At 44.2% G+C, this 144,179-nt stretch overlaps 2 protein-coding genes, 1 long non-coding RNA gene and 3 pseudogenes across 3 annotated transcripts; 1 reads left to right on the top strand and 5 right to left on the bottom strand.

Annotated features, from left to right (window-relative positions):
* The first annotated feature begins 12,458 nt into the window (after positions 1 to 12,458).
* Positions 12,459 to 36,404, top strand: LOC112208066 (uncharacterized). Its single transcript, XM_054677206.1, has 7 exons — positions 12,459 to 12,491; positions 15,826 to 16,119; positions 17,200 to 17,338; positions 30,315 to 30,431; positions 30,687 to 30,828; positions 31,121 to 31,241; positions 35,034 to 36,404. Exons 1-7 carry the CDS (start codon positions 12,459 to 12,461, stop codon positions 35,043 to 35,045), a joined length of 858 nt encoding a protein of 285 aa, XP_054533181.1. The 3' UTR covers positions 35,046 to 36,404.
* Positions 36,405 to 58,864: 22,460 nt separating this feature from the next.
* Positions 58,865 to 83,641, bottom strand: LOC107966568 (arylsulfatase D-like; annotated as a pseudogene).
* A 5,526-nt stretch (positions 83,642 to 89,167) lies between these two features.
* Positions 89,168 to 96,907, bottom strand: LOC134809416 (arylsulfatase L-like). Its single transcript, XM_063805064.1, has 2 exons — positions 96,654 to 96,907; positions 89,168 to 90,498 (listed from the first exon to the last, which is right to left on the bottom strand). Exons 1-2 carry the CDS (start codon positions 96,803 to 96,805, stop codon positions 90,168 to 90,170), a joined length of 483 nt encoding a protein of 160 aa, XP_063661134.1. The 5' UTR covers positions 96,806 to 96,907; the 3' UTR covers positions 89,168 to 90,167.
* Positions 96,908 to 108,576: 11,669 nt separating this feature from the next.
* On the bottom strand, positions 108,577 to 112,404 carry LOC134809415 (uncharacterized). The gene is made up of 3 exons (XR_010155021.1): positions 109,856 to 112,404; positions 109,612 to 109,699; positions 108,577 to 108,724 (listed from the first exon to the last, which is right to left on the bottom strand). It is a non-coding gene; the product is annotated as an uncharacterized LOC134809415 (long non-coding RNA).
* Positions 112,405 to 115,236: 2,832 nt separating this feature from the next.
* Positions 115,237 to 117,361, bottom strand: LOC134809414 (endogenous retrovirus group K member 8 Gag polyprotein-like; annotated as a pseudogene).
* Positions 117,362 to 121,552: 4,191 nt separating this feature from the next.
* LOC112208364 (protein FAM8A1-like) lies at positions 121,553 to 122,765 on the bottom strand (annotated as a pseudogene).
* Between the last annotated feature and the right edge of the window lie 21,414 nt (positions 122,766 to 144,179).

Here is a 144,179-nt window from a genome sequence, read left to right as displayed (position 1 = left end):
AATCCTTAACAAATGGCAAAATGTAAAAAAACAATGTTTTGAAAACTAATATTTATTTCCAGATATGATTTTAACAGTTTTTAAATATTTTCTTTCTTTCTTTTTTTTTTTTTTGAGACGGAGTCTTGCTCTGTTGCCCAGGCTAGAGTGCAGTGGCTGGATGTCGGCTCACTGCCAGCTCTGCCTCCCAGGTTTACGCCATTCTCCTGCCTCAGCCTCCCGTGTAGCTGGGACTACAGACACCCACTACCATGCCTGGCTGATTTTTTGTATTTTTAGTAGAGACAGCATTTCACTGTGTTAGCCAGGATGGTCTCGATCCCCTGACCTCGTGATCTGCCTGCCTCGGCCTCCCAAAGTGTTGGGACTACAGGTGTGAGCCACTGCTCCTGGCCCAAATATTTTCTATTTTTAATTTTTCCAGCTTTATTAAGGTATAATTGACAAATAAACATTGTATATATTTAAGATGCACAGCTTCATTTCTGCATAATTTAGTTTTTCTAATCTATTTCCTTCTGCTGAAAGTAAGGCAAGTGTCATATAGACAGCACATTGTTGGATCTTGGTTTTCTTTTTTTTAAAATAGATTTTTCATTCTTCTAGATTTTTTAAAGCATAATAAACAAACATTGTATATATTTAAGATGTGCAACTTCATTTCTGCTGCATTTTTTTTCTGTTCTAATCTTCCTTCTGCTAAATATTCTTGCTCTAAATATAGAGCAAGCGTCTCTTGTAACAACATAGAGTTGGATCTTGGTTTTTTTTCTTTGTTTAATAGACTTTTTTTTTGTCCCCACAGTGTCATTTATTTCCAGTCTTCCTTTCAGAACCAGAAAATGTCTGAAGATGTTAAGATCCCCTGATTACTTAGAGGAAAAACAACTAAAACAAGAACGCTGTTTATCACTGTTGTGGAAATTTCCTTTTATTCTTGACACAACTTGATGTCTTAAAGTGTGTTTTCTTCTGTGTAAATTACGTGAGCTTTCTCACTAAGCATTCCCAACTCATTGAATGTGATGTGGTTATAAAGATAAGTTAGGCAGCTAGACCCTGCATTCTAAAAAAGGATTGCTTGCAATGTTGGTTTGGCCATTCATTTGCACAAAGAGACTGTGGCTCTCTGTTGTGAGATCTTCAGCTACCTCATGGTGCAATAACACACACACGCTTAACCATGTTGATGGCACAAAGCGGTGAGCAGTAGGGAGGTAGAATATCTTGGTGGGGAGGGGATGTTAGCAGCTTCTGGGAGATGAAGAATATTGTTGAGGTTCCAAAGATGCTAAATTCTTCAGTGATATAAAAAACCATTGAGCATTCATTATTGCCAGTGAAGTGGGGATGCATTATTTCTGACACCCACAAGCAGGGTTTGATCATCCTTTCAGCTTTGATATATCTGCACATAAAATTATTATTACCTGAAGAAAATAAGGCTGCATTTTGAAATGTTAAGTGCAAAACGACTGATGTTAAAACCATCTGGGGGAAATCTTGGGATACTTTTTCCTAGGAAATCATATGGTTTTGATATGTTTTGGCACATAGGAGATAGAAATGGCAATTATCAGGCATTGAGCCTTTTTGTAGTGTTTTTAGTCTTTGATACTCTGTAAGTACTAGTTCCTAAGGCACCAACATTGCATTCCTTGGTTTATACTTTTTCTATTCATCAGAGTAGGAAATCTTAAATCCTTAGGCATCCAAGAAGTATACCAGCTTTTTCCTTCTCTTTTAGAAACACTTGTGGGTACAGAAAAAAGGATGGTTTGGGCATATTGGTATAATTTGAGTAAACTAAGGTTAATGTTCATATAACATTTAGACTTTGCCATAAATATCAGAACCAAAGATGAAGACATTCATGTACAGTCTGGAATGTATATATGGGGCCCATAAAATTTCCCAGTATGCATGTTTTATGCTCACCATTATGAATTGGGGTCTTCAAAGAGAGAAGGTTGAAAGTGGAAAGCACTCGAAAGGGCTCCCCGGTTTGTAAAATATCTTTAATCATTCACATTAGGTATCTTGGAGTTGCGGGTCTCAAATGTGGATTCATGCATCATTTGTGCAATTTGAAGATAGTCCATATTTCCTATTTCAGTATTAGGTCCTGCAACACTTTTCAGTTCTTGTAGAAGGTTTTTTTCAGGAGTGGTGATGTCTGATGCTCAATTACTGTTTTCTCTATAAGAGTTTCAGCATGAGCTTAATTAAATTCTTGTGAATAAGTCTCTGTGTTTTTAGTTACGTACACACATACATACCTACTTAAATGGAATCTAAACACTTTTAGCCTTTAATCCATTCCATTTTCTAAAACTATCCTAAACTATTTTTAATCATTTTAAATAAACGTAAAAGAAAAATAAATGGATTTGATTATTGCATAGCTTTATCTATATCTCACAAATAAATTTTATGAAATGACTGTAGAAGTGGCCCCAAAATTATGAACCTTCATAGCTGTGAATATGAAGCAACAAATCTGTTTTAAAGCTCAAGATATAAACATATAACATATAGCTCTATGAACATATGAAATACATAGTTACCTAATCATGAGACTAAATTCACCTGGATGACAAGGCTAACGTTCAAGCTACTTAAGATGAAAATATTTGAATCATGATTGCTTGGGGGAACCTCTCTTTGAGGGGTCATGAGGACCACCTGCTGGGCATTCTGTTTTCATGCTGAGAAGGTGAGAATTGAACAGATGAGAAAAGCCTTGATAAAACGTCATCTCCATGTAATTTAGAGAAGGATAACCTTGACTGTACAGCTGACCCTTGAACAACACAGGGCTGAACTGCCTAGGTCCACCTGTATGTGAGTTTGCTTCTGGCTCTGCCATTACTGAGACAGCAGGACCAACCCTCCATCTACTCAATGGGAAGATGATAAGGATGAAGACCTTTATAGTGATCCGCTTCCACTTAATAAATAGTAAATTCATTAATTTTATCTTCCTTATGATTTTCTTCATAACATTTTCTTTAGCTTACTTTACTGTAATAATATGGTATGTAATACATATACAAAATATGTGTTCAACTGTTATCAGCAAGGCTTTCAGTCAAACAGTATGCTATGAGTAGTTAAGTTTTTGGAGAGTCAAAAGTTATACATGGGCTTTCAACTGTGCGGAGGGTCAATTCCCCTCACTACCCCACATTGTTCAAGGGTCAATTGTATAATGTTAAAAGCCACACTTACCTCCTCTTTGTGGGGACTTGAATGCATTTGGTGGTCAATGGATAAATATCTTCATGTTGGAATGAAGAGAAGACATGACTAATTTTAGTAGGGTGAAGAGGAAAATGACAAATATACGAGCTATATTTTTGTTTAACTTTTTCTACACAGATGAAAAAATAACAACTTTTTTTGTCCAAGTATAAACCACTATATGAAATTCTTCTGGTTTTGGGGGCGAGGAAAGTATGATTCTGCTGATTTGCCTTTGACTACTGGAATTGGAATATCCAGTTACACACAGAAACACGCCACATACAAACACACACACATACATACACAAGCACAGTATTAACACACTGATATGAGTTGAATTATGTCCCCTCAAATTCATATGTTGAAGTCCTAACCCCTGGCACCTCAGAATGTGGCCTTATTGAAAATAAGTCTGTTGCAGAGGTAATTAGTTTATTGAAATGAGGTTATACTGGAGTGAGGTGAGTTCCTAATCCCACATGCCTGGTGTCTTTATAAGAATGTGGGATTTGGATACAGGTAGTCACACAAGGAGAAGGCTGTAGAGTGATGTTACTACAAGCCAGAGAACAACCCAAAGAGCAAGAGGACCCTGGAACAGATCCTTCCCTAGAGACTTCAGAGGGAGCACAGCCTTGCAGACACCCTGGTTTTGTACTTCTGGCCCCCAGAACTGTGCAAGAATAAACAAATGTCCATTGTTTAGGCCACTCAGTTTGCAATACTTTGCTATAGCAGTTCCAGGGAATGAATATATATGTTAACACATGCTGTGTACATGTTTCTTCCCCCTAATTAAACAAAAATGATGAGGAATTAGTTTAGCTTGCCTATAGAGGTAGTAGGCAAGATTACTCAGGGTTAAATTCCAGACTCTGACACTCAATTTACAGATTCACAACCTGGTTTCTCCATTTCAAGGTGTGCACACTTAGGCAAGTTATACAACCTCTCTGGGCCACGGTTATCCCATTTGGGGGAAACAAAGGAGAGGTATCCTAAGAAGATCTTCCTCTCCAAGATGTGTTGAGGATATAAGACTTAATGTGTGAAGACTGGGCACGGTGGCTCATGCCTGTAATCCTAGCACTTTGGGGGGCCAAGGCAGGTGGATCACCTGAGGTCAGGAGTTTGAGACCAGCCTGGCCAACATGGTGAAACTCCGTGTCTACCAAAAATACAAAAAAATTAGCTGGGCATGGTTGTGCATGCCACCTAGTTGGGAGGCTGGGGCACAAGAATCACTTGAACCTGGGAGGTCAAAGTTTCAGTAAATGGAGATCATACCACTGCACTTCAGCCGGGGTGAAAGAGTGAGAGACCCTGTCACAAAGGGAAAAAAAAAAGAAAGAAATGACTTAATGTGTGAAAAGCATTCTCAGTGGTGCCTGGGAGGCAGTAAGGGCTGCCCAGGGGTTGGGGAAAAAAACAGGCTTTTCTGTTAGTGTAAATAAAATCAATCTCATTGAAATACATAGAGCATTTCTTAGGATTGGCTCAAAAGCAACAAACATGAAAAAAAGCTCAACATAACATCACTGATCATTAAGGAAATGCAAATCAAAACCACAGTGAGATAACATCTCACACCAGTCTGAATGGTGATTATTAAAAAGTCAAGAAACAACAGATGCTGGCGAGATGGTGGAGAAATAGAAACACTTTTACACTGTTGGTGGGAATGGAAGCTAGTTCAACCATTGTGGAAGATGGTGTGGTGATTCCTCAAAGATCTAGACCCAGAAATACTATTCTGCCCAGCAATCTCATTACTGGGTGTATACCCAAAGGAATATAAACCATTCTATTACAAAGATACATGCATGTGTATGTTCATTGGAGCACTATTCACGATAGCAAAGACACAGAATCAAACTAAATGCCCACCAGTAATATACTGGGTAAAGAAAATGTGGTACTTTACTGGGTAATGTGGTACTTTTCTGGGTAATGTGGTACTTACACAGAAAATGTGGTACTTTACTGGGTAAAGTAATATACTGGGTAAAGAAAATGTGGTACACACACACACACGTGTCTGTGTGTGTGCATATGTATATATATATGCTGCTATAAAAAGGAATGAGATCATGTCCTTTGTAGGGACATGGATGGAACTGGAAGCCATTATCCTCAGCAAACTTATGCAAGAACAGAAAACCAAACATTGATGTTCTCACTTATAAGTGGGAGCTGAACAATGAGAACACATGGACACAGGGAGGGGAACAAAACACACTGGGGCCTGTTGGCAGGTGGAGTGTGGGGAGGGAGAGCATCAGGAAAAATAGCTAATGCATGCTGGGCTTAATACCTAGAGGGTAGGTTGATAGATGCAGCAAACCACCATGACACACATTTACCTATGTAACAACCTGCACTTCCTGCACATGTACTCTGGAACTTAAAATACAAATAAAAATAAAAGAATTGTTTCAGAAGTCAAGACCATGAAGCCAAGGCTGCTCAACCTAACTAAAAACACGGAGTCTTAGAGAATGCACACGTTGTCCACCCAAATCTCTTCTTTCTGTCTTAATAATTTCAATAGTGCTGTATTTCTAGTGTATGGAACTGCTGTCATGGTTCCCCAGCTCAACTACATTTCCCAGCATCCCTTGTGGGTAGGTGAAGTCACATGACTGCACTCTGGCAAATGATGAGTTACCTCTATTTCTGAAGCTGAAAGATAATGTGATGATTTAACGAAAAATTGTCTTCCAGGATGAGGGACACCACGGTGAGTCAGTCCTGCATTTGGGGAGAAATTGCTATCAGGACCCAGTAGGTCTAATGGAGGAATCCTTTCCCTGTGTTTTTTGCATGTGAAAAATAACTGAGGAATAATCTAAATTTAAATTTTTCTTGGGGATCCAGTTATCCAAATAATTCCTGGGAGCTCTGTGAGAATCTTTACACATCCACCAATCCTTGCTTTACTTGAACACCAAGAACATAAAGATACTTTTTGAAAATTTTAATTTCCCCCTCAATTTTTTTTCCTGATACATACATTTTCTTAAGTTAACCAAGTCCCCAGGTTTTCTCATTAAGTCTTCAAACAACATGAGCTTTATCCTCTCAGGGTAATTGCTAAAAATCAGTAGTTCTTTCTGATATTTTTTTGCTGGAAGAATTTTTGCTTGAATTCCATAGGCATTCATTTTCCTGAATGAATAGATGATCTTTTCAGCTGCTTGGGAAAGATTCTCCTTCTTCTTTCCAGGGTAAATTCACCTTCAATCTTTGCTGATCATTCATTATGTTGATGGGGGGAGTACAATTTACTAAGACTTTATGTTTTTGCAGACATTTTGGAATTTGACTTTCAAATTGTGTGTGTGTTTTCTGTCTTGTTCATTTTGGAGACTTTTCATACAATCTGTATATTGTTATTTTGTCCACTTTCAGATAATTTTGTGTAGATTTCATTGCTTTTTCTTCCAGAGATTTTAAAGACGAATTTACCTTAACACATAAATCAGTTTCATCAACTTTCCTTCTGATTTCTAGCAATTCTCCACCTTCTAATGCATTTATACTCAATGACAAGGGCTCACTATCCACTGCATCATCTCCAAGAATGGCAGTCTGATCTGTCTTCAGCAAGTATTTTCTAATATTGTTTGTGTTTGTTTATTAAATCCACTCACTCTTTCTTTGCATCCATTGGCTTCTTGGGAAATCAGGTTTATGCATCCATGAAAATGGAAATTTTCATTCACACCATCTTTTATTGCCATCTTAAGTGAGACTGTTAAATCTCATAGGTCTTTCCATTTTACTCATTGATTAATGTCATGTTGAAGTGTATTGTGATGGGGCCACTGGATTTCAAATACCATCAAACTTTTTCCTGTCTAGTATTTTGAAACAATGGCTTTTCTTTTCATGCACGCACAGATATAGTCCTGCTCATTTTAACAGTTCTTCTTTAGGATTCAAATTCTAAAACCATCAGCAGTGAACCATGTAATTCTTTTTATCAAAAGCAAATTCTTGCTCTGAACCCGTCAAGGTTTTCAGTACATGCTATTTTCATACAGCCCTTGATTTTTTTTCAGTTAAGTTCATTTAGATGGTCAGAAATGTCAGTTAAGTGTCATTTGAAGGTAATAACTAACCCTGAAAAATTAGTGGCGTTGGTATAGTTTTCCAAAAATTTAGGCTGGGTGTAGTGGCTCACACCTGTAATCCCAGCACTTTGGGAGGCCTAGGTAAGAGGATTGCTTGAGCCTAGGAGTTCAAGACCAGCCTGGGCAACATAGGGAGACCCCATCTCTAGTAAAGAGTAAAAAATTAGCTGGGCGTCGTAGTGCACACCTGTATAGTCCCAGCTACGTGGGAGGATCACTTGAACACGGAAATTCAAGACCATAGTAAGCTGTGATAGCACCACTGCACTCCAGCTTGGGTAACAGAGTGAGACTATTAAAAGGTACATAGGAAGGAAGGAAGGAGGGAGGGAAGGAAGGAGGAAGGAAGGAAGGAAGGGAAGGAAATTTGATTCTTTTTACCCACAAACTTGTGATGAGACACCAGTTTTGGAAAGCTGCCCTGGTTTGGTAGAAATAGCAGATGACAAGATTCTGATATTATTTTCTACTACGAAGTTCAAAACAGTCAGAAGTGGGCAGCTTGGTTTTTCTGAAATTTATCATTCTGACAACTGACCCAGACCTAGAGGAGATTTTTCAATGCCATCTGACATGATCTAAAACACATCTTCTTAGAGAACCGTGCAAAAGTGGCAGCTGTTCTGTTTGCTAGGCTTCATTGATCCAAACTACAGGGTTGAGAGTTTTCCTTCAAATGGATAAAGTGAGGGATTCTGCAGTTCTATGAAGGATTTGAGTCAAGGTAATACTTGCCTCTTGAATCCACAGATGCCACTTTTTGCCTTTGAGGACCTGCTAAAGAGTTCAGACTTTTCCTACTGTATGTTTTCTGTGCAGAAGTCATGTTTTGTGGTGAGGACAATGGATTTTGTTTCATTTCATAACTTTTCTATGCAAATGAGACCTTGAGGCTGCAGAGAAAAAAAATATTGGGGTGCACAAATCCAAATGGAAATAGGCTCATTAGCTTAGCTAAGGAGGACACTTGTGTTATCTTGTGATTCTAACGACATTCAAGCTTTAATCAGAACATTTTTGTGCGAAAGGAAAAATATGTATATTACATGTATGTGTGTGTGTATCTCCTGTAAAAATAAAAACAATATATTGTATTAAGGAGGCCTTGCAGCTGTTGTCCTTATAGCTTCAGAAATTTTATTTTTTTCAATATATTATTCTTAGATCTGTAGTATGAAAGTTTTTTTAAAATAAGCTGTACAACAATTTCACAAAATATTCAAAATAAAAAAGAGGGAGTTTTGGGTATTAATTGTCACTAAATTTAATGATTAAAATACTAAAAATTTTACAAAGGGGTGACCACACTAAAATTCATATATCCCCAAAGATCTCTTAAAAATTAGATTTTTCAGGCTGGGTACAGTGGCTCATGTCTGTAATCCCAGCACTTTGGGAGGCCAAGATGGAAGAATCACTTGAGGCCAGCAGTTGGAGACCAGCCTGGGTAACAAAGCAAGACCTCATCTCTACAAAAATATTGTAAAAATTAGCTGGATGCAGTGGTGTGTACCTGTAGTTACAGCTACTTGGAAGGTTGAGGCAGGAAGATCACTTGAGCCCAGGAGGTCAAGGCTGCAGTGAGCTATGATTGTGCCACTGCACTCCAGCCTGAGGAACAGAATGAGACCTTGTCTCTAAAAGAGAAAAAAATAGGTATTTTGAACATTACAAAAGCCTACAATCTTTTTAAAATTGATTACTTTCATTAAATTATTCTCCATTTAATGTGATTTTAGAAGTAATCCTTTTATAGCTGGAAAATGAAGAATAATTTATTATTTCACCCAGAAAATGATAAAGCAGTCTATCAAAATATAGCATTTTAGAAAGCTAATGAAGTAAATAATGTTCTAATTAGGAAGATCTACTGCCAGTAGGAGTAATAGATAATAACAATGCTATTTGCTATTCCTTGTATGTTAGTAGGAAAATGAGAAAAATAAGCTGTTAAAATAACTTATTTATTTATTTATTTATTTTTGAGATGGAGTCTCACTCTGTCGCTCAGGCTGGAATAGAGTGGCACAACCTCGGCTCACTGCAACCTCCACCTCCCAGGTTCAAGTTGATAATTTGTCATACTCCGGTTTGAATTTTTGTTCCTGGACTAAACCAAGGGTCAGGATGCTTATTCTGGTGGCCCAAAAACAAGATGCATATGAACTAGGAGAGAAGGAAGTTTATTTCTGTAACCAGTTATAGGGAGAAGGCCTGGACATTACTGCCAGACTAACTCAAAATTACAAAGTTCTCTAGAGCTTCTATACCTTCTAAGTTGTATGTCTATGTGTAAGTGTACATTCATCTAAAAACAGTGATTAACTCCTTCTAATCTATAACTAAGGTCTGAGTCCTGAAGACCTTCCTCTGGAGCCTCAGTAAATTTATTTAATGTAAATGGGTCCAGGTGATCAGACACTGTGGCTGATGCCTGTAATCCCAGCACTTTGGGAGGTTGAGGCAGGCAGATCACCTGAGGTCAGGAATTCAAGACCAACCTGGCGAACATGGTGAAACCTTGTCACTACTAAAAATACAAAAATTAGCTGTGTGTGGCGGCATGTGCCTGTAATCACAGCTACTTGAGAGGCTGAGATAGGAGAATTGCTTGAACCTGGGAGGTGGAGTTTGCAGTGAGCTGAGATTATGCCACTACATTCCAGCCTGGGCAAGACAGAGCGAGACTCTGTCTTAAAACAAAACAAAAAAAGAAGGCAAAGGAATTCTGTGACCAACATGTTTCACAATTTCTGCTCGATTTTATAAATGATGGCAGTTTCCCCCTGAAATCTCTGCAGTTTTGTCAGTCTCCCTCGCTGTCTGACTGCCTCAGTCCTTTTCTATCTCTGCCAACTCAAAATGGTTGAAGCAATAAAGACAGCATCCGTAACAAGATGTACTTAGATTCAGGACCTCTGGGCTGGATCAATTTGAGGGCTTAACAATGTCCTCCAGTAGCCACTTCCCTGTGTCTTGCAGTCCTGTGTTTCATATGTCATTGGCCCATTTCACTCATGGCAGAAGCTGCTGTACCTCCAGACATCACAGCCTCATCCACTAATATCCGGAGGCCCAGTTAAGATCATTTCCTCTCAGATTTTCTCTTTTAAAAACAAAGACATTCTTTCAGGTATCACCCCCAATTCCTCATCCCTGATTTACACACAGCCCCTAACTAAAAGTAATCAGTTGTAGGCCAGCCATGGCAACTCATGACTATAATTCCAACACTTTGGGAGGCTGAGTCAGGAGGATCACCTAAGGTCAGGAGTTCAAGACCAACCTGGCCAACATGGTAAAAACTCGTCTCTACTGAAAATACAAAATTAGCCAGGCATAGTGGTGGGTGCCTATAATTCCAGCTACTTGGGAGGCTGAGGCAGGAGAGTCACTTGAACCCAGGAGGTGGAGGTTGCAGTGAGCCAAGATCGTGCCATTTCACATTTCACTGCAGCCTGGTCAAAAAAGTGAGACTCCCTCTCAAATAAATAAATAAATAAATAAATAAATAAATAAATAAATGGATCACGTGAGAAAGCATGAAGGAACCCTGGGAAAAAATACAGGCTCCACCAACAATAAGGAAAAATAATGGTTGACTGGGTAGCCAGCAGCATGTGCTGCAAATTATTTGCTTATTTTTGTGTCAAGTTGTTTGCCAATGTAGTTCTTTATATATTATCATGTTAATCATTATCAAAATATAAAATATTGAGTTGTAATTGCAATTGTGACCCACACACATACATATAGATGCATGTTCTGTGTATCGCAAATGTGTTCCCTCATCCTGTACTTGTCTTCAATTCTTAGAACTTTGTCACAATCATTTTGTGCAATGAAATAGCTTGGCACAAACATCTGTTTTTGATTTTTTTTTGTGGTTGTTTGAGACAGAGTCTTGCTCTGTCACCCAGGCTGGAGTGCTGATCATGGCTTACTGCAGCCTTGAACTCCCAGGCTCAAGCAATCCTCCCACTTTAGCCTCCTGAGTAGCTGGGACTACAGGCATGTGCCAACACTCCCAGCTGTTTTAAAAAAAATTTTTTTTTTGTAAAGATGAGGGGTATCTCACTAGATTGGCCAGGCTGGTCTTGAATTCCTGAGCTCAGGCGAGCCTCCCACTTAAGCCTCTTGAGTAGCTCGGACAACAGGCGTGTGCCAACACTTTGTGCTAATTTTTTAAATTTGTTGTAAAGACAGAGGGATCTCACTATATTGGCCAGGCTGTTCTTGAACTCCTGAGCTCGTGCGATCCTCCTGCCTTTACCTCCCAAAGTGCTGGGATGGCAGGCATGAGCCACCATGCCCAGCTGCCTGCTGGGTTTCAATCCTTCCTTTCCCAGTACACATGTAACTTTAAAAAGGTCTTGTAACTAACTCTCCAATAAAATTGTCCCAGGCATATAAATGTCTTGACGTTTTCTTCAAATGCCTCCCTAGGAAAATTGGCATTCACCTATTCCCGGCAACAGGGAGGAGAGAAAGGTTTACTCTGAATGCACCCATGACAAAGCTTACCTGCTGCCAAGCTCTCCATGGCTTCCTGGAGACCAACACACACAAGAACAGAAGCCCGGCAACCCCCAGGGGAAGACGCCTCCTCCAGGTTTAAAGATGGAGCTACCCTTTTGCCCGGGGATCATGACTGTTGCCTTGTGACTTGGTGCCTTATACTCTGCTTTCAGAGCACCAATTCTCAGTGGAACGGGAGAAACAGGCGGGTGAGGAGGGGTGGGGTGATTTATGGGGCAGAGAATGGTGGAACACCTACCCTTGTTTGTGTTGGGAGACTGAGGCCTCCTGCGTTCCCTAAACATGCTGTTTAAATATCCCTGCAACTGGGCCAACGTCTCTTTCTCTGTGGCTGTTTCAACCCTTTTCTGTCTCTGCCAAATCCATGCCCCACCTTCTCCAGCCCTCCTGGCTCCAGCTACCCCTCCCCAACACCCTCAATCTCAGAAATGCAAGCAGTGCCTCTCAAGCCTGCGCATTAGAAACTCCTGGAGGCCTGGTTCACATAGTGGGGTTGGGGGAAGCCCCAAGACGCAGGGCTCTGATTTCAGAGTTCGGATGCCTAAGAATGTGCAAGACACCGTTTCCCAGGTAATGCTGATGCTGCTGGACCAGGACTGAGCCTGCACATCTTACCCCCAATTCAAAATCAAAAGATGTGGTGAGGGTTCTCAGCAAAACGCAGCCTGAGATTCTATTTTGGAGACCCCTGTTCCAGAGAGAAGAGCAGTGCTCCTGACACTTGGTGGGTGGGGCCCAGGGACGCTGCTCAACACCCTGCAGTGCACAGGATGCCTGCGACAGCGAGTCATTCAACTTAATAGTAGTAAAGTTGAGAAAGATTCTATCTATTGCCTATCTATGTATGTATCTGTCTATCCATCCATTCATCTATCATCATCATTTATCTATTACCTATGTATCATTTATCTATTATCTGTCCATCTATCTAGCCATCCATCATCCATCATCATTTACGTATTATTATCTATCATTTATCTAGTATCTGTCTTCCTATCTTCCTCCTCCTCATTTTCTTCATCTTCTTCTATCAATCTATTATCTGTCTGCTTGCCTGCCTGCCTTTCTGCCTCTCAATCTAATCTATCCTCATCATTTATCTGTCCATTGTCTACCTATAATCTATGTATCTAACATCAATCTATATGTCTATCCACCCATCCATCTATCATTTATCTATTACCTGTCATTTATCTATCTATATCTATCTATTATGGCTTTCTGCCTGTCTACCTATCATCATCATCACATTTATCTATTATCTATGTATCTATCATCATCATCATTTATCTATTATCTATCATAATTTATCTATTATTTATCTGTTTCTCTAATCTATCAGTCCTCATTTATGTGTCTGTCTCTATCATCTGTCTACCTGTCATCCCTCTATATTTATCATTGTTTTTCTACCATCTACTTATTTTCTGTTTATTTATATCTATCATTATCTTCCTATCATCTATTGCTTATCTAGCTATTATCTGTTTTCTATTATCTATCATCCATCTCTCTACATCTAACCATGGCAGTGGCTGTCACTTGGGTGATTTTGATGCCAGAGAACACATGGTAATGTGTGCAGTCCCTTGTGCTTGTTAGGATTAGGTGGGGTGTGGTACTGCACGTAGCAGGTGGAGCCCAGTGGATGCTGCTAAACAAGGCACAGTGCACAGGATGGCTCCACAGTAATTATCTAGCCCCAAATATCGTTGAAGAGTCTGAGAATGCCTGCCATAGGCTGAAGAAACCACCAGTGTAATTTGAAGTTTTTCACATCCTTGCTGAAGCACAGGAAAGCTCTGTTTACTTTGTTTTCTTAATTTAGGGAGTGCATTAAAAACATCACAAGGAAATAGAAGCCCAAGTTTTTGTTCTATTGGGGGACTCTTGGTGATATCATCACCATTGTGTGGGGGTGCTCCAGGTATCAGGTGGGTGGAGCCCTGGGACACTGCTCAACACGCTGTAGTGCACAGGATGATGCCACCGCAAAGACCTCAAGCCCTTAAGCACTGGGACTCCATAATGAAGATGGGTTTTACCCAACTTCTGCTCTGGATAAGATGCCCAGGGGTGGGTGATGTGTGTTAAGGAGATCAGAGGCTTCTGTTATGCATGGGGAGAAAAATGTGTTCACCAGGCCAGAGAGATAAGAGCTGCCTAGAAGCAGGCAGGAGGCAGGCCCCTGCCTGTCTACCCTGCCAGTGAGCTGCTCGACAGCTGACAGAATCTATCCTGAGGATGCCAGCATGGGGTTGTCTTCATTGGGTTCATTGTGACAACTGTCACTGTACTTTGGGAATACCTGGAAACACAAGGTGAAGACGCCATAGGAAGGTTGAGGAAGGGGCAGCATTCCCATGTCTTTCCTTAGGGCCTGGCAGTGGCTCTGCTTCCACCCAGAAGGCGCTCTCTTGCTACGGAGCAGGGTTTCTCACTTGTTCACTTAACTCATGCACTCGTATACGCTTGCATTCACACAATCATCACTCATTCAACTCATGTATTCATACATGCTTGCATTCACACATTCATTGATTCATTCATTTAATTCACTCACGCATGCATGCATTCACACTTTCACTTAATTCATTCATGCATCCATTAACTTGTTCATGCATTCAATTCATTCATTCACTTATACATAATACATGAATTCATGAAATGTATGCAGTCTTCACTCATTCACTCGTGTGTGTGCATTAACACACATGCTAGTTTGTTCAGCTCATTCATGTACTCATACATATTTATTCACTCATTCATTCATCCACATATTCACTTGTCATGTATTCTGTTCATTCACTCACACACACACATTCATTCCTGTATAAATGCATGACTTTACCTGCTCGTTCAATCCTGCATGGATGAATTCACTCACTCACTCATGCAGGCATGAATTCACTTGTTCACTCAGTCATTCACGTGCTCACTCATGCATATAGGAATTCGCTTAGTTACTCGTTCATACACTCACTCATGCAGGCATGAACTCACTTGTTCACTCATTCATGCACTTAAGCATACATGAATTCACTTGCTCACTCACTCATACCTGCACTCATGCATACATGAATTCACCTGTTCACTTACTCATACATGCACTTACACATGCATGAATTCACTTCTTAAGTCATTCATGCACTCAATCACTCATGAATTCAGTTGTTCACTCATTCATGCACTCATTCATGCAGGCATTTATTTGTTTACTCACTCATGCATACATGAATTCACCTTTCACTAATTCATGCACTATGCATGTATGAATTCACTTGTTCACTCAATCATTCATGTTCTCACTCTGTCATGAATGAATTCACTTGTTCAATCATTCATGCATTCAACTCATTCATTCACTCATTCATAGATTCATGCCTTCATTCATGCATGCATGCATTCACCTATTTTTTCCAAACAGTCACTCCTCCATTCATGCATGTATCTCTAAATTCCTTCATACATGCATTGGCCCATTCATGCCTTCAACTCATGCATTCATTCCCTCCTTGGCGCAAATGTTGATTCACTGGTTCATTCATTTCCTCGCTATCTCATTCACGAATAGTTGTTTGTTCATTCTCGCCTCACATGCATTCACGCATACATGCACTCACTCATACATGCACTCACCGCGTGCGTATAGCCACTCACTCGCTATGTATTCAACAGCTGAGGCCTGAACACTCATTTTTTCTCTCTTTCGTGCACTCATTCATTCATTCATGCGTGCAAGTTTGCGCACGTGTATTTTTCATGCATTCAACAAGATAGTGTATGAGCTCTGCTTTCTCCTCTGGGAGGCTTCCAGAGCGGCCTCCACTTGGGCTGCGCGCTGGCCTTGGGCCCAGGGCCTTAAGTCATCGCAAACATTTACTCTGGGGCCGGCCAATTAAAGGTTAAATGTCCAAACCTGGAAACCGCCAACTGCCAAGGGGGCCACGGTGGGCGAGGGGCTGGGCGCCGGCGTGGAGCGCAGCCACTGGCGGTTCCTGGGTCTCTCTCCTCGGTTGCTGGGGCTGGACACCAGGAGGCGCGCGGGCTTGCGGGCAGGGGCTGCAGGGCTGAGGAGCTGACCCGCGCCTACCAGGGCTGGGCGGAGGCGGGGCCGGGCTTCAGGACAGAGGCCAATCGCTGCCCTCCGGGCCCCCAGCGCCGGCTTTGGGCAGAGGCAGCCAGGGCGCCGGAAAAGGTGCGGGGGCTGCAGCGGGTGCAGGGGATCGTATGCAGTGGAGGAGGCCTGGGCGCGGCTGGGGGCCGGGGGGCGCTGAGGCTGCCCGAACGCCTAGGAGGTCTCGAGGGTGGGTGGCGTACAGCGGGGCGCGGGCGGAACCCAGAGGCAGGGGCTGGGGGCTGGGGGAGGGGCGCCGGCCTTGGAGTGCAGAGGAGGGGCGAGAGGCGCTGGGAGCTGGAGGTCAGAGAGAGGTTGCCCAAAAGCAAAGGCGGGGAGGGGTGCGGGGCGCAGGGATAGGCTAGCGGCGCTTGCGGGTGGGTGGGCCGAGCCGAGGTGCCGAGTGCTGAGGAGTACAGGCGGTCCAGGCGCGGTGGGCACGGGGAGACGGAGGCTGCCTCAGTATGGAGGACAGACGGGGGCGGGGGCGTAGAGCTGAGAGGCGCAGGCCCAAGGCAGAGGCTGCGGGAGCGCGCGGGGAGGGAGAGGTGCAGGGCGTGGAGGGGATTCGGGGGCGCTTGGAGAGGATGGGCAGAAGGCCGGGACGGGGAGGAGGGGCGGCGAGAGGCGCAGGAGTGGGCTGGGGTGGGGCGGCACGGGAGTGACGGGGGAGGGGGCGCCTGGCCTGGGGGCGCGGGCAGAGGCAGCTCAAGCTCGGAGGAGGTGCAGATACTGGGGTCCGGGAGCGCAGGAGTGGGCCAGGGAGTGGAGAGGGGTGACCGGGTCGGGGGGCAGCTGGGGTGGGGGAAGAGGATGTCCAGTACTCCAAGCAAGTGCGCTGGGCGTCGGGGCAGCTGCTGACACCGCTGAGGTCGGGCGGTGTTCCGCGTGCGGTGTCGTTGCTGGGCGCATGGGTGTTAAGACGCAGCGGGGTTGCAGGTGACTGTGGGGAGGACAGGGGGTCAAGGGGCCCCTGGCCAGAGGGCACGAGGCTGACCTAGAGCGCCGAGGAGGAAGTGCGGGGCGTGGGGGTCTCAGGGGGCGTCGGGGGAGGCCAGGGCCCCGTGGGGCGCAGGTGACATGGAATGAGTAGGAGGCCGGGGGTGACACCGGCAGGGCCTGCAGCCAAGGGTGTCGAGACAGCCACGCTGTCGCCCCCAGGCCTGGAAATCCACGCGGCTTCCCAAAGACGGCGCCTCTGTTCTGCGGGTTCGTGACGAGGATTTATTTCCACCCACTGCGCCTGGGCGCAGGTCTGCGGGTCCGCGCCCACTGCGTGCGGCGCCACGGACCATGTCGGGTGAGTAGCTCAAGCTCCTTCAGTTCAGCCTGCCTGTTCCTACTGGCATGGGTGAGAGATTGGTCTGCACTGGGGAGAACCCCACTTTGACCGCAGGATTGCCCCAAACCCCAAGTCTCCCCCTCACTGCCTCGCCCAGGTCTCTCTGGGGCTGGAGGGAATGGAGATACCAGCCTCAGCTGCTGGGAGGGGGTGATTTACAGCAAGTGAAGGGGACCTTGGGATCTCACCAGTTTCCTTTTGTAAAATATAGTCCTGAAACTCAATGGGCTTGTTTCTTCGGAATAGCATTGGCTATTCCCAATAGCAGTGTCTGAGCCTGGAAGGCCCATGGGAAGAAGTCTGTTCTGAAACGGCCCTAACTAAAGCTCTGGGAAGACGCTGCCTTGAGTTCTTAAAGTTCAGATCGTGGGTTTAATTTCGGTTTCCAGTACAGATAAAGGGATGGCCCGGCTTGGTGGCTCAGGCCTGTAATCCCAGCACTTTGGGAAGCTGAGACGGGAGGACTGCTTGAGGCCAGGACTTTGAGACCATCCTGGGCAACACAGGGAGACCATATCTGTAGGAAAATAATTTAAAAATCAGCTGGGCATTGCGGCACGTGCCTGTAGTCCCAGCTACTAGGGAAGCTGAGGTAGGAGGGTCCTGAGGCCAGGAGTTCAAGGTGGCAGTGAGCTATGATTGCACCACTGCACTCCAGCCTGAGTGACAGAGTGAGACCTTGTCTCTAAAAAAATTGAAATTAAAAAAAATAACAATTCAGGTTAATCCTCCTGCAGGCAGAGGGCTGGCTGGCAGGAATGGCAGGAATGGCAGGAATGGCAGAAAAGTCCTGCCCCGCAAGGACCAGTGAGCCCCATCTCCCTGTCCTTGGGTTTTGTGGACTTCAGATATACCGGTTGACTTAAGAGGCCTAGATATGTGAACATAGATTGTAACCTCATCCCACAAGAAAGATGCTGGCTCTATTTTTTATCATTAAATCATTAAGACACCTCCTTTTTGTACTAGACCACACTGGATCATTCATGAGTGCATTTTATGTATTTATTTTTAAATGTGCATATATACATATATACACATACACACATATACAAATATATATAAACACATATATACACACATATAAATATACATATACATATATACACATATATAAATATATACATACATATATGTACACACACATATATATACACACACGTGTGTGTGTGTGTGTATATATATGTATGTGTATATATATATATATTTTTTTTCCCTAGAGAGTCTCACTTTGTTGCCCAGGCTCCAGTTCAGTGTTGCATTCTCAGCTCACCGCAGCCTCTGCCTTCCGGGTTCAAATGATTCTTCTGCCTCAGCTTCCCAAGTAGCTGGGATTACAGATGCGCGTGCCTGTAGTAGCTAATTTTTGTATTTTCAGTAGAGACAGTGTTTTACCATATTGGCTGGGCTGGGCTCGAACTCCTGACCTTGTGATCTGCCTGCATCGGCCTCCCAAAGTGCTGGGATTACAGGCGTGAGCCACTGTGCCTGGCCCTTAATTGTATATTTTTTAAATTTTGTAGAGACAGGGTCTTGCTATGTTGCCCAGGCTGGTCTTGAACTTCTAGGCTCAAGCAATCTTTCTCCTTTGGCGTCTCAAAGTTCTGGGATTATAGGCGCAAGCCAGCACACCTGGCCATGAATGCAATTTAAAACACACAAACAGAACAGATGACTTCTTAATTCAGAGGAGAGATTTGGTAAATCACAGAGCTGCTTCTCTCTTGTTTTCTCTCACTCTGGACTTAGAGAGGAAAATTTTCGGGGCAGGGATCTTAAGGGCTGTTTTCATGAGGTGTACTGGAAGACTCTATTCCCAGGAATAGCAGAAAAGATTCTCTGTTCTAGGGACGCGTTTGGAGCTCTCTAAAGTGAAAGCTACAGGTTTCCCCAAGCCTGCTTGTGTCTGTATAATAGCAGCATTCAAGACAGACATTCGCATACATCTTGGTCAGCCTCATGCCAGAAGAGAAGACTCAACTCTTTGCAGAAAACAAAAACTCCCTTTGAGTAAAGAAGGGCTGAGAAGGAAGATGCTAAGGTTATTCTGAGGGGTGATCAGAAGATTCCTTGAGTGCAGGGGGGCAGGCAAGGGGTAGAAAGAAACTGTTGTCACAGAGTCATAAAATTCTAAGCCACTGCAATCTCCAGGCTGGACTTGATTTTGTGACAGTGTCTCCTTTTTGTGGGCTGTAGTGTAGTGACAAGTTCTTTTGCTGTTTTTCCACTCCATGCCGTTGCTGAAAGTGTCTGCCACAGTGGCACATGGAGTGGAAACTCCCTCTTTGAATGCAGCAGCATTGGATAATTGTGGATGTTCTGTGGTGTCGCACCACGACTTGATCACCAGTTGTTTCTTCAGGGCAAGGTGATGTGGAAGCTAAGCACCTATCAATCAATGTTTCATGATCTGTTCTATTTCAATCCGCTGGTCTGTCTTTGCACTTTAGATGGGTTTTACAGTGTCCTGGATGGGAAGTCGCTAACCTTCAGGAGGTGCACATTTTTGTTCCAAAGCAGAAGTCTGAGTCTCGGATACCTTGTTGCTGGAGAGCTCTTGTGCCAACTGGTGTTGTCTTGTCATTGTGTGACTGTGGTCAGTATTCCCCCAACTCTAAACCAAAGAGAGAAACAGGGTGTCCAGTAGTTCCATAAAACTCTCACTCTAAATGCAGCCCTGTCTGCATTCTCTTTTGGGTTTGAGATCAAGGTAAGTGTGGGCAGGGCTGGTTCCTCCTGAGGCCTCTCTCCTGGGCTTGGTCCTCACAGGGTCTTCCCTCTGTGTGTGTGTGTCCTAAGCTCCTCTTTTTTTTTTTTTTTTTTTTTGAGATGGAGTTTTGCTCTTGTCACCCAGGCAATGGTGCAATCTGCCTCCTGGGTTCAAGCAATTCTCCTCCTCAGCCTCCTGAGCAGCTGGGATTACAGGCATCCACCACCATGCCCAGCTAATTTTTGTATTTTTAGTAGAGACAGGGTTTCTCCATGTTGGTTAGGCTGGTCTCAAACTCCTGACGTCAAGTGGTCCACCTGCCTCGGCCTTCCAAAGTGTTGGGATTACAGGTGTTAGCCATCACGCTCAGCGTAATCTCCTCTTCTTATAAGGACACCAATCCTATTGGATAAGACCATCCTAGTGACCTAATTTTACCTTAATATCTTCTTTAAAGACCCCATCTCCAAATACACTCACATTTTGAGGTCCTGGAGGTTATGACATTCATATATGAATTTTGGAGGTGTGCAATTCAGCCCATAATAGGATAACTCATTTATTTGAATACTACTGTGTTTTTCTGCTGGGGCTGCCATAACAAAGTCCCACAGCCTGGGCGGCTTAAACAACAGACATTTACTCTCCCACAGTCCTGGAGCCTGGAAATCTGAGATCAGGGTGTGGGCAGGGCTGTTTCCTCCTGACGCCTCTCTCCTTGGCTTGTAGATGTTGTCTTTCTCTGTATCTCCACAAGGTCATCCTTCTGTGTGTGTGTGTCTGTGTCCTCATCTCCTCTTGTAGTGAGGCCAGCAGTGCTACTGTATTAGGGCCCACCCTAGTGACCTCATTTTACCATAATCACCTCTTTAAAGACCCCATCTTCAAATGCAGACACATTCAGAGGTTCTGTGGGGTAGGGTTTCATCCTAGGCGTTTCAGGATGGGTTATCATCCGTCTATAACACCGATTAATCCTCATGTTTTCCCTGAGGTCCCCATGAAGAGCTATAAAGCCAGCGCATGTGGTTATCAGTCAATGATCACTCTGCCATTTCTCTTAGTTGTCACTGAGATCCTCATGAAGAGATTAAAAAAACCAGTGCACATCGTTATCAATCATTGATCACTTTGCCAGTTCGCATAGTTGTCACTCACGTCCTGATGAAGAGAGAAAAAGGCCATGCACATGGTTATCAATCATTGATCACTCTGTCATTTCTTTCAGGTGTCACTGAGATCCTCATGAAGGGGTAAAAAACCAGTGCCTGTGGTTATCAGTCACTGATCACTTTGCCATTTCTCTTAGTCATCAGTGATGCCCTCATGAAGAACTGTAAAACTAGCACAGGTGGCGATCAATCACTGATCACTTTGCCATTTCTCTGTGTTGTCCTCTGCACCTTGCTTTGGGCCAATTCACTTGCATCATCCTTTTCTTTAGACAGCCAGAGGGCCCTCCCTGGCAATGGAGATGAGACCTTCTTACAGGTTTTGGAACCCTCAAATAGCTCCTCATAAGCCTCAGGATAATAGAAAAGGCTGGATATCACCTTCGTAATCCTGGCCCTCTGACCCCATCTCTTCCTGTGGGTCCTTATTCTCCAGCTGCTGTTGCTACACTGTGAGGAATGCAGGATGCAACATGCAACCTATCTTCTCCACCTCTGACCTTGGCTCATGGACTTTTTCTGCCTCTTCCTTCTTTGCCTTATTATTTTTAGTTTAGTTTCTTATTGGAGGCAGGAGAGAGTAGCTATTTTGAGGGCTTTTGTTGGTGTTGGAGTCAGAGGTGACCTCAGACATTTAGTTACTCATTGAAGCCCCAGTTTTTGAAGCACATGTCTGTGTTGGAAAGGGAATTAATGACAGTGCATAGGTATGCCCCATCTAGACACTCCTGGATGGATGGGAGCCATATTCATTCTTGTTTATTGATCCACTGATTTCTTGATGGATAAGTTATTCCTGGCCATTTATCCCTGAGCTTGGATGGTGCCTTTTCAAAAACTGCTGCCAGCCATAGGACTTGCCTTGCAGTATTGAAACACCCATTTCTTAGGGCTGATGTTTCTCATGGAGTTGTGGGTGTCTGAGGACAGAGCTTGTACCTTGTTAGCTGCTGGACCCAGCACGTAGCAGATTCTCGTGCCTGGGAATTGCCTGGGACATGAACCCACAGTGAACGTGTAATGCACTGAGAGCATGTCATTAGGCCCACACAGACATCTTCTGCCCCTTCACCTTCTTTGTCTTCTGCCTCCAGCTTCAAACCTTCACTCTCTCTAAGCAGGTGCCATTGTGTGGGCAGCTTATGGCACAGCACTGTTGACTGGGGTAAGCAGTGCCCCCCATAAAACTCACATCTCCCCAGAAGCTGTGAATGGGATCTGTGAACCCAAAAGTATCTGAGACAGGTCTCAATCAATTTAGAAAGTTTATTTTGCCAAGGTTAAGGACATGCCTGTGACACAGCCTCAGGAGGTCCTGACAACATGGGCCAAAGGTGGTTGGGGTACAGCTTGCTTTTACACATTTCAGGGAGACATGAGACATCAATCAATACATGTAAGATACACATTGCTTTGATCTGAAAGGGTGAGACTACTTGAAGCAAGGGGGTTGCGGGGGGTGGTGCCAGGTCATAGGTAGATTTTTAAATGTTCTGATTAGTCAAAAGAGTTATTATCAATAGAAGAGAATGTCTGGGTTATGATAAGAGTTTGTAGAGACCAAGGTTTTATCACGCAGATGAAGCTTCCAGGTAGCAGGCTTCAGAGAGAATAGATTGTAAAGGTTTCTCATCAGACTTGAGGTCTGTGTGGATGTTTATGGTGGTCAGCTTTTCCTGAATTCCAAAATGGAGGAGGGTATGATGAGGCATGTCTGACCCTCTCCTCATTATGGCCTGAACTCGTTTTTCAGGTTAACTTTGGAATGCCCTTGGCCAATTAGGTAGTTGCGAGGCCTAGAATTTTAGTTTAAATTTACAGACCTTATTGGGAAATAGGGTCTTTGCAGATGTAATTAGTTAAGCATCTCAAGATAAGATTATCCTGGAATATTTGGGTGGGCCCTAAATCCAATGGCAGGTGTTGTCCTAAGAGATAGAAGAAGAGACACAGACACAGAGGAGGCCATGTGGAGTTGGAGGCAGAGATTGGAGTAATGTGGCCACAAGCCCAGGGACATCTGGAGCCACCAGGAGCTGGAAGAGGCAGGAAGGTCCCTTCTCTAGAGTTTGGTTTTGGAATCCTGGCCTTCAGAACTGCAAGAGAGTAAATGTGTGTTGTTTAAGCCTCCCAGCGTGTGGTACTTTCTCACAGCAGCCCCAGGAAGCTCATTCATGGGTTTGCTAGGGAAAGGAGTCAGCGATGAGCCCACCAGTAAGCAAAATGAGCACAGCAGGTAAGATGGCACAAGAGATGAAGGGTCCTGTGTCATAGGAGGTGAGGGACTGTGATGAGAAGGGTCGTCTTGGGGAGCAGGGTTTGCAGGAAGATCTCTGAGGGATGGGTGGTTTTTTCCATGGCCACCATGTGCCGGGAGGAGAGTGAGTGCCAGGTGAGTTAAGGGAGTGGTAGTAGCCCCATGGTAGTAGCACACATCATAGGATGTGCTTGAAGACCCAGAAGGGTTGAGCTGGACGTGGGGACTGAGTGTGGGGGATGAGATGACCAGCAGTCTGGACCCAGCTTACATTTGCAGACAATGAGAAAACCATTGGCGTTGGGTTGGCTTTCAGGGCAGCTGATGGCTTTCACTGTGTGTTGGGGGAGAAAATGTGGTTTTTAAGGACTGAGGAAACAGATAACAGGAACCAGAATCTACAGGGTGGAGCAGAGAATGCAAAGGAGGGAAGTTGTGGCTCAGGGTGATTGATGCAGAGACCCATTTTAAATGTTTTCTAGTCTGGTGCGGTGGCTGGCTCACACCTGTAATCCTAGCACTTTGGGAAGCCAGGACGGGAGGATTGCTTGAGGCTAGGAGTTTGAGACCAGTCTGGGTGACAGAGCAAGAGACCTCATCTCTACAGAAAAATTAAAAATAAATTAACCAGGTGTGGTGGTGAGCATCTGTAGTCCCAGCTACTCGGGAGACCGAGGCAGGAGGATTGCTTGAGCCCAGGAGTTCTGGGCTTCAGTGAGCTGTGATGCTGCTGCTGCACTCAAGTCTGGGTGATAGACAGAGAAAGACCCTGTCAAAAAAGAAAAAAAAGGCCAGGCACAGAGGCACACCTGTAGTCCCAGCATTTTGGGAGCATGAGGCAGGCAGATTGCCTGAGCCCAGGAGTTCAAGACCAGCCTGGGCAACATAATATGTCTCTACAAAAAATATAAAATAGCTGGATGTAGTGATGTGCACTTGTGGTCCCAGCTACTCAGGAGGCTGAGGTAGGAGGATTGCTTGCTTCCAGGAAGTCGAGGCTGCAGTGAGCTGAAATCATACCACTGCACTCCAGCCTAGGCAACAGAGGGAGACCTTCTCTCAAAAACCACCACCACAACAACATAATGAACAACCCCAACATTTTCTGTTGTGCCTCTCGGTTAAGATCTCAGTTAGTTATGCAAGAGTAGAATGTGGGATTGGAGGCAAGTGGACTTCTCCTTACCCCAGAATTCATGTCATAAATGCTCTGCACAGACGAGGCTTCTAGGGCTCTCAGGGAGAGCTAGGAGGTGGGTAACAGGGATATGAATCTACCCGGTGGAGCCCATGTCCCAGGTCAGATGGTGCCAAATTTCATTTTATACATTCTCTGTTCTTCTTCTCTGTTCCTTAAGAGCGCAGGTCAGTAAGTGGGGTTGGAAACAGTGGACTCTTCCTTACTGGGGTATAGGAGTTGGCACGCTAAATATTCTGCAAAGCTTGCTCTTGCAGGACCAAGCATCTAAATAGTAAGGTCTAACCTCAGTCATCTGTTTCTGGAGGAAAATCCCAAAGCATGGCCTTTGGAGTGTGATTTAGCCCTCATTCTCAGATTCAGTGGTGAAGTTCAGAGGGGAGCCAATCCCTCTGAGCATCTCGAAGGTGGACAGAACAGTCAGCTCAGGAGGAAATCTCAAAACAACACCCCTCCTCGGGAGTTCTCTTACCTTTGTCATTGTAGTTCCTAAAGGATGCACTCCTTTTCCTTTCTATTCTTTAATTCACAGGGTCCTTAAACATGGTTCCTCAGATTTCAATAATCTATACATTGGAGATCACAAAGAAATCTTAATATTGCCAATGAGAGGCTAAAAATTGTAAATGGCACTTTGTTTTCAGTTTGACATTACTTTGCTGATGATTTTTCTCATAACATATATTATTTGATTTATCTTATTTTTTACTTTGCCATCTACTTTGCAATTACACACACACACACACACACACGCTTTCTCTTTAAAGAGAGGGCTCTGCTCTGTCACCCAAGCTGGAGTGCAGTGGCACAGTTATATCTCACTGCAGCCTCCAATTTCTGGGCTCAAATAATCCTGCTGTCTCAGCTTTTCAAGTTAGCTAGGACTTCAGGCATGTGCAAAAAAATGTATTTTTAAATTAAAAGAATACAAGTCTATTCTTAGTGTGAAACACATACTCAAATACCTGCCTGAGAAATGGTATGTGGCGTATAAATGTGCAGCAGATGTGTTAATTGGCCTGGGCCTAGAAATTTAGCTACTTGGTCTGGGTATACAATTTTAGGTTGAGGACCATTGCACTAAAAGAGTTTAGATATGGTGCTTTGTTTTAGTGTCCACTATTCATGATAAGAAGTCTCAGTCTCATCCTTAATAGGATTGACCTGTATTTTTATTTTACTTTCATTTTCTTGGCATTATCACGATGTTCTCCTTATCCTTGGTGTTTTTAAACTCCAGAAACATATTGTCAGGATAAGGACTGTTGAGTTTCTTTCTTTCTTTCCCTGTCTCTCTGTCCCCATCGCCCCTCCCCTCCTCTCTCCTCCCCTCCTCTCCCCTCCCCTCCCTCCCTCCCTTCCTTCCTCTCTCTTTCTTTCTTTCTTTTTTCTTTTTCTTTTTCTTTTGCTGCATACTCTCTGGGCTTTTAAAATCTGAAGACTGATTTTCTGCTGCTGTTGAGAACATTTCCTGTTTAATTTCTTCGAAAACTTTTCTTCTATTTTTTTTTCTATTCTCTTACTCTGAAACTTATGTTGGTGAACCTTCTGAATCACTCCTGTAGGCTTCTAGCTTTTTGAAATTTTCCATTTGTCCCTTAATTGTACTTTCTGAGAGATTTCCTCATTGACATTTTCCAAACCTTCTGTTATTCCATTTTCATTTCAGCAAATCATATTTTTAACTTCTAATAACTATTTCTTATCCTTGGAGTGATCTTTTCTATGGCATTTGATTCTTGGTTTATAGATGCATCCCTCTCCCTGTAATCTTTTGAAAGAATACTAATTAATGCAGTCAGAATTTTTATGTCTGTTTGTCTGTTCCTTGAATTTCTGTTCCATGAATTCTCTGGTATTTATGGGGTTCTTTCCATTCCGCCCCATAACTTTTCAGTTTTCTCTTTTGTGGTGAAGGTGTTTTTCAAATACCTGTAATGGTTTATATCTACGTGTATAAAAATCAGGAATGTCAGTTGAGCTGTGCCCACTTGCAAGGGTTGCCGACTTGTCTGAATTTGTCAAGGTTATGTTATAGGTCAGGAATTCCACTTCTGTGTGGTGGTAATTATTTTTTCTTGGGCTTTTGGTTTCCTGTAGAGTAGGTCCTATTATCTGATTTTGCCTCTCGTGATGGGTATATTTGGCCTCTGAGAATTCTGCAGAATTTCAGTGACTTCTCCAGTTTCTCTTATTGGCTGATGGTTTTCTCCTGCCTCTTTGTTGGCTTGGGGTTCACACTTGCCTTCCTTAGCACACTTTTTAGTTTGTTCTCCTTTTATCTCAGAAGGAAGGAAAGAGAAACTAGGAGCTCCACATCCACCATCTTTGCTTGGAAGATTCCTGGTTTACACTTTTAATTACACGGTTGAATTGATGAAAATGCATGGACCTTGAAAACATCATGCTGATGGAAAGAAGTCGGACACAAAAGGCCATATGATGCTTGATTCCATTTACATGAAATATGCAGAACAGGCAAATCCACAGAGATAAAAAGTGATTGGTGGTTGTCACAAGCTAGGGAAGGGAGAAAGGGGAGATACTCCTTAATGAGTGCAGGGTCTCTTTTTGGAGTGATGAAATGTCCCAGGATTAGATAGACGTGGTGGGTGCACAACATTGTGATGAATTGTGCTCTTTACAATGGTGAATTTTATGTCATCTGAAGTTTACTGTGATAAATAAAAAGGAAATACAAAATTATTCCATTTTCAAAAACTACATAGTGTTTGATTCCATTTATAGGAAATATCCAAAATAGGACTGTAGAGACAGAAAGCGGACTCATGGTTGCCAGAATGGGGAGTGACTGTGTAATGGGTACAGGGCCTCCTTTTGGAGTGCTGAGAATATCCTCGGATTGCCTGGAGTTAGTGGTTGCACAACATTGCACATGGACTAAATGCGAGTCACTTGTGCACTTTAAAATGGTTTGTTTTACGTTATGTTAATTTCCCGTTAATTTTTTGAGAGTTTGCATGGAAAGGTGAAGCTCTAAGCAGGTCGTATGTTTAGGTGTGGGGATACCCATTATGCTGCTTAGAAATATGTTCACACTTAGGGCTCAGCACTGGGGGTTCTACTTGGTAATTCTTTCTGCTTCCACACTCTTTCAAGATATGGGTCAGAGAAACCTTGGTGAGGACGGCGTAGGGGATTGGATCTCTGGCTCTGTTTTGGGCATTGTGTGATTTTTGAGGTCTGTGGGTGAAGCTCACACAGTACCTTGGCCAGCTTTGGGCTTTGCAGATGCCAGTCCTGAATGTCTGCTTCCTCTCCCATCTCTCTCCTCTGCTTAGAGACAAAAGAGCCTTACAGATGGCTGAACGGGTCCATGACAGCTACGCCTGTTCTTGGGAAATAATTTTGGTCAGAGCTTAGGCCTTGGGAAATGTCTAAAGGAGTAATAATCACCATTATTATCATTTTAAAGCTAGTAATTAAGAAAACTATAGATAGATTATAGATAATGGTGCTAGAGACAATTTATAATCTATAGACTGTAGGTAGGTAGATGTTTGAAAGATTGATAGATATAAATAAGTAGATACAGAGAGGACACATATATGATAGGTAGATGACAGATGGAGATAGATAGATGGATAATAGAAAATTATAGGTGGAGAGATGATGGAGATAGATGGATGATAGATCATAGATACATAGATGATAAATTTACATAGATGATATAGGATAAATAGATGATAGAGATAGATGGATTAGATAGATATACAGATACATGATAGTAAGATAGATAATAAATAATAGATGTGAAGAGAATTGGTAGATGATAGGTGGATAGATGGAAGGATGGATAGATGATAGGTAGATGGATAGATAGATGACGGACGGATATGATTGATTGATAGATGATAAAGACAGATTTATAGTAAGATAGATAATAAATAGATGTACAGAGAATTGGTAGATGATAGATGGATGGATGCATGAATAAATGGATAGATAGATGATGGATGGATAAATGATAGATAATGGAAGGATGGATAAATGAGAGATAGATGGATAGCTGGATGGATGGATAGAGATAGATGATAGTAAGATAGAAAGTAATAGATGTGCAGAGAATTGGTAGATGATAGGTAGATGGATGGATGAATGGATGGATAGATAATAGGTAGATGGATAATACAGATATTATCCAATGATAGATGATAGACAGATGGATAGATAGATGATAGATGAACGGATGGGTGGATGGATGGATGATGGATAGATGGATAGATATGGACTGATGACAGATATCTTTTATTCTACAGAATTAAGTTGTAAAGTTTGCTGTCTATGATACTCACTCCGAGTGGAGATGTCAGGAATTCTTGTTCTTCCTTCCTGCAAGGGTAGGGAGAGGAATCTACAGGAGCAGCTGTAACAGGTGCATTTTGGAATTTACCCCATTGCAATGTAAAGGTCAAGGAGGCAGCCCTGGGCCACACGTCTGGGACACTTGTGTTTGTTATATTTAGTGCGAATTGTGGTTTGGCTTCTCTTGGAGTGCTGCTTCTGGGGAAGGTGCCATGGTTGCCTACATGCTGAGCATTTTAATTTCCATAGACAGTACACTGGGCTGCACACTGTGTGGCACTTGTCGGTGTTGCTGGCAGCCCTCCTGACTGTTGTCTTTCTCCTGGCAACAGGGGCTTGGGTGCCCAAGAATTGAGTGGTTTAAAAGTCATTACCAAAGTTCACATCAGTCTTATGCACAGAGACTTAAAAGCCATTAATTATATCTAATGTGAGAGTTCCTTCCTCTCCTATTGAGGCATTAGGAAACTGAGCACATTCTACCTAATGAAACAATACACTTTTCCTTATGTTGACTGTACCACCTCATACAACCCTGAGTTGAAGTTGAAGTCTTTGTAAGAAATGGTCTGTCCAGAATTTAAATAACATGTTTGGCTGCTTTGTGGAGCACGATTCTTTTCTTTTCTTTCTTTTTTCTTTTTCTGAAGACAGGGACTCACTCTGTTGCCCAGCCTGGAGTTCAGTGGTGTGATCATGGCTCTTTGCAGCCTTGACCTCCTGTGCTCAAGCAATCCTCCTCCCTCAGCCTCCCAAGTAGCTAGGACTACGGGCATGCACCACCTTGCCTGGCTAATTTTTTTTTTTCCAGTAGAGATGAGGTCTTGCTGTGCTTCCCAGGCTGGTTTCAAACTCCTGGGCTCAATTAGTCCCCCTTCTTCAGCCCTAGCACTGGGATTACAGGCATGAGCCACTGCATCTAGCCCAGAACACAGTTCTTTGAGTTAGTTGGATTACATCTTTGCTGTAACTCAGGTCATCAAGTCATCACTTCCACTTTTTGCCTTTTGTTTCCACCTAAGATCTAAACACTTTGGGTGAGTTTTCAAGAGTCAAACACAACATAAAATAAGGGATAATAGCTATGAGTTTCCATGGCATTGCAGCATCAGGAAACGGGCATAGCCATTGGGTTGACTTTACTCATGTTTAAGGTTCCTTCATTCTCCTCCTGTGTTTTGTTTTGTTTAGAATGAAAGGAAGCATGTATGTGAATTAGAATACTGAATATTCACTGCAAGTCGTGATTTTTTTTTTTTTTTTTGAGACAGGGTCTCACTCTGTCACCCAGGCTGGAGTAGAGTGGTACAATCACAGCTCACTGCAGCCTCAAACTCCCAGGCTCAAGTATCCTCCTACCTCAGCCTCCCGAGTAGCTGTAACTACAGGTATGCCACCATGCCCAGCTAATTTTTGTATTTTTCGTAGAGACAGAGTTTCACCATGGTGCCCAGGCTGGTCTCTAACTCCTGAGGTCAAGCAATTCACCCACCTCAGCCTCCCAAAGTGCTGGAATGACAGGTGTGAACCATCACGTCTGGCCCAAGCCATGAATCTTGGGAGAGGAGAGGAGGTGACTATGGCCCCGTCACCCCTGCTGTCCCTCAGGAGTGTAACTCTGGTGTTTCTGTTGATTTTCACAGTGACTGATCAGGCTTTTGTCACACTGGCCACCGATGACATCTACTGCCAGGGCGCCCTGGTCCTGGGGCAGTCACTGAGGAGACACAGGCTGACGAGGAAGCTGGTGGTGTTGATCACTCCTCAGGTGTCCAGCCTGCTCAGGTAAGGCTCAGAGATGTGGCTTGTGCCCAGATGGGTCCTACAGAAGGAGGGTCACCTATCCCCCAAGAGGTCCTACGAGTTATTCTGATGACTGACCACCATTCTTCACCGGCCTGGATGGCTGGCAATCATGATGGGCATCTTACATTTGTAATGAACCTTCGAATCATGTGAAAATATAGGTGTGTGATCGGCTTCACAATACTTTAAAAAACAATACTGGGTATGGTTACAGTTCATTCTCCCAACCACGGAAACTGAAAATTCAATTCTTTTTTTTTCGTTTTTTGAGACAGGGTCTCGCTCGTCGCCCAGGCTTGAGTGCAGTGATACCATCTCGGCTCACTGCAACCTCTCCCTCACTGGCCCAAGTGATCTTCCCTCCTCAGCCTTCTAAGCAGCTGGAACCACAAGTATGTGCCCCCATGCTCGGCTATTTTTATTTTTATTTTTTGTATTTATGGTAGAGACAGGGTTTCGCCATGTTGCCTAGGCTGATCTTGAACTCCTGGACTCAGTCCACCCAGGTTGGCCTCCCAAAGTGCTGGGATTACAGGCATGAGCCACGGCGCCCAGCCAAGGAGTCTTTTCTTATAATTTCCTTTTATAATTCCCTTTGTCTTTAATTCTCAAATAAAGCAAATACATAAAGAAATGCATCTAATGAATAAAGCATAAGGCTTCTCTGAAATGTCATACATTATGTAAGCAATAATCTTTTTCTTTCATCAACCATGGACCACTTAAAAAAATTGATTTTATACGAATGGGACGAGGAGGCATTTAATTTGTAGATGTAGCAGGAATTGAATGTCATATTCTTTGACAATGAAATAATAAATCCAGACATTAATAGCTAAACTAAAAAGAGAACAAATAAAAAACCAACCAGTGTGTCCTCAGACGTTTGAAACTGGAAGTTTGAAACGAAATAACTCAATCCGGGTACAAATGAAAGCTTGAATTATGTACTATTTCAGAAAATCACTGCAATGTGAGTGCTACCTATACAAAGCAAAGACAGCAACTACAGTGGTACAAGACAGAAAATTTAAATCAGTGAAGAAATCATCCAGTTCAAATATATACATATTTTTATATATACATATATATGTTTATGTATACGTTCATGTATGTTCATATATGTTCAAATATATATATAAATATATACGTTCAAATATATATATATATATTTTTTGAGACAAAGTCTCACTCTGTCATCAAGGCTGGAGTGCAGGGGTGGGATCTTGGCTTAGTGCAACCTCCACCTCCCAGGTTCCAGTGATTCTCCTGCCTCAGCGTCCTGAGTAGCTGGGATTACAGGCACCCAACGTCATGCCTGGCTAATTTTTGTATTTTTAGTAGAGACAGGGTTTCACCATATTGGACAGGCTGATCTCCAACTCCTGACCTCAAGTGATCTGCCCGCCTTGGCCTCCCAAAGTGCTGGGATTACAGGTGTGAGTCACCATGCCCAGCTCCAAATATTTTTAAAATAAAAAAAAAGTAAAGCAAACAGCAGTAAAAAAATTCATAAAGATAAAACAACACAACTAATAATTGGGAACAAGAAACAAATTCAGGGATTTGATTAACGCATCTTCAGGGGGGCCAAGGTGGGAGGATTGCTTGAGGCCAGGAGTTTGACAAGACAGTCTGGGTGATATAGCAGGACCCTATCTCTACAAAAAATAAAAAGAGCCAGATGTGGTGGTGCGCACTTGTAGTCCCAGCTACTCAGGAGGCTGAGGTGGGAGGATTGCTTGAGCCCAGAGGTTCGAGGCTGTAGTGAGCCATGATCGTACTGCTGCACTCTAGACTGGGCAACAGAGTGAGCTCCTCTCTCTAAAAATAAAAATAACAAATAAAAATGAATCTTTCATTTGAGAAAACATAAATGTACAAAATAGAAATTGGAAAGAAGTTATTTGGAGGCAGTTTTAAAAGCGAATACTATATACAACCCCTTATAGTAATAACACTGGAAGTATTGAAGAAGCGCTTGATCCTTCTAGGGAAATCAGTGAGATGTTGGATGTTGTCATCAGAAGAAATAGAAACCTTCTATTTGACAATAACTATGAGAAAAACTGAAAATGTTACCAAAGGCTTATCTTGTAGAAAGGCCCTGGTTTGGGCAATTTTAAGGGAAGTTCTGGTAAATTGCTCATGATGAATTAATTTCCCTGCTGCATAAACTGTCACGGAGCCTAGCAAAAGATGAATGTGTTCACTTATTTTAAGAAACTGTTATAATCTTGACACCCAAACTTGATTTACAGGTTTGATTGTGTTTACATTTGGATTGAGAAAGCCCTCAAATACAGGATGTTAATAAGGCAACTCTAGCCCTGTAGTAAAGAAATAAATAGAGCTTACCCTAAGAAAGCAAAGATATTTTTGTATTTGTCTATCTTTGCTTCTGGCGTGCTAGAGACGAGCCCCTGCAAACCCCTCAAGTGTTTTAAGAGTTCTTTGTATGTGAGGGACAATAAGAACCTCTCCATTATAATATTTTAAATGTGGCCCTCAGTTTGTTTTATCTTTTACTTTCACACATACTATCTCTGACACACAGCAGTTCTGGTGTCCTCTTCCAACTTGTTTAATTTACAACAGCATTTCCGCTTCTAGATAAACGAAACATCCACCTGCATCAATATGTGGAGATATTTTTAGTTGTCACAACTGCCACCTCCTGCTGGCATCTGGTGGGTGGAGCTCAGGGATGCTGCTCAACACCCTGCAGTACACAGGACACCCCACCACATGGAACCCCCCAGTCCCAGACAGCAGCAGTGCTGAGAAACTTTCATCTACTTTCTTCTAAGATTTCTCTATGTTTTAAATGTTTACCTCTATATTTATAATATATGTGTTTTTGTTTTTGTTTTTTTTTGTTTTTAAGACACAGTCTTGCTCTGTCACCCAGGCTGGAGCACAGTGGTGCCATCTTGGCTCACTGCAATCTTAACCTCCTGGGTTCGAGCAATTCTCCTGCCTCACTCTCTCAAGTAGCTGGGATTACAGGTGATCACCACCACACCCTGCTAATTTTTTTTTTTTTTGTATTTTTAGTGGAGACGGGGTTTCACCATGTTGGCCACGCTAGTCTCAAACTCCTGACCTCAAGTGATCCACCCAACTCGGCCTCCCAAAATGTTGGGATTACAGGCATAATCCACCATGCCTGGCTTGGAATTCTTTTACCCATCATCTCTTTACTTATACTTTCTATCTATCTATCTATCTATCTATCTATCTATCTATCTATCTATCTATCTTCTATTTATCGTCTATCTGTCTCCACCTATGTATCTATGTATCTGTATATCTATCACCTTGAATCTATTAATTCAAGATAGATTAAAGACTTAAATGTTAGACCTAAAACCATAAAAACTTGAGAAGAAAACCTAGGCAGTACCATTCAGGACATAGGCATGGGCAAGGACTTCATGTCTAAAACACCAAAAGCAATGGCAACAAAAGCCAAAACTGACAAATGGGATCTAATTAAACTAAAGAGCTGTACAGCAAAGGAAACTACCGTCAGAGTGAACAGGCAACCTACAGAATGGGAGAAAATTTTTACAATCTACCCATCTGACAAAGGGCAAATATCCAGAATCTACAAAGAACTTAAACAAATTTACAAGAAAAATCAAAGAATCCCATGAAAAAGTTGGCGAAGGATGTGAACAGACACTTCTCAAAAGAAGACATTTATGCATCCAACAGACAGATGAAAAAATGCTCATCATCACTGGCCATCAGAGAAATGCAAATCAAAACCACAATGAGATACCATCTCACACCAGTTAGAATAAAAATCATTAAAAAGTCAGGAAAGAACAGGTGCTGGAGAGGATTTGGAGAAATAGGAACACTTTTACACTGTTGGTGGGAGTGTAAACTAGTTCAACCATTGTGGAAGTCAGTGTGGCGATTCCTCAGGGATCTAGAACTAGAAATACCATTTGTCCCAGCCATCCCATCACTGGGTATATACCCAAAGGATTATAAATCATGCTGCTATAAAGACACATGCACACGTATGTTTATTGTTGCACTATTCACAATAGCAAAGACTTGGAACCAACCCAGATGTCCATCAATGATAGACTGGATTAAGAAAATGTGGCACATATACACCATGGAGTACTATGCAGCCATAAAAAAGGATGAATTCTTGTCTTTTGTAGGGACATGGATGAAGCTGGAAACCATGAATCTGAGCAAACTATCGCAGGGATAGAAAACCAAACACCGCATGTTCTCACTCATAGGTGGGAATTGAACAATGAGAACACTTGGACACAGGGTGGGGAACATCACACACTGGGGCCAGTCGTGGGGCGGGGAGAGGGGGGAGGGATAGCTTTAGGAGATATACCTAATGTAAATGACGAGTAAATGGGTGCAGCACACCAACATGGTACATGTATATATATGTAACAAACCTGCACATTGTGCACATGTACCCTAGAACTTAAAGTATAATAAAAAAATTTATAAATAAAAATGTTTAGGCAGTTAAAAAATGTTTCATTGATCTGGAAATGTTATGAGATTATTCATTTTACCAAAAAGACACCTGGACTAGTGTGTTCACTGCAGTACTATTCACAATAGCAAAGACAAGGAATCAACCCAGTTGCCCATCAGCATTGGACTGGATAAAGAAAATGTGGTGTATCTATACCAAGGAATACTTCACAGCTATAAAAAGGAATGAAGTAATGCAACATGGATGCAGCTGGAGAGCTGGAGGCCACTATGTTAAGTGAGATAATAAAGAAAGAGAAAACCAAATACAGCATGTTCTCATAAGTTGGAGCTAACCAGTGGGTACACATGGACATGAAGATGGGGATGTCAGACACTGGGCACTCCTAGAAGGCGGAGGGAAGGAAGACAGCTGGGGTTGAAAAACCACCTGTTGGGTGTTGAAAGGAAAATAAATTCGGGGGCCCCCAAATCACTAAAGGAAAAGTCCATCTGGGAACTGCTTAGGGCTTCTGCCTCCCATTCTATTCAAAGTCCCCCCTCTGCTCACCAAGATAGATGAATATCTGATTGCCTCATTTGGAAAGGCTCATCAGGAACTCAAAAGAATGCAGCCATTTTTCTCTTATGTATCTGTGACTCGGAAGCCCCCCTCCCCACTTCGAGTCTCCCCGCCTTTGCTTTTTTTCTTTTTTTGTCCTGCCTTTCCAGACTGAACCAGTGTTCAACTTGTATAGGTTGATTGACGTCTCATGTCTCCCTAGAATATATAAAACCAAACTGTGCTCTGGCCACCTTGGGCACATGTCGCCAGGACCTCCCGAGGCCGTGTCGCGGGTGTGTGTCCTCAACCTTGGCAAAAGAAACTTTCTAAACTAACTGAGACTTGTCTCAGATTTTCAGGGTTCACAGGTACAGTGCTGAGTACGTGGGTGGGGGGTTCATGCATACCCTGTACCTCACTACCATGGAATATACCCTAGTGACAAACCGGCACGTGTACCCCTTAGACCTAACATAAAAGTTGAAATTACTTAAAAATAAATAAATAAATATTATGAGATTATTATCCTGTGGCAAGTGGAAATGATGTGGGAAGGAAAGGATTTCTAGATCTGTCGAATTGGCAGGGTGGATTGATGCCTATAGATCCACAGGAATAAGTTATAGTATTTTTGTTCCTCAAAGCCACTTGGTCAAATCTTGCCGAAACCTTTGGCTGATACTTGGAAGCGCGAAACAGATCCTAGTGTTAAAGCGTTTTGGGCTGGAACTGTAGTTTGAATAAGAAAGGGGTTTCTTTCCGACCACCATTGAATTAGGAAAAGCAGAGCACTTTTTCTTTCTGGTTTCATAGGCCTCTGCTCTTTAGTGTACAGTACTGTTTTAAAAATTACTTATTTATGTATCTTTGGCCGATTACAGTGGCTCGTGCCTGTACCTGGTACTTTGGGAGGCCAAGGCGGACAGATCACTTGAGGTCAGGAGTTCAGGACCAGCCTGGCCAACCTGGTGAAACCCTGTCTCTACCAAAAATACAAAAACTAATGAGGCACGGTGGTGCATGCCTGTAATCCCAGCTACTCAAGAGGCTGAGGTATGAGAATCACTTGAACCCAGGAGGTGGAGGTTGCAGTGAGCTGAGATCATACCACTGCACTCCAGCCTAGGCAACAGAGTGAGACTCCACCTAAAAAATAATAGTAATAATAGAAAAATAAAATAATTGAAATAAATAATGTGTTTATTTTAAAATAAATAATTTTATTTTTTATTTTATTTCTATTTTTTTGACATGGAGTCTCACGCTGTCTTCCAGGCTGGAGTGCAGTGGCCCAGTCACTGCTTCCTGCAGCCTCCAACTCCAGGGCTTAAGTGATCCTCCCACCTCAGCCTCTCAATTAGCTGAGATTACAGGCATGTGCCACCACACCCAGCTAATTTTTAAAACTTTTTAGAGGTATGTTCTCATAGGAGTCTCCCTATGTGGACCAGACTGGTCTCCAACTCCTGTCCTCAAGCAGTCCTCCTGCTTTGGCTTCCCAAAGTACTGAGGATTACAGGCATGAACCACTGTGCCTGGCTCCCATTTTTTTAATAGATCAAATGAGTTGCATAGGTTTACAAACTTGATGTCTTCTATCCCTGCTCTATCCATCATCCTAAGAAACAAAATGAAGTTTTTATTGGCACAGACAATATCTGTTGGAAGCACATTCGTGCAAATCCAGCTATACCTAGTATGTGACATATACTGTGCAAGAATATACTTTACACGAGATTGTAGCATGCCTTGAGGATGCTTGTCTGGATTCCATTGCATAGTTGCTAAATGCTGATGCTCTGTGAGTCTGTCATTATTGCAGCATTTATGGCCTAACACTCAGCTGCACAAAAGAGCTTTTCTGTTTCTCTTCCCTCCCTAGCACACTCCTTCTCCTGAATATCACTACTGTTTTGATTGTTCAATATGTAAAAAGCAGCCCAATTTATTATTTTTTTAATGTTTAAACTGTTCCTTTTTTTTTTTTTTACCTTAAATAACACAGGGTCTTACTCTGTTGCCCAGGCTGGAGTGCAGTGGCATGATCATATAGCTCATTGTAGCCTCAACCTCCTCAGTTCAAGTGATCCTCCCATCTCAGCCTCCCAGGTGGCTGGGACTACAGGCAAGATCCACCATGTTTGGCTCAAATTGTACCAGATTTACCAGTGGGATTCTCTTTAGATGGATTCTTAAGACTATGAACTGATCCCATTAGTATTTTTAAATTTTTATTTATATTTATTTTGTTTGAGACAGAGTCTCGCTCTGTCACCCAGGCTGGAGTGCAGTGGCGCAATCTTGGCTCGCTACAACCTCCACCTCCCAGGTTCAAGTGATTCTCCTGCCTCAGCCTCCCAAGTAGCTGGGATTATAGGCACATGCCACCATGACTGGCTAATTTTTGTATTTTTAGTAGAGATGGAGTTTCACCACATTGGCCAGGCTGGTCTTGAACTCCTGGCCTCAAGTGATCTGCCTGCCTTGGCCTCCCAGAGTGCTGGGATTCCAGGCGTGAGCCACCGCACCTGGCCCCCATTAGTCTTTGATCACTTCCTTGCTTCCTGGCAAAATGAGATTCTCCAGAACCATCATAGATTTTCTCCCCTCACAGCTGGGGCCAGACATTTCTCCAAGGTCTGATTTTTAAGAACAAGGCAATTTTTATGTTCTAAATTGACTTCACACCTCCTGAGGGAATTGCAGCCAGTAGTTTAAAAACATCTTTGTAACAAATGAACGCTAAGCCCCACATCTTCTCTCCTTATCTATAAAATAGGGATTACAATACCACATGCTCATGGGAATTTTCTGAGGATAAAACGAGACAATAAACATAAAGCTCTTAGCACAGTCTGTGGGAACAATTAAGCATGAAAGCATGAGCTGCTGCTGTCATTGTCAACATCTGATTGAAATCTTGTTTTTGAGACAGGGTCTTACTGTGTTGCTTAGGCTGGAGTGCAGCGGCACCGTCAGGGCTCACAGCAGTCTTGACCTCCCAGGCTCAAGTCATCCTCTTGCCTCAGCCCCCCTAGTACCTGGGATGACAGACTTGCACGACCATGAGCAGGTAATTTTTTTTTTTTTCTTTTCAGTAGAGACAGATTTCGCCATGTTGCCCAGGCTTGTCTCGAACTCCTGGACTCAAGCGATCTGCCCACATCTACCTCCCAATGTGCTGGGATTACAGGTGTGAGCCACTGTTCCTGGCCTTATTGAGATCTGTAGAGACACTGCCAATAACTTGGGTTTTTAAAAATTACATTGCTTGAACCTGGGAGGTGGAGGCTGCAGTGAGCCAAGATCACGCCACTGCACTCCAGCTTGGGTGACACAGTGAGACTCTGTCTCAAAAAAAAAAAGAAGAAAAAAATTAACATGGAGATAAAAAATGTTTATGAGTGTGTATGATAATGTTTACAAATTTAGCCAGCCTACGCAACATAGCAAGACCCTGTCTCTACAACAACAACAAAAATAATTAGCCGGGTGTGGTGGTATGTGCCTGTAGTCCCAGCTACTCGGGTGGCTGAGGTGGGAGGATCACTTGTGCCCAGGAGTTTGAGAACACCCTGGGCAACATAGCAAGACCCCAGCTCTATAAAAATACATAAATATAGCCAGGCATGGTGGTGCATGCCTGTAGTCCCAGCTACCTGGGAGGCTGAGGTGGGAGGATCGCTTGAGCCCGGGAAGTTAAGGCTGCAGCAAGCCGTGATCGCACCACGTACTGTCCAGCCTGAGCAACAGAGCAAGACCCTGTCTCAAAAAAAAAAAAAAACTTAGAAATATTAGTAAACATGGTAGATGCCTGTTCATTAATTCTGCTTGAAAACATGGTGAAGGAAAAGAAGTGACTTGAATAGAGCTAAGGGCTTTTATTCAGCAGATCCTCACCCGACAGCCCCTGTGCACAGATAATTGATTCACTGTGGCACAGCAGGATCTGAGTTTTGTAAGACGAGGAGAAGAGAGGGGTACAAGTTTTTGAGGACTCGCCCAAATTTCACTTTTCTGGCCAGGCGCAGTGGTTTTCGCTGGTAATCCCAGCACTTTGAAAGGCTGAGGCGGGTGGATCACTTCAGGTCAGGAGTTGGAGACCAACCTGACCAACAGGCGAAACCCCATCTCTACTAAAAATATGAAACCTAGCCAGGCGTGTTGTTGCACTCCTGTAATCCCAGCTACTTAGCAGGCTGAGGTGGGAGAATCGCTTGAACCTTGGAGGGAGAGGTTGCAGTGAGCCAAGATCTGGCCATTGCACTCCAGCCTGTGCAACAGAGCAAGACTCTGTTTTAAAAAAACAAAACAAAACAAAAGCAAAAAACAAATTACACTTTTCTTCGTCTTCAGCTGTTGCAAAACCTGGCATCGTATCAATTGGAGACTTGTCGCTGTGGTTTAAATGCCTTTTTCTTGGTATTATTGGTGCAGTCCCTTTTCAGCAACTCTCAGGACTGTTTATTTTGCAAGGCTTTGCAATATGTCAAGGTTCAGAGGAAAGTGGGGGTAACAAAAAAGGAGGAGAGAACAAAACAGAAGAGAAACATATAGGAAAAGGAGACAAGGGTTGAAGCAACATAAACTGGGATGACACAGTTTGCAAAACACAAAACATTAAATTTACCATCTTAACCATTTTCAAGAGTACATTTCAGGCCAGCTGTGGTGGCTCATGCCTGTAATCTCAGCACTTTGGGAGGCCACGGTGAGTGGATCTCTTGAGCTCAGGACATGGAGATGAGCCTGTGCAACATGCCGAAACCTCGTCTCTACAAAAAAATACAAAAATTAAAAAAAGAAAAGGTGGGGAGTAGAGTTAAGAGTTCAGTAGAGTTAAGTCTAATCACATTGCTGTGCATGGGTCTCCAAAACTTTTTCATCTTGCAAAACTGAAACTCTGTGTCTGATAGCAGTGGGGAGATCCGAATTACCCTGAGTTACCAGTGGCGAATCTGTCGGGGTCTGCAGCAATTTCAATACTTGCCTCCTTGGAAGAAAGAATTTCACTGAGGACGTAAGGCAGAAAAAGAGACTGAGGCAAGTTTCAGAGCAGTAGTGGAAGTTTATTTTAAAAAGCCTTAGAACAGAAAGAAAGGAAGGTACTCCTGGAAGAGACGCAAGTGCATGCCTGAAGGTCAAAGAGAGCGAGAGCGAGGGAGTCTAACCTTGATCCTGGGAGTTTACATGCTGGAGTTACATGCTGGCCTCTTTCTTACCCATGATTCTTCCCTTGGGGTGGGCTGCCCACATAAGCAGTGCCCTTCTTACCCTTGGAAAGTGAGCATGTGCAGTGTGTTTAGGGATTGTACAAATGCCCATCTGAGGCTTTCTTCCTTTTCTGGTGGAGGCTCCTGGAGGGTCATACTTCATACTTCAGTTTCATCTCTTTTCCCTGGCATTTGCAGTCAATTAACACTTTAATGTTAATAGCTGTGTTACTGGAAAGGAGTCCAGGTCCAGACCCCAAGAGAGGGTTTTTGGAGCTCGTGCAGGAAGGAATTCTGAGTGAGTTCATAGACTAAAGTGAAAGCAAGTTTATTAAGAAAGAAAAGGAATACACGAATGGCTCTTCCATAGACAGAGCAGCCCCGAGGGCTCCTGGTTTCCCATTTTTATGGTTAATTCTTGATGATATGCTAAACAAGGGGTGGATTATTCGTTCTTTCCCTTTTTAGACCATATAGGGAGACTTCCTGACGTTCCCATGGCATTTGTAAACTGTCACAGCGCTGGTGGGAGTGTAGCAGTGAAGACCACCAGAGGTCACTCTTGTCACCATCTTGGTTTGGGTGGGATCGCGCCGGTTTCTGTACTGCAACCTGTTTTATCACCGAGGGCTTTGTGCGGACCTCCTGTCTCACCCTGTGACTATGAATGCCTCACACACCTCCTGGGAATGCAGCCCAGCAGGTCTCAGCCTCATGTTACCCAGCCCCTATTCAAGATGGAGTGGCTCTGCCTCCAGTGCCTCTGATAGTGTCACAGGCCATGCTCACTCACATTTGGCTCAGAATAAATCTCTTCAACTATTTTAGAGTTTTACTCTTTTTATCAGCAGCATCTTGTCCGATTCCAATGAGGAACTCTTGAAAGCTAAAACCAAGAAGTCTTCCCCATGGGAGAAGCACCCCCAAATCTTGTTCTCACCAATCAGGTGCATTGGTGGATCTTCCTTTCCTCCCTGTCCTCCCCTTCTTCTCCTGCACCATTTGCTCTTTCCCTTCTCCCATGAATGCTCTCCAGGGCCTGCTGCACTTCTCACAGTGCCCTAACTCCTGGCTCTGCAGGAAAATGACTTTACAGGAATTTCTCCTTGTAAGGATTTTATAACCCAAAGGATGTACCCTGATGGGACAAAACCTAGGGGTGAAAAATTAAAATAGCAGTGTTACTGGAAACGGGTCCCTATCTAGATCCTAAGAGAGGGTTCTTGGATCTTGCGGCAAGAAAGAATTTGGGGTGAATCCATAGAGTAAAGTGAAAGCAAGTTTATCAAGAAAGTAGAGGAATAAAAGCATGGCCACTCCATAGACAGAGCAGCAGCATGGGCTGTTGGTTGCCTTTTTTAATGGTTATTTCTTGATTAGATGCTAAACAGGGGTTGGATTATTCTTGAGTTTTCTGGGAAAGGGGTGCGCAATTCCCAGAACTGAGGGTTCCTCCCCTTTTAGACCATATAGGGTAATCTCCTGACATTGCCATGACATTTGTAAACTGTCATGGCCCTGGTGGGAGTGTCTCTTAGTATTCTGTGCTTTATAATTAGCATATAATGAGCTGTGAGGACAGCCAGAGGTCACATTTGTCACCTCTTGGTTTTGGTGGGTTCTGGCCAGGTTCTTTCATGCAAGCTGTTTTATCAGTAAGGTCTTTATGTCCTGTATCTTGAGCTGACCTCCTATCTCATCCTGTGACTTAGAATGCCACACCTCTTGGGAATGCAGCTCAGCAGGTCTCAGCCTCATTTTACCCAGGCCCTATTCAAGATGGAGTCACTCTCATGCAAAAGCCTCTGACAGCAAGATTGAAATAGCTTCAGTAGAGCTCATCCAGCTCATGAGCTATTTTGAACTTCTCCTTTCTTCCTTCATTACTGCCTTCTACCCCAGTTCAGGTCATGTGACTTGGTGACTTGGCCTCTGTACAAGAACACTGAGACACCTTGTCATTTTGTACACTGGTCAGTGATCTTGCATTCAAATGGATTTCTTCTCTCAGAGGGGAGTCCATTGGGGAAGTGAAGGGTCAAAGGCCAGCCAGAATTCATAGGATAGAGTCGGCAGAGAGCCTGGAAAGCGGGAATCTTGTTGATGGCTGGCAGAGGCCAGTCCAGGCATTCTGCCTTTTAGGAGGTTGCGTAGAGTCTTGTAGAAGACAATGGCAGCTGTTTGGGCATTCTTTGGCAGTGTTGTGGATTTGGCTGTTGCTATGGTCTCAATGCTTGCCTTGAACATTGTGTGCCTTGAACATTCATGTGTTGAAACTTAATCCCCAAGACAATAGTTTTAGGAGATGGTGCTTTTAGGAAACAATTAGAGGTCTAGACTCATAAATGAGATAAGTGTTCTTATAAAAGGGACCCCAGGCCAGGCATGGCAGTGGCTCACACCTGTAATCCCAGCACTTAGGGAGGCTGATGCAGCTGGATCACCTGAGGTCAGGAGTTTGAGACCAGCCTGGCTAACGTATAGTGAAACCACATCTCTACAAAAAATAAAAAAACAGGCATGGTGGCACACACCTGTAATCCCATCTACTTGGGAAGCTGAGGCAGGAGAATCGCTTGAATCCAGGAGGCGGAGGTTGTAGTGAGCCGGGGTTATGCCACTGCACTCCAGCCTGGGTGACAGAGCAAGACTCCATCTCAAAAAAGAAAAACAAAAGAAATTTAGGAATTTAGGCCAGGTGTGGTGGCTCAGGCCTGTAATCCCAGCACTTTTGGAGACTGAGGCTGGTTGATCACCTGAGGTCAGGAGCTACAGCCCAGCCTGGCCAACATGGTGAAACACCGTCTCTACTAAAAATACAAAAATCAGCCAGGCGTGGTGGCTCATGCGTGTAATCCCAGCTACTCAGGGGGCTGAGGCAGGAGAATTGCTTGAACCCAGGAGGTGGAGGCTGCAGTGAGCAGAGATCATGCCACTCTACTCCAGCCTGGGCAACAAGAGTGAACAAAACTCCATCTCAAAGAAAAAGAATTTTTTTTTTTTGAGATGGAACCTTGCTCGTCACCAGGCTGGAGTGCAGTGGTCTGATCTCGGTCCCTTGCAACCCCCTCCTCCTGGGTTCAAGTGATTCTCCTGACTCAGCCTCCTGAGTAGCACAGGCACATGCCACCACGTTGAGCTATTTTTGTACTTCTTAGTAGAAATGGGGTTTCACCATATTGGCCAAGAAGGTCTCAATCTCTTGACCTCGTGATCTGCCTGCCTCAGCCTGTCAAAGTGCTGGGATTGCAGGCATGAGCCACCCCGCACCCGTCCAGAATTTGGTAAACTCAATCAAGTATTTTTTTTTAAATGGGTCAGGCTTTTGGTGTCTTATCTAAAAAGTTTTCCTAACCCACAGCGAAAAAGACTTTCTCCTCTGTTTTCTTCTGCATGTGTTATAGAGTTTGCACTTACATTTGGGTCTCTGATCCACTTTGAGTTAATTTTGGTGCTGGGTTTTCCATTCATGGAACATGCAGTTGGATTTCTAAAAGGTAAATATATGAAAAATTTCCCGCAAAGTTTTTCTTTTCTTTTCTTTTTGAGACTGTCACCCAGGCTGGAGTACAGTGGTGCAATCACAGCTCACTGCAGCCTTGACCTCCCAGGCTCTAGAGATCCTCCCACCTCAGCCTCCCAAGTAGCTGAGACCACAGGTGTGCACCACCACACTTGCCTGGTTTTATATTTTTTGTAGACAGGGACCCACTGTGTTGGCCAGGCTGGTCTCGAACTCCTGGGCTTGAGTGATCCTTCCACCTTGGTCTCCCAAAGTGCTGGGATGATAAGCATGAGCCACTGCACTCAGCCAGTTTCTAGTTTGGATATTTGAGTGGACTTCCCAGCCCCCACACAGCATGCTTATTTCGTGTAAGATTGTGAGAGAGTGCGAGGAGAGAAAAGAGCATGCAGCCAGTGTTGGAGCTTCAGGGACATCCCGGGCACGAGCTTCCCAGGGTCTCCTTTGTTCTGTTTCATGGTTGGCACACCAAGGACGGCGAGAGCAATCTTGGTTTCATGGGGCCTCAAACCAGACATTGAGGAGGTAGGGGAGGCGGTTGCCACTCCAGTCATTCAGTGCATCCAGGCTGTCTAACTGGTTAGGCCACTTGCAAATGTGCAAACCTTAAGTAAAGAAACGGACTCGGGTCAGCAGGGAGGTTTGAACTTTAACTAATGCATCATAAATCCCAGCTCTTATCTTGAACAAGAGTCAAAGACCGGACTTGCAGGCATCCCCCAAGATAAAGGTAGGCCCTCTGCAAGGCAGCTGTAAGTCAGCTCTCCTCCACTCTTCTGGCTGGCCCCCTCCTTATCCGAGTCCTGCTTCCTTCCTCTTTAAATCTGCAGACAACGCTGCTTCTCTGCAGGTTTCTCCGAATATTCCCTCAGCTCACAGACCGGCTGCATACTTGGTATTTTCAGGGTTAGGTTTGCAACACATGACTGGGGAAATGCATGAAAAGGAAATGATGCAAGAATTCACCGCGGACACCTTTAGGTGAGAAGGAGATGTGACAAAAAGTCTCTGCCTGGCCAAACCGTAGCCAGGCTCCTGAAGCCCCTCCCAGGCCCGGTCGCGCGTTTCCTTATAGGATTAGATTTCAGCAAAGTACCGGCTAAGTCAGTTTGGCGAGAAGCCACCGTTCTTGATATCATGTTCCTCGTCGTCCACCACCCCTGGTTGATGTTTAACCCCCCCGGCTGGCTTTAACAAGCCAGGCTGGTTTAGCCAGGACCCGCTTCACCTCTGATGTTTCCTTTTAGTGCTTTGCCATCTGTACACCCGCTGCCTGCCCCCGTGGCTATACATTCCCACTTGCCCTTGCTGTGTTCATATTGGAAGCTGAGCCCAGCCTCTCCTGCACTGTGAACCGCCATTGCAGTGGTCCCTGTACTTCACACGATAAGCCTGGATAATGTCTTCGTTATCTTTTTGGTGACGCTTTCACAAGTTTGAGGTTTGTGCAGAAGTAATAACTGCAGTTACCAACCTAATATCACTGAATAGTTTTTTTCTTTAACAAAGGTTTTGCTCCCGGACGAACGAACGAGGGCTGGCTGCTTGTTCTTGGGGTTCAATAATGAGGTGCAGACAGATTGGGGACAAGGGAATTTATTTCTCCAACGGGTTACAGGGAGAAGGTCAGATTAACTTACCAGGTCAACTCAAAGCGACAAGTTTTTTCCAGGGTTTCTATGCATTTTAAGCTCTATGCCCACGTGTAGGATTGCACCTACGAGCGGGAGTATTTCATTCAGTTCCTGTCTAATCTTTAACTAGGGTCTGGGGTCTGCAAAGTTTTCTCTAGACGCTTGGAAAGTTTCTTTATCTTCAGTGAGCCCTGGTATGAGGTGTATGTGTAAGAATGCTTTTATTATTTGATCCGACTTTAGGGTCTGAGGAAACTCACGCAGGGCCTTCATAGGTTTGTTTTGGCATTTTGGCCCTCCTTCCCCAGCACCACTTTCTCCAGTTCTTTAATGTTTAATTTACGCATTCATCAGAATTATAATAAAGCGTTAGTGGAAAAACTGGTTGCTCCGGCTGCTAATGGAAGCCTGGCCTGCCACAGTTTGACTCAAAGGGAATCTAACTCTCAAGGAGCCATAATCCCAGCACTTTGGGAGGCCGAAGTGGAGGATTGCTTGTGCCAGGAGTTTGAGACCAGCCTGGGAAACATAGGGAAACCCTATCTCTATACATAAAAAAAAAATTAGTCGGGCATGGTGGCACGTGCCTGTTGCCTCAGCTACTCTGGAGGTTAAGTCTGGAGGATCGCTTAAGCCTGGGAGTTGGAGGCTGCAGTGAGCTGTGATTGTACCACAGCACTCCAGCCTGGGCAACAGAGTGAAACCCTGTCTCCAAAAACAAAACAAAACAAAAACAAAAACAAAAACAAAAACAAAGAGCCATACAAGAAAGTTTTAAAGAATGTATTTTTTTAAAGCCCCAATGAGGTTTTCTGCAGAAATCCTGGGTGCTTCGAAGCCAGCCAGAACCTCTACCTTTAAAGCATGTCTGCTCATGTCATAGGTCTTACAGGTATGGAGGAAAGTTGAGGTTTTTAAATTTAAAAAAATATAAAAAAGAAGATGAACTCTTCTGAATCTTCTTTTTTTTCCTTTTGAGCATGTTCTCTGGGTGGGGAATGTGCTATGGTTTCTGAAAACAAAGAAGAAAACATGTCATTCTTCTGTTCCAGGTTCTCACGATGGTCTAGGGGAATGCAATTTTTTTTTTTTTTTTTTTTTTAATGGATAGCATGATAGTGGCATGGGGTGACGTGGAGGCCAAGGACAGAGGGTGAGGTATTCAGCCTGGAGATGACCTTTAACCTCAAGGCTTTCTTCCTTTTAAAATGTTTGCAGATTGTTTGTTTTTTGTTTTTGTTTTTGTGTTTTTTTGAGACAGAGTCTTGCTCTTGTTGCCCAGGCTGGAGTGGCATGATCTCGGCTCACTGCAACCTCTGCCTCCTGGTTCAAGTGATTCTCCTGCCTCTGTCTCCCAAGTAGCTGGGACTACAGGTGTGCACCACCACACCCAGCTAATTTTTGTATTTTTAGTAGAGACAGGGTTTCACCATGTTAGCCAGGCTGGTCTTGAACTCCTGGCCTCAAGTAATCCACCCGCTCTGGCCTCCCAAAGTGCTGGGATTACTGGTGTGAGACACTGTGCCCAGTCAAACATTTGCTTTTTTGACAATAATTTATTGTTTTTTTGTTTTTGTTTTTGTTTTTTTTGAGGTAGAGTCTTGCTCTGTCGCCCAGGCTGGAGTGCAATGGTGCCATCTCAGCTTACTGCAACCTTCACCTCCCAGGTTCAAGCAATTCTCCCACTTCAGCCTCCTGAGTAGCTAGGATTACAGGCACCCACCATCACGCTCAGCTAATTTTTGTACTTTTAGCAGAGATGGGGTTTCACCATGTTGGTCACTGTGGAATTCCTGACCTCAAGTGATCCACCCACCTCAGTTTCCCAAAGTGCTGGGATTACAGGTGTGAGCCACTGTGCCCAGCCAATTTGTATTTCAAAACAACTAGAGGAGTATATTTAGAAATGTTCCCAACACAAAGAAATGATAAATATTTGAGGTAATGGATAGCCCAGTTACCCAGATTTGATGACTACATATTGTATGTTTGTATCAAAAATATCACACCAATCCCATAGATATGTGCAACTCTGATGTATCCATAAAAGTTAAAAGTTTTAAAAATTGCAAGGCACAGTGGCTCAAACCTGTAATCCCAGCACTTTAGGAGGCCAAGTGGGAGGACTGCTTGAAGCCAGGAGTTTAAGGCTAGCCTGGGCAACGTAATGAGACCCTATCTCTATGAAAAATGCAAAAATTAGCTGGGATGTGGGGGCAGGGGGTCCCAGCTGTGCAGTAGGTTAGGACTATACTTCCATCATCAAAGTGACACAGGGTAAGAGGTGAGGATGAAACACACTAGAATTGACTTAGAAAACATATTGGTCAAATCTTAGCTATTTGAGGAATGTAGGAAGAAAAGCTGACTTCTCTCTGCATGTCTGAAGGTTCCCAACACTGTCTCTTTGCCCAAGGTGCAAACTTTCCATCTGGGCATCTTCTGTGCATCTGAGGATCATTTGCCAATTATAGGCAATGGTAGTACGTGTTTCACTGCAGAGTGAGATAAAGTCATTTAATATGACAATAAAGCAATGCATCAAAAACCTCAGTCAACTCAGTAAGCATTTTCTTTTCCTGCTAACCAACCTAATTCTGGTTTCATACAGGGCAGCCAGGTCCCCACCTAAAAGACTGCACTTCTCAACCTCCAGTTGTTTCTATGGATAATGGTTGCAAGCAGAAATTGGGTTGGGGCTTTCAGATAATCCCCTGTCGTAGGGACTGCTTCAAGAGAAAGGGATGCCCTTTGGTTCTTTCTCCTTCCTGCTGCCTGGAGTGTCTGGCACTGTGGCAGCCATGCTGACATAATGAGGCCAACTCTCTGCCATGCTAAGAGTGGCAGAGGTGGGAATTGAAAAGAGCCTGCTAGCCTTGGGTTGCTTACCCTTGATTGGTTCACTGCTTGGAAGAGAACACACCCTTCTCTTGTTCTTAATTCTTTAAGTCATTTTTTTTTTAAGGCAGGGTCTTACTCTGCCCCCCAGCCTGGAGTGCAGTAGTGCAATCATAGTTCACTGCAGTTTCAACCTCCCAGGCTCAAATAATCCTCCCACTTCAGCCTCCTAAGTAGCTGAGACTACGGCTGTGCACCACGACATCTAGCTAATTATTTGTTTTTTTGTAGAGATGAGATCTCACTGTGTTGCTCAGGCTGGGTAGGTGTCTAACTCCTAGGTTCAAGTGGTCCTCCCACCTTGGCCTCCCAAAGTGCTGGGATTACAGGTGTAAGTCACTGTGCCTGGCTTTGTTTAAGGCATTTTTTTCCCCCAGCATCTGTTACCAGCAGCCTGAAGCCATTTCTATAACAATATCAGGAAGACACATGGACAGAGACCCTAATGTATGAAAAACGCATCAATTCTTTGAGATCAATGAGTCCTCATAAACAAAGACTGAGAGGCTCTAACTTTCCTCTGCTATGTGAGAGTAGGAACAGACACTCCTCCCTGTCCTTTTGTAAGGCTGTTATGTCATCTAGGTGATGAAATTGCAACAATGCTTTAAGACAGAGGGGTGAAAACATCGGGCACTGGCACAATGACGAACCCTGAGATTTAGAAGAGGAAGAGGAGGCATCAGTGGGTACCTACTGGGACAGTCTTATTTCACAAATCAGGAAAGGGAAACCCTACATGGGTGCAGTGGCTCGTGCCTGTAATCCCAGCACTTTGGGAGGCTGAGGCAGGTGGATGACTTGACGTCAGGAGTGCGAGACCAGCCTGGGCAACATGGTGAAACCCTGTCTCTACTAAAACTACAAAAATTCATTAGGTATGGTGGGGGGTGCCTGGTACCTGTAATCCCGGGTACTCAGGAAGCTGAGAGGAAAATCACTTGAACTTGGGAGGCAGAGATTGCAGTGAGCAGAGATTGCACCATTGCACTCCAGCCTGGGGGACAGAGTGACACTCTGTCTCAAAAAAAAAAAGAAAATGGGGACTCACTGTCAGTCCAGGGCATGCTCCTTGCAAAAAGGGAAGCTGAAGATAGAACCAAGCTTGGAGAATTTTGTTTGCAATGCAGTCAGGCTCTCCTGGATCCTCTCTCACAGTCTTGGCATTCGGGGTGCCATCCCCGTCCTTGGGCATGAGCAGAACGGGAGATGTCTGCAGCACGGCTGCAGCCACAGCTTCCACAAGATGTTGCTTGTGGAAAACTGCTGGGGCACAGGACTCAGGGTCTGCCAATGCTTCGACACTGCGGCACCTACCCTTGCTATCATGGCATGGTACAGGTGCTTGGAGTCGGGGGTCAGGGGCCGTGCCTCAGAGTGGTCCGTGGAGAGGTCAAAGAGCAAAGGGGGTCTGTGATGGGTCATGCCCTCCCTGGAGCATGGGCAGATGCCTCAGCTGTAGCAGGCCCCTGCTCCCACGGGGTGGAACTGTGGGATCATGTAATGAACCTTCCAGATGCTTCCACCTGGCTGCAGACAAGAAGGGAGTCAGGGTGGCAGAAATCCAGGCAGGTGTGAACATAGGATGCAGATGTCAGCACTGTGAAATCAGCATGAACCTCCCTGTTCAATGAAAAGGAGGGAGGACACGAGGCAGTTCACACAATCACAGCCTTCAGCTTGTCAAGTCAGAGTGTGTGTGTGTGCGTGCATGCACCCGTGTGTGTCCGTTTGTGTCTCTGCATCGCATGCCCCAGGCAAAGGGACTCATTGCAGAGTGCTCACTGTGGCTGCTTTCAGAAATCAGAATCATACAGGTTCCTTAATTCTTCCCCTTTCCTCCGTGTTGAAACTGTTCAGCGTCGATCTACTACCTTTCTATACAGAAACAACCAAGATATTTTAAACGGCACAATTGGGTACTTACCTATCTATCGCTAGCTATTTATCTATCAATCCATCCATTTATCTTACCTATCGATCTCATCTATCGATCATCTATCTATGGATGATCTATCTACCTATCAATCATCTGTCTCTTGTTTACCTATCCATCACCTATCTACTGTTTATCTCTACTTATTTATCAATCAGTGTATCTTATCCATCATCCATCCATTCATCTATCATCTACTTACCTATCTAGCTATCTATTTATCAATTATCTATCTATGCTCTGTCTCCCTATTATCTGTCTAGCCTCTATGGTCTATCTCTGACTACCTATTTATCCATCAATTTATCTTATCTATCATCTATCTCTATCATCTGTCTACCCACCTGTCTATCTGTCAATCTATTGTCTATCTTCTATTTATCCTCTATCATCTATCTGTATCTGTCCATCAATTTATCTTATCTATATCTCTATCATCTATCTACCTACTTGTCTATCTATCATCTATCTCCTCTCTTCTATCATCTATATGTATCTAACTATTTATCTATGTATCCATCAGCTTACACATGTACCTATCTAATCATCTGTCTACCTCTATCTGTCTGCTAATCATGTGTGCTCAGGGTCTTCAGTTGGATTAATTATGGATAATAAAGGCAATAAGAAGAGGGCATGGTGTGGACTCAGCACATTTCTTTCCTTAGAAACATGGCCAGGCTGAGCATGGTGGCTCACGCCTGTAATCCCAACACTTTAGGAAGCTGTGGTTGGTGGATGACTTGAGGTCAGGAGTTTAAGACCACCCTGGCCAAAGTGGTGAAACCCATCTCTACTAAAAATACAAAAATTAGCCAGGCGTGGTGGTGGGCACCTGTAATCCCAGCTCCTTGGGAGGCTTAGGTAGGAGAATTGCTTGAACCCAGGAGGCAGAGGTTGCCGTGAGCTGAGACCACTGACTGCACTACAGCCTTTGTGACAGAGCAAGACTCTGTCTCCCCCAACCCCCCTCCCAAAAAAAGAAACACAGCCAAATACCAGTCATCACCCTCTCTGAGATAACAGACTGACTCTTCTTAGCTTGAAAGAAAGGGATCTGCTCTGTGATGGTGAATTTTATCTGCCAGCTTAGCTGGGCCACAGTACCCAGATATTTGGTCAAACACTAGATGTTGCTGTAAAGGTATTTTTAGATGTGATTGAGATTTAAGTCAGTAGATTGGAGTGCAGCAGATTGCCCTCCATAATGTGGTGGGCCTCATTTAATCAGTTGACTGTCTTGAGGAAACAAGAATGACCCAAAAGGAAGAAGGAAATCTGGATTCAGATGACAGTGTAGAAATTCTGCATAAGTCCCTCAGCCTTCAGGCTCAACACTGCAACATCAGCTCCTGCCAGAATTTCTACACTGCTGGCCTGCCCTGCAGACTTCAATGCTGTCAGCCTGAAAGCTATGTGAGATAATTCATTAAAATTTGTCTCTGTCTGTTTCTCTCTCTGTGTACCTACTTACCTACCTATCTATAAGTCCATTGATCTACAGACTCTTATCTATTTATCATCCATCTACCTACATACCTGTCATCTATCTACCTATCTACCATCTATTCTATCCATCTATCATCTATTTATCTATCAACTTATCTATCACCTATCATCTGTCTATTATCTAACTATATGGTCATCTGTCTTTTTCAAACAGCCCACCAGATATCTCTATCTACTTTTCATCCATCATCCATGAAAGATCCATCCATCTATTCATCCATCCATGAACTGCTTCTACTTTTTATCTATCTATATTATCTATTCATCATCTATCTTATCTATCCGTCCATCATGTAACTTATCATTCATCTTATCTATCTATATATCTATCCATCCATTGTGTATCTTTATCTCTCTCTCTCTCTATCATTTATCTATCCATTATCCTCTCTCTCTCTCTATCCATTATCCTCTCTCTCTCTCTTTTTCTCTCTCCCTCCTCTCGTCTATCTATAATCTACTCATTGGTTTATCTATCTGTATTTCTATAGCTGTCTGTCCATCCATCCATCCATCCATCCATCCACACATCCACACATCTTATTGGCTGTTTCTCTGGACAACCCTGGCTGTGGGCAGTGTGTACTTACTGTCCTTCAGTTGCCAGTGTGCTGTGTGGAGATGCTGCCCACAATAATGAAATAGGAACTCATGTGCTAAGCATGCCTCAGCTCCCTGCAGCAAGGGCACCAAGCTGCGGTTGTCGATCACCCTGATTCCATGAAGAGAACACAGAGCAGAGTCAGACCACGGGTTCCCAGGCAGCCTTTTGCACCTGGGAACACATGTTCCAGAATGCAAGCCTTCCCAGCAAATGGAGCAGAGATGGGCTGTCTCTCCAGTTACTGTTAAGATTGCAGGTTGCTGAGCAGGATACATGTGGTTGTTTCAAGACATGGTGTCTCTTAAGTGTTGGGGTCATTTATTATGCAGCACTGCATAAGCAGAGTGCACATGCACACATACACACACACACATACACACACCAACACACAGCACTGTCACTGTGGATGTTAACACAAAGCCTTCAAATTCCAGCTGGACAGCCAACATTTCCAGGTTGAATTTTCCTAATTTTTTTTTTTTTGAGGCAGAGTCTTGCTGTGTTGCCCAGGCTGCAGTGCAGTGGCACAATCTCAGCTCATTGCAACCTCTGCCCCCTGGTCAAGTGATTCTCGTACCTCATCCTCCTGAGTAGTTGGGACTACAGGCACAAGCCACCACACCCAGCTAATTTTTGTATTTTTTGTAGAGATGGGGTTTCACCACATGGCCAGGCTGCTTTCAAACTCCTGACCAAAGGTGATCAGCACATCTCAGCCTCCCAAAGTGCCAGGATTATCGGCATGAGCCATTGCACCTGACCTGTTCTTACTTTTTAATCATAATAGACCCCAGGACACATGGTCACATGGGTAAAGGAGATGGTGGTGCATGCCTGTAATCCCAGCTACTTGGGAGGCTGATACACGAGAATCGCTCGGGAGGCAGAGGTTGCAGTGACCCGATATCGTGCCATTGCACACCAGCCTGGGCAACAGTGTGAGACTCCATCGCAAAAAAAAAACAAAAAAAAAACAACCAAAAAAAACCCTTATTTATGTAACCAAACACCACCTACCTGTTCCCCAAAATCCTACTGAAAATAAAAAAAAAAAAAAACTAAGAACAATTTAAAAAAATAGGGAACACGCAGCCTTATCACCACATACCTGTCCTGGGGCACCTTGCCGCCTGCCAGCTGGACCACAGGAGGGAACACGTCCATCAGGCTCGTGGGCTCTCCAATCACTTAGCCAGCCAGGAGCACCCTGGGCCAGTGGAAAATCCCGGGCACATGGATCCCATCTTCCCATCCTCCTATGCCCTTCCCACCTGTAAGTAAAAGGCATCGTTAGGATTTTGCCGGAAACTGCCCAGTCTATACACATACCTGGATGTATTTGTGCATAGGTATATGAATATGCACAACCATCTGCACACACACATGCACACTGGGGCAGCCTCAGCTCCCCAAAAACAGCCACAGCAACATTTCCAGAATCGTGCTACTACCTGGGCTCTTGAATATCGGTGGGTCACTGTGGCTGATTCAACTGTTCTTGTAAATCTATGCTACCTTTATTTAGAATAAAAGAATGTATTAAAATATTCATTACATTTAGTAATTTAAAAATGCTTGTTAAATACCAATAATTTTAAAAATATTTATCAAATATGCATCAATATTTATGCATTTAAAATATTAAAATAGTAATGCATTTATTAAATATTTAAAAATTAAGAATATAATAAATTTTAATTTTATCTGAATTATTTATTTATACCTCTCTCTCTTCTATTAAAGTGTAAACCCTTTAAAGGAAGGGGATGTGACTTTTATCTGCCTGTCCTACTCATCTAGGTAGAACTTGTACTACAGTAGCTGTTCAATACATTCTTTTTGAAATGAGCAAAGTCATTTTCAGTTTGACTTGTTCTGGGACCCTCAGTGGTGGGAGCTATTTGGTCAAATGCATATGTGTCCCCAGTGTCCAGAGCTCACCTTTGTAAATTCCGTTCCATCCCCCTAACTCCTGTGTCCATCTCTTGCCTCTAAATGTCCTCCATGGTCAGAGGTGAAATATGTGAATGTTGAGTTTCTTAAATCATTGTCTTCGATGGCATTAAGAATCTTACCTTTACAGAAAATGGAAAGTTTCAGGACCAAGAAAACAAAGCAGCGTCCGCTAGTTCAATACACTTCTTCCTTTCTGCGTGAGACACCTCTTGCCAGGAAGTCATAAGAAGAGACCACAGTTACTCGGAGGCCATGATTACGATGTGATCCCAAAGGGTAAGACATAGCTAATCATTGTGATACCACAGGACTGTTTACAATGCAAAGCAACAATAAAATTTGAAGCCCCCCAATCAACTGATGGACTCTCACCTCAGCCAAGGCCATTCCAAAGTCAACCTGAAAAACTAGGTCAGGCCAGGCCTGGCGGCTCACACCTGTAATCTCAGCACTTTGGGAGCCTGAGGTGGGTGGATCACCTGAGGCCAGGAGTTCAAGACCAGCCTGGCCATTATGGTGAAACCTCATCTCTACCAAAAACACAAAAATTAGGTGTGGGGGTGCATGCCTATAATCTCAGCTACTCGGGAGGCCGAGGCAGGAGAATCGCTTGAACCCAGGAGGCAGAGGTTGCACTGAGGTGAGATTGCACCACTTCACTCCAGCCTGGGTGACAGAGTAAGACTGTTTCAGAAAAAAACCCAAAAGAGGGCCAGGTGCAGTGGCTCATGCCTGTAATCCCAGCACTTTGGGAGGCTGAGGCAGGCAGATCACAAGGTCAGGAGATCGAGACCATCTTGACTAACACTGTGAAGCCCTGTCTCTACTAAAAACACAAAATACTAGCCGCGCATGGTGGCAGGCAACTGTAGTCCCAGCTACTCAGGAGGCTGAGGCAGGAGAATGGTGTGAATCCAGGAGGCGGAGCTTGCAGTGAGCTGAGATCACACTGCGCTGCACTCCAGCATGGGTGACAGACCAAGACTCCCTCTAAAAAACAAGCAAAAAGAAGAAGAAAAAAGAAACAAAAAACAAAAACTAGGTCAGGCTGTGATGGAAAGTGGCGGGGGTGGGGGGTGGGGCGGTGGTGGACATGCGTCATGATACCCTCCCTTTGGAATTCAGGTGCAACTGACCAGCATTCACATTAAAACAGAGGCCTTATGACTGAGAGGTCAGGCACGGTGGCTCATGCCTATCATCCCAGCACTTTGGGAGGCCGAGGCAGGAAGATTGATTGAGCTCAGGACTTCAAGAACAGCCTGGGCAACATGGCAAACCATGCAAAACATACAAAATTAGCCAGATGTAGTGGCACATGCTTGTATGTAGTCCCAGCTACTCGGGAGGCTGAAGTGGGAGGATCGCCTGAGACTGGGAGGGCAAGGCTGCAATGAGTCAAGATCGTACCACTGCAATCCAGCCTGGGCAACAGAGTGAGACCCTGTTTAAAAAAAAAAAAAAAAAGACTGATAGAACAGACTCTTTAAGTCTGATAAGAAACATTTACCATGTATTCTCTCTGAAGCCTGCTACCTGGAGTCTTCTTTGGCATCATGAAACCTTGGCCTCCACAACCCCTTATCATGACCCAGACATTCCCTTCTATTGATTCTCAGATAATAACCACCTGCCAATCAGAAAATCTGTAAATCCGCCTTTGACCTGGAAGTCCCCCTTTCAGTGGTCTTGCCTTTCTGCACTGAACCAAGGTACGTCTTACACATATGGATTGATGCCGTATGTCTCCCTAAATGTATAAAGCTGAGCTGCATGCCAACCACCTTGAGTACATGTTCTCAGGACCTCCTGAGGGCTGTGTCATGGGTCACTGGTCACTCATATTTGGCTCAGAATAAATCTCTCCAAATATTTTACGGAGTTTGACTCTTTTGGTCGACCCCAGGATACCACCAATACAAAACAGAATGAACACACAACGCCAAGAGGTTGCCAGCGGGCATGCTTTTGTAAACATAGTGCCGTGTGTGTGTGTGTGTGTGTGTGTGTGTGTGTGTCTGTGTGACATAATAAAGATGCTGGGGAGAGGGAAATGGTGAGACTCAGTGATGACAGAATCCTGTCTATGTAGGAGGAAGCAGTATGTAGGAGGAAGCAGGGCTCTAAGTAGCATCTATGGGCATTGGCATTTGGAGTTTGATGGCTCAGCAGTGCAGAGGATGCCCTGCAAACCATGCAATTGCTTTATCCCTGGAGGCCACTGGTCATTGAAAGCACTGACATAAAGTCAAAACGATATAAGCCACATGGTCATCTGTAGCTCTGAAAATGCAGACTTTGAAGACTGCTATAAACTGAAAAGTATCTGAGGCAGGTCTCAATCTCAAGGTTTTATCATGCAGATGAAGCCTCCAGGTAACAGGCTTCAGAGAAAACAGATTGTAAATGTTTCTTACCAGAGTTAAGGTCTGTATGGATGTTCGTGCTGGAGGGGTAGAATGAGGCATGCCCAACTCCTCTTCCCATCATGGCATGAGCCAGACTCTCAGGTTAAGTTTTAGGGTGCCCTGGCAAAGGCGGGAATCCATTCAGATGGTTGTGGGGGGCCTTTGAATTTATTTTTGGTTTACACTATGAACCAATCCCGCCCTATCACTATGCTTGTCTCAGGAGATATGTTCAGATTCTGCAAGGATTTTAATATCTACACTCTCTTAAGACCTGCAGCCTCGTTGGTCCTCTCCAGGGTTTCTTCAAGGCCATAGACGGAAGGTGACATCTCTGCATTGTCCTGAACTTTATTGCTTTAGTTTCTGTAACTTCTAATGAGGATGTTAAGTCATTGGCTGTGTAGAAGGTTGACAATATAGTTTGGATGTGTGTCCCCGCCCAAATCTCATGTGGAATTGTCATCCTCAGTGTTGGCGGTGGGGCCTAGGGGGAGGTGACTGAATGATGGGGACAGAGTTCTCATGAATGGTTGAGCACCATCCCCCGCTTGGTGCTGCAGAGGGAGTAGCTTCTCACGAGATCTGGTTGTTTAAAAGTGTGCAGCTCCTCCCCTCCTCTCTTGGTCCTGCTCCTGCTTGAGACTCCTACTCCCCCTTCACCTTCCACCATGAACAAAAGCTCCCCAAGGTCTCCCCAGAAGCAGACACCGCCATGCTTCCTGTGCAGCCTGCAGAACTGTGAACCAATCCAACCTCTTTTCTTTATAAATTACCCAATCTGTTATTTCTTTGCAAGAATGGACTAATACAGTTGATTTTATGCAGAATTAGACTAAGTAATTGGAAATACTGAAGGAGCAAATAAATGATATGAGAGAAGTTTTTCTTCCTATTATTCATTTTTTATTTCTTTTTATTTTGGAGACAGGGTCTTGATATGTTGCCCAGGCTGGAGTTCAATGGTGCAATAATTATAGCTCATTGCAGCCTCAACCTCCTGGGCTCAAATGATCTTCCCACCTCAGCCTCCGGAGTAGCTGGGACCACAGGTGCACACCACCATGCCTGTCCAATTTTTAAAATTTTTTGTAGAGATGGGGGGGCTCTCACTATGTTGCCCAGGCTGGTCTTGAACTCCTGGCCTCAAGCCATCTCCCTACATCAGCCTCCCAAAATGCTAGGATTAAAGCCATGAGCCACTTTGCCCCACCTGAAAATGCAGACTTCTAAGAATGTGAACTAATCCCACTCTAACCCTATGCTTGTCTCAGGAGGCACATTCAGATTCTGCAAGAATTTTTATGTCTGTGCTCTTTTAAGAATCTGCAGCCTCACCGGTCCTCTCCATGGTTTCCTGAAGGCCATAGAAGGAAGACAGCGTCTCTGCATTTTCCTGAACATTAACTTTATTGCTTCACTTTCGGTAGCTTCTGATGATGACATGAAGTCACTGGCTGTGTAGAAGGTTGATTTTGTGCAGAATTAGACCAAGTAATTGGAAATACTGAAGGAGCAAATAAATATGATATGGGAGTGTGTTCTGCCCCCATTCTTTGTACTATTATATTATTGTTGAAGAGGCAGGGTCTCACTCTGTTGCCCAGCCTGGAGTACAGCAGTGCAATCTCAGTTCACTGCAGCCTTGACTTCCCAGGCTGAAGCGATCCTCCTGCCTCAGCCTCCTGAGTAGCTGCCACTACAGGCATGTGCCACCATAGCTGGCTAAGCATTTATTTTTGTAGAGATGGGGTCTCACTATGTTGTGCAAGCTGGTTTTGAATTCCTGACCTCAAGCGATCTGTCTACCTGGGCCTCCAAAAGTGCTAAGAGTAACTCTTATTATTTTTATTTTTATTTTTTGTTTGTTTTTTTGAGATGGAGTCTTGATCTGTCACCCAGGCTGGAGTGCAGTGGTACAATCTCAGCGCACTGCAACCACTGCCTCCCATATTTGAGCGATTCTCATACGTCAACCTCCCAAGTAGCTGGGAATACAGGTGTGTACCACCACACTGGGTTAATTTTTATATTTGTAGTAGAGACAGGGTTTCACCATGTTGCCCAGGCTGGTCTTGAACTCCTGACCTCAGGTGATCCACCCGCCTCAGCCTCCCAAAGTGCTGGGATTACAGGCATGAGCCACCACCGTTATTCTTTATTGCAAACTGGTTCATATTCAGATGGCCAGTCTGTATGTTCAATGCTGAGGCCGAGGGTGGAGTGAGGCTCCGTGGTACCTTGACTTACCTATGAGCTAGTCCATCTCCTCCACATTATCACTGTATAAGCCATGATGACTTTTCCCCAGGAATGCACTCGTGGTCACAAGGGGAATGTGCACATGCAGCAAAGAAAGGAAGAGGAGAAATGGCCCATGCTTGTGTCTGAAAGAAGAAAACCTCTTTGAGAATACACAGAATATACAGTACATCAAAGGGACCCCTGCACCCATATGTTCACTCCAGCACTATTCACAAGAGCCAAGGCAGGGGATCACCTTCTGAGGCCATCAGTGGGTGAACACAGAAAGAATAGATGGTGGGCCAGACGCGGTGGCTCATGCCTGTAATCCCAACACTTTGGGAGGCTGAGGCGGGAGGATCACTTGAGGCCAGGAGTTCAAGACCAGCCTGGGCAACACAGTGAAATGCCGCCTCTACCAAAAATAGAAAAATTAGCTGGGCGTGGTGGTTCGAGCCTGTGGTCCCAGCTACTCGGGAGGCTGAGGTGGGAGGATGGCTTGAGCCCAGGAGGTGGAGCTTGCAGTCAGCCCTGATCACTCCACTGCACTCCAGCATGGATGACAGAGCCAGACCCTGCTCAAAAAAAAAAAAAAATATATATATATATATATTTTATATATATACACACTATATATTTTATATACACACATTATTTATATATGTGTGTATATATGTGTATATATGTGTGTGTATATATGTGTGTGTGTGTATATATATGTGTGTGTATATATATATACTGTGTATGTCCACAGTGGAATACCATTCAGCCATAATAAAGACTGGAGGCTGGGCACGGTGGCTCAAGCCTGTAATCCCAGTACTTTTGGAGGCCAAGCCTTGCAGATCAGTTGAGGTCAGGAGTTCAAGACCAGCCTGGAGAATATGGTGAAATGGGGAAACCCCGTCTCTAGTCAAAATAAAAAAATTAACAGGGTGTGGTGGCAGGCGCCTATAATCCTAGCCACTCAAGAGGCAGAGGCACAAGAATTGCTTGAGCCTTGGAGACAGGTTGCGGGGAGCTGTGGTCATGCCACTGCTCTCCAGCATGTGTGACAGAACCAACCCTGTCTCAGAAAAAAAGGGAATATCTGGTGTACGTACGTGATGGAATACTATTCAGCCATCAAAAAGAATGAAATCCTGTCATTTGCAGCAATACAGATGAAACAGGAGGTCACTATGTTAACTAAAATAAGCCAGGCACAGAATGACCAATACTGCATTGTCACTCACATGTGGGAGCTAAGAAGAACTGATCACATGAAGATAGAGAATAGAATGACAGAGACCAGAGGCTGGGAAGGGTGAAGGACAAAGAGAAGTGGTTTAAACAGTACAAACATACAGTAAGCTTAAAGGAATACATTCAATGTCTGGTAGCAGAGTAGGGTGACCAAAGCTAGCAAAATGTATTGTACTCAGGAGATGGACACTGTAAGTATGCTGACTTGCTCACTATTCAGTGTATACACGTAACAAAATTTCACACATACCCCATACATTTGTACAAATTAAAAAGTAAGGGCCAGGCACAGTGGCTCACACTTATAATCCCAGCACTTTGGAAGGCAGAGGTGGGAAGATGGCTTTAGCCCAAGAATTCAAGACCAGCTTGGGCCATATAGTGAGACCTTGTCTCAAAAAAAAAAAAATAAATAAATAAAAATAAGACATTAGAAAAAGGCCAGGCACAGTGGCTCACGTCTGTAATCCTTGCCCTTTGGGAGGCCAAGATGGAAGGATTGTTTGAGCCCTGGAGTTTGAGAGCAGCCTGTGCAACATTTTTTGCATTCATCTCTACAAAGAATGCAAAAAAAAAAAAAAAAGTTTAAAGAAATGTCAATAAAAATGTACAGAATCCAATGGCGTGTATGTCAATGCTACTCAAGCCATCACATGACATCCACTTCGAGACTCTCATATGGGAAACCCAGCCACATGAAAAGGTTGGCTTCTGCAAAGCCGTCTCCTCCGAGGGTTGGTGTCTGAGATCCCAAAGATTATAAGGAGACTCTCAGATGCTCTGAGCAGTTACTGCCTCTTTTTTTAAATTAAACTTTATTTTTATTTTTTTAGGGACAGAGTTTCACTCTGTCACCCAGTCTGAAGCACAGTGGTGTGATCATTGCTTACTGCAGCCTCAACATCCGAGGCTGAAGCGAAACTCCCACCTTAGCCTCCTGAGTAGCTGGCATTTCAGGCACACACCACCATGCCCGGCTAATGATTTTATTTATTGTAGAACCAGTCTTCTCACGTTGCCCAAGCTAGTCTAAAGCACCTGGGGTAAAAGATCCTCCCATCTTGACCTCCCGAAGTGCTGAGATTGAGAGGTGACAGTGTGCCGGCAGTCCTCACAGCCCTCGCTCGCTCTCGGCGTCTCCTCTGCCCGGGCTCCCACTTTGGCGGCACTTGAGGAGCCCTTCAGCCCACCGCGGCACTGTGGGAGCCTCTTTCCGGGCTGGCCAAGGCCGGAGCCGGCTCCCTCAGCCTGCAGGGAGGTGTGTCGGGAGAGGCGCAGCGCTTGCGGACCAGCTAGAGTTATGGGTGGGCGTGGGCTTGGCGGGCCCGCACTCAGAGCAGCCGGCCGGCCCTGCCGGCCCGGGCAGTGAGGGGCTTAGCACCCGGGCCAGCGGCTGCGGAGGGTGTACTGGGTCCCCCAGCAGTGCCAGCCCACCGGTGCTGCGCTTGATTTCTCACCGGGCCTTAGCTGCCTTTCCCCGGGGCAGGGCTTGGGACCTGCAGCCCTCCATTCCTGAGCCTTCCACCCCCTCCATGGGCTCCTGTGCCGCCCGAGCCTCCCTGATGAGCGCCGCCCCCTGCTCCACCTAGCCCAGTCTCATCGACCACCCAGGGGCTGAGGAGTGCACGCGGACCGCCTGGGACTGGCAGGCATCTCCACCTGCACCCCCTGTGCAAGATCCACTGGCTGAAGCCAGCTGGGCTCCTGAGTCTGGTGGGGAGGTGTAGAACCTTTATGCCTAGCTCAGGAATTGTAAATACACCAGTCTGAACTCTGTATCTAGCTCAAGGTTTGTAAATACACCAATCAGCACCCTGTGTCTAGCTTAGGGTTTGTGAATGCACCAATCCACACTCTGTATCTAGCTACTCTGGTGGGGCCCTGGAGAACCTTTGTGTCAACACTCTGTATCTAGCTAATCTGGTGGGGAGTTGGAGAACCTTTGTATCTAGCTCAGGGATTGTAAACGCACCAATCAGCGCCCTGTGAAAACAGACCACTGGACTCTACCCATCAGCAGGATGTGGGTGGGGCCAGATAAGAGAATAAAAGCAGGCTGCCCCAGCCAGCAGTGGCAACCCGCTAGGGTCCGCTTCCATGCTGTGGAAGCTTTGTTCTTTCACTCTTTGCAATAAATCTTGCTACTACTCACTCTTTGGGTCCACACTGCTTTTATGAGCTATAACACTCACAGCAAAGGTCTGCCGCTTCACTCCTGAGCCCAGTGAGACCACGAGACCACCGGGAGGAACGAACAACTCCAGACGCGCCACCTTAAGAGCTGTAACATTCACCGCGAAGGTCTGCAGCTTCACTCCTGAGCCAGGAAGACCACGAACCCACCAGAAGGAAGAAACTCCAAACACATCCGAATATCAGAAGGGACAGACTCCAGACGCGCTGCCTTAAGAGCTGTAACACTCAGCGCGAGGGTGGGCGGCTTCATTCTTGAAGTCAGTGAGACCAAGAACCCACCAACTCCGGACACAGGATGACAGGCATGAGCCATCGCGCCCGGCCTCATCTCCTCTTTAAGATGCGATGGTTGCTTACCTTTCAATATAGGAAACAGCTTCCTTTAGCATAAGACTCGCTGTTTTCTCCAGAACCATGGGTTGCTCCGCGACGTCATGGTTTCTCATCAGGATACAGTTCCAGCGTCGCACAAACCCAAAGGAGGAGTACCAAGAGATAAAACACAAGAAGCTCATGCCGGTGACTGCTCTCGCGGAGACAGAGAAGAAACCGCAGGTCTGGCCGGCAGCCAGGGTGAGAATCCCCAGCGCCAGGAACTGGGTGTAACCCCAGACCTGCGCCCTCAGGGCGGCGTCCACTTCGGGGGGCCTGCCTGGGTCACAGTCGTTTGTGAGCGTGAAGGGCTTGTCGTAGAAATAGTCAAATCCGTGGTTCCGGGGGTGGCGGCAGTGATCCCCGCGGAATGCACAATTCACACCCTGGTGCCATTTTCCTAAAAGAAACGCAGACGTTCAACGGAGACCCGCTTTGAAGCAGCCCTTTCTGCTGCAAAGAACCTCGGAATCATTCCGCCTCGGCAGGAAAAGAAAAGTCTGCGAAGAGCAAAACTGGAAATGGAAAGGCAATGAATGGATTGGATACCTGTGTTTAAATGAACACATTATTTTTTATTTTTATTTTTATTTTTGAGACGGAGTGTCGCTCTGTCGCCCAGGCTGGAGTGCAGTGGCGCCGATCTGGGTTCACTGCAAACTCCGCCTCCCGGGTTCGTGCCATTCTCCTGCCTCAGCGTCCAGGGTAGCTGGGACTGCAGGCGCCCGCCACCACGCCTGGCTAATTTTTTTGTATTTTTAGTAGAAACGGGGTGTTAGCCAGGATGGTCTCGATCTCCTGACTTCATGATCCGCCCGCCTCTGCCTCCCAAAGTGCTGGGATTACAGGCATGAGCCACCGCGCCCGGCCTAAATGAATGCATTCTGATCCGTGAAAGACTAATGAATGTATCCATGTCAGAACCCTTGGCAAGTGATTAAAGGTTTAAGACTTTTGGCGGGGAGCGGTGGCTCACGCCTGTAATCCCAGCACTTTGGGAGGCCGAGGTGGGAGGACACGGAGTCAGGAGATCGAGACCATCCTGGCTAACACGGTGAAACCCCGTCTCTTCTTAATACAATAAAATTAGCTGGGCGTGGTGGCGGGCGCCTGTGGTCCCAGCTACTCGGGAGGCTGAAGCAGGAGAACAGCGTGAGCCCGGGAGGCGGAGCTTACAGTGAGCCGGAGATCATGCCACTGCTTTCCAGCCTGGGCGACAGAGAGAGACTCCACACACACACACACAAAAAATAGTAATAATAAATAAATAAATAAATAAATAAATAAATAAATAAATAAAAGGTTTTACACTTTCCAGAATGTTACTCTTACAGTCTTGCAACCCTAGACCATTCTATTAAATAATTTACAAAATATCATTTACATACATATGTAATACATGTATTTATATTATAGGATATATATTACCTATAATATAGATTTTATATATAACCTATAATATAGATTTTATATGTAATATATTACCTATAATATAGGTTTTATATGTAATATATAACCTATATAACTATAAATATAATGTGATAAATATAAATATTTAAAATGTTATAGTTACATACCTTTCAATATAGGAGTTGCATACCTTTCAAAATATTTATATTTATATATAATGCAAATATAGGTTATATATCATATACATTACAAATACATAGTTACATATTATATGTTATAGCATATTATATATTATACTGAAAAAAGAAAACCTTTATAATGTAAGAATACACAATACATCAAAGGGACCCTATATAAATTTATATATATAAATAAATACAAATATATATTCTATATAACCTATATGAATACAGGTTATATATAATATATATAACCTATGTATATAAAAATATTAATATTTATATATACAAATATATTAATATAAATAAAATGTATTAATTTTTAAATATACATTCATAACATAGATATATATCTGTATAAATATTAATATTTATATATACATAGGTAATATATAAATATATATAACCTATATATACAGGTAAATAGTTTTTTTTTTTTTTTGAGATGGAGTCATGCTGTGTCACTCAGGCTGGAGTTCAGTGGCACGATCTTGGCTCACTGCAACCTCTGCCTCCCAGTTAAGGCAATTCTCCTACCTCAGCCTCCTGAGTAACTGGGATTACAGTCATGCACCACCGTCTCCGGCTAATTTTTTGTATTTTTAGTAGAGATGAGGTTTCTCCATGTTGGTCAGGCTGGTCTTGAACTCCTGACCTCAGGTGATCTGCCTGCCTCAGCCTCCCAAAGTGCTGGGATTACAGGTGTGAGCCACCACGCCTCAACACAGGTAAATATCTTTAAGTAACAGATATATTACCTAAAATTCGTAAGTATACATTACCTATATATTTTATATGTCATATATAATATATACTTACATATTTTATAAGGTAATATATATTATATGTTATATATGAGTAATACATAGTAGTATATAAGTAAATATAAGTATTATAAGTTATATATAAGTATTAAAGTAAAAATAAAGTATATAAATATATATTTAAGTGTATAAAACATAAAGTATATATTATATATTATATTTTATATGTATATAAATATATATGTTACTTAAAAGGTAACCAGTTACTAATGATAGTTGACTCCTGAATAATTCTGAAATGTAGTAGCAGAAACTGGCTCTCTCCACCAACTTGTAATGAAAATGCCCTTATACAATTTTTCCTAAGGCAATAACTGTTAGAACAATATGGTAGAGCTAGAATGTGGGGAAGCCCACACCTCAAATTTCAGGAGAATGTCTGAGAACTGGGATGTCCATGCAACCCTTCTGTCCATCTCACATCCAGACCACTTGCCAACTCAAATTCAGGTACAGAAATAGATGGGAAAGGCTTCAGGGCCTTATTTGCCCCACTTGAAACTAGAGGAGATAAGGCCAGGCATGGTGGCTTTTGCCTGTAATCCTAGCACTTTTGGAGGCCAAGGTGGGAGGATGGCATGAGTCCAGGAGTTTGAGTCCAGCCTGGGCAAGATGGCAAAACCCTGTCTCTACTAAAAATACAAGAATTAGCCAGGCATGGTGGCAGGCACCTGTGGTCCCAGCTACTCAGGAGGCTGAGGTGGGAGGATTGCTTGAGCCTGGGAGGTAGAGGTTTCAGTGAGCCAAGACTGTGACACTGCACTCCAACTCCAGCCTGGGACACCCAGTAAGTAAGACCCTGTCTCCAAAAACAAACAAACAAAAAAACAGTGGAGGAGTTCAAGCTGGTTTCTCCCTACTTCCTCCTGACCATTCCTCACAAACTGTCCTCAGAATCCCTAAAAATGTATCTTTTTCTCAAACCCAGACACACTCCTATTCCCCCTTCTTACGTTTAGGGGAAAAATATGCTTGGATATAGTGAGGAGTGTCTCTGCAACATGAAGAACAGGCTTTCACCAAAACAGACTGAGTGCGTGTACCACAAAATGAAGACTCTTAGAAGAAATGCAAATGTTTACCAAGATGCATGCAATCTTGGTAAACAAAGTAAATCCACTTAAATAGTTAACAAAAGAAAGAAAAATTGGCTGAGTGCAGTGGCTGACACCTGTAATATCAGTTTTGGAGGCTAAGGTGGAAGGCTCTCTTGGGGCCAGGAGTTCAAAACTAGCCTGGGCAACATAGCAAGACCCCCACCTCTACAAAAACAAGAAATAAAATTAGCTGGGCATGGTGGCGCATGCCTGTGGTCCCAGCTAGTTAGGAAGCTGAGGTGAGAGGATCGCCTGAGCCCAGAAGTTTGAGGCTACAGTGAGCTGTGATTTTGCCACTACATTCCTGCCTGGGTGAGAGAGCAAGAACCTGTCTCTAAAAAAAATAAAATAAAGAATAAATCCACCCTCAGAGTAGGAGATACACAGACTTCTACAGTATAAAGCACTGGCCCTGTAACCCCAGCACTTTGGGAGGCCGAGGTGGGTGGATCACTTGAGGTCAGGAGTTCGAGACCAGTCTGGCCAACATGCTGAAACCCTGGCTGTACTAAAAATGCAAAAAAAATAGCTGAGCATGGTGGCACATGCCTGTGGTCCCAGCTACTTGGGAGGCTGAGGTAGGAGAATCACCTGAACCCAGGAGGCAGAGGCTGCAGTAAGCTTCAATCATGCAACTGCACTCCAGTCTAGGGGACAGAGCAAGACTCCATCTCAAAAAAATAAAAATAAAAAATAAATAAAACAAGAAAAAACTTTAAAAAAAATTAAAAACATAAAAATAAAGTGGCAGGAAACTTGAAAAGGAGGAACAATGGTTGTCCTCCTTAAGAAAACCACAGCTTTGGACAAGTTGGGGTGTTGCAGCTCCTGTGAATGGGACAGTGGCTTTGAGTGTGAGAAAAGCACAGAGAGGAAATGGGGACCCTGCACAGAGATCCCACCACCAGGTCGGGGTGGGTGGCCTCACCACTGCGCTCCCACGTTCTCATGTGTGTGACGGGGACAGCACCTCTAAACCCACAGGCTGGGTAAGGAATGAAGGAGGTAACCAGCAGACTGCCTGGTGCTTGGCGGCATAAACCAACATCTCCCTTCTTTCCTCGCTATGCAGAAAGGAGTTTAAGGGGCAGGCCTGAGCTAGTGCCCCTTAGGAAGGCCGGCTTGTAAGATTCCCCATGGCTGGTGTTTGAGATCTGGATTTCCAATGGAGAATTCACATTATTAAAATAATAAGCTGACTGCCTAAGCTATATGCAAAAGCAATGTGTTCATGCTGTCAGGCCTCTGAGCCCAAGCTAAGCCATCATATCCCCTGTGACCTGCATGTATACATCCAGATGGCCTAAAGTAACTGAAGAACCACAAAAGAAGTGAAAATGGCCTGTTCCTGCCTTAACTGATGACATTACCTTGTGAAATTCCTTCTCCTGGCTTATCCTGTCTCAAAGGCTCTCCCACTGAACACCTTGTGACCCTCCCCGCCGCCCCTGCTGCCTGCCAGAAAACAACCCCCTTTGACTGTAATTTTCCACTACCTACTCAAATCTTATAAAATGGCCCCATCCCCATCTCCCTTCGCTGACTCTCTTTTTGGACTCAGCCTGCCTGTACCCAGGTGAAATAAACAGCTTTATTGCTCACACAAAGCCTGTTTGGTGGTCTCTTCACAAGGACATGAGTGAAACATGCTAAACATTTCCTTTGGCTCTGGGAGTCTGGAATTCGGGTTGGTGCCAGGCAGTGAGTGCCTGCAGTACCAGCCCCCAACAGAAACCCCTGGGCGCTGAATCTCCCCGGAGCTTCCCTAATAGACAGCATTCCATGCGTGTTGTTAAAAGTCATTTCTGGAGGAATTGGTGCATCCTGTGTGATCCCACTGTGGGAGTATTCTTGGGAGCTTGTGTCTGGTCTGTCCTGGGCTTCATCCATGTAATTCCCTTCACTGATTTTGCCTTACCTCCTTTGACTGTCATAAATCACCCATGAGCACAACTGTATGCCAAGTCCTCCTAGCAACTTCCTGAACTTAAGGGTGGTCTTGGAGACCCTTGATATGCTGTCTCTGATACAGGGCGGTCTTGGAAACCCCTGACATGCTCTTATAAAGGGTGGTCTTCGAGACTTTTGACATGCTGTCTCTTTTAAAGGGTGCTCTTGGAGACCCCTGACATGGTATCTGTTATAAAGAAGGTGTTGTGTCCCTGCTGGGGCTTGTTGTCTAAAGGAAGGCAGTGTTTGTTAACTCTGGGGGTTTTGAGATGATGAGTCAACATGTAGAGAAAGATAATGTCTGAAGAAGGTCATGATAAATGGGGACACGCTGAAGACTGATAGGTCTAGAGAAGAAAAGAGGGCAATCTCCTAGGATTTGGAATTTAAAAAGAAAAAAACTCATAAAAAGCTGGGAACAATCCAATAGGTATGAGACGGACCAGGCACCAACTTCTTTTTTTTTTTTTTTTTTGAGACGGAGTCTCGCTCTGTCGCCCAGGCTGGAGTGCAGTGGCACAATCTCGGCTCCCTGCAAGCTCTTCCTCGTGGGTTCATGCCATTCTCCTGCCTCAGCCTCCTGAGTACCTGGGACTACAGGCACCCACCACCGTGGCTGGCTAATTTTTTGTCTTTTTTTTAGTAGAGACGGGGTTTCACTGTGTTAGCCAGGATGGTCTCAATATCCTGCCCTCATGATATGCCCGCCGCAGCCTTCCACAGTGCTGGGATTACAGGCATGAGCCACCGCACCCGGTCACCCGGGCACCAACTTCTGATTCAGAGGAGACAGGATTGTTTTCCTTTGAGGGAAAACAGGATTATTTTTATTATTTTATTATTATTATTTTTTGAGACGGAGTCTTGCTCTGTTGCCTAGACTGGAGTGCAGTGGTGCGATCTCAGCTCCCTGAAACCTCTGTCTCCTGGGTTCAAGTGATTCTTCTGCCTCAGCCTCCTGAGTAGATGGGATTACAGGTGTGCGCCACCACGCACAGCTAATTTTTGTATTTTTAGTAGAGACAGGGTTTCACCATGTTGGTCACACTGATATTGAACTCCTGACCTCGTGATCTGCCCACCTCATCCTCCCAAAGTGCTGGGATTACGGGCATGAGCCTCTGCACCCAGACTGGGATCTTTTTTATCACGAATCTTCTCAACCACCATATAATATAAGGCTCCCACATATCCACACTTATGAGGCCAGTTGCATAGCCACGGTGCTGCAAGATTCTTGCAAAAGTGGTTTCGTTCTCAGGGAGCCACCTGAGCCTGCATTCCACTGAAGGGCCCAGTATCCATTGCTGGCGTCCATGCCTGTAGGGCAGGGAAGAGAGTAAGAATTTACTTTCCCTTCTCTAGAGGAGCACTTCTCAACTACGGGGATTTGGTGTCTGAGATCTGGATTTGCGCAGCCGAGCCAAGCTGCTGTTATCTATCATCCATCTATCATGTATGGAGCTATCAATTATCTACCCATCTATCATCTGTCATCTATCTACCTACCTACCTACCTATCACACTATTCTCAAAATAATAAGCATGGCCAATGTCTGGAGATGTTTGTGGTGTCACAACTCAGAAAGAGTGGGGTGTGGTGCTACTCGTATTGGTTGTGTGGAGCCCACGGATGCTGCTCAAGACCCTACATACAGTGCACAGAACGGCCTCACCATAGAGAATTTTCTAGCCCCAAATGTCCATCATGCCAAAACAGAGACACCCTACCTTAGGATGACAGACTCTATGTGGTCTCTCATATGCTATCTATCTGTTTACCTATCACCTATCTATCCCAATATGTATCCATCATCTATCATCTATATCTATCCATCTATGTATCTCTTATATATCATTATCATTACTCATCTAGCTATCAATCAGCTATCATTATCATCTATCACTTCTCTATCATCTATCATTATAATCACCTGTTATCTAGCTGTCTAGCTATCAATCACCTATCATGTCATTATCAATCATTTATCATTATGTATCATCATCATCTATTTATCTATCAATTATCCCTCATCTATCATTATCATCCATCTAGCATGTATCTAGCTATCAATTATCTATCTGTCTGTCTATCTATCTATCTATCTATCTATCTATCTATCTATCTATCTCACAATGCTTCTCAACTTGGGGAAACTTTGCTCTCTCTAAGACACACTTGGTCTTGTGATCAGTCATACTGGCTCCAGAATAAACCTCTTTAAAATATTCAACAGACCTTGGCTTTTCTGTTCACATCCTAATGATCACAACTTTTATGTGTATGCACACAATACAATATTCCTTACATAAATATAGGGAAGAGGATGAATTGCAGATGATCTTTGTACCATTGCCCCTATATCTTCACCATCAGTACTCAACTGTTACAGATGATAGAATGAGTGCACACAGATGTGCCCATTCCTCCATCATCTCCATGACACCAACCTGACCTGAAGGAATGTCTCCCCATGAGGAATGCAGCTCGGCTTGGGGTGCAGAGCAGGGCGGCCGCCAGGTGCTGAGTGAGCCTCACACCTTCCTCTGCAAGCTGGTCAATATTCGGCATTCTGAGCAAAGCACACAAATGTCATTGCTGGAAGGGAGACATGCATTTGGCTTAAGCAGATCCCTGCTCTGAAAGGCACAGGAATAGACTGCGAAGACTTCACTGGATTTCAGAATTAGTTGCATTATGGTCTCCTGTAGAGGCAGATTGACCGCTATCCTAAGTTTGGTGTTGATGTTGAGATGGATGATGTCACACATACACACACACCCACACACAAACACACACACACACAGAGTACATGAGACAACTTATGACAAACATTCTGAGGCTTTCTAGGGAGAGCAGTGCAGACCTTCCAAGCTCATGTGAAATAAGGAAGCAAAGAAAGGAGATTTATGTTTTTAATTGCTGTGAGGGTGTGGGGATTGGATGAGAGTTCCCATGCAAGGGTGGGGGCGTTTATGGTCTGAATCTGCCATCAGCACCAAAGTAGACATTCCCTGTGCTTTCTTATCTGCTTGTCCAGATGGGGAACACAGAGAAAAGAGGCCTAAAAGCTTTCAGCGTCAGATATCAAAAAACAGTGAGGGCCGGGCATGGTGACTCATGCCCATAATCTCAACACTCTGGGAGGCCTAGGCGGGCAGATCACTTGAGGTCAGGAGTTCAAGACCAGCCTAGCCAACATGGTAAAACCCCGTCTCTACTAAAAAAAATACAAAAATTAGTCAGGCAAGATGGTGCACACCTGTAATCCCAGCTACCCGGAAGGCTGAGACAGAAGAATAGCTTGAGCCCAGGAGGCGGGCGTTGCAGTGAGCCGAGATCGCACCAGTGCTCTCCAGGCTTGGTGAAAGAACAAAGTGAGACCCTGTCTCAAAAAAGAAAAAAAAGGAAGCCAAAAGAGGTATCCACATAGAATGGAATCTGGAATTCTCATAGATTCAGCCACTGCAAGGCGTGAGGCACAGTACTGACACTTGCTGCCACAGGGAGGAACCCTGAAAACACTGTGTTCTGTGAAAGCATCCTGACATAAAAGACCACAGGTTATATAATTGCATTTGTATGAAATGTCCCTAACAGGGGAGTCTATAGAGATGGAAAGTACATTAGTGGCTGCCAGACGCGGAGGGTTAGGGTGCTGAGAGGTGGAGGAGTGTTAGCTGGGGCTGCCATAACAAAGTCCTACATACCTGGCCGCTTCAACACCAGATATTGGTCGGGCACAGTGGCTCATGCGTGTCATCCCAGCACTTTGGGGGGCCAAAGTGGGTGGATCACTTGAGGCCAAGAGTTCGAGACCAGCCTTGGCAACATAGTGAAAACCTGCCTCTACAAAAAATACAAGGATGTGGTGGCATGTGTCTGCAGTCTCAGCTACTCATGAGGCTGAGGTGGGAGGATTGCTTGAGACTAGGAGAGGGAGGTTGCAGTGAGCTGTGATCATGCCACTGCATTCCAGCCAACAGAGTGAGACCCTGTCTCAAAAAAACAAAACAAAATAAAACAGAAAAACAAACCCAGTAGACATCTATTCTCTCACATTTCTGGGAGCTGGAAGTCTGAGCTCAAGCATGGGCAGGGCTGGTTCCTCCTGAGGCCACCATCCTGGGCTCGTAGACACCATCTTCTCCCTGTGTCCTCAGGTGGTCATTGCTCTATGTGTGTCTGTGTCCTTATCGCCTTTTCTTATGAGGACCCTAGTCCTATTGGATCAGGGCCCACCCTAGTGACCTCATTTTACCTGAATAACCCCTCTAAAGACTCAGTCTCCAAATAGAGTCACAGTCTGAGGTCCTGGGGGTTAGGACTTCAACGTAGGCATGTAGGGGACACAGATTCGCTCCTAGCTGGAGGTGATGGCTAAGGGGATGCAGAGTTTCTTTGGGGGTATGCAAATGCTCTAACATGGTTTGTGGTGACAGATGCACAGCTCCATGAATAGAATAAAAGTCCCTGAACTGTACACTGTAAACAGATGAACTGCATGTTCTGTGAATTACAACCAGGCTTGCTCAGGGTGTTCGAAAGGGGATCCCTGGACAGGGGGCAGATTGATTGATTGATTGATTTAGAGACAGGGTCTTGCTCTGTGGCCCAGGCTAGAATGCAGTGGCGCAACCTCAGCTCACCATAACCTCCACCTCCCGGGCTCAAGCCATCCTCCACTCTCAGCTTCCTGAGTAGCTGGGACTACAGGCATGCACCACCACGCCTGGCAAATTTTTTGTGTAGTTCATAGAGACAGGGTTTTGCCATGTTGCCCAGGCTGGTCTCAAACTCCTGGGCTCAAGTGATCCACCTTCCTTGGCCTCCCAAGGTGCTGGGATGACATGCGGGAGCCACCCGCCCAGCCCCCACAGGGCAGACTGCTGCAGGTGCTGCATTGTCCTCTACAAAGAAGGGAGGTCCTGCTCTGCGGCAACTGCTCCTGAGGTTGGCAGCTATTGAAAAGCAGGTGCAGCCTGCATTCTGGGGCAGTCCTTCTAAAAGCCCACCAAATGAATAAGGAGGTTTCTCACCTTTTCTCCTGTTGCAGAAAGCATGTGAGCACCACTCAAGCGCTCTGCTGGTAAGGCTGGCATAGAGGCTACTACTCTGTGTTTGCACATGCCACTGCAGTGGGCTGAATGGGGGTCTGCGAACGGATCTGTCCACGTGCTGACCCCCCAAACCTGTGCGTGAGACCTTATTAGTTAGGTACCCTGAGATGGGATCATCCTGGTTTAGAGAGGGCCCCAGATGCAATGACCAGTGTCCTTCTGAGAGACAGAGGAGGAGACACAGACACAGGGGAGAAGGCCACATGGGGATGGAGGCACAAACTGGAGTGATGTGGCCACAAAGCCAGAGATGCCTGGAGCCCCCAGGAGCTGGGAAAGGCAGGAAGGGTCCTCCCCTACAGCCTCTCAGGGAGCTCTGTTGGTGTCTCAATCTCCTCTTTTAGTAATCCATATGAGATTAGGGCTCACCCTAAGGACCTCAGTTTAACTTAATTACCTCTTCAAAGACCCCATCTCTGAATACGGTCACACCCTGAAGTACCGGTGGTTAGGGCTTCAACCTACAAATTTGGAGGAGGCCAGAATTCAGCCCACAACAGACGTTGTTTGCAAACGTAATCAACAGAAGATGAGATCTTTACAGTGGGCAGGCCTTGCTGCAATGGCCGGTGTCCTTATAGGATGAGGAGATTAGGACAGACACAGAGAAGAAGGCCCCATGGAGACGGAGACAGAGACTGGAGTGATGTGGCCACAAGCTCAGGGACACCTGGAGCCCCCAGGAGCTGGGAAAGTCTGGAAGGATCCTCCCATAGGGCCCCCAGAGGGAGCCCGGCCCTGCCCACACCTGGATTTAAGATTTCTGGTCTCCAGACCTGGGAGAACAAATTTCCGTTGTTTTAAGCTACCCATTTTGTGGTAGTAATACATTCACACCCTCACCGCAGTTCCGCAGCGTTGAAAAGGGCCTTTTTACCTGTTGGTAGTTTTTTGTTGAGTTCTGAGGCCCTAAGGAGTTTCCTAATTTCTCCAGGCAGATTTTAAATGCACTATTCCGTCAAACTCACATCACATCATCACCAATAGCAACAACCAACTGTACCTCAGTGTATTGTTCCCATAGCAACTGAGATCCCCAATGCCTAGATCATCTGCCATGATCAGTAGGATATTTGGTTTAAAGGCATTTGCAGTTTTAGGTTCACACGTCTTCAGAAGCAAGCATAAAAACAGTAGCACCGGCAAAGAGTCCCTGGAGAGAAAAGCGAAACACAGAAATGACTATCTACAATTTGGCAAGGGAAGTAGGCATTTCAAGGCGGCTTGCTGGGAAGGTGAAAGTCTTCCTAGTGGAAGACCTTCTTAACTAAATTAAGACATTCATCTTTATGGGAGGTTATTATCTTGGCCTGAATTCCTGCACTTGTGTCCCCAGACCAAACGAGGGTCAGACTGCTATTTCCTGTGACTCAATAGCGAGATGCAGATGTCTGATACCCTAACTTGTATTAACTTTATTGACTCTCTCTTAGCTGAAAAAGCCGGATGGATTCCATTTGGCTCCTTCATTTGCAAGACATTAAGGGCTCCTTACCCACCCCCTTCCTCAAGGACTTAACTTGTGCAAGCTGACACTTAGCACATCAAACAGTGCAATTAACTGATAAGGTAAGGTGGCAAGCTATGTCCACAGTTTCCAGGAATTCACCTGGGTGATAGTACCCTAAGCCCCCGCTTTTGTGTCTGGCAGATAGCACCCAGAGCCCCCGCACCTATCACCTTGTGATGAGTTTAAAGCCCCTGCACCTGGAACTGTTTGTTTTCCTGTAACCATGTGTCTTTTCAACTTTTTTGCCTGTTTTACTTCTTTAAGATTGCTTCAGCTCAATTCCCCCTCCCCTCTCTAAACCACAGTATAAAAGAAAATCTAGCCCCTTCTTCAGGGCTGAGGGAATTTCGAGCGTTAGTCATCTCTCAGTCGCCCGCTAATAAAGGTCTCTTTAATTAGTCTCAAAGTGTGGCGTTTCTCTATAACTCACTTGGTTACAATATTTGGAGACCCCAGCGAGATATCTGCCACCAGGTGAGAGCTGGACTCATTCCAGGCTCCCCCAGATGGTGGACTTATAGGGGAGGCACCACCTGAAGATGTCCCAGGGCCCCATAAGACCCCGTCTTCCGGAGGAGAACGGATCGACCACTGGTGTGTGCCCACAAAATTCAACTTCTGAGTCCTCAGTTTCTGGTCTCAGGAATGTAAGTCAGCTCTGACTCTGGTTTGGTGAGAGGGAAGTGGCCCTGATGAGGGTGTCTCTCTCTTTGACTCTGCCCCCATTCCAGGACACTGGAGGGCAGAGCCTTGGTTTTCTGTTAGGCACCTTTGGTTCTGGTTTGGTGAGCGGGAACTGTCCCTGATGAGGGCATTTCTCTTTGACTCTGTCCATATTCCAGGATGTTGGAGGACAGAGTCCTGGTTTCTGGCAGGCCGGCCTCTCCATTAAGACTAGTCTCTCAGTCTCTCCCCCTCTTTTTTTCTCTCTCTCCCCCTCCCCCTTTTTCTATCTCTTCTCTTTCTCTTGTTCAGGTCTCCTGGAGACCTCTGTTTAGAACGGGAATAAGAAAAATTGTTATAAACTCTGTGTGAATGTGTGCATGAATGTGGAATTCAAAGGCTTGCCCTTGAATCTCTAGTTTGTAGCTCCACGGCGAAAGCTACGGAGTTCGAGTGGGCCCTCACCTGCAGTTCCGTGGCGACCTCATAAGGCTTAAGGCAGCATCGGGCATAGCTGGATCCGAGCCAGGGGTTTATACCAGCCTGCAAATGCTAAGAGGAGCCTAAGTCCCCTCAGGGGGAGTGGCCAGGCGGGCATCTGACTGATCCCATCACGGGATCCCCTCCCCTTTGTTTGTCTATAAAAACTTCCATAATTGTTTATATACCCTAGGGTCTATTGCCTGATTTGTGTCTATTGCCTGTTTTGTGTCTATTGTTGTGTTTGGTGTTTATTGTCCCGTTTAGTGTTTGTGTAAGTTTCATATGTCAGGTCATCAATATTGCCCAAGACGACTGGGTAAGGACTTCTTCAAAGTCCTGAGTACAGATTTTCTAACACAGGAGGTCTCAGGTGTGTGTCTTCAGGTTGCTGGGCCCAGGGGCCAGGCATGCTTCCACCAGTACACAAAAGAAACAGCCTCCTTCCCCACTGGCAGGGGCTCCTGACCCACAGGCGAAGAGTAGGAGGTGACAGTGCCGGACCCCCTCCCCAAGGGGACCCCGCAGGTGCCCGGCTCCTACGCCTTCAGGCATCAAAGCCGCCGACTTCCCCGAGCCCCAGTGCTTCCACACCCAGCTCAGAATGCAGGCACCCAGCCTGCTGTGGTAGCCTTGGCCCTGGGCCAGACTTCTAAGCTAGGCTTGCAGTGCCTGATGGGGCCTGGAGGTGGGGCGGGGGACTGCAGAGTCATCCTGGCAAACCAGCACTGCCCAGCATGGCTCCTCTCAGCCTGAAAGGATCTGAGTGGCCCCTTTTCTCCTCATCCCCATACCTTGCCCTGCACATCTCATTTTCCTGTGTCACAGCAAGTCCAGCGCCTCCAAGACTTAGCTCTGCTCTCCCTCCTCAAACCCTTAAAAGAAAAGGCTGAGTTTGAACTATTTGCCTTTCAGTTGTGGAGACACCAAAGATATTTAGGCTGTAAGTCAAAAGGCAGAGGGAAATCATGTAGGTCCCACCAGCCTTGGACCCACCTCTTGTCCTCTCCCTAAATCTCAAAGCTTAAAAGGACAGAACTCATGTAGCAAGAAGCACTGGCAATAGCTGTTTTCCTGCTTCTTTTAGCCATATTATTTCTGTTCTTCTGATGCTACAACCCCCCAGGTCATGAATTTCTCTGTCAGTGCTGGGTTTATTATCTCTGCTCAAACCTTGTTAAACTGCCCCAGAATAGGATACTCTTCTTCCCGGCCTCAAAAAGATTTGAGCCCTCTCCAATGTATGTTACAAAAATTTTCTCTAGGCTTCTCATAAGATTATGGGGTCTGCCTTAAAAAAGGCAAACTCTGGACACTCTGCGAAGTAGAATGGCCAAATTTTGGAGCTGGGTGGCCCCCAGAAGGGTCACTGAAGCTCGCAGTTGTTCAGGCTGTGTGGCAGGTTGTTGCTGGAACTCCTGGTCACCCAGATCAGTTTCCATACATTGTTAAGTGGCTGAGTTTGATCAGGAGCCCTCCTCCATGGCTCTGCTAATGCATCATTCATAATTCTACCTCTAAGTTCCTTTTGAGCCAGACCTCACTTTTGCCTCAACCCTCAGCTGGCTCGGCTCCTCCTATTCTGCTTCCTTCTGAAGAAGAAGAGAATCTTCTTCACCCAGTTCCACCACCTTATAACCCTCTTGCTCCCTTAGAATCTTCCTTTGTCTCCTCGAGGACGTCCCCTGTGGGCTGTCCGCCTGTTGCCTCTAGATTGCGGCCATGGCGGGAGGAAGTAGCCCTCCTCCTCCCACTGAGAGAGGCACAAGTCCCTTTGGGTGATGAGCGCCCAGCTCCATTCTTAGTTTATGTCCCCTTTTCTACTTCTGAGCTGTATAATGGGAAAGCTTATAAACCCCCCATTTCTGAAAAGCCCCAGGTCTTGACCTCACTGATGGAGTCCATGCTCTGGACCCATCGGCCCACCTGGGATGACTGTCAGCAGCTCCTTTTGACCCTTTTCAACGCTGAAGAGAAGGAATAGATCCAAAGAGAGGCCAGTAAGTATTTCCTCACATCAGCCAATAGGCCAGAAGTGGAAGCTAGAGGCCTCCTTACGGAAGTTTTTCCTTCTACCCGGCCTAATTAGGACCGAAACTCCTCAGGTGGGAAGAGATCTTTAGACGATTTTCACCGGTATCTCCTTGTGGGTATCAAGTGAGCCGCTTGGAAACCCGTAAACTTGTCTAAGACGACTGAAGTTGTCTAGGGGCCTGATGAGTCACTGAACGTTTTAGAATGCCTCCAGGAGGCCTATCAGACTTACACCCTTTCTGACCCGGAGTCTCCTGAAAATAGCTGTGCTCTTAATTTAGCATTTGTGGCTCAGGCAGCCCCTAATATTAAAAGAAAGCTACAAAAACTGGAAGGATTTGCTGGGATGAATATCAGTCAATTTTTAGAAATAGCCCAAAAAGTTTTTGACAATCAAGAGTTTAAAAAGCAAAAACAGGTAGCTGAGGCAGCTGACAAGGCTGCTGACAAAGCATCAGAAAGACAAGTGAAAATCTTAGTGGCAGCCATCCAGGAAGCCAGAAAGGAAAGGCCCCCATCACAGAACACTAGCCAGGGGACCCTGGGTCCATGCTAGAAAAGCCAGAAAAGTGACCAGGGTTCCCTTCAAAGAAAAACCAATGTGCTTATTGCAAGCAGATAGGAAACTGGAAAAAGGAATGCCCATTAACACCAGAGGAAAAACCAGAAGACAAAAAAGTCCTCACCCTCCCTGCTGCGGAGGAATCTGATGATTGATGGGACCAGGGCTCCTTTACACTTGGCCCTTGGGAGCCCATGGTGACCGCCATAGTAGGGCGCCAGCCTGTACACTTCCTAACTGACACCAGGTTGGAACACTCAGTACTGCAGATGCCCCTAGGCAGTGTCTGTAATAGGAAAGTGGTTGTACAGGGGGCTACTGGAGTTATTCAGGAATATCCTGTCACCCAGTCATAAGAGGTGAGTTTGGGACAGAAAAGAGCAACTCACTCATTCCTCTTGGTCCCAGAGTGTCCTTTTCCCCTCCTAGGATGAGACCTGTTCCACAAGCTGTAGGCATCTATTTCCTTCTCGGCCCAACAAGCTCACCTCATGTTAGGGGACACAATGCCCCCTATTGCTCAGCTCCTGTTAACCACCCCTCTGTCAGAAGAATATCTGTTAGTTTCACCTCCAAAACCACCAGAAAATAAAACTAATCCTCTCCTACTGGAATTACAGACTCTCTTTACTTGAGTCTGGGCTGAGCCCATCCCCCCAGGACAGGCTAAGCACCATCCACCAGTGGTAGTAGAACTCCTGGCCACCGCCTTGCCAGTCCAGGTGAAGCAATAGTCTGTGAGTCAGCAGGCTAGGGAGAGAATCAACCCCCATATTCAGCAACTGTTACAAACTGGCATACTCACACTATTGTCAGTCCATCTGGAATACTCCATTTTTTTCCGGTCGAAAAACCCAGAACAAATGATTACTGGCCTGTACAGGACTTAACGAAAGTTTACAGACATATAGTCACTGTCCACCCAACTGTCCCTAACCCTTATACTTTACTCAGACTGCTTCCACCAGAACACACAATTTGCACTGTCCTTGACTTAAAAGATGCTTTCTTTGCTATTCCTCTGGCCCCCAAAAGCCAACCTATCTTTGCTTTTTAATGGACAGATCCTGGCTCAGGAAACACCACCCAATTGACCTGGACTCAGTTACCTCAAGGTTTTAAACATTCCCCCACCCTTTTTAAGGAAGCCCTCCAACAGGATCTTATACCATTTCAAGCCAGAACCCTAATTGTACTCTTCTTCAGTACACAGATGACCTTTTATTAGGTACTGAAACTACTGACAGTTGCCTGCAACATACTAAGGACCTATTTTACCTCCTTCAGGAACTCAGGTATCAAGTCTCAGCCAAAAAGTCCCAGCTTTGTCTTCCCAGAGTCTCCTACCTAGGGTATGAGATAAATAGACGAAAAAGGGCACTTATCAGTGCTTGTAAGGAAGCCATCCCACAAATCCCCACTCCCACCAAGAGACAGGTACGTGAATTCCTGGGGGCCATAAGATACTGTCACCTGTGGATATTAAGGTTCGCAGAGATTGCCAAGCCGCTGTACACCGCTACTGGAAGGAATGGCCCACTAGTATGGACTGACACCAAAGAACAGGCTTTCGAAAACCTGAAAAAGGCATTAACTGAGGTCCGCACTGTAGCCCTCCCTAATATCTCAAAACCATTTCACCTTTTATTCATGAAAGCCAGGGAGTTGCTAAGGGGGTGCTCACTCAGACTTTAGGACCCTGGAGACGCCCAGTAGCGTATTTGTCTAAGAGACTGGACCCTGTGGCCGCTGGATGGCCAACTTGTCTGTGAGCCGTAGTGGCAACAGCAAGCCTAGTCCAGGAGGCTAATAAATTGACTCTGGGCCAAAACTTAACCCTCATGGCTCCTCACGCCATAGAGATTTTGCTACCAAGCGCTTCTGGCAAATGGATGTCAAATGCTCGCATCCTGAAGTATCAGAGTTTACTGTTAGATCAGCCTCTTTTGACTTTCTCTCCCATAAGGTGTTTAAATCCAGCTACTTTCCTCCCTGATCCAAACTTCACTACAACTGTCCATGACTGCCAGGAACTGTTAGAAACTAGGGAAACTGGCTGACCTGATCTCCAAGAAGTGCCCCTAAAGAAGGCAGATGCCAGCGTGTTTATAAATGGTAGCTGCTTCCTCGAACAGGGAGTACAAAAGATTGGTGCAGCCTTTACTACGGAGACAGATGTGCTGTGGTCCCAGGTGTTGCCAGCAGGTACCTTGGCACAGAAGGCTGAATTGATTGCCCTCACTCAGGCTGTCTGATGGGTTAAGGACAAATGTATTAATATTTATACTGACAGCAGGTATGCTTTTGCTACTGTACATGTACATGGAGCCTTCTATCAAGAATGCAGGCTACTTACTTCAGCAGGAAAGATTGTCAAAAACAAAGAAGAAATTTTAGCCCTGCTTGAAGCTGTTTGACTTCTTCAGCAGGTGGCTGTAATTCACTGCAAAGGACATCAAAAGGAAGACTTGGCCATTGCCCATGGGAACCAAAGAGCAGATTCTGTAACTCGAAAGGCAGTATGGCTCCCTGTCGTGCCTTTAACCCTGCTGTCCGCTGTGTCCTTTCCGCAACCTAACTTGGCAGCCCCTGAAAAAAAAGAAACAAGCTTCAGATCTTCAGGCCAATAAAAATCAGGAAGGTTGGTGGATTCTTCCTGATTCCAGAATCTTCATACCCCGAGCTCTCAAGGAAACTTTAATCAGTCGTCTTCATTCTACCACCCATTTAAGAGGAGTAAAACTGGCCCAGCTCCTAAGGAGCCATTTCAAGATCCCTCGCCTTCAGAACTCTGCAAACCAAGCAGGTCTGTGGTGTATGGCTTGTGCTCAAGTAAATGCCAAGCAAGGTCCTAAACCCATCTCAGGGCACTGCCTCCGGGGAAACTCGCCAGGAAAAAGGTAGGAAATTGACTTTACAGAAATAAAACCACACTGGACTAAGTAGAAATACCTTTTGGTACTAGCAGACACATTTTCTGGATGGACTGAGGCATTTGCCCCCAAAAACGAGACTGCCACCACAGTAGCTAGGTTTTTACTCGATGAAATCATCCTTTGATATAGGCTGCCTGCTGCCATAAGGTCTGATAATAGACCAGCCTTCACCTTGTCCATACCTCAGTCAGTCAGTAAGAACTCAGAGCTCTGCACAGGTAGAACGCATAAACCACACCCTAAAAATACTCTTACAAAGTTAATCTTAAAGACTGGTGAATATTAGGTAAGGCTCCTTCTTTAGTCCTTCTTAAAGTAAGATGAACTTCCTACCAGGCTAGGTTTTCACCTTTTAAAATCATATATAAGAGGGTTCCGCCCATCTTGCCTAAGCTAAAAGATACCCATTTAGCAGAAATCTCACAAGCTAATTTATTACATTACCTACAGTCTCTTCAAAAGGTGCGAGATATCATCCAGCCACTTGGACTGAGAGCTCATCCCAATCCAGTTCCTGATCAGATGGGGCCCTGCCACTCGTTCCAGCCAGGTGACCTGGTGTTTGTTAAAAAGTTCCAGAAAGAAGGACTCCTGCTTAGAAAAGACCTCATACTGTCATCCTTACCACCCCAATGGCTCTAAAAGTAGAAAGGAATGCTTACATTCATGACACCCCCTAGTACAAAGCATGTTTAACTGTAATCTATGACTAACTACCCTAATTACTGGATTGGCAGAACCCTTTTTCTCCTTCTCTTGTTTAGTCTTCCAACCATTATATAATAAAATTAGTTTCTTAAATCTGTAAAACAACGCATAGCTTCTGTCAAACTTACGTATCTTAAAACCCAATGTAACTAACCCCCTTGTTATAACCGAGGAATCCCCTCAGTCGCCTCCTATCCCTGGGCTCTGATATCTGGCGTCTTTCCCAGGCACAGAAGGCGCCTCCAGCTACATTCTGGGGACTACAGGGTGCCGGACATAACCACGCCCTTTACAGGGACCCTTCGTGCTCGCGACCCCCTTCCCAGGCCCTCACCCCAAGCCTTAGTGTGGGCCGCATCCCAGGGTCCCTGGCACCTGGCGGCGGGCGGGTGCGTCCACTCAAGCTGGCTGATCGCATGGCCCATCGCTGGCCCAGAGCGAGGGACCTTTGCCTTGCGCACTCTGCGCAGGGCTCCGCTAGTGCCAAGGTGATCCCTCTCAGCTACGGGATCTAGGGTGTACGCCTGCCCCTCCTTCATCCGCCTCATGTCCTGGCACTCGGGACCTCAGGGATCTCCAGGACCTGTGCGTGGAAGCAGGTTTCCCAGGTCGTCACTGAGAGAGGCCGATGCCAAGGAGGAGCTGATTAAACCCAGTTGTGATTGACCCAGAGCTGCGGCTCCCGCCTAGGATCCCAGCAATTTGGTAGGCCAAGAGGAGTAGGTCACCTGAGGTCAGGAGTTCCAGACCAGCTTGGCCAACATGGTGAAACCCTGTCTCTACTAAAAATACAAAAATTAGCCAGGCGTGGTAGCTCGCGTGTGTAGTCCCAGCTAGTGGTGAGGATAAGGCAGGAGAATTGCTTGAATCTGGGAGGTGGAGTTTGCGCCACTGCACTCCAGCCTGGGCTACAGAGTGACACTCTGTCTCAAAGAATAAAATAAATAAATAAATAAATAAATAAATAAATAAATAAATAAATAAACAAACAAACCCAGTTAGGTTTGAGCACACGGAGTCTCTTTTCTTTTTGTCGGGAAGGGTCTTATGACCTGCCCAGAGCAATCAAGTTGCAATTTCAGTTTCTCAAAACTTGGTGTTTGAAATGTCTGTTCCAGATGCTGGACTTGTACTCTAAGTTTGGGATGGGGAATGCTAGATGGACTCTTTTTTTTCCTTTTATTACCATTATTATTATTTTAAGATAGGGTCTCACTCTGTGGCCCAGGCTGGAGTGCAGTGGTGCGATCCCAGCTCAGTGCAGCCTCCACCTCCACCTGGGTTCAAGCGATTCTCCTGCATTAGCCTCCCGAGTAGCTGGGACTACAGGTGGCCACCACCAAGCCTGGCTAATTCCAACTGCTATTTTTATCTTTATTCCTTCCATCAGACTGCTGTTGAAATTACTCCTTTTGATTAACCGCTGTGCCCTGGACCCCTCCCCGTCTTTTCTGTGACTCAACCTTTTGTTTTTGAGTGATGCAGTTTTGCTCATTACCCTCTCATGTGATTCTTTTCTTTTTTTTTTTTTTTTTTGTAGGTAGAGAAAGACAGATTTATTACAGTAATTAGGAAAACGCCAGGATAGCAGGGAGGTAACTTGCATGTTTTAAAAATAGTATTTATTGATCATTCTTGGGTGTTTCTTGGAGAGGGGGATTTGGCAGGGTCATAGGACAATAGTGGAGGGAAGGTCAGCAGATAAACATGTGAACAAAGGACTCTGGTTTTCCTAGGCAGAGGACCCTGCGGCCTTCCGCAGGGTTTGTGTCCCTGGGTACTTGAGATTAGGGAGTGGTGATGACTCTTAAGGAGCATGCTGCCTTCAAGCATCTGTTTAACAAAGCACATCTTGCACCGCCCTTAATCCATTTAACCCTGAGTGGACACAGCACGTGTTTCAGAGAGCACGGGGTTGGGGGTAAGGTTATAGATTAACAGCATCCCAAGGCAGAAGAATTTTTCTTAGTACAGAACAAAATGGAGTCTCCCATGTCTACCTCTTTCCACACAGACACAGTAACAATCTGATCTTTCTTTCTTTTCCCCACATTTCCCCCTTTTCTATTCGACAAAACCGCCATCGTCATCATGGCCCGTTTTCAATGAGCTGTTGGGTACACCTCCCAGACGGGGTGGTGGCCGGGCAGAGGGGCTCCTCACTTCCCAGACAGGGCGGCCGGGTAGAGGCGCCCCCCCACCTCCCGGATGGGGTGGTGGCCGGGCAGAGGCTGCCCCCCACCTCCCTCCTGGACAGGGCGGCTGGCCGGGAGAGGGCTGCCCCCCACCTCCCTCCCAGATGGGGCGGCTGTCATGTAATTCTTTTCTTTGTATCTTTGGGTCCCCCTTTTTTTGTTTGTGTGTTTTGTTTTTAACTCTTTTGACCTCTAGAAAGATCAAGGCTGAGAGTTGAGGCTGCAGTGAACCTTTTTGTCTTTAACTCTCTTGAACCCTAGTCACTGATTTTCTCAAGCCCCTTCATTTCGTACCTCATCCCCTCACATCCCCTCACAATGCAAGATCTGCTCAAAGTATAAATTCATATTTTGTAGGAAATGCTAGCTTACAAAACAATATCACATTTCTACCTCCAGCCCAGGTGACCCACTTTCCCTCAAAGGGGGTTGCTTAGGTCCTCTTGCACTGTTCAGGGGCAAAATAATTCCATAGTCTTCAAGATAACAGTACTTTTTTCTTCTAAGGCTCTGGCTGTCAAGGGTGAGGCTATCACTACCTCTTAAGGAAGTGGAACTACTGGTGTGCATAACCACCCCTGACCCATTTTTATTAATTTATTTTTTCTGTAGAGACTAGGTCCCACTATGTTGCCTAAGCTGGTCTCAAACTCTTGGCCTCAAGGAGTCCTCCTGCTTTGGCCTCCCAAAGTACTGGATTACAGGTGAGCCACTGTGCCTGACCATCCAGAAGACTCTATATTAAGTGTATAGGTAGGAGGTAAATCCAGGTCCTCCTCACCATTATTATGCCTCCAACAATTATGCCTTCCCCCCCCCCCCCGCTTTGTAACTAGTTCTCTATGCTTACCAAATAGAGTCAGTAAGGCCAGGGAGGTGGGGTGGAAGTTTGTGTTGAAAACATAGAATCAGAAGTCCCTCCTTAAATTCACTGAGTTAGGATTTTCATATATGAGAGAGCTGCCCCACACTCCCCTGGCATGGGATAATGGGGCTGCTTGTTCAAGACAATACAGTCAGGAGCCCCCAACTCCCTCAATTGATTGAATTGGAATCTCCCAAAATGGTGCTGGGAATTCTATTTAGAAAAAAGACCATTAACTTTTAATTGGCAAATTAGGTTCATTTACATTTATTATGCTCCATTGCCTAGGCTGAAGTGCAGTGGTGCAATGTTGGCTCACAGCAACCTCCGCCTCCCAAGTTGAAGCGATTCTTCTGCCTCAGCCTCCTAAGTAGCTGGGACTACAGGCACACACCACCACACCTAGCTAATTTTTTTATTTTTAGTAGAGACAGAGTTTCATCATATTGGCCAGGCTGGTATTGATCTCCTGACCTCAGGTGATCCACCCGCCTTGGCCTCCCAAAGTGCAGGGATTATAGGCATGAGCCACCATGTCCAGACAGAGCTAGTCCTTGAGCACTGTTTATTGCTTCTCTCTTTGCCTTGTTACTCTGAAAGAGCTTTTATCAGACTAGGCATGGTGGCTTACACCTGTAATCCCAGCACTTTGGGAGACTGAGGGGGAAGGATTGCTTAAAAGCAGGAGTTTGAGAACAGCCTGGGCAACATAGAGAGACCCTATTTCTACAAAAAAAAAAAAAGCCGAATATGGTGGTGTGCCGGTAGTCCCAGCTACTTGAGAGGCTGAAGTGGGAGAGTCATATGAGCACAGGAATTTGAGGTTGCAGTGAGCTGTGATTGTACCACTGCACTCCAGACTGGGTGACAGAGCAAGACCCTGTCTCTAAAATAAAAATTTAAAAAATAACTTTTTTATCCTTGAGGGCTTTGCAACTGGGATTTCTTGCTGAGCCATTATCACACAGATGGAGAAGGCCAGGCAAAGGCCTAGAAGGAGCGGGCAGGAGACAGCCCATAAGCAGTTCTGCAGGGAGGTTTAGCAGGGGTGGAGTGGAGATTTGATCCTTGGAAGAAATCCTGTACTGCTGGGAGTTGAGATTCCTGAGAACTAGAGATCCTGAGAACTAGAGAGAAAAGAGCCTTGGGTGCACTTAGGTAAATTATGTAAACACACTGAGCTGTCTTGGGTGCCCAGGATTTGGAAATGGGGCCTGGGGGCAGTAGAAGCTGGTGTACCAGAAGTCATATTTGGGGGAGGTTGTGGGGATGGAAAGGGTGGGTAAGCCCTGACCCTGAGGGTCTCACATGACTTTCAGCACATGGAGCCTCTACTGGGGACTTTGGCTTCAAAGCCATCAAGGTCAAGAGTGTGGACAAGTGTGGAGACAGAGGTGACTCTCCCCAGTGGATGCTGAAGATCTTAAAGGCGACTCTATGGGCCAGGAACATCTGGCACAGCTGACCCAAAGTGCTGGTCTTGTTCCATAAGCCATGGCTATGGGGAAAGCCATAGGGGTTAACTGGTTCCTCCTGCCATCCCTTCCTCCCTCCCTTCCTTTTTCTTTTTGCTTCTTTCCTTTCCTTCTTCCTTTCTTTTTAGAGACAAGATCTCACCCTGTCACCCAGACTAGAGTGTAGTGGCACAATCATAGTTCAGTGCAGCCTTGAACACATTCGGGGGCCAGAGACTCAAGTGATTCTTTCACTTCAGCCTCCCAAGTAGGTGGGACTATAGGCATGTGTCACCACACCTAATTATTTAAATTTTATGTGGAGGCAAGGTCTCGCTATGTCACCCCAGCTGGTCTGAAACTCCTGGCCTGAAGCCATCTTAGTGCCCTAAAGTGCTGGGACTACAGATGTGAGTCACCGCACCTGGCTTACTATTTCTTTCTTGACCCAAGAGAATTGGCTGGAGATGGATTTGACTTTTTGGTCTCTATGCACAGCCTGAATTCTTGGAGGCTGATGTGGATTGGATAATTTGAGGACATGTTCTTGAAGTGGTGACAAGGTGGGGCATTGCTCGTCACATACCTAGGCTTGGAAGAGTGGGAGGAGGGAACTGTTCTTGAATCTGGAGACAGAAAGAGCTATTGGAAAGACCTCCTTACTCCCAGGGGAGAATGTGGTGGGGACTGAATTGTGTTGCCTTCAAACTCACAGGAATAAGGTTTTTAGTCATCCTTTAAAATGAGGTCACAAGAATGGGCCCTATTCCAATAGGAGTGGGGTCCTTATAAGAAGAGTAGATTAGGGCTGGGTGCAGTGACTCATGCCTATAATCCCAGCAATTTGGGAGGCCAAGGCGGGAAGATTACTTGAGGTCAGGAGTTCCAGAGCAGCCTGGGCAACATGGCAAAAACCTGCCTCTACTAAATGATACAAAAATTAGTTGAGCATGGAGCAAGTAGCCTATTGTCTCAGCTACTTGGGAGGCTGAGACAGGAGAATCACTTGAACCTGAGGCAGAGGTTGCAGTGAGCTGAGATTGCACCATTGCACTCCAGCCTGGACAACAGAGCAAGATGCTGTCTCAAAACAAAAACAAAAACAAAAAAAACAAAAAACCAAGAATCGGAGACTAGGACATAGATGGATGACTGTCTGAAGACAGGGGAAGAAGGTGGTAGCTGTGAACCAAAAAACAGGTTCTACCCAGACACAGATTCTGTCATGCCTGGGTGTTGGACATCCAGCCTCTAAAACTGCAATAAATAAATATTCTTGAGATACCCACTTTATGGTATTTTCATTCTAGCAGCCTAGACATATTAAGTAAGGCAAAGCCTCATTTTGCAATGACCTTGCAGCCCAGAGCTGGGGAGAACACTGCCTGTGCAGCACAGATTCCAAAGCCTGAATTTGCCCTAATTACCTGGGGCACTGGGGACTGAAAACAATTCCAATGGAAAGGACTGTACATCCTTGTGGTTGTAAACGATAAACAGACACTATAAATGAGCACCACAGACAAAGCCACATCAGTGCCAGTTTTTATCTTTGGAACCTATCTCCTGTTCATGTGCAAATCTGTAGGTCACAGAGACACCTTTCCTGGGACTTGTGCTGTTTTGGGCTACAGGGCAGCCTCTTCTGGACTGAGTTAGGATCCATTGACAGAATCCTCCCCTACTCCAGGAGATACTTTACCTCTCCAGTTTGGGTGTCTGAGTGATCACTCAACAGTGCATTATTAATGTTTGTTTATTTTTTTTTGGTGAGACATAGTCTTGTTCTGTCACCCATGCTGGAGTGCAGTGGTGTGATCTCAGCTCACTGCAACCTCCGCCTCCTGGCTTCCAGCAATTCTTCTGTCTCAGCCTCCTGAGTAGGTGGGATTACAGGTGTACGCCACCATGCCAGCCTTTTTTTTTTTTTTTTTTCTTTTTTTGATAGAGATGGAGTTTCACCATGTTGGCCAGGCTGGTCTTGAACTCCTGACCCCAAGTGATCTGCCCGTCTCTGCATCCCAAAGTGTTGGGATTACAGGAGTAAGCCACTGCACCTGGCCAGTGTTTATTGTTCATTTCTACTTTTTCTCGCCTTTCTTTGTTTCTGTCAGGGAGAAACGATTCATCCTTATGCACATAGATGCCTTAACCTGACACCGAAGTTTGTTTCATTTTTTGTTTTCTTTCTTTTTTAAGACAGGGTCTTGCTCTGTTGCCCAGGCTGGGGTGCAGTGGTACAATCATAGCTGAGTGCAGCCTCCAACTCCTGTGCTCAAATGATCCTCCTGCCTTAGCCTCCTGAGAAGCTAGAACTATAGGCGTGTGCCACCATGCAGGCTAATTTTTTTTTTATTTTTGTTTTGTAGAGCTAGAGTTTCATCATGTTGACCAGGTTGGTTTTGATCACGGGAGTGATCCTCCTGTGGTGGCCTCCTAAAGTGCTGGGATGACAGCCACCATGGCCAGCTGGTTTGTTTCAATTTGAGTGACAAATTTAGGAATCAGGGCTCCAGCTTTTCACTGCAGACATTTATTGTGGGTCATCTTCCCTAAGGCACTAGCAGAGGGGGAATGGGCCACAGCAGGGCTGCAGCCACGGTCTCCAGATGTTGCCCAGCCTGTCCAACTGCAGAGGAACTGGGCTGAGTGTCCGCTGGTGTTCTCGCACCGCCTGCTGGACTCGTTCCATCACCTGATAGAACACGGGCTCTGAGGCTGGTGTGAGGATGTGGGTCTCAGAAGGGTCTCTTGAGAGGTCAAAGAGCAAAGGTGGATCATGGTGGACTACTTTTTCCCCAAAGCACAGGCAGACCTTTCTTCCATAGCAGGCACCGGCTCCCTCTGGCTGGAACACAGGCATCACAAAGTGGAGTTCCGCATTGTTCCTCCTGGTGGAAAGATAATAATTACAGAGTTGGCATAGAGAAATAGGGTGCCTTGCTGGAGAATGGCATCTTCATAGGGCTAAAAGGTAATTTTTCTTTTTTTTGTGCAAGAGTCTTGGTCTGTCACCCAGGCTAGAGTGCAGTGGTGCAATCTTGGCTCATTGCAACCTCCATCTCCCAGGTTCAAGTGATTCTCCTGCCTCAGCCTCCTGAGTAGCTGGGATTACAGGTGCCTGCCACCATGCTTGGCTAAATTTTTTTTAAATTTTTCATAGAGACGGGGTTTCCTTATGTTGGCCAAGCTGGTCTTAAACTCCTGACCTCATTATGTGCTCACCTTAGCCTCGCAAAGTGCCGGGATTACAGGCATGAGCCATTATGCCTGGCCTCCATTAAAAAAAAAAATTAAAATTAGCTCAGTGCGGTGTGTATGCCATAGTCCTAGCTACTCAGGAAGCTGAGGTTGGAATTGCTTGAGTCCAGGGGGTCAAAGCTACAGTGAGCTATGATCATGCCACTGCACTCCAAGCTAGGCAATAGAGTGAGACCCTGTCATTCATAGATAGATAGATAAGATAGACCAGATGGGCATGCACTCACACCCATAGTCCCAGCTACTCAGGAGGCTGAGGTAGGAGGATCACTTGAGCCCAGGAGGTTGAGGCTGCAGTGAGCTGTGATTATGCCAGTGCACTGCAGCCTGAGGAACAGAGGAAGACCCTGTCATTCACAGATGATATAGATAGATAGATAACCACAGATAAATATCATTCATAGATAAGTAGATAGACATCATTCACAGATGATAGATGATAGATAGATAGATAGACAAATAGATAGATAGATAGATAGATAGATAGATAGATAGACCGGATGGGCATGCACTCACACCCATAGTCCCAGCTACTCAGGAGGCTGAGGTAGGAGGATCACTTGAGACCAGGAGATTGAGGCTGCAGCGAGCTGTGATTATGCCAGTGCGCTGTATGCAGCCTGAGGAACAGGGGAAGACCCTGTCATTCACAGATGATAGATAGATTAGATAGATAGATAGGTAGATAGACCACAGATAAATATCATTCATAGATAAGTAGATAGACATCACTCACAGATGATAGATGATAGATAGATAGATAGATAGATAGGGATGGATGGATAGACAGATGGACAGAAAGAGATATTCACAGATAAATAGAAAACTATCATTCATAGATACATGGACAGATAGACAGATATTCATAGATAAATAGATAAATATAATTCATAGATGGATAGGGAGATGAATGATTGGATGGATGGATAGATAGACAGATAGATAGATAGATTAGAGTGACTGACATGCAGTCACGCCTATAATCCAGCACTCAGGGAGTGTGAGGTAGGAGGACTGCCTGCATACAAGAGTTTCAGATAAGCCTGGGCAACACAGCAAGACCCCACATCTATTTAAAGTAAAACAAAACAATACAAAACAAAACAGAAAATTGTGGCCAGGTGTAAGTGCTCCAAATTAAGTACAGTTGGTTCACATGATGGGTGATGGATAGTTAACAGTGGAGGTTTGTGTGAGTGCAGTTCAGGGGACTTGGTTTTCATCCCAGAAGCCTGCTTGAGAAGGTAATATTTGACTTAAGACATGCACATCAACAGTGAGCCAGCCATGTGGAGGTCCAGTCCTCTGAGTGCATTCCATGTGGTTGGAATGGTTCGTACAAAGGCCATGAGGCAGCGACAAGATAAGCCTGTCCTCAGATCACTGGCTTATGCGTATAATCCCAGCAGTTTGGAAGGCTGAGGGAGGAGGATTGATTGAGCCCAGGAGTTTGAGACCGACCTATGCAACATAGTGAGATACCACCTCTAGAAAAATGAAAAGAAATTAAAAAAAAATAGAAGGAAAAAGTAGGTTCAGGGCATTCAAGTGGTTCAAGTTCAACTTATTATAAAAAATATACAAAATTAGCCTGGCGAGGGGATGCACGCCTGTAATCCTAGTTACTTAGGAGGCTGAGGCAGGAGAATCTCTTGAACAGGGGAGGCAGAGGTTGCAGTGAGCCAAGATTGAGCTGCTGCACTCCAGCCTGGGCAACAGAATGAGACTCTGTCTCAAAATTAAAAAAAAAGAAAGAAAAGGAAGAGAGACTAAGAAAAAAAAAATCTATTGTAATGCCATCAAATAAAAGAGACTGTAAATGATATTTTTTTGGCCGGGCATGGTGGCTCATGTCTGCAATCCCAGCACTTTGGGAGGCTGAGGCAGGCGGGTCACCTGAGATCAGGAGTTTGAGACCCACCTGGCCAAGATGGTGAAACCCTGTCTCTACTAAAACTACAAAAAGTAGCCAGGCACAGTGGCAGGGGCCTGTAATCCCAGCTACTCAGGAGGCCGAGGCAGGACAATAACTTGAACCTGGGTGACAGAGGTTGCAGGGAGCCGAGATCATACCACTGCACTCCAGCCTGGGTGACAGAGTGAGAAGCTGTCTTTAAAAAAAAAAAATTGCTTGCTGTGGTGGCAGGTGCCTATAATCCCAGCTACTTGGGTGGCTGAGGCTTGAACCTGGGAGGCGGAGGTTGCAATGAGCTGAGATCACGCTACTGCACTCTAGCCTGGGTGACGGAGCAAGACTCTGTCTCAAAAAAAAAAAAAAAAAAAAAATTCACTGTTGATTCAGATACCTGGAGATATCTAGACAATTCTTTTGAGAAATCTTTAGCCAACTGAATCATAAGAGGATACAGATCTTATCAAATCTTGGAAAAAGACCAGAGAAAACCACGTCTGTCAAGCAAGTCCAGAAAAGATGAAAAACATCAAGACAAGACAAAGCTACAGAAAGGGAAGCATAAAGGAAAAAAAGAGAACTTGATAAAGTCAAACAGGTAGAACTCTCTTGTCTGAACACAAAGTTAGAAGCGGAAATCAATCATTTATAAAATTAAAGAATACAATTGTTAAGTAAATCCAAGAGCTGGATTTTTTTAAAATGACAGAGAATGACAGAAAGATCCTATAAAGCTCTGGTAAACATAGCCATACATATACAAGCAATTAAAAGACAATGAAGGCCACGAATGGTGTCTCAAGCCTGTAATCCCAGCACTTTGGGAGGCCAAGGTGGGCGGGAGGATCACTTCACCTCGTCAGGAGTTCGAGACCAGCCACTGCACTATAGCCTGGGTGACAGAGTGAGACTGTCTCAAAAACTCAAAAATAAATAAATAAAACACAATGAAGTCCAGGTGCAGTGGCTCATGCCTGTAGTTCCAGCACTTTGGGAGGCTGAGACAAGAGGATTGCAGGAGCTCAGGAGTTCGATGCCAGCCTAGGCAATGTAGGGAGACCCCCATCTCTATGAAAAGTAAAAAGTTAGCTGGGCACGGTGGCATGCACCTGTAGTCCCAGCTACTTGGGAGGCTGAGGTGGGAGGACTGCTTGAGCCTGGAAGGCAGAGGTTGCAGTGAGCCAAGATGGAAACACTGCATTCCAGCCTGGGGGACAGAAGAAGACTGTCTCAAAAAAAAAGGAAGAACAAAAACAAACAAACAAAAAATGCAATTACTTAACAAGAGGACAAGTTCTTAATGAAATAAATACTTTTTTAAATATGAAGAATTAACTAAATAGAGAAATGTAGCATATTTCAGTGTGGACAGAGCTAGTGTTTTAAAGGTAATGAACCATCAAATGCAGAGATGATTAATACTTCTGTGGCATTTTTTTTCTTTTTTAAACTTGCAAATGATTTCATAGCTCTTTTGAGAGGACATGGGAGTCAAAAGACCAAGAAAATTTAGGGAAGCAAAAAGTATTCAGTAAGCATGTGTTTGTTTATATTACAAAGTTATAATTGTTTACAAAGAAGATGAAATTGTGTTAAGGTCAGGTGGGTAAAACATTTGGAAGCACATCTAGATGCATAAAATGGACTACAAAAGGCTGGGCATAGTGGCTCACACCTATAATTTCAGCTTTTTGGGAGGTCAAGATGGGTGGATCGCTTGAGCCCAGGAGTTTGAGACCAGCCTGGGCAGCATACTGAGACCTTGTTTCAGTTTAATAAGAAAAACTGGAGGCCAGGCATGGTGGCTCAGGCCTGTAATCCCAACTCTTTGGGAGACCAAAAGCAGGTGGATCACTTGAGGCCAGGAGTTCGAGACCGGCCTGCCCAACATGGTGAAACCCTCTCTTTACTAAAAATACAAGAAGTTAGCCAGTGTGGTAGTGGGCACCTGTAATCTCAGCTACACAGGAGGCTGAGTCAGGAGAATCGCTTGAACCCAGGAGACTGCAGGTGCAGTGAGCCAAGATCACGCCACCGCACTCCAGCCTGAGAGACAAAGAAAGACTAGTATCAAAAAAATTATTACAAAAAATAAGAAAAAAAGAGGATTAGAAAAGTCTTGAACACATGTGTGTGCAAGCATGTGTGTGTGCATGTGTATGCATGCATATACGTGTGTGTGATGATAAAAGTTGCACTTCATATAGTGCAGGGAAAAAAAGAATGAAATACAGACCATACAAGGTGCTTAAACTATAGGTAACAACCCCCTTCCCATTGTTTTAAGACGATTGACAGGTGATCTCAGAAGGTATGTCACTGGAATGAGAAGGATACATACTGACAAAAACTAAATTTTAAAAGCTCCTGAAGAAAAACAGAAGTGTGGAGACATGGAGATGGAATCTGGAATGCAGCTCCATTCCCAGCCTGTTCTAGGGCATGGTGCTTTCCTGCATAGAGGGACTCTTTCCCAAAGAGTGTTAGGAAGGGGCTCCCCTACTCACTGTCCCATTGATGCCGCCTGGCTGAGTGCAGAAACTTCTCACAGTAATGCATCAGGAATCGTGGTCTGAATGCTAGGCTGTCACCAGAAGCAAGGGCAGAAGGTCCTGGCTGTCAATCACAACGCAGGAAGGAACATGGCATGGCTCAGGGTTGGAACAGGGACTTTGGACATTTGTCCCTCCAGCATCCATCAGTCCCAGCCCCAGGTGCTGCACTCTCCTTATATTGTATCAGTGGAGGGAAAGTCTGGGTATGAACGCAGATGGATGGAAGGCATGTGTGTGCGTTAGCACGCTTAGAAGAAGCATGCAGCAGCTACCCACGTTAGTCATCACCAAACATCACCTGTTTGGTTAAAAGTAAATAATTGGCTGGGTATGGTGGCTCACACCTGTAATCCCAGCACTTCTGGAGGTCAAGGTGGGTGGATCACCAGAGGTCAGAAGTTTGAGACCACCCTGGCCAACACGGTGAAACCCCATCTCAACTAAAAATACAAAAATTAGCCAGTTGTGGTGGCACATGATTGTAATCCCAGCTACTAGGGAGGCTGAAGCAGGAGGATCCCTTGAACCCAGGAGGGCTGAACCCAGAAGGGTTGCAGTGAGCCTAGATTGCACCACTGCACTCCATCCTGGGTGACAGAGCGAGACTTGGTCTCAATAAAAAAAAAGAAAAAGAAAAAAAAGCTGAAAGACCCAGGCCCTTATACAAAGGCTGGAATCTAACAAAAGCCCACCAAGAGTTTGGCCCAGTGCTCTCCTAGGCCTTGAAGCATGACAAGACAAGGAAGGAATTCTTAACTGGACCTATTTAGGATTAAACACATTTTACTGGGGGTCTGAAGAAACTCCCCAGACCTCCACAATGAAGTTTTATTGGGGGTCTAAAGGAACTCCCCAAACCTCCATGCTTAGCAGAAGACAAGATAAGGGTAATCACCCCAGCACCTGGAACCATCTAGATTAAGTCAATTTACTGAGGCTCCAGAGGAAGGTCCTCAGGACTCAGAGCTTAGTTCTAGATGAAAGGAAGTTGAATCACTTATGTCTAGATGGATGCACGCTTACATGTGGACATACAGCTTAGAAGGTATAGAAGCTCTGGAAAACTTTGTAATTTGGAGTTGGTCTAGTGATCATTTCCAGCCTTCTCCCTGTATCTGGTTACAGAAATAAAACTCCTTTCTTTCCTCGTTCATTTGCATCTCGTTATTGGGCCATGAGACTAAGCAGCCCGACCCTCAGTTTGATCGGAAAACAATTTCAGGGACGCCTTACTGCAAAGCCAAAGTGACATTTTCATTTTCCATAAGTGTTGCTGTGTCTGTGCAAAGCTGAATTGTTTCTTTGGGTTGTTCTGTACCTGTCCTGGGGCACCTCGCCGCCCACCAGCTGGACCACGGTGGGGAACACGTCCATCAGACTCGTGGGCTCGCCAATCACTCGGCCGGCCAGGAGCAGCCCGGGCCAGCGGAAGATCCCAGGCATGCAGATCCCACCTTCCCATCCTCCCATGCCCTTCCCACCTGTGTTTGAACAGAAACAAAAGAAAGTGGTTAAAAACCAGAAATAAATGCTCAGCTTCGGTGATTTAACCTTTCTGCTTGTTTCACTTCTTTTAAGTTTCTCTCCCCCTGAGTATCTCAATTTCTCTCTCTCTCTTTCCCCTTCTCTTTCTTTCTCTCTGTTTTAGTGACATTAAAACATTCAATCTCATGTAGTTCCCCTTTAGAGGTTTGATTTTATATTTTTTATTAACCTTGTTGTTGGTTAGTGTGCATTGGATTAAGTTGGGTCCTTCACTGCAAATGGCTCTTGTCCTTATAAGAGTCCTCATTCCATAGAGGAGAAGGCCATGTGGAGATGGAGTCAGAGACAGGAATGATGTGGCCACAAGCGCAGGGACGTCTGGAACCCCCAGGCACTGGGAGTGGCAGGAAGGATCCTCCCCTAGAGCCTCAAGAAGAAAGTGGATACAACTGCAATGTATTGAATGGTGACCCCAAAACATGTTCATGTCATGTCTCCCAGAGCCTATAAATGAGACTTTATTTGGAAATAGGGTTTTTGCAGATGTAATCAAGTTAAGGACCTTGAGATAATCCTGGATTAGGGTGGCCCTAAACGCAATGACAGATGTCCTTCTAAGAGACAGAAGAAGAGACACAGACACAGAGGAGAAGGCCACGTGGAGACAGAAGCAGAGACTGGAGTGATGTGGCCACAAGCCCAGGGAAGTCTGGAACCCCCATGCGCTGGGAGCGGCAGGAAGGATCCTCCCCTAGAGGCTCAAGAAGAAAGTGGGTACAACTGCAATGTATTGAATGGTGACCCCAAAACATGTTCATGTCATATCTCCCAGAGCCTATAAATGAGACTTTATTTGGAAATAGGGGGTTTGCAGACGTAATCAAGTTAAGGACTTTGAGACAATCCTGGATTAGGGTAGCCCTAAATTCAATGACAGATGTCCTTCTAAGAGATAGAAGAGGAGACATGGACACAGAGGAGAAGGCCATATGGAGACGGAGGCAGAGACTGGAGTGATGTGGCCACAAGCCCAGGGATGCCTGGAGCCCCCGGTAACTGGGAGAGGCAGGAAGGAGCCTCCCCTAGAGCATCCAGAAAGAAGTGGATTCAATTGCAGTAGATTGCAGTGTAGTCCTCCTAAAAGATATATCCACATCCTGATTTCCAGATTATGTGAATGGGACCTTATTTTTAAAAGGGGTCCTTGTAGATGCAATTAAGTATCTCAAGATCATCATGGAGAAGGATGGACTCTAAGTCCAATGACAGCATTCTAAGAGACAGAAGAGGAGACACAGACACAGAGGAGAAGGCCACATAGAGACGGAGGCAGAGACTGGAGTGATGTGGCCACAGGCTCAAGGACACCTGGGGCCCCCAGGAGTTGGCAGAGGCAGGGAGAAGCCTCCCCTAGATCTTCTGGAGGGAACATTTCCCGGAGAAACCTTGATCTGAAACTCTTGATCTCCAGGGCTGGGACAGGATAAATTCCTGTTGCTTAAAGCTCCCCCAGTTTATAATACTGACATTCTTCATGGCACAGAAAACCAGATTGGGTAGAGGATACATTAACGTCAATGGCAATGAGATAAAGAAGGTTTCTGAGGAGTCAGGCCTTCAATGTGAAGTTGTTTTGGGAAGGCATTAGTGGATGTAGTTGGCATTTATATATTCCGTTTTACATATGTACTAGATTGGTGGATCCATCTACTTCAAAGCAAATATACATCATAGGTATACTTGCCAACATTAGTCCAAAAAGGCTCTTTCAAGGACTGAAAAATAAAGCTCTCTAAGCAGGGAGAAGACAAAATGTGTAAGCACAACAGTGTGAAGTCTTGTACATGGGGCAGCACATTTTAGAATCTTTGTGGTACACGAAATAATGGCGTGTTTGGAAACAATGGAATACAGCTTTGAATATAATGTGGCCAGCTAGGTGTCCACCCTTCTTCCTTTTTTTTTTTTTTTTTTTTTGAGACAGAGTCTTACTCTGTCACCCAGGCGAGAGTGCAGTGCACAATCTCAGCTCGCTGCAACCTTCACCTCGCAGGTTCAAGCAATTCTCCTGCCTCAGCCTCCTCAGCTGGGATTACAGATGTGGGCCACCATGCCTGGCTAATTTTTGTATTTTTAGTAGAGATGAGGTTTCACCATGTGGGCCAGGCTGGACTCCTGACCTCAAGTGATCTGCCTGCCTTGGTCTCCCAAAGTGCTGGAAGTACAGGTGAGAGCCACTGTGCCTGGCCTTATCCTTCTTGGATGCATTGTTTGAAGATAAAATTCAAACCTGAGTCCACACAATGGAATATATTCAGCCATGGAAAGGAATGAAACATTTCTACAACACAGTTGAACCTCAGAAACATCATGCTAAGTAAAATAAACCATTCACAAAAACCCCACATATTGCATGATTTCATTTACATAAATGTCTAGAGTAGGAAAATATATGATGATACAAAATAATTTTGTGGCCAGGCATGGTGGCTCACGCCTGGTATCCCAGCACTTTGGGAGGCCCAGTTGGGAGAACTGCTTGAGTTCAGGAGTTTCAGACCAGCCTGGGCAACATAACAAGACCCTATCTTTACAAAAAAATTTTAAAAATTAAATAATAAACCAAAAATAAGTTTTTGGGTGATGGATGTTAGCACAGGGGAAAAGGGAGTGACTGCTGTGAGTACAGGATTTTTTTGTGAGGTGATGAAATGTTCTGAAAATACACAGTGGTAGGCCACATGTGGTGGCTTAACGCCTGTCATCCCATTACCTTGGGAGGCCAAGGTAGGAGGATCAATTGAGGTGAGGAGTTCGCGACCAGCCTGGGCAACATGGCAAAACCCCCTCTCTACAAAAATACAAAAATTAGCCAGGAGTGATTGTGCGCACCTGTAGTCTTAGCTATTTGTAGTCACTGAGGCTGGAGGATCACTTGAGCCCAGGAGGCAGAGGTTGCAGTGAGCCGAGACTGTACCACTCCATTCCAGCCCGGGAGACAGGGCCAGACTCTGTCTTAATAAAAATAAATAATAATAATAAATTTTAAGAATGAAAATAAATAGTGGTCGTAAAACAAAAATGAAATTCTGAGGTCCCTCAACCATCTGAATGGACTCCTCCTTAGTCAGAGCTCTTTTTTTTTTTTTTGAGACAGAGTCTCGTATTGTTGCCCAGGCTAGAGTGCAATGGCACGATCTCAGCTCACTGCAACCTCCGCCTCCTGGGTTGACGTGATTCTCCTGCCTCAGCCTTTCGAGTAGCTGAGATTACAGGCACATACCAACACATTCAGCTAATTTTTTGTATTTTTAGTGAAGACGGGGTTTCACTACGTTGGCCAGAGTTCTCAAACTCCTGACCTCGTGATCTGCCTGCCTCGGCCTCCCAAAGTGCTGGGATTACAGGTGTGAGCCACTGTGCCCGGCCTAGTCAGAGCTCTTTTAAAATTTAACCTAAGAGACTGTTTCAGGCCATGATGGGAAGCAGGGGTTGAACATGCCTCATGATACCTCTCTGGTATTAACATCCACACAGACTTTAGGTCTGATAAGAAACATTGTCTACCTCTTCTCCTCTCTGAAGCCTAGTACCTGAAGGCTTCTTCTGCAAATAAGAACTTGGGCCTCCACAAACTTTATTTTATTTTATTTTATTTTTTTTTGTGAGATGGAGTCTTGCTTTGTTGCCCAGGCTGGAGTACAGTGGCGACATCTCAGCTTACTGCAACCTTTGCCTCCTAGGTTCAAGCAATTCTCCTGCCTCGGCCTCCCGAATAACTGCGCTTACAGGCACACACCACCACATCCAGCTAATTTTTGTATTTTTGGTAGAGATGCGGTTTCACCATGTTGGCCAGGCTGGTCTCAAACTCCTGACCTCAAGGCCACCCGCCTTGGCCTCCCAAAGTGTTGGGATTATAGGCGTGAGCCACTGTGCCTGGCCTCCACAATCCTTTATATTAAACCGAATATTTCTCTTCTTTCTTTCTTTTCTTTTTCTTTTCTTTTCTTTTCTTTTTTTTTTTTGAGACAGAGTCTCTCTGTTGCACAGGCTGGAGTTCAGAGGTGCAATCTTGGTTCACTGCAAGCTCCACCTCACAGGTTCATGCCATTCTCCTGCCTTAGCCTCCCCAGTAGCTGGGACTACAAGTGCCCACCACCACAGCCAGCTATTTTTTTTTGTATTTTTAGTAGAGATGGGGTTTCACCGTGTTAGCCAGGATGGGCTCCATCTCCTGACCTCGTGATCCACCCACCTTGGCCTTCCAAAGTGCTTGGGTGACAGGTGTGAGCCACCATGCCCCGCCAAAATCAGCCATTTCTTTCTATTGATCCCAGGTCTTTAGAGAAACCCAACCCCTCTGGCTTCAAGTTGTTCCAGCTTTCTGGACCAAACCAATGTCTTTCTTAAATGTATTTGATTGATGTCTCCTGCCTCCCTAAAATGTATAAAACCAAGCTGCACCCTGACCACCTTGGGCACATGTCTTCAGGACCTCCTGAGGGCTCTGTCATGGGCCATGGACACTCATATTTCCTATTTGGCTCAGAATAAATCTCTTCAAATATTCTACAGAGTTCACTTCTTTTTGTCGACAGGACATAGGCATGCGTAGAAGAAAAAGAGATGGGAGCATACAGACGTGTTGGGTTTTGGCCTGTGAGTAACCAGGGCAGTGACCTGACCACTTTTAGAAGCGCCCAATGTACTTCTTACGTTATTGATTGATGTCTCATATCTTCCTAAAATGTATAAAATCAAGTTTTGCCCTGACCACCTTGGGTTCATGTCACCAGGACTTCCTGAGGCTGTGGAGCATCAGCTTCCACACATGCATGGAGCATGTGTCTGTCATGGCAGCATCTTCAATCTTGACAAAATAAACTTTCTAAATCAACTTAGAGCTGTCTCAGATTTTTCTGGGTTCACAGCTTTAATAACAAAGTGAAAAATGCTGATCACAGGTTGTGATAAAAGAAGACAAAGCCATATACACTATGTGATATGGATGATCTAGTGTATTTATGTGGATACAAACAGGAAAAAAAATCAAGTAAATAAATGGTCAAGAGATTTATTTATGGTGGCTAGGAAAGGAGATTTGGTGTCTTTTCTTCAGATGTCAGGTGATGTTCAAAAGAAATGCATTCTTGTGATGATTTAAAACAGATATTATGCTAAAAAGCATAATGAGTGTGTATTGATTTAGTACATATATAACTTTAATGAAAGCAAAAAAGGAGAGAGAGAAAAAGTCAGAAAAAGAAAGAGGCAGAGAGAAAGACAAAGGCAGACAGAAAGAGGGACAGAGAGATGGAAAGAGAGCGAGAAAGAGAGAAGAAAACCTTCCAAATAGTAATTATTTACAGCTCAAATAGAAGAAATACAAATATAAATATTTCTAGAAATACAAATAAGCTAGATGCCAAAAAGCACTGGATAAAACTCAATATCCCTTTCCTGATAAAAACTCTCAAAAACCTAGGTATAGAAAGAACATACCCCAACACAACAAAAGCCACATATGACAAAGCCACAGCTAGTATCATACTGAATAGGGAAAGCTCAACACCTTTCCTCTAAGATCTAGAATAAGACAGGGATGCCCATTTTCATCACTTTATCCAACAGAGTACTAGAAGTCCTAGCCAGAGAAATCAGGTAAGAGAAATATATGAAGGACATCTAAATTGGAAAGGAAGAAGTCAAGTTATCTTTGTAGATGATATGATCTTACATTTAGAAAAAATCCTAGGGACTCCTGAAAAAAAAAGCTTTTGGAATGGATGAACACATTCAGTAAAGTTGCAGGATACAAAATCAACGTACAAAAAGCAGTATTTATCTTTGTACGCCAACGTCAAACATTCTAACGTAAGAATAAATTAGCTAAATTGATTAAATAAGACAAGAGGAGGTTGGACCTGGCAGCTCATGCCTGTAATTCCAGCACTTTGGGAGGCTGAGGTAGGTGGATCACTTGAGCCCAGGAGTTTGAGGCCTGCAGGGGCAAACATATCGAGACCCGGTCTCAATTTAAAATAAAGAAAAAATAAAAAAATTAAAGACAAGAGTACATAACACTGAATTGCTACATCTCCAATAATTTTCTGTCTGTTGAAGAGAAAAAGACCTCAGATGTCACCTATGCTTTGTTTAGAAAACAGGAGGAAGGGAAAAGGTGTATGCCTTGCTCATAGGTTTGTTTGTTTGTTTGTTTTACCCTAGAGAGCACACACAATTCTAATATTATAAAAGTAATAGCAAAAGATACAACTACTTTTTACCAACCTAATAGCATCTTTACCGGGAAAGAGACTGATTTAAAATTGTACATGGAGAGAAAACCAAAGGAGCATTTTAATACCCTCAGCTTTGCTTTCTGACCTACAATGACACACTGCCAATGTTCAGAAAACAATAAATACAAGCAAAATACTGTACAAATAGATGTTAATTACATATCTTCCTAAAATGTATAAAATCGTATCTTCCTAAAATGTATAAAATCAAGTTTTGCCCTGACCACCTTGGGTTCATGTCATCAGGACTTCCTGAGGCTGTGGAGCATCAGCCTCCACACATGTATGGAGCATGTGTCTGTCATGGGAGCATCCTCAACCTTGACAAAATAGACTTTCTAAATCATCTTAGAGCTGTCTCAGATTTTAGAAAACCCAAAACCACCAGAAAATAGGGGAAGATGGTTTGCAGCAATGCTGCCCAGCAATAGTTTATCTCTGGGTGTGTAGAGCTTTAGGAAAATGTTCTTTTTCTAATTTTTCTTCTTCTTCTTCTTTTTTTTTTTTCTTTTCTGTTTTTAGATAGGGTCTTGCTGTGTCACCCAGGCTGGAGAGCAGTGATGCAATCATAGCTCATTGCAGCCTCAAATTCTTGGGCTCAAGCAATCCTCCCACCTCAGCCTCCTAAGTAGCTGAAACTATAGGCATATGCCACTATGCCTGGCTATTGTTTCTTGTTTGTTTATTTATTGTTTCTTGTATGTAGAGGTGGGATTTCCTCTCCTGCTCAGGCTGGTCTCAAACTCATGGGCTTAAGCGATATACCCGCCTTGACCTCCCAAAGTGCTGGGATTACAGACCTGAGCCACGGTGCACGGCCTAATTTTTCTTTCTCCCACAATGATATGTATTTATAAGTAAAAAGATGAAATTTTTTTCATGAATAAAAAAGTTAAATAAATAAAGAGATGGTGATAAAAGCCTTGAATGAGTTTAATTTTGGAAATTGTGACATTGAGGTGACCCAGAGCATTAGGCCTACCCAAGGCCTCTCCTGCAGATTAGAAAACAGATTCTCCTTCTCCAGGAAAGAGCTACATTCCTAGGCCCGTAAGAAAGTAGGTACTTTTCTGCTTTATAAAAACAATCTGGGCAATTATTCTGAGACAGAAAAGGGAATGGGAAACTCTTTGTTCACCACACTACCTTATGCCTGGGGATGGAGTCCCATTCCAGCACAAATGAACATTCACAGGACTCACCTCTGCTCCTCCGGCCCCTCCTGAATCCCCAATCAAAGGTTCTCTACCAAAGGAAGCAAACGTGAAGGCAGAGAGCACTCGCACAAGGCTTTGAGCTGGGAATGATTGACTTCGAGTTTGTTTTTCCCAAGTCAGAAGATCAGAGAGAGTTAGGACAGACAGAGCAGACTCCCCCCACATCGCAGCATGGGGGACTCTCAAAGCCACGCCCACGTCTACCAAACCAGTGGTCAGTTTCGTTAGGTTTCTATTTTGTTTTATTTTTTGTAGAGACGGGGTTTTGCCATGTGGCCTAGGCTGGTCTCAAAGTCCTGAGCTCCAGTGATCTGCCCTCCTTGGCCTGCCAAAGTGCTGGGATTACAGGCGTGAGCCACCGTATCCTGCCAGTGTCCTTAGGTTTTTAAGTGATTGCCTATGCTATTAACACAGGCTGCTGGCTATAGTATGATCATATCCAGCCTGGCATGGTGGCTCATGCCTATAATCCCAGCGCTTTGGGAGGACGAGGCAGGAAGATTGCTTGAGGCCAGGAGTTTCAGAGCAGCCTGAGTAGCAAAGCCAGACATCATCTCTTCAAAAATAAAAAAATTAGGCTGCGCATTGTGGCTCATGCCTATAATCCTAGCACTTCAGGAGGTTGAGGCAAGAGGATTGCTTGAGCCCAGGACTTAGAGACCTGCCCGGGCATCATAGCAAGACACTGTCTCTACAAATAATAAAACAATTAGCCAGGCATGGTGGCATGTTCCTTTAGTCCCAGCTACTCAGTAGGCTGAGGTGGGAGGATTGTTTGAGCTTGGGAGGTTGAAGCTGCAGTTTCACTACAGCCTGAGTGACAGAGCAAGACCCTGTCTCAAAAAAAATTGTTTTTAAAAGAAGATATCTGTTTAATGGTAAACGAAGTAAATAAGAAATAATAAAGATAAAAAGAAAAAAGAAAAACAATTTAAGTAAACAAAACAGCAACAACAAACAAAAAGGGTCGGGCGCGGTGGCTCACGCCTGTAATCCTAGCACTTTGGGAGGCCAAGGCAGGCGGATCACGAGGTCAGGTGATGGAGACCACGGTGAAACCCTGTCTCTACTAAAAATACAAAAAATTAGCCGGGTGTGGTGGCCGGCGCCTGTAGTCCCAGCTACTCGGGAGGCTGAGGCAGGAGAATGGCGTGAACCCGGGAGGCGGAGCTTGCAGAGAGCAGAGATCGTGGCACTGCTCTCCAGCCTGGGTGACCGAATGAGACTCGTCTCAAAAAAAAGAAAAAAAAGAAAAAGGCGGGCGTGGTAGCTTGGCTCATGCCTGTAATTCTACCACTTTCGGAGGACGAGTTGGGTGGATCACTTGAGCCTAGGAGCTCCGGACCAGCCTGGCCAACATGGTAAAAAAAAAAAAAAAAACACAAAAATTAGCCAAGCGTGGTGTCGCATACCTGTAATCCCAGCTGCTTGGTAGGCTCAGGCAGGAGGATTGCTTGAACCCAGGAGTGAGCAGTTGAAGTGAGGCAAGACGGCACCACTGCACTCCAGTCTGGGCAACAAAGCGAGACTCTGTGTCAATAATAATAATAATGATAAGATAAAAAATATAAATAAGCAAAAAAGAAAAAGATAAAAAAAAGGATTATTTTCAAGCAATGCTTCATTTAAAAAAAATAGAAAAGATGGGCTGAGTGCCGTGCCTCACACCTGTAATCCCGGCACTTTGGGAGGCCAAGGTGGGCGGATCACCTGAGGTCAGGAGTTAAAGACCAGCCTGGCCAACATGGCAAAACACTGTCTCTACTAAAAATACAAAAATTAGCTAGGTGTGGTGGCACATGCCTGTAATCCTAGCTAGTGGTGAGGCTGAGGTAGGAGAATCACGTGAACCTGGGAGGCAGAGGTTTCACTGAGCTGAGATTGTGCCACTGCACTCCAGCTTGGGTGACAGAGTGACTGCTTCCCAAAAAAAGAAAAGACAAGACCAAGAGGGCAGGAAGCAGTTTCTGAGGCACTGCATGATCATTGTTGGGAAGTTACTCTATGGAAAGTAACCCTATGCAATGGTCCCTATTATTCAACCATCCATGACCTACAAGGACAGGGTTTCATACAGTTCCACCTGCCGTCTCTTCACAACTTCATGTGCAGCCATATGCTGGGTCTGTGAAAAGTCACATAGCCTACCTTATGTGGGGGTGGAAACCACTCTACTTCTAGGATGAGGAGCTGAAACGCTGGCACACTCCGGACTGACTCATTTTTACAAGTAAACGGTTTTGATGGTGTGTCTCAAAATTAGTATTAGGAGGGACATCAGAAATGCTTCTTTTCCCTGCCACAGGTGTGTGCCTTAATGGTAATTGCTTTTACTTTGTGATTTTTGGCAACAAATCTTAAATCATTTCCTCACAGGGGGCCTAAAGGAATGTTTTCACTTATATTTTAAGTTATCTATTCACATTTATTATATATAATATAGTATAACTTTTTGTTTTTTTGAGATGGAGTCTCACCCTGTCATCCAGGCTGGAGTGCAGTGGTGCTATCTCAGCTCACTGTGACCTCCACCTCCCTGGTTTAAGCGATTCTCCTGCCTCAGCCTTTGGAGTAGCTGGGGTTACAGGTGTGTGCCACCACACCCAGCTAATTTTTGTATTTTTAGTAAATGTGGGGTTTCATTAAGTTGGCCAGGCTGGTCTCCAACTCCTGACCTCAGGTGATCTGCCCACCTTGGCCTGTCAAAGTGCTGGGATTACAGGCGTGATCCACTGTGCCTAGCTGCATAATTTTTCATTATTAAAATATGCATGTTTTTCTTTGTAAAAATAAATAAAATAGATATAAAAACATGCTTTTAAACTATATGTACATATACCTAAAATGTGTACATATATGTACACATACATATAAATACGTTATAAATGCACATGTAAATATAAATGTATAACATATAAGCATATATATGTACATGCTTATGTTCACACATGTGTAAATGTACTTGTATATAATGTATGTATGTGCATGCATGTATATAACATATAATACATATATCCATAACATGCACATGCATGTTTACACAACATATACACATACATATAAAACGTGTATATATACACATAACATTAATATATGTACATTTTAAAATAAAAATGTTTATATGTGTATGTATAGTACACATATACATATAAAACATACACATATACATTATGTATATGTACATCATTTTTCAAGGAAAAGCATATTATGGGCTGCTTCTGACTTGCCTGGGGAACATGACTGGTTGTATTTGTTTTATCTGGCTGGTATATTGGTGTCTAAATAAACGACCCTCAGTCATTGTTAAAAAGTCATATGACGTACGGTTAGATATCAAGTCTGTGGCCTAACTCTGAAGTGATGTATTTCTCTATTTAGTGACACAATAAAAGCAGATTTTTCTTTTCCAAAGAACTCTGCACTTTAACCTTTAGAATGTTACACATTTTGCTCCAGATTGAGTTTTTGCTACTGAATAAAACTTTCTATTTTTTATTCTAAAGATACAAGATATCTTCAGAAAGTTACAAGAGGCTGGGCATGGTGGCTCACACTTGTAATCCAGCACTTTGGGAGGCTGAGATGGGAGGATCACTTGAGGCTAGGAGTTTGAGACCAGCCTGGGCAACATGGCAAGATCCTGTCTGAATTTAAAATAAAACAAAATGATAAAATATAGAATGCAATAAAATATAATACAATACAATAAAAAGAAAGATAAAAGAAGCAGATGAGGAAACACCCATGCGAGACTGACAAGGTAGCCTTTGATTCTCTTCCAGGGAGAAGGAATCACAACCTTCCATTCCTGCCCTGATCTCTAGCCCTGGGCAGTGAGCCTGTCTTCAGCGCTTTGCCTGGGCCCTGTTCCCAAACCCAATTTTGCTTTTCATCTCCAGTATCTCTTCAACGTTCACCACATGTACCTTCAGCATCTCTAAGACAAGAATCTAGTGTGGATGCAATGCCTCCCATTTGGTACATCTTCCCTTGTTGATTTTTCTTACACATTACGTTTAGAAATCTCCCATGTAAAATATGTACTTGACATTTTCATTGATTATTATTATTATTTTGAAAGGAAATTGCTTATAAAACATCGACAGAAAAGATGCAATTTGAAAAGACGCAGTTTGGCGCAAACGAGTGTTCTGTTGAGAATAAGCCCTCGAGCATCTCTGCAGGAGCAAAAACTGGCCTGTAAGAAAAAGCCCAAGAAAGTCCAGTTACCTGACATGCAGTTCTGTCAGGGTCAGGCCAGCTGGATTTAGCAGGGAGGCTGCTCCTCAGAAGAAACGTCTTCTTCCTGCCAAAACAGACACGCACTGGCTGTTTTGGCAGCACTGAACGTCTGGGTCACACATGTGCATAGTTGATTCAGTCTGAAAAGCAAAAACAGGAATTCTGGAGAAACAAAGCTAGGTTATCCCAGGAACAGATCAGGCAAGTCCCCAAGGAATGTACTGCTGGCTCTCTGAGGCATCCATAAAAGACCCTCTGTAGGGGTGATTAGACCCAACATGAGGTCGTGGAGGTGACAAAGTCCAGCAGAGTCAAAGGAATGAGAAAAAGATAGTTGGAGAGAGAAAGTGGGACGAGGGGGCCATTGCAAGTGTGGAGGCTGCGAAGGCCCTGAGCTCTGGGCGCCCACCCTATTTATTGGTGCTCAAACAAATAAACAGGTGGTGAGGATGTGGTGGTTGAAAGGAAACAGTGTACAAGTGAATGAGAAACATATGGCTGCTTGAGATAATGGGAGTGCTAGAAGCAAGGAGCCAGCAAGTCTAGCAGAAATGCAAGCCCTGCCTCAGCTTCTCTCCCAACACTCAGCTTTTCTCCCAACATGCCCCCCTTCTCTTTTTCATAAAAACCACCACAGCTGTCACTATTATTAGCATAAGGTGGCCTTTTAAAAAATTAATTGAGCAAGGCAATTGCAGGCTGTGTAGCCCTGAATTGCTGGTTGGTGATCCAGTTTCATTTTTCTTAGACCTTATTCAAAATGGAGTTGCTCTGGTTTGAACGCTTCCTACATATCTCCCCTTTCCCTTTTACAAAAGAACTTTTAATGTTAGCGGTTTCAGGAGGATGAAGGTCCATCTTCTGTAACTTCTTCTTGCTGAATAGGGGTGATGATACTCTTGCCTACGTATTAGGGTCTCTTGTATTCAGGGTAGAGAGGAGTTCAGTTAAAAAGCATTGGTCAGTTATGCATAGGTAAAACCCTGGCACTCCAGTAGTTTCTCAGCATGGCTTGCACTAGGTGAACCTGGTCCGTGGTTGGGATCCATGGGTCCTTCCAGTCTCCTGTTCCATGGTTGTACACATCTTGAGGGCACCTACATGGTTTGTGTCTCCTGCAAAAACACAAGCATACTTTCACCCCCATGTTAGTAAATCTACTGAAACAGAAGCAAAAACTTTTGTGGCTGTAGCCAGGAGGCATGCCATTGTTGAAGCATTTGTAACTCAGCCTCTGCCTCTTTGGTTAATTACCATGGGATAAAACTTACCATTGATAATGAGAAGCAGGCCCCTTCTGGCAAAAAGCACAGAGAACACAAATTGAGGCTTAAAAGCAATCCTTAAACCTCTTCAATTTGCACTGTACAGGTGGATCCACTGGATGCTGTGATTCATGGTAGAGCTTCAGACTTTTGGTGGGCACCCACACAGGTACCTCATTGTCACCTGGAGAGACAAAAGCAAATCCTCTTCCCCATAAAATTATCTTTCCGTTTCCCCAGCTCTTTGTATGTTCATCCCTCCACCATATATCTTGTCCAGCCTTTTTCTTATCCTTTTGTCCCATCAGGTGTTGTTCAGCTGCAGTCATGGGTTGATCTTTTTGTAAATTAAAAAAACTTAATGTTAATAAAGCTAAATGCAATTGCATATGTGGTGTCTTATATTCCTGGTCCCCTCCCTTTTGCTTTTGTATTTGAGTTGTTAAAGTACGATTAGCTCTTTCCAGTATTGCTTGTGCTTGTGAGTTATATGGAATACCCATAGTATTGAGAGGTGAAGCCAGCTGGGCTTCTGGGTTGGGTGGGGTCTTGAAGGACTTTTGTGTCTAGCTAAAGGATTGTAAATGCACCAATCAGCACTCTGTGTCTAGCTAAAGGATTGTAAATGTACCAATCAGCACTCTGTAAAAATGCACTAATCAGCACTCTTTAAAATGGACAAATCAGTGCTCTGTAAAATGGACCAATCAGCACTGAGTAAAATGGACCAATCAGCAGGATGTGGGTGGTGCCAAATAAGGGAATAAAACCTGGCCACCCAAACCAGCAGTGGCAACCTGCTTGAGTTCCCTTCCATGCTGTGGAAGCTTTGTTCTTTTGCTCTTCACAATAAATCTTGCTGCTGCTTACTCTTTGGGTCTACATTACCTTTATGAGCTGTAACACTCACTGCGGGGGTCTGCAGCTTCATCCCTGTAGGGGTGGGTTGCCCCTCCACACCTGTGGGTGTTTCTCGTAAGGTGGAATGAGAGACTTAGGAAAGAAAAAGACACAGAGACAAAGTATAGAGAAAGAAATAAGGGGACCCAGAAAACCAGCATTCAGCATATGGAGGATCCCGCCAGCCACTGAATTCCCTTAGTATTTATTGATCTTTCGTGGGTGTTTCTCCAAGAGGGGGATGTGTCAGGGTCACAAGACAATTGTGGGGAGAGGGTCAGCAGACAAACACGTGAACAAAGGTCTTTGCATCATAGACAATGTAAAGGATTAAGTGCTGTGCTTTTAGATATGCATACACATAAACATCTCAATGCTTTACAAAGCAGTATTGCTGCCCGCAGGTCCCACCTCCAGCCCTAAGGCGGTTTTTCCCTATCTCAGTAGATGGAGCATACAATCGGGTTTTATACCGAGACATTCCATTGCCCAGGGACAGGCAGGAGACAGATGCCTTCCTCTTGTCTCAACTGCAAGAGGCATTCCTTCCTCTTTTACTAATCCTCCTCAGCACAGACCCTGTACGGGTGTCGGGCTGGGGGATGGTCAGGTCTTTCCCTTCCCACGAGGCCATATTTCAGACTATCACATGGGGAGAAACCTTGGACAATACCTGGCTTTCCTAGGCAGAGGTCCCTGCGGCCTTCCGCAGTTTTTGTGTCCCTGGGTACTTGAGATTAGGGAGTGGTGATGACTCTTAAGGAGCATGCTGCCTTCAAGCATCTGTTTAACAAAGCACATCTTGCACTGCCCTTAATCCATTTAACTCTGAGTTGACACAGCACATGTTTCAGAGAGCACGGGGTTGGGGGTAAGGTCACAGATTAACAGAATCTCAAGGCAGAAGAATTTTTCTTAGTACAGAACAAAATGGAGTCTCCTATGTTTACTTCTTTCTACACAGACACAGTAACAATCTGATCTCTCTTGCTTTTCCCCACATTTCCCCCTTTTCTTTTCGACAAAACCGCCATCGTCATCATGGCCCGTTCTCGATGGTCGCTGTCTCTTCCGAGCTGTTGGGTACACCTGCAGACTAACAACAGACAAAACAGGCACACAAGGATTAATATGAGATTTATAATTGTAGTACTTCCAATGGTCTTAACCCAAGTGACAGGGTTAAGATTTGCGAGGCCATCAGCAACGCCTGCAATTGCCTCAGTTCCTGGCACCAAATTTAAATGGGCTTTTGACGCTTCAAAAATTTGTTCTTTTAATTTGGAAATGTCTAAAGTGAGATTATCTTCTCTTCCCTGTAGATGGCGTCTAACCATGTCCCAGTGATGCTCAGACTCATTATAAATTTGGGGTGTAATACAAAAGTCTGACGTATTCCAGTCACACTGTAACTGGAAACGATGTTCTAAGCTCCTGAGTCTGTCTCCCATCCAAATGACAGTTTGTCTAAGATCATTAATTTGATTTGCCAATTTTTCATCAATACTAGATTGTGAATTCCACAGTCTTGTAGAATTTTTTTGCCAATCATTAACAAAGTTTACTGACTGAACAGAAGAGTGCAATGCAACTCCTACTACAGCAGCCGTAGCTGTGACTGCAATTAATCCCATAATCACTGCAATTAAAGTAAAAATGAATCTTTTGGATCTATTTAAAACAACTTTTAATACTTCAGTCAAAATATGGATGGATGGCGAGGTCTCCCACGGTCGGTCCATGGACACAGGGATCCACATGCCCTCTCTTGCTCTCACCAGCAGAATACGGTGTTGCCAATTAAAAGTTGAATCAATACAAGTAAGCAATCTACAGTTTTCACAGGTTATAGTCTGGGAGTCTGGTTTAATAACTATATTTCCTACAACTAGCATATAAGGGGGCTTTACCCAACTTTGTAAAGGAACTGTTAGACTGGAATTTAGGTTGATAGTATAAAATGGCTTACGATCTCTTGTTTCTAAAGTTTGATTTCCGGACCAAATTCTAATGTGGTGTGAGGCCACAGTAAGCCTCCATAATTCTGGGTGTTCAGGACCAGAAACAGGACTTATTATTTTTGGTCTTGGGGTAGAGATTCCTTTTTCTCCCCATTCCCAAGGGTAGAAAGACTGCAATTTTTTATGCTTATGTTTGTCTAAACTTTCTGTTAAGTCACTATCAACAGCTGGACTCACTTGTGCACTTGGACACGACTGAGTTCATCCTGAGCAATTGTGGTAGAATTGACCTCGAGGTGCCCAATCTATAATAGTTCCGAATTCATTGTTTTGTAATATCACCGCACTATTGGCCACACATTCTTCCCAAACTAAAAGTTCTGTATTTTTTGATTCTTTGGGAATTTCCTTGGGGCAAGTTTCCCTTTAGGTCTAAATTTTAATGATCTTTGATAAGAAAAGTCTTGTAAATAATTTACCCGTGGCCTGAGTGACATCCCGCTTACCATGTGATAAGTGAATCTACTGATGGGACTGACAGTAGGTACTTCTACCAACCAATTTTGGACTGCAGGCATTAAACATCCTGGTGCTCTCCCTAGGCAAATAGGAGGATAACGATACCCAATGGAAATATTTATCATCATCCCTTCTTCCTCAGGTTTGGCAGGGCAGCGATCATCTGTGGGGCCAGGTACCCATACACTATCCTTAACATATACTTCTATAGGATTATCCATCCATGTGACTGGTGTTACCATCTCCGCGGAGGTGCTTTTCTTTGCATCTCTGATGGGTTCATTGTAGAACTTCAAATGTCTAGTGGGTATCCAAACAGGAAGCTGATTTTCTCCTGGTGAAACACAAGCAAAACCTCTCCCCCACGTTATCACCTTCCCTATTTCCCATGTCTTATTTTTATTATCTTTCCACCAAATTAGTTTTCCTTCATGTGGGCTGTTCTTTTTACCAGTAAGATGTTGTTCTGCAGAAGTAGTAGTCTGATTTCTATAAATGTTTAAAAAATTTAAAGTATAGAGTGCTAGATTAAGTTGCATCTGAGGAGTGGTACACTCCTTACTGTCTCCCCCTTCTTTTTGTTTAACTAATTGAGTTTTGAGTGTTCTATTAGTTCTTTCAACTATGGCCTGTCCTTGGGAATTATAAGGAATTCCTGTTGTATGTGAAATTTTCCACTGACTTAAGAATTTTTGGAAAGCTTTACTACAATATCCTGGTCCATTGTCAGTTTTGATTTTTTCTGGAACTCCCATTACAGCAAAACAAGACAATAAATGTTTTTTAACATGGGAAGTACTTTCTCCTGTTTGGCAAGTTGCCCATATGAAATGTGAATAAGTATCAACGGTTACATGAACATATGATAATCTTCCAAATGAAGGTACATGCGTGACATCCATTTGCCATAATGCATTAGGACACAGACCTCTGGGATTAACTCCTGCCTCTTGAGTGGGCAGGTGTAAGACTTGACACTGGGTGCAATGTTGTACAATATCTTTTGCCTGTTTCCACGTGACATCAAATTTGTTGTTTAATCCTGCTGCATTTACATGAGTCAAAGCATGAAGTTCTTGTGCTTTTATGAATGCAGATGATACCAGTAAGTCAGCTTGTTCATTTGCTTTAGTCAAAGGCCCTGGTAAACTAGTGTGTGCTCGAATATGAGTAATATAAAATGGGAAATTTCTTTTTCTTACAGTTTGTTGTAATAAATTGAATAGCTGGTTTAACTGATCATCCATGCTATATTTAATTAGAGCCGTCTCAACATCCCTTGTAGCCTGTACTACATATGCAGAATCTGATATAATATTGATAGGTTGGTCAAAATCTTGTAACACCGTAATGACTGCAACCAACTCTGCTCTTTGAGCCGATTGATATGGAGTTTTGATTACTCCTTCTTTTGGCCCTGTGTAAGCCACTTTTCCATTGCTGGAACCATCAGTAAATACTGTTAGAGCATTTTCTAAAGGTTCACATCTGGTAATTTTAGGTAAAAAATCTCGACCCCACAGATTAAGAGGAATTGAAGTAATCATTGGCTGAACAGTACTTTCTTGATTATCTGGCCCTAAGCAATGTAAAATCTCAGTACTTTGTTATACTTCTGAGGCTGTGCCTATGCCGACAAGTCCTGTAACAGCCTTTTGTTTAGGCCAACTTTTTGGCCACTGATTTAAAGCAATGATAGAGACATCTGCTCCAGTGTCTACCAACCCTTCAAACTGTTTTCCTTGAATAATGGCCTTACACACAGGTCTGTTCTCTGAGAACTGACTTGCCCAATATGCAGCCTTTCCTGTCGGATCAGTGCTTCCAAACCCTCCTATTCTTTTTATTTCAGTATTTCCACCCTTAATATATGGCAGGAGTAATAATTGAGCAATCCTGTCTCCTGGACTGGCACTCCAAGGAATTGAAGAGCAAATAACCAACTGAATTTCGCCTTTATAATCTGAATCAACCACACCAATATGAATTTGAACTCCTTTTAGATTTAGACTTGATTTTCCCAAGATTAGTCCTACAGTCCCCTCAGGCAGTGGGCCATATACCCCTGTGGGGATTTTTTGTGGGGGCTCCCCTGGAAGCAGAGAGACTGCTTGTAGTACATAAATCTACTGCTGCACTGCCACTTGTGGCGGGGGACAATTGTTGTATTGTGGTAACTGGCTTATTCCCTGAAACACTTGGGACAGTGGGGGTTGTTGTCCCTGAAAACCCTGAGGAACAAATGGCTGAATTGGGAATGCCCCAGTTTATTGTGGGGCCTGAGGCTGGCCCCTTTGCTCATTTCCCGACAATGGTTGCCCATTTTTATCAAATTTAGAATGACATTGACTAGCCCAATGTTTTCCTTTTTTACATCTTGGACATAAGTCAGGTGGCTCTCTACCTGTTGTGGTAGTAGCTTGAATAGTTATATTCTGTTTAATTAAGACTGGGCAATTCTTTTTTAAGTGACCAATTTGACCACAATTATAACATTTTCCTCCAAATGTTCTAACTTGTCCTCTGAAAACAACTCCTGTTATTGCTTGAGCCATAAGCATAGCTTTATGCATAGCTCCTCCGATTCCATCACAGGCTTTTACATATTCTGAGATTACATCTGATCCTGCAGGAACCTTTCCTTTTAATGGCTTAATGGCTGATTGACACTCAGGATTGGCGTTTTCATATGCCATCAACTCCACTATGACCTTACGGGCTTTTTCATCAGCAATTGACTTTTGAGCAACATCTTGGAGCCTTGCCACAAAATCAGGGTAGGGCTCTTTCGAACCTTGTCTTACTGTATTAAATGAGGGGCAGGCGCTTCCTGGGTCTTGGATTTTTTCCAAGGCTCTAAGGAAGATAGCTCTAACTTGCTCAATGGCCTCATTTTGCATTAATGCTTGTTGACTAATAGTACTCCAATTTTGACCTGTTCCTAATAGTTGATCTGCATCTATGTTAACTGGAGGATTGGCAGCCCTATTTCTTCGGACCTGTTCTTGTACCCCATCAATCCACCAAAGTCTTAAATTGTAAAAATTGAGAGGGTGAGAGAGACAATTTTGCCAGAATCTCCCAATCATAAGGAATGAGTCTATGTCCATGAGCAATGGAATCTAATAATGTCCTCATATAAGGGGAGTTGGGTCCATACTGTTTTACTCCCTCTTTCATATCTTTTAGCATTTTTATTGAAAAAGACTTATATCTGGCCTTAACTGTGAGAGGCTCTCCCTCTTAGGCTCCTTCTCCAGGTGGCATCGGTTCTAACGTTACTGGGAATTGCCACACCTCAGTATCTCCTTCCTTTCTTGATTTATCAATAATTTCATGTAATTCACTACCCTGTCTACTAGGTGGTGCCATAGGATTAAGTCTCCTAGTGGGCGGCTGAGGGTATGGCGCCCTGCCCTGTGGTGCTGGGGGCATTCCTGGATATCCATACTGACTTTCTGGGGGTGGCCGATACTGAAGTTCAGCCAGCGGCCAGTATTGATAGGCTACTGGGCGGTTGGGTCTTATTTTCTTTAACCTGCATTTGAGGTTGTAATGTTACGGGCACCTGACCTGCTGGAAGAGGACTTGGCCCTTGTGGTTTAGACTCTGATGGCCCCACTAATTCGGGACCTTTTCCTTCTAATTTTAACGTTTCAGGATATATCACCTCCTGTAATTGATTATAGTCAACATTTTGCGTTGACTGAGCCATTACCAGCTCTGCTACATATTCGCAATATAAACCTTCCATTTCTTTCTGGGATTTTTTCCTTGTCTTTTCATTACAATCTATTAAACAGCTTCCAGGGGCATCAGAAACTGAAACGCTATCTTCTTCTGTTTGAAATGGTTCTAAAGCTGCTTTAATAATGGCCCAATCATTCCATACTGTAAGTGGAATGATATTACCCTTCCTACCTGCTTGTTTTAGTTCCTTACCAATTCTTTTCCAATCTTTTAGATCTAAAGTTCCTTGTTCTGGAAACCATGGGCAAAATTGTTCTATTATTTGAAATAGCTTGATTAGATTTTTTGTAGATACTTTAACTCCCCCTCTTTTTAAAAGAATTTTAATAAAGCTGAGATAAGAGGCATATTTACTTTTAATTTTACTTTTAGTTTGCCCCATTATCATCCTAGCTTCCTCCAAGTGCACACGCTTACCGTAAGGCTGACTGTAGATGTACTCGGGATCTCTCATCGACTTGTCCTCAATGACCACGCTTGAGCTTACCTTCACCCTAGAGAAAAGCCTCCATGTTGGGCACCAGATGTAGCGGTGGGTTGCCCCTCCACACCTGTGGGTGTTTCTCGTAAGGTGGAATGAGAGACTTGGGAAAGAAAAAGACGCAGAGACAAAGTATAGAGAAAGAAATAAGGGGACCCGGGGAACCAGCATTCAGCATATGGAGGATCCCGCCAGCCACTGAATTCCCTTAGTATTTATTGATCTTTCGTGGGTGTTTCTCCAAGAGGGGGATGTGTCAGGGTCACAAGACAATTGTGGGGAGAGGGTCAGCAGACAAACACGTAAACAAAGGTCTTTGCATCATAGACAATGTAAAGGATTAAGTGCTGTGCTTTTAGATATGCATACACATAAACATCTCAATGCTTTACAAAGCAGTATTGCTGCCCGCAGGTCCCACCTCCAGCCCTAAGGCGGTTTTTCCCTATCTCCGTAGATGGAGCATACAATCGGGTTTTATACCGAGACATTCCATTGCCCAGGGACAGGCAGGAGACAGATGCCTTCCTCTTGTCTCAACTGCAAGAGGCATTCCTTCCTCTTTTACTAATCCTCCTCAGCACAGACCCTGTACGGGTGTCGGGCTGGGGGATGGTCAGGTCTTTCCCTTCCCATGAGGCCATATTTCAGACTATCACATGGGGAGAAACCTTGGACAATACCTGGCTTTCCTAGGCAGAGGTCCCTGCGGCCTTCCACAGTTTTTGTGTCCCTGGGTACTTGAGATTAGGGAGTGGTGATGACTCTTAAGGAGCATGCTGCCTTCAAGCATCTGTTTAACAAAGCACATCTTGCACCGCCCTTAATCCATTTAACTCTGAGTTGACACAGCACATGTTTCAGAGAGCACGGGGTTGGGGGTAAGGTCACAGATTAACAGAATCTCAAGGCAGAAGAATTTTTCTTAGTACAGAACAAAATAGAGTCTCCTATGTCTACTTCTTTCTACACAGACACAGTAACAATCTGATCTCTCTTGTTTTTCCCCACACATCCCTGAAGTCAGTGAGATCACAAACCCACCAGGAGGAACAAACAACTCTGGACTTACCACCTTTAAGAGCTCTAACACTCAACGCGAAGGTCTGTAGCTTCACTCCTGAAGTCAGCGAGACCACGAACCCACTGGAAGGAAGAAACTCCAAACACATCAGACGAGATCAGGCACATTTAGGGTGGTACGGCCGTAGACTCCAAACACATCTGAACATCTGAAAGAGCAAAATCTGGACATACCACTTTAAGAACTGTAACATACCATGAGGGTCTGCAGCTTCATTCTTGAAGTCAGCAAGACCAAGAACCCACTGGAAGGAATAAATTCTGGACACTGTATGGGTAATGTTCTATTGTTGAAAAAATATAGCCATGGCTTTACAACAGTATCCTGGGCTGTTATCGGTTTTGATTTTTTCTGGGATTCCCATCACTGAAAAGCTAGATAAAAGGTGTCTTTTAATATGAGCTGTAGCTTCCCCTGTTTAACATGTGGCCCGATAAAATGTCAATAGGTATCTACTGAAACATGAACAAAGGACAGTTGTCCAAAAGCAGAAATATTTGTTACATCCATCTGCCAATGGAATTTGGAGATTAACCTCTTGGGTTAACTCCTGTTCCTTGATGTGGCTGATGCAGGACTTGGCAGGCAGAACAGTGTTGCACAATTTCTTTAGAACAGTAAAAGCAAATTTTTCATAATCTTGGGCAGCCAGAGGAATGGTAAAAAAAGCAATACTTTAGATCTATTACTGAGAGGCCACTATTTAGGCATCATTGTTGGGGAGGGCAGCCTGGTTGTGAGAGGTGAAGCTGGCTGGGCTTCTAGGTTGGGTGGGGACCTGGAGAACTTTTCTGTCTAGCTAAAGGATTGTAAATGCACCAATCAGCACTCTGTGTCTAGCTAAAGGTTTGTAAACACACCAATCAGCACTCTGTAAAAATGCACCAGTCAGTGGTCCGTGTCTAGCTAAAGGTTTGTAAAAGCACCAATCAGCACTCTGTAAAATGAACTAATCAGCACTCTGTAAAATGGACCAATCAGCAGGATGTGGGCAGGGCCAAATAAGGGAATAAAAGCTGGCCACCTGAGCCAGCAGTGGCAACCCGCTCGGGTCCCCCTTCACATTGTGGAAGCTTTGTTCTTTTGCTCTTCACAATAAATCTTGCTGCTTCTCACTCTTTGGGTCCACACTAGCTTTATGAGCTATAACACTCACAGCAAAGGATTACAGCTTCACTCCTGAAGTCAGCGAGACCACAACCCACCAGGAAGAATGAACAACTCCATATGCGCCACCTTTAAGAACTGTAACACTCACCATGAAGGTCTGCAACTTCACTCCTAAAGTCAGCAAGACCACGAACCCAGCGGGAGGAATGAACAACTCTGGATGTGCCACCTTTAAGAACCCTTAACACTCACTGCAAAGGTCTGCAGCTTCAGTCCTGAAGTCAGCAAGACCATGAACCCACCAGAAGGAAGAAACTCCGGACACATCTGAACATCTGAAGGAACAAACTCTGGACACACCATCTTTAAGAACTGTAACACTCACCGCAAGGGTCTGCAGCTTCATTCTTGAAGTTAGCAAAGCCAAGAACCCATTGGAAGGAACCAATTCTGCAGACAGTTGTAGCACAACCATGGGTTGAATCACAGGATTAACAGCACTTAAATCTGTTAACATTTTCCATTTCCCTGATTTTTTTCTTAATGACAAATACAGGAGAATTCCAAGGGGAGAAAACAGGCTCTGTATGTCCCTTTTGCAATTGTTCCTGCACCTGTTCTTTTAAAGCCTCCAGTTTTTTCTGTTTCAGCGGCCATTGCTCCACCCAAACCTTGGCAGTTAGCCAAACAGGAATGAGAGTTGGAGGCTTAATGAAAAATGATACCCCAATCTGGTCCAATCTGTTGGCCCTTTTAATTCTAAAGATTCTGATTGGCCAATTATCATTTTCTAGTCCTTTTCCCAGGTGATATCCCATATTTTTCATCATTTGTCTACTATTATTACTCTACTGATCCATAGGAATAGAAATTTCAGCATCCCATTGTTGCAATAAGTCTCTACCTCATAAATTAAGAGAAATAGATGTAATGATAGCCTGAATTGTCTCTTCCTGACCATCCAGCCCTTGACATGGTAAAATCAAGGAAAACTGAAAAATTTCTGAGGCAGCTTCTACTCTAACAATACTGATGGTTGCCTTTTGCTTAGGCCAGTGCCAGGGCCATTGATTTATAGCAATAATAGAGACATCAGTTCTAGTATCTACTAGTCCTTCAAAATATTTTCCCTGAATAGTTACTGTGCAAATAGGTCTTTTGTCAGACACTTGATTAATCCAATACACAGCTTTTCCTGCTGGATAAGTATTACCAAAGCCTCCAGTTTTTTTCATTGTGCTGCTTCCTAGTTTCATGTAAGGTAGCAGCAACAACTAAGCAATTCTTTCCCCTGGAGAGGCAGACCACAGATTTGAGGAACTAATAATTAATTGAATTTCTCTGGTATAGTGAGAGTCAATTAATCCCTTATGCACAGTAACACCTTTTAAATTTAGACTAGAACTTCCAAGAAATAAACTGACTGTTCCTGAGGGTAAGGGTCCGCTAACTTCTGTGAGGACCTTCTCTGGTGGCTCCCTAGGAAGTGTGAACTAAAAGGTGAGTTACATACATGTTTACAAAACACAATTGGACATTTTCCATTATTTTGAGATAAACCAAAGTAAATTTTAAAGTTTCATTTGGAGATTTAAAAGCTGAAAATACTTTCAGCAAATTCTTAAATCTTAGGAAAGTATATATAGTCCATTGTCTATAAAATCATTTGCCTTTTTGACCTAAAAATTTTAATACTTGAATTTAATAGGTTTTTCTTCTGGAAAAGTTCTTTGGCATTCAAGTAAAATCGATATTTTCAGAGTAGTCACCTGCATCACACTGGAATGACTGCTTTAATTTCTAAATCATCAGTTAGTGTAACCCAGGGATACTGATGGCCTTGATACATAATTTAGTCTTGTTACTATAGTGTGTGGTAATAAGGGCTTTGGGGGGCATCATCTGACCCCATTTCTTTTTACCACAATGGTTCCTGCTACAATGTCATAGGCTATTCAATTATGTGGAAAAAACAGCAGTGTGATGCAATCAGGGAAAAAAGAAGCTATAGAAAAATTCTTGATCAAAGCTCATATAACAGACATTGTAATGCTAACAGTTGAGGAAGAAATCACTAAAACCTGACTTGGTGCAATAAGCACTACTAATATATCACATGTCACAACTCGAAGCCCCAGCAGGAACTTCCCTGGGGTAGATCCACCTGCTCCCCAAATGCAAATTATCTCATCAAACAAACAAATAATCTGTATATAAGAGCCACAACCATTATTTTCTGCAAGTCTTCCATTGATGTGTCTTCATCTATTTCTTCCATTATATAATGCATAGCAAACTTAGAGGTATCATTTATCCCACTGAGGTGCATAATGCTTAAGACAATTATTGTTTTCACAAAGAAAAGAATAAAGAAATCCATCTTCTCTGCCATAAATCTGTGGCCCAAGGATGGAATAATGTATTCTCTGCCTGCCTGTCACTGAGGGTCACTTGGGCTTCTCAAAGGGGCTGTAGATCCTCCCTTCATCACTGGAGTGGCCTGGACTGATGGCTACACATGAGGAGCCCAGGGTCCCAGGCCTGCAACTGGAGCAGGGGTGCTGATGCCAGCAGCTGTCCCCAGGTCAGGCCTGGTACACTAGACTGGAAGTAGAAGGGTTTATAATAGCCCATGTGCAGGGATGGTGGCACTGCCCGAAGGGAAGCTCTGTGGGAATGGTTGGGGCCTGCAGCAGGCAGGGAAGGTGGCTGGGCCACTGCACCAGGTGACATAGCTGCAGCAGAACTCCCACAGCCAGTCATGCACTTGCCAGGAGCATTCTTGGGTGCTCAGCTGCCCCACTCTCTCCCATGGCACCAGTGCCTTGGGCACTTCACAGCCTGCCTGCCCCTGCAGCCCTGCACCAGAGCTGGAGGCTGCCTCCCCACACTTCCTGATCTTGCTGGGCAGCTCTGATTTGTTGGTGGTGGCAGCTGTGAGGCTGGGGGCTGTGGGCCAGCCCAGGGCCTGGGGTTCAGCCTGGGGTTGACACGGGGGCATGGGACAGTGGCAGCAGAAGGGCGTCTCAGGGAAGGGATGGGCTTGTGGTCCTCTCTGCCCTTGTCATGACTGGGAAAGCAGCCTCAGGCTTCCTTGGGCACCTCTGCCATTGTCACCTCAGAAGCACCCTCCATGGTATCTGTCACTGCTCCATCTTGATACGCCTTTTTAAAATCTCTTCCAATTCTCTCCCATTCATCCAACTCCATAGTCCCCTGTTCAGGAACCATGGGCAAAACTTCTTTACTGCACTAAAGAGTGATAATAAATTCTGAGTACTTGTAGCAGGATAATTAAGGAATCAGAGAGACCTAGGGGTTGAGGAGGAATTATTTAATTATTTAGGTGCACCGACCCAGTCAGATTAACACCCAAAGAACTGAGCTGTGAACAGAGTCAAGCTACCTTTTAAGCATTTTGTGGGGTTGGAGGAGATCTGTGCAGGGTGAAGCATATTACAGAAGAGAGAAACAAAGACAGTTATTCAATTGAGATATGCATTACATCAGTTCTTACTTTTCAAGAAACAACATGTTTTATGACTTGAGATTATCTGCCTAGTGACTTTGCAGCTGCACAGCTAGAGAAACAGGGTCTTCACAATACCTGGGAAAGGGAGAGATAAGGCTCACTAGCCACAGAAAAACAGGCAGTTAATTTTAAAGGACTTCAGCTCTTTCTCTTCCTCAGGGGGAACTGCGTTTTCTTATATACGACTGAGTTTTTGCTTACACGTTCTTTAATTTCTTTCAATTCCTCTTCCATTTCCCCCATTTGGTGCTTTTTAAAACAAAGATGTTAATAGAAAGCACCACTATTTGCCATCTCTTCCCGGAGTTGAGCTGTTTCTTTTATTGGCAGTGGCTGATATTTGGTTAATGCCGTCAATAGCATGGTAGTGTTTCGGGTTACTACTGCCTCTATAGTTGACAAATACTCCTAATATACAGGGGTAAAAGGCAAGGGAGGATGAGGCAGATGCCAAGAATAAACAAAAATCCACCAATGAGGGTTTTGAATCCCCCAAACATTGAGAACCATCCTCCAAACAAGGAATCCAGGGACCATCCAGACCAAGTCTGAACTGGAACATGGGCCAACTTGCACATTCTAGCTGTGGTTTCCATTAGAGCTTGGCCATTATCATCCATTTCCAGGCAACAACTGGTTAAATTAAATTTTCCACATACTCCTCCTTCTGAGGCTAAGAGGTAATCTAAAGCCAATCTATTCTGATATGTAGCATTTCTCATTTGTGTTGCTTGTGTTATCAATAAATCTAGTTTCCTTGACATTTCATTGGTTATTATTTCAAGGACTGCCTGCAACCTTATGATGCAGTTGAGCATATAGATTGGGGTGCGGTATTCCCATGACCCAACTTGCGCTCAGATAACGGGCCCATACTATTTAATGATTCTTTCAGGAGGCCATTCATTATCCTTCCAGTCTCTTATGTCTACATCCTTTTTGACATTTGTGTCTATTTTTGTCATTATGCTTTTTCTAGTTCTTTTATTTTCATCATAAACTGGATACTCTAAGAGTTCTCCTTGCTTTAGAGGAATTAGAAAGAAGGATGGCTTGATTGTTTCTAACACACAGGCCCCTGTCCATTTAGCCAGCAGTTGCCAATAGGCCTATGCTCCACAGACCCAATACAGGCCAGAGGGTGCTTTTGGAGCCTCTAGCTGATGCCAAGAGTGGCTTAGAGTAGAGAACCAAGAAAAAGGGTTTGGATCTGCTAAGTAGGAGTTGTTCTGGGAGTTTCTCCGTAGAGTTTTGTTTTTACTCTCATCATAATACCGTTGCCCTAGGCTTATTGTTTTTCCCATTGCCTCTGTGAAAGCCTTTCCCCAACAGGCGATACAGTACTTTCCAATTATGGAGGTTTTTAACAACCAAACACTAACTGAGGCTGTTGGTTCACTGGCAGGGTTAAGCAAAGTGAAGTTATCTGGTGGCATTAATTCTTTGCCTCCCATGGCCACTGGTCCCTCATATTAGTTCCTCCACATACATAGCATGAGGAAATTCCTAAGCTGCCAGCTATGTTTTCAGCTAGCTGAGCAAATAAGTTTTTGGTGGATAGGAGAAGCTGAGGCACTGACTGATCAAAATGCTTACAGAATGACTTATGGACCCAGAATTGCAGGGTTGGACGCATTTGAGTCCTTCTAGTCTTTTTGACAATTAGTAGTGGAACTCCAAGGCCTGCTCCTTGTCTATCAACTCATAATGCTGCTGTCTGTCCTGTAGACCAGAAAGGTAGCTCTGGCTATATGATAGTAAAATTTAAAGGATTGCATGTCCTTGTCTTACAATTTGGTTTGGCTGACATACTACTTAGCAGAGCAGTCCTTCCTGAATATAAGTGTTGGAGCTGTGTTAGCATAGACCACAGATTGTTACAGTCTGGGCATCCAATTTGTGGTTCTCAGTACAGATGTTTAGGGCTGCTGTTGCTAATCCTGTCTTGTGTTAAACCATTGCAGACTGCTTCTGGTTTTACAGGATTATAAACATATGCGGCATGACAGGCATCAAAGTACAAAGAAGTAGATCTTTTGTAGGATGGAGGGCCTTCTTTGGTTCAAGCTATTAGCTCTCCTTCTTTTTCTCCTTCTGTTAATATGTACCTCAAACCAGAATTCATAGGGTAAGCGCTTAGGGTCATGACATGCATGCAGCTGATTATTTCCTGGGTCACAGACTGAAGAGGTGGTCTGGTTGTACGCGCAGGTTCCTAACTTGGTTTCTGTACTGTAGGTATGGTACAGTAGAGTTTTAACTAAGGTATTCCTTACCCAGGTAGTATGTACACAGTGTGGGCATCTTTCTAGAGATTCCTCCCCTTTTAATATAGGCAGAAATGATAACAACATCAGTGTATGTAATAGAAACATGCTTACATTGCACATGGACATGGCAAACCTCCCTCTGGGCATAGACATTGGCAGCATTTGCAGTGGTAATGTAACAACAGAACAATCAGTATTAACAGAATTATAACTAGGGTTATGAATTGTATCCAAATTTACTTATCCAGAGATGACCTTTAGTTTTGGCTGTGCATTCACTAGTTAGCTCCCTGGACGTGACTAGAGCAGAGCTTGCAGGATCTTCAAGCTTCAGCCATGCGTAGAATGACCAGCCTCTGGTGTGGTTGGAGCAGGACAGTTGTCCTTCTTACCAGTGGTTGGGTTTTGCTGTACAACTATTCAGGTGGGGCGATCTGAGTCTTGTTGGCTAATCCACTGGTTTCATCGGAGTCACTACTGCTGCTGGTTTCAGCCAGCTATGGTGAATCCAAGGTGTGACACCTGCAACTTTAAGAGCAGTGGGAGTAGACATGATTACAATATGGGGCCCATCCCTTAAGGGCCCCAAGGTTGTTGGATTCCACCTTTTAACCCAGACAGAGTCCCCTGGCTTATGTGGATGCACTAGGTCTGTTAGACTCATAGGTATCCTTTCTCTTACCTAGCTTTGCACCTCCTTCATTGCCACTCCTAAAGCCTGCATCTGTCTCTTAAGTGTTAACTCTCCTACCTCCTTTAAATCTCGTCTAATTTGATAATGATTGGGGATGGCCTTCTGAGCAATATGTCATAGGACAAATACCTAGTTTGTTTTGTAGGTGTACACCTGACCTGGAGGAGGACCATGGGCAAGACCTGATCCTATTGTAAGTGAGTTTCCTGGCAAAACTTTTTTAGTAGCTGTTTGAGTGTCTGTTCCATCTGTTTCACCTTCCCTAATCTCTGTGGTCAGGAGGCTGTATGCTGTTTCCATTTGATCTTTAAAAGTTAAGTCAACTGTTGTACTAACTCTGCCACAAATGCAGGACATTGTCTGATCCTAGGATTAAAGTCAACCTAAATCTTGGTATGATGTCTTTTAGTATTACTTTTGTCACCTCTCGTGCCTTTTCATTCCTGGTTGAGAAGGCCTCAACACATCCCAAGAAGGTGCAAACAAACACTAGCATATACCAGTAACCTCCTGCTTGAGGTAACTTGGTAAAGTCTATAAGCAGGTTCTCACAAGGCACAGCTCCCACTTCCTGTATTCCACGGGGTCAAGTAAGTTCTTGTCTTGGATTATTCTAGGCACAGGATAGACATTGTTCACAAACAGCACGGGTGATTGCAGAGAGCCACGGTACATAGAAATGCTGACCTATCAAAATCTCTAGGGCCGTACTTCCAATGTGTGTTCCTTGATGGATCTGCTTCACAAACCTTGGGGCTATTGTTTCAGGGATGGCTAGCCTCCCGTCAGAGAACAGCCACCAACTATATTTAATATATGTTTCCTGTTTCGTGATGAAACCAAGCTTTTTCACTTAAAGAGTAATTGGGTACCTCAAGTAAAGGGGGCTCTATAAGGAGAGGCATTGCTGGAGTTCTTTCTTCAGGTAAAACCTTGCTCATTGCTGCCTGCTGAGCCTCTTGGTCTGCCTATCTGTTGCCCTGTGCCTCATAGCCTTTCCTGATTTGGTGCCCTTTGCAATGAATGACAGCCACCTTCTCTGGAGCCCATATGTCTTCTATTAATTGCAAAATTTCTTCTTTATTTTTTATATCATTTCCTTCAGTAGTCAATAGTCCTCTCTCTTTTTATATTGCCCCATGGTCGTGTAGGGTTGCAAAAACATATCTTGAGTCAGTATACATACTTACTTTCTTCCTCTTGGCCAATAACAGTGCTGTGGTTAATGCTATTAATTTAGCCCTCTGAGCGGAAGTCCCAGAAGTTAAGGCTTGAGCCTCAACTACCGAGTGTTGTGTTACTACTTTATACCCTGCATATCACACCCCATCTGTTATGAAACTGCTACCATCAGTGAAGTATTCAACATCTGGGCTCTCCAAGCGGGTATCTCTGAGATCTTCCCAGCTCAAGAACACTTCATCCACCATATTTATGCAACAGTGGGGAAGGTCCTGCCAGCATTGAGGCAACCCACCATGTTTCCAATTGGGTTCCTCCACAGGCAGCAGGGTAGTTGGGTTCAAGGTATTTAGTCTGTAGTGTTACCCGCAGATTCTCACACAGAAGCACTTGATACTTTAGCATTCTAGAGTGGGACAGCCAATGATGTCCTCTTTGCCCCATTAAGGTGACTACAGTGTGTGGCACCCGGAATATTATCTTCTGACCTAGGGCTAGCTTGTTGGCATCTTCTATAAGGATCGCGGTAGCTGCCAGTGCCCTGAGGCAATGGGCCAACCTAAGGCCACAAAGTCCAGTCTCTTGGATAAAAGTATGCTACTGGCTGATACCAAGAGCCTAACAACTGAGTTAAGACTCCAAATAACATTCCCTTTCATTCATCCACATACAAAAAGAAGGGTTTTTTAACATCTGGCAACCCTAGTGCTGGGGCCTGGATGAGAGCTTCCTTTATATCCTTGAAGGCCTTTTCCTATTCTTTTTCCCATAGGAGGGGCTCTCTTTCCTTTCCTTTGCTAGCCTCAAATAAGGGCCTTGCTATAAGGGAGAAGTTTGGAATCCAGATTTGGCACAATCCCACTGCACCCAGAAATTCCCTGACCTGCTGCCTTGTAACTGAGGTGGGCAATGCACATAAAGCCTCCTTGCATGCACTTCCAAGCCTGTGCTGGCTTTGGGATACCATGAATCCTAGATATCCAACCTCCAGAAAACAGACTTTTGCCTTGTCCTTGGACACTTTGTATCCAGCTTCACACAGCAGGTGAAGAAGCCTCTCTATTCCTTGGAGATATTCCTCCCTCATGGGGGCAGCGAATAGCAAATCATCAATGTATTGTAATACCACAGAATTGTCACTAAATGGTGCAAAAGCTTCAAGGTCGGTAGTCAAAGCCTCCTCAAAGATAATGGGAGAATTCTTAAACCCTTGTGGAAGTCTTGTCCAGGTATATTGCAATTGCCCCCACTGGAAGGCAAATATAGGCTGACTTTGGGCAGCAAGTCTCAAGCAAAGAAAACATCCTTTAAGTCTACACACATGAACCACATGGCCTCAGCAGGAATCTGTCCTAACATGGTATATGGGTTGGGTACTATGGCATAGATAGTGACAGTGGCCTTGTTTGCCACCCAGAAGTCCTGCACTGGCCTGTATTCACCATTTGGCTTGCGCACAGGCTGCAGAGGAGTATTCCAAGAGGACTTGCCTTTTACTATAATCCCTTGTTCATAGAGCTGATTTAGATGTTTTGTTATGCCTTCAATTACCTCTTTGGGTAGTGGGTATTGACAGACTCATACGAGGGCAGCATGAGTGTTAAGCTCTATTACCACCGGGTGTCTGTTTACAGCAAGTCCAGGAGGATTGTCCTCAGCCCATACACCTGGAACCTTGAAAAGCATTCCCTACATACTGTGTAGGTCCAGCTCCGGTAGCCTTCTGGCGCACAGTTCAGAGAGCTGCCATTCCTCAGCCTCTGGGACAGTTAGAATCAATACCATTGCCTTAGACCTTCCAAATTCCGGTGTCGTATTCCCTTCAGGTGTAAAGGAAATTTGTGCCTGCAGTTTCTGGAGTAAGTCTCTCCCTTACAAAGGCACTGGGCAATTTGGCTTATATAGAAACCATGCTGCACTTCTTATCCCTCAATAACCTATCTCCTGGACTTGCAAAAAGGTCTCTTTTCTTTGGCCTCTGTAGCCCCTATGATAGTAGCACAGTTCTTTGAGGAGGGGCTAATTGGGTGAGTTACCACAGAGAAATCAGCACCAGTATTGACCAAAGAATCCATTAATTGGCCCCCTACTTCCACAGAGATCATAGGCTCCCTGAGGCCTAAAAGGATGGAGCCTGGTCTGTCTGAGTCCTCTAAATTCTCAGCCCCTGCCAAGCCAATCAGATCAGGATCTGCCTTGGAAGCACCACTGCTAGCAACCTAACACCTCACTTGGGTGTTAGACCACTGACCATCATCATCCTTTTCCTTTTCAGGGCACTCATCTTTCCAGTGGCCCATTTGCCTGCACTTTTCACATTGGTTCCTGTCCAACTGGGACTGGCTTTCATCTCTGGGTCTTGTCTGCCCTCTTCCCTGGCCTCTGCCTCGGCCTCGCCCTCTAACAAGTCCAGGGTTACTTTCTGCTAGTGCAGCAGAAATTGAGCTGTCTCTTTGTTTCTATTTCTCGTTTTTCTTTCTTCCTTTTTCTCTGCCTCTTCTTCCCAGTTTTTTAATACTTTGTTTGCTATTTCCAGGAGTTTACTAATATTTCTCCCTGAAAAGCCTTCCAACTTCTGAAGCTTTCATCTTATGTCTCCCTGAGCTTGCTTGACAAAGGTCATATTTATCACATTTTGGTTTTCAGGAGCCTCTGGAATAATTGGAGTGTACAGCCTCTATGCCTCACAAAGCCTTTCATAGAATGCACTGCGGCTTTCATCAGGCTTTTGGCCCATTTCTGATATGTTATGGATATTCAATGCCTTCCTTCCTCCTGCTTTTATCCTGTTCAGGAGTGCCCTTCTATATAATGCAGCTGTTCCATGTCCCCAGCCTCATTTGGGTCCCAGTTAGGGTCCTCATTTGGGTATCGCTCCACGGAGAACTGGCATGGGTTACGGGTGGCCTCTGGGGCTTCCCCTTCTAACCAGCTGAGAGCTGCCTGATTAACTCTCCTATGCTCCTCTGTATTAAAGTTAGCAAAAGTAGTTGATAATCTGGCCAGGTTGGGTTTTGTGTTATAATAATAGAATTCACCAAATCAATGACAGTCTGAGGCTTTTCTGCATACAAGGGGGCATGCTGTTTCCAATTTAAGAGATCAGTAGTGGAGAAAGGCTGATAAACATAAAGCCTAGAGCCTCCTTGTATCTGCCCTTGGTCATCATAAACTTGTGTCCTGTTCTCTCGAAGTGGCATCTGCAAAGCCTGTGGTCAGCCTGAGCGGAGGCACCCAGCTGCCTTGCTCTGTCCATCTTCCTGGTTTTTTTCTAAGGGAGGCTTTTGTTCCTCTGGGGTGGGGGGAGACTGGGCCTCACTTTCCTCTCAGCCTGGCTCTGTGGATGCTCCTGACTCTGCCTCCTGCCTTATACTGGCCAAAGACAGGTAGACTGGCACATATGGGGGCGGAAATTCCCTTTCCTCAGGTGGAAACTGAAGAACTAGTTTCAGCTGAGGCTTCAGGGACTCCTTTTCTTGAGAGACTCTAGGGGCTTTAGGTTCCTCTGCTTCCTTTGGTTGGGCTGCCTGAGCCATTAATACCTTGCACTATCCTTCTAGGCAGGGCTGTAGCCACTTGGGGCAAGTTTGTGCCACACTGAGCCAAGAGTCTATTTAGGGACTCTGGTCTGGATATCCTGATTGTCCTCCAACTCCAGTGGCCACCTTAAACACACTGCCAATTAATTCCCTTTCTATTGTACCTTCAGGGGGCCACCCCACATTAAAAGCAGGCCAATTTATCTCACAGTATGTCCTTAACTTTTGAGCATCCAGTTTCATCCCATAATCACCTGTAAATCCTGTTTTAAAACTCTTTATCATGCACTCAAAAGGAGTCGGTTTCGACGCTTTTCCTCCCATTTCCTCCTTTGTAATGCACTTTCACTCTCAGGTTCACCAGACTGGGTGCTATTACAGGAGTTTTGGACGCTGCTTGGCCAGGAATATGCCTTCCACTCTCACAGACTACTGCAGCCATGGAGCTGGTCCTGTCAGCCATATACAATGTCGTAGGTCTGGTTTCCCCTGCACTTGCCTCGGAGCACATAGCCCATGCCAAGGGATCTGTGCCTCCCCACGTTACTCCCCACATTGGCCTCTATGGAGACCATCTCTTTCACACACCTTTCCTGCCCCAGGACTCCTCATCGGACAAAACAGGCCTCTCCCGTGTCCCAGGTGAGCCTGGTTAGGCTCCCACATTCATACACATACAGACACCACACCTACCCCAGGACTCCTCATTGGACGAAAAGAGCATCTCTCATGTCCTGGGTAGGTCCACATACACCCACGCACTCCCACTTGGGGTGGCAAATCACTCTTGCCACCCTGCCAGCAAGGTCTTCCTTGCTGCAAGGAAGGAAGCTCCAAGTTCTTACTTGCCGCTCTATCGGCCCATTTTCTCCACCAGTGAAATACTTTACTTGTTAGGGGGACATGAGGTTCATCCAAATTGGCAGGACACTTCTGCTACCCCCAGACACTCTTGGTTGGATTTGTGATCGGTCCCCAGGAGGTGATCAAGCTCCTCTTTGTCCCTATGGGATAGGATGGGCTTTCCCGCCTTGAGCTCTTACTCCTTACCGCGGTTCCTGAAGTGCTGGTATTGTCCTGCAGCTCCATCCCCGGTCCTGTTGCACTGCTGGGCAAGGCGCTGGAATGCCAGGAAAGCTGGTTTCCATCTGGGTGAAGCTCCCCCGTGGCACACCTTAGATGCTGGGTCTTCCCGGCCCTGGGGCTCTAGTCCCACAGGAAAAGGAGACAGTAAATCTTTCATCTCCAATCCCCATCTGGGCCACCAGAAATGCAGTGGGATAATTAAGGAATCAGAGAGACTGAGGGGTTGAGGAGGAGTTATTTAACTATTTAGGTGCACCGACCCAGTCAGGTTAACATCCAAAGGACTAAGCCTCAAACAAAGATTCAAGCTCCTTTTAAGCATTTTCTGGGGGCAGGGGGAGATTTGTGCAGGGGGAAGCATATTACAGAAGTGAGAAACAAAGACAGTTACTCAATTAAGACATGCATTACATAATTTCTTACTTTTCAAGGAACAACATGTTTTATGACTTGAGATTATCCATCCAGTGACTTTGCAGCTGCTCAGCTAGAGAAGCAGGGTCTTCACAATGCCTGGAAAGGGAGAGAGAAGGCTCACTAGCCACAGAGAGAAAAACAGGCAGTTAATTTTAAAGGACTCCAGCTCTTTCTCTTCCTCAGGGGAAATTGGGTTTTCCTACAAACAACTGAGTTTTTGCTTACACATTCTTTAATTTCTTTTAATTCCTGTTCCAATATCATCATGGAGATGTTCCTGTGATTTGGTTTCTTCATGTGTAAAATGAGGAAAACCAGTGTCTACTTTGCAGAGAAGCTATGAAGATTACATGCATTAATTAATGTGAAATTGCCTTGTGTAGAATAAGCAGTCAATAAATATTATTATTACAAATGTTGTTGTAAGCATCATCAATTGCAGTTTAATTGTCATTCCTTAAACATAAAATAAGAAAAAATGGTGAAGAGTCAACATTTAAGAAAAAAATAAAGAAACATGGCTAAAACTGTTATTTAATTGAAGAAAGGCATTTGGCAATACACATAGGAAGTAATTCTAAGCAGAATAAACAAATATAAATCCAAAATTTGAAGCATGTGTGACTGCAGACTACAAAAGACAAAGAGAAGATCTACAGATGGAAACAGGGCAAGTGAGTCCCAAATTGGGGCTTAGCCTGGGAGAGTTCTTGTCTTCCCTCAGGAAAGAACTCAAGAGTGAGCCAGTGGTGGAAGAAACAGCTTTATGGAGGTGGTAGTGTGACTACCCCTGCAGAGAGCAGGGGTCAGGGCACTACTGCAGTAATATTTATACCCACTTTTAATTGCATGTAGATTAATGTGCAGTTTATGCAGAAATTTCTAGGAAAAGGGTGGTAACTTCTGAGTGCTCAGGTCATTGCCATAGAAGAGGCCAGTTACTCCCAGATGTTGCCATGGCAATGGTAAACTGACAAGGCATGCTATTGAGCATGTCTTATGGAATGCTGCTTCCATGTTTTAGCTAGTCTCAATTTGGTCCTTTGTCTGCTTCTGCTTCTTGTTCTCACCATTCCTGGGCTCAAGAAATTCTCCTGCCTTGGCCTCCCAAAGTGCTGGGATTACAGATATGAGCCACCACGTGTGGCCAACAATGAATGTTCTTTATTTTATTATACTTTATATTTTGAGATAGAGTCTTACTCCGTCAACCAGGCTGGAGTGCAGTGGTGTGATCTCAGCTCACGACAACCTCTGCCTCCTGTGTTCAAGTGATTCTCCTGTCTCAGCCTCCTGAGTGCCTGGGATTACAGGCACACACCACTACACCCAGCTAATTTTTGTATTTTTAGTAGAGACAGGAGTTCACTATGTTGGCAAGACTGGTCTCGAACTCCTGACATCAAATCATCCACCCACATCAGCCTCTCAAAGTGCTGGGATTACAGGCAGGAGCCACCGTGCCAGCAATGATGAATGTTCTTAGTATCACTAATATGTGCACTTAAACATGATTTAAAATGGTAAATTTGGTTATGTGTTATTTTACCATACTTAATTTTTTCTTTTGAGATGGAATCTTGCTCTGTCACCCAGGCTGGAGTGCAGTGGGAGACCCTGTCTTAAAAACAAAACAAAACTCTAAAAAACAACCTAACAAGCAAATGCAATAACAACATCTTTTGCAATTTTTGAAGTTTGAAGTTTATTTATTTCACTCAGAGCTCCCCTGGATTACTCGTGTTTAATGCTGTTCTCAAATTGTGTGTGTGTGTGGAGAGAGAGAGAGAGAGAAAGAGACAGAGAGACAGCAAGCAGCTAACAAATCCCTACATCAGCCCAAATCCATCATTTTTTCTTTATTCGATTCTGCAGTGGTGCATTCTCGGCTCACTGCAACCTCTGTCTCCCGGATTCAAGCGATTCTGCTGCCTCAGCCTCCACAGTAGCTGGGATTACAGGCACACACACTACCATGCCTGGCTAATTTTTGTATTTTTAGTAGAGACAGGGTTTCACCATGTTGGCCAGGCTGGTCTTGAACTTCTGATGTCACATGATCCGCCGACTCGACCTCCCAAAGTGCTGGGATTACAGGCGTGAGCCGCAGTGCCCAGCCCGATTTTGCTATTTCTTTTCTCCCCCCAACCCCCTGCTTTTTTTTGAGATGGAGTTTCCTTCTTGTTGCCCAGGCTTGAGTGCAATGGCATGATCTTGACTCACTGCAACCTCTGCCTTCTGGGATCAAGCGATTCTCCTGCCTCAGCCTCCCGAGTAGGTGGGATTACTGGCGCTTGCCACTACACCCAGCTACTTTTTTGTATTTTTAGTAGAGACAGGGTTTTGCTCTGTTGGCCAGGGTAGTCTCGAACTCCTGACCTCATGCAATGCACCCGCCTCTGCCTCCCAAACTGCTGGGAGTGCAGTCATGAGCCACCGTGCCAACCCTGATTCTGCTATTTCTTATCCCTCTTTACATTGTAGGGACACTGCAGACTTTGACCTGAATGAACCAATAAATTATGCCCCCACTTCACTAATGTGCCACTAGAAGGCGCTAGACAAACATTTCTCAACTACTCGTTCAATGCATTCAAGCGTGGCGCAGGTGTTCTTGCTAGAGACTTGTCATTGATGTTTTCTTCAGCCATTAGAAGGAAATGGCCATAAGGAAAAGACTCGGTTTGTTTTATGTTAATCCAGGGGATATGAGGGTACATATGTACCAACAAAACATGTCCATTTTAGAGAGTCAAAGTACCCAATCTGTCCTCCACAATTCAGCATTTTCAGAGAAATAAAAACTGATGGTGAAACACGCAGACTCTAAAACTGAATGTCTGCTTTTCAAGTTCGTTCTATTTGTTGGCTAGGGAAAAATAAGTGTCACTTAACTTCTTTGTATGCAGTGTCTCAACTTTAAAATGACTACAATAGCAAATGCTTCATAGAGTTGCTGCAAAGATTAAATAGATAAATATGCTAAAACACTCACAAGAGGCTGGAACGAGCACTTTAAGATGACAGTAATTTTATTTTATTACAAGAAAGACTGAGGTTGAATTTTCTTAACCCAGAACTTAGATTAGGAAGAAGTGGTCATTAAAATATACCATGCATTATTACTTATTATGGTCATCATTCCATGCAATAGATCACCAAACTTATTGCTCCTGGGAGGGGATAGATTTATTAACTTGCCTAATGTAATCATTTCACATTGCGAACATATATCAAAGCATTCCATGTTACACCATATATATATATATATATATAAAATTTGTCAATTAAAAATAAAAATAAAATGCTGACAAAATAAGAGGTGTTAATGAATGTATAAGAAACATGAGGTAGCTGAAGTAGGAGTCTTACTCAAACCATCTGCCCTGATCTGTCTATCATCCCATACTGGGACATGAAAAGCCACATATTCAGAGGACTGGGGGAATTGAGAGAGAGTGAAGGACAGACAGAGTCTTCATCAGCGACGTTCCCACATGGGAAGCCTCCTACCATGAACCTTAAAGACGTGAGTTCTGGAAGGTGTCTGAGAAGAGATTTTCTGGGATTTGTGGTTTTGCCAGAGAGCTGGCAATGCGGTGATGGGGGCAAACATTTCCTTCATTATTATATTTTCCAAAACTCACGGCAATATTTTGGAGAATTGTTAAGGTGGTAGGAGGGAGATGTAAGAAATAGCCCCAGAGTGCCTTTGTGTTTGCTGCCCTGCATGTTTGCCAGAAGGAACATATTCCTCAGGTATTAGTCTCATGCTGCTGATAAAGACATGCCCAAGACTTGGTAACTTATAAAGGAAAGAGGTTTAATGGACTCACAGTTCTACATCACTGGGGAGGCCTCACAATCATGGCAGAAGGGAAAAGACATGTCTCACATGGTGGCAGGCAAGAGAGAAAAAAGAGCCAAGTGAAAGGGGAAACCTCTTATAAAACCATCAGATCTCATAAGGCTTACTCACTACCATGAGAACAGTATTGGGAAACCACCCCCATGATTCAATTATCTTTCACTAGGTTCCTCCCACAACACGTGGCAATTATGGGAGGTACCACTGAAGATGAGCTTTAGGTGGGGACACAGCCAAACCATATCGCCTTAGGTATGGAGAGACTGAAGAAATGAATGTGCCATTTTTGGTCTTTACAGGGTGTTTCAAATTTGCGAATGCTCAAAAATGTTATTCCTCAAAGACCTTTGAGGAAAAAGTTAGTTGATTGACTCCAGCAAAATGGAATGTAATCCAAGAATGGCAAGAGTAGCCAAGCACAGTGGCTCATGCCTGTAACCATAGCATTTTGGGAGGCTGAGGTTGGAGGATTGCTTGGGTCCAGGAGTTCAAGACTAGCCTGGACAACATAGTGAGCTCTTATCTCTATAAAAATTTGTTTAAAATTGCTAAGTGTAGTGGCACATGCCTGTAGTCTCAACTAGTCATGAGGCTGAGGTGGGAGGATCACTTGAGCCCAGGAGATTGACGCTGCACTCCAGCCTGGGTGACAGAGCAAGACCCTGTCTCAAAATACTACTACTACTACTACCACTACTAACAATAAAAAGAAGAGAGTACACAGGAAGCAGTGCTGAATAAATAAATGTATAAAACAGAGTTATGTCTGAATGTGTTAGTGCACAGTTGTGAAAATAATCTGGAATTAACATTTCACACGTGAGGTAATTGAAAGAGCAGAGAAGAAAGAGAGAATGAGCATATGTTCATGTTTTTGTTTCATCTGGGAAGAAGACATAGATAATGACTATCTTTATATTTGATAGAAAATATAAGCTTAAATATGTGTGCTGACAGTTGAAAGGGCATTACCCCCAGAAAACTAGAAAAGATGTGTACAAGTTTCAGAGCCTTAATGGGAAATGCGTGGATTGAAGAAAACTTGTTTCATGAAATCAGAGGTGGGTGGGAAAGAATTACACCGAAGAAGCAGAAAATCCGATATATGTAAAAAAGGGAAAACAATATGAAACAAAGCTGCAGGACTCAATCCAAATATAACAGTGATCATAATAAACATGAATGGATTAAAATTCCTTTTTAAAAAAGTAGACTTTCTGAATGGGAAAATAAACATAAAATCCAGACATACAGTAGTGTAGGAGGCAGGTTAGTTAAAAACAACAACAAAAAATGTTGAAAATAAATGGATGCATGTGATATTATTCTGTTCCACTATCCAATCTAGGTAATGGTCAATTATTTTATAGATTACACCTCAGTTTTTTTGTTTTTTTGTTTTTTGTTTTCTTTTAAGACAGAGTCTCTTTCTATCCCCCTGGCTAGAGTGCAGTGGCGTGATCTTGGCTCATTGCAACCTCTGCCTCCCAGGTTCAAGCTGTCCTCATGCCTTAGTCTCCAGAGTAGCTGGGATTAGAGGCACCTGCCACTGCACCTGCCTAATTTTTGTATTTTTAGTAGAGATGGGGTTTCACCTTGTTGGCCAGGCTCATCTCGAACTCCTGACCTCTGGTGATCCACCTGTCTCACCCTCCCAAAGTGCTGGGAGTACAGGCTTGAGCCACTATGCCCAGCCTTCAGTTTGGTTTTGTCCAGTGTTTTCTCATGATTAGACTGAGGTTATGCATTTTTGGCAAAAAAATCATCAGAATTGATGTAAGTTTTCAGTGTGTCATGTTATGGAGTGCATGATGTCTTTATGTCCTGTCCTGGTGATGTTAAATTTGATCACCTGGATTAAGTGGTGTCTGTTGGTGTTCTCCACTGCAATATCATTATTTTTTCTGATCCAGGAAAGGTTAAGCAAGAGTTTAGCACCATTTTAAGTCTAAGAAGAAACATTTACTATCCAGTTTCTCTGAAGCCTGCTAACTGCAGGCTACATGTGCATAATAAAAATCTTGGTCTCCACAACCCCTTATCCTCACCCAGATATTTCCTTTCTATTGATTACAGGTCTTTAATCAGAAAATCTTGGAATCCACCTACAACCTGGATTCCATTCCACTTTGAATGGAATGCCACCTTTCTGAACTAAGCCAATGTACATGTGACATGTATTAATTGATGTCTCCTGTCCCCTTAAATTGTGTAAAAACAAGCTGTAACCCAACCACCTTGGGCACTTGTTCTCAGGACCTTCTTCGGGCGGTGTTGTGAACCATTGGTTAAATGAAAAACTCTCTTCAAAAAAAATATATTTTTTTGAGACAGAGTCTGGCTCTGTCACCTAGGCTGGAGGGCAGTGGCATGATCTCTGCTTGCTGCAAACTCCACCTCCTGGGTTCACATGTAAAAGGGTAGAATGACTCAGTGGTGACACACAGTGTGTTTTTAGTAGAGACGGGATTCACCATGTTGACCAGGCTGGTTTTAATTCCTGACCTCAAGTGATCCGCCTGCCTCAGCCTCACAAAGTGCTGGGATTACTGGCATGAAACACTGCTTCTCGCCCTTTTGTTACTTTTCTACTGCTGTTAAGATAAAAGTCACTGTTGGGATCCAGCCTTTTTGTTTGTATAAACTGGTAAGTTTGTGTTGACATCTCTTGCTAGAGTTCTGAAGTAAAAGCTGTAGGATCTTTCTATGAGTGTGCATGCGTGTTTAGATGTGTTTATGTGCATGCAAGTATATGTGTACATATATATACATAAATATATATATATATTTTTGAGATGGAGTCTTGCTCTCACACAGGCTGGAGTGCAGTGGCACGATCTCAGCTCACTGCAAGCTCCACCTCCTGGGTTCACGCCATTCTCCTGCCTCAGCCTCCCAAGTAGGTGGGACTATAGGTGCCCGCCACCACACCCGGCTAATTTTTTGTATCTTTAGTAGAGACAGAGTTTCACTGTGTTAGCCAGGATGGTCTCGATCTCCTGACCTCATGATCCACCTGCCTTGGCCTCCCAAAGTGCTGGGATTACAGGAGTGAGCCCCTATTCCCGGTCCCATACATATATTTTTTATGTGCTTTAGCCATGAAGTGTCAAATTGGCTTCAAGTCAAAGAGTACTCATAAATTAAATAATAAGCCAAAAAGCTTTTCAAGTTCACATGACTTACATAAACCTTTAATAAATAACCTGGCTTTAAAATTATTGGTAAAGTAGTATTAGAAATATCTAAAAATTGTTAGCATACATGTTTGTTTGCATTTACTGATCAAGCGGTTTCATATTTAGCTCTGACAGATATTTTAAGGTGTCAAAATTTGGCATAAGGCTTATAGAACTATAAACCCAGCAACCCAGCATGAAACAGAATAATGTTTGTTTGTGTACTTTTTGATAAATAAGACATTTAATGTTATTAGTGTAATAAAAATAGCTAAATCCCAAGTTATTGATAAAATACCTATATATTTAACTTTAAAATTTGTACTTAGGAAAACACACAAAATTCATAGACTATAAAAATGGTTAATAGGGAAATAACTTTAAACAATGACTATCACAGTTTTCATAGATAATCTAGGTAAAATATTTTAAAATTAATTAGGTAAATGTAATCAAACAAATGCTTGTAAATAAACATAATTTAGAATCTAAAGTTAAATAATATTCATTAAATGTCTGGGTCATTTTCAATTTTAAAAAATTATATTACAGAAAAACTTTTCTAAAAAATATGTTCTTATTCAAAGCTAAGTTATTTTCATCTAATTCCAGGTTTATTTATTTATATTTTTTTGAGATGTAGCCTTGCTCTGTCACCCAGGCTGCAGTGCAGTGGCATGAGACTGCATCCTCCGCCTCTCAGGTTCAAGCAATTCTCCTGCCTCAGCCTCCCTAGTAGCTGGGATTACAGGCGCCTGCCATCGCCCCTGGCTAATTTTTATATTTTTAGTAGCGATGGCGGTCTCACCGTGTTGGTCAGGCTGGTCTCCAACTCCTGATCTCAGGTGATCCACCAACCTCTGCCTCCCAAAGTGCTGGGATAACAGATGTGAGCCAATGCACTTGGCCAGATTCCAGGTTTATTTAAGGGTTATTTATGAAATATGGTAAAAGGAACCAATAAATAAGAGATGTAAAGAAAGTAGGCTGTGCACGGTAGGTCACAGCTGTAATCCCAGCACTTTGGGAGGCCGAGACAGGTGGATCATGAGGTCAGGAGTTTGAGACTAGCCTGACCAACATGGTGAAACCGCATCTCTACTAAAAATACAAAAATTAGCCCAGCATGGTGGGACGTTCCTGTAATCCCAGCTACTCAGGAGGCTGAGGCAGGAGAATTGCTTGAACCCGGAAGGCAGAGGTTGCAGTGAGCCGAGATCACACCATCGCACTGCAGCTTGGGTAGCAGAGTGAGACTACACCGTCTCAAAAAAAAAAAAAAAAGAAAAAAGAAAAAAGAAAGTTACAAGGAGGTACTTTTGGTAAGAAATGTTAAAAGAAAAATAATTTTGTATGAGAAAGAATCTTGTATGTTTAATTTTTCTTTTCACATAAAATAACTGGTTGTTTAAGAGATATGTTTAGGACAGAACACAAAGTTCAAGCAGGTTGTATATTGTCTGTGCAAGACATAATACAGTCTGTAAACAAAGAATTTAAAAATTTTTAATGTAACTAAGTTTGCTATAACTAAAAGGAAATTATAATCATCATTCTAGGTATTGGAGTTTGATAATAAAAATACAGTAAAGCAAAAGGAGATAATTGGTTAGAACAAGATTTTCTTAAAATATTGAAATTGCAAGAAGCTTTTAATTTTTGAATTCTATAATCTCTTCTTGAAATTCTTCAAATTGACCTCTTAGGGGTTCAACTTCTGCTGTGTCCTGCTTACCTCAGAGCTTTCCCTCTTTTGAAAAGGCCTGGGGTGGAAACTCTCTCCTTCAGCTTTTGCTGGCTCCTGTAATTTTTTTTAATGAATAGTCTTAAGAAAGACAGAATTTTTGAAAACAGGCAAATGAAAAATTTTATAGGGTGTGTCCCTGTCTGTGGGTCTGTCTATATGTTTATTGATTTATTATTTGTTTGTTTGATTTGTTTATTTTTGAGACAGAATCTCACTCTGTCACCCAGGCTAGAGTGCAGTGGTGTGATCTCAGTTCACTGTTGCCCTGAGCACCGGGCTCAAATGATCCTCCTGCCTCACCTCAGCTCCCTAAGTAGCTGAAACCACAGGTGCATACTATCTCACCCAGCTAATTTTTTGTATTTTTTTGTAGAGATGGGGTTTGGCCATGTTGGCCAGGCTGGTCTCAGTCCTGACCTCAAGCGATCCACCCACTTTAGCCTCCTAAAGTGCTAGGATTACAGGTGTGCACCACCATGCTTGGCCTTGTCTGTAAGTTTCTATATGTCATGAGTAAGTAATATTTCAGTGCCAAATTATATGAAAGAGCTCTAATCAAATGACTTAAAGAAACGTAAGTGCTTATCAGACAACCAGAAGCTAGCTCAGATGCTTTTAATTGACATTCCTTTAGTAATCTTTGGTAAGACTAATTTGGTAAATTTAATTTCAAAATCTTGTCTAGTGGTTTAAAATCTTAGAGTCATGTTAGATGGGACTGTTCCCCTGACCTTGACCCCCTTCGTGGGCAGGAACTGGAGTGGCTCATGTTACTCAGTCTGCAGTTTGTGGACAGCTATGTGTTAACAGCTCAGTGAAGGGTCAAGGTGACAGCCTTCTGCACCTGTCCTTTTTGACACCGACTTCTTGTTTGGTGTCTGAGAATCATCAGGTCACACAAACTGTTTGAAAGATGATGAATGTGGAGGACTTTATTGAGCAGTGGAAGTGGCTCTCGGTGGAAGAGGAGCTGGAAAGGGGATGGTGTGTGAAGAAGGTGATGTTTCTCTGAAGCCTAGCCTTCTCTGGCTGGGCTTCCCTCCAAAACCACATCGTCTGAAGTTAGTCATGTTTATCTGCAGTCTCCAATGCTCAGTTACTTCTCTGCTCGCCACTCAGTAGCTTGTATCCCTGCCGGTCAGCTGCTTGTGTTGCTTTTTTTTTTTTCTTTTTCATTTTTCTTCCTGCCAGCTGGTCTGGTCTTTATGGGCACAGGATAGGGGGCAGGGCAGGCCAAAAAGGCAATCATCTGGGCAGAGAAACGAGGTCAGCTGCTTTCACTAGGGCCGAGCTTCCAGAATTGAGGTTGTAGTTTAGCTGGGAGTCCAGCCACCCTGTATCCATGTTAGATTAAATTACATAATCTTAGGTTTTGCACTGGAAGTTAGGGTTACTGGGAGTTGGAATAGTAGGAGAGTAAACTGTATTTTTGGTGAGGTTTGTAATAACATAAAGATGTGGTTTTTGCCAAAGAAAATGTAATGTTTAGAAGCTATTTAAAGGTCACTTTAAAATAAATGGAAAATTATATAGATAAAACTCATTGGAAAAAGAGAAAAATAAAGAGGTGGAGAATGAGAAACCTTTGATTTTTGGGTGGTCACCTGGTCACACATGGTAATGAAGCAGCCTCATTGTCTGGGGTAAATAACCGAGATCCATTGTCTCATGGCCACAGAAAATGAGGACGTGGACACACAGAGTGAGGTTGAGAGCAGAAGTTTAATAGGCAAAAGAAAGAGAAGAGCTCTCTGCAGCAGAGCAGAGTCTGGAGAAGTGGGTTGCTGCTTCTGTGCTGGCCTGCAGCAAGTTTTATAGATGAGCTTGAGGAGGTGGTGTATGATTTACATAGGATGCAAAAGATTGGTTGGATCAGGTGTACCATTTGCATGGGGCACATAAAACTGGTTAGGACTAGGTGTGTCATCTGTGTAGGGCATGAAAAGCTGGTCTATTTTTTTTTGAGATGGAATTTTACTCTTGTTGCACAGGCTGGAGTGCAATGGCGTGATCTTGGCTCACTGCAACCTCTGCCTCCTGGGTTCAAGTGATTCTACTGCCTGGGCTCCCAAGTAGCTGGGATTACAGGTGCCCACTACCATGACTGGCTAATTTCGTATTTTTAGTAGAGCTGGGGTTTCTCCATGTTGGTCAGGCTGGTCTCAAACTCCTGACCTCAGGTGATCTGCCCACCTCAGAACCTAATCTTTTCTTATGCAGACGGACTCTCTACCTGGCTGGTGCCATATTGCCTTTTTTCTTTCTTTCTTTTTTTTTTTTTGAGATGGAGTTTCGCTCTTGTTGCCCAGGCTGGGGTGCAGTGGTGTAATCTCAGCTCACTGCAACCTCTGCCTCCTGAGTTCAAGTGATTCTCCTGCCTCAGCCTCCAGAGTAGCTGGGATTACAGGTGTGTACCACCACGCCAGACTAATTTTTGTATTTTTTAAGTGGAGATGGGGTTTCACCATGTTGGCCAGGCTGGTCTCAAACTCCTAACCTCAGATGATCCACCTGCCTTGGCCTCCCAAAGTGCTGGAATTGCAGGCATAAGCCACCACACCTGGCCTCTGGTTTTTTACCGTACACATTGTGACAAAGAAAAGGGAAGGTGGAGCCTCCATGTTGAATGTGCCTGGCCCCCAGGTAGCACTTTTCCATTGGCACAGCTGCCTGCATTTACCTGTGCAAGCTTCCAGCTTGCTTATCTATGCCTGCAGCTTGATTTTCCACCCGCTCTTTGTTAGAGAAGAAATGATTTGGGGGCTGCTTTTTGTTAAAAGGGAAATTCTGCCAAGGACTCTTTTACCCTCACTATCTGCTTGAATCGTTTCTTTCTAGTTCTTCTATCAGTAAGGAGATGCAGCTGACTTGCCTTCAGTCACTAAAGGTCAGAGCCACCAGAGGAATTTAGAGATGGATCTTACTCATACTCCCAGGGAATTTAGTTCACTGGATGTAAAGGAAATGCAAATTAATAAGGAAAAAGTGAACTATTCAATCCCTTGCTTACT

Source organism: Pan troglodytes, chromosome Y (genome assembly GCF_028858775.2).
Source record: "Pan troglodytes isolate AG18354 chromosome Y, NHGRI_mPanTro3-v2.0_pri, whole genome shotgun sequence".
Taxonomy (NCBI): Eukaryota; Metazoa; Chordata; class Mammalia; order Primates; family Hominidae; genus Pan; species Pan troglodytes.
The sequence above is the reverse complement of the archived record's forward strand: the minus strand, read 5'-3'. Positions and strand labels throughout refer to the sequence as shown.

Excerpts from the sequence above, each read along its gene's own strand:
- LOC112208066 (XM_054677206.1), top strand. The coding sequence starts at position 12,459 with ATGCCTAAGAATGTGCAAGACACCGTTTCCCAG. Across the intron at positions 30,432-30,686 it reads CCGAGTAGCTGTAACTACAG|TGACTGATCAGGCTTTTGTC; the intron begins GTATGCCACCAT and ends TGATTTTCACAG. Across the intron at positions 30,829-31,120 it reads CAGGTGTCCAGCCTGCTCAG|ACAGGGTCTCGCTCGTCGCC; the intron begins GTAAGGCTCAGA and ends TCGTTTTTTGAG.
- LOC134809416 (XM_063805064.1), bottom strand. The coding sequence starts at position 96,805 with ATGGGAGGATGGGAAGGTGGGATCTGCATGCCTGGGATCTTCCGCTGG. Across the intron at positions 90,499-96,653 it reads GGCGAGGTGCCCCAGGACAG|GAGGAACAATGCGGAACTCC; the intron begins GTACAGAACAAC and ends TCTTTCCACCAG.